Below are 121,896 nucleotides of genomic sequence, written 5' to 3'. Positions count from 1 at the left end.
TTCAGCGGCTCAACATCCCTCGCGGGAAAATTGAAAGGCTTCTCTTTTGTGAGGTATACCCCGTCAACCACACCTACGCACCATCGCTCGCGGTTACCTGAAATGCTCTTCAGAGACGCTCGTACTCGTCCTCTACTGTTTTTCGCCAAATTTCCTTAGGGCGACCCAGTCGTCGGAGATCTTGGGAGAGTGAATTCCATGTCGCCCCTGCTTATCGTGTGACATATTCACTGCCACTTCCGTCTTCCTTTCACATCGCATATGAATGCCAAGCATATGCAACGATTAAGTTTTTCGTTTGAGATAGCGTCATACCAGCGTACTCCGATGATACGACGCAGACAGGTATTGAAGCTTTTGAGTAACAGTGGAGACCACTTTCCATGTGCTACTCCCATATAGCAATGCACAAAGACCACTAGCACAGAATAGTCTCAACTTGATCGTAATGTTGAGATAACTGCATTTCCAAATTTTGGATAGGGTAGCGAAAGCGATGTTAATGCGTCGGGCAACATCTAGTTCGTTGCCACCGTCGGCAAAAACCACGCTTACTAGATATACAAATCGATCGACGCCTTTGATGCTCTGCCCATTAATGCAGATAGGGAGAGTGTGATGACACGGTGGACTGAGAATCTTGGTTTTGTTGGCGTTTATTTTCAGTCCAACTCTACCTGCCTCTCTTTCCAAATCCAGAAACATTTGGCCATGACCCGGTGAGAAAGCAAGCAGATGTCATTAGCGTAGTTGCGGTGTTTAAGGAAAGATGTCATCGTCCAGTGACTTCCTCCACGACCTCCGGACAAGGAAGCATGAAGAACGTTTCCGATAAAATGAAGAAATAATATGGGTGATAGGATGCAACCCTGGTTAATCCTGCTTTGGACTTCAGCATGTGACATTTTACGTGTTATGTTGCTCTGATAATAGCTACTAGTTTCTCCGGAATGTCCCTCCTGGGTAAAATACTCCAGATACATCCTATTCATGATATGGAAACTTTTCTCGAAATCGATGAAGAGTAGGGGCAGCGAAGACAAAATTCCGCGCATTGTTCCAAAATGATCGGTGGGGTTTTGATGTGGTCAATACAGGAGGATCCAAATCGAAATTTTGTTTATTGTGTTCCTGGATTATTTTAGCTGTTATCTCTGCGAAGGCAGCGAGCACGCAGGCATCACTCCCATTGTCACACACAAAATGTGTGCCTTTTTTGGGATCTTAACGGGCATCTCCTTCCACTTTCTGGGAAAGAACTCGGATTTCCAAGGTTTCCGTAGGAGTGGGAACAGCAGATCTGCATTAACCGCAGGTGCACTGATAAATAATTCTGCGGGGAGACCGTCACGTCCAGTGGCTTGATTCCTTTTGAATGCATTGATGGCCGAAATGATTTCTCTTCTGCTTGGAGGAACAGTTCGTATCCGCATGTTATGGTGACTGGTCATTTTCTCCGCAAGAGGAGGAACCTCACCGAATGTAATACGATTAAGAACCATGACGAAGTATTCTTTCCACCTCTTCAGTTGTTTATCACCGTGAATGAGAAGTAGACATTTGACGTCCTTCACAGGACCAGCGAAAGATTTGTGACCACATGCGCAATTTTTCTCTTATCACGGCATGCATTCAACGGAGCATTAATGTTCAGCATGACCGGTAAATGATTCCCCCTATGTTACATGGTGTGAAAAAGTTCAGGGCTCTCGACGGGAGGTACCGCATGCTTTTCACTCCGGGCTCGGTTTTCCCGCTGCCTCTAGGGGTGTTTCAATAACTCCTAAAATATCTAACATTTAGTGAATATATTAGAAAATAAAAATGCGAAGACTTGGAGGTTGCTTGCTTGCTTTATTGTATAGAATACAAAATTTTTAAAATTATATTTTCTTTGTTTATAAATATTGATGACCTAATTGAGATAGTCCTTTGGATTGAAGAAAGTGGAATTAATAATAAATAAATAATATTTAAATCTAATAAAACAACGAGCGAGCCTTTATCCTCGTTAACATTTCTGAGGATAATTTTCTCTGCTTTCTTCTTCATACTCCCAATTTCAAAATTACACATTTTCTCCAGTCAAATATTAGCTACCCCATGGAATTCTTTATCATTTTATGAGAAAGTTATCACAAACATAAAACGGCAAAATTCTAATCTTTTCATTTTTCATTCAATTTGAAAAATTCATTTTTCTTCCAAACTCAATTTCAACACCTTTTCCATCAGTTCTTGTTCCTTTTGCATCTCTAATTCCATTAATTTTTGGTCCTGAACACTAAGTCGTAAAGCCATCGCCAGATCAGGATCTATGGCGGGAAATTCTTCTGCATCCTCGCTCAGAGGTGAATTGATTCCACGATATTGGGTCAACGATTCTTGTAGTACTCTGTATAATTTTGGGATGAATGGAAGTTCAGGTAGTAGCGATAAGTTTTATGTGTGAATAATTAGCCTTAGACCTATTTGAACAACACAAGTTAAAAAGCGGTGAATAATGCTGCGTGTGAACTTGAGCAAAGCGTGGCTGAGTGCAAACGTGTAATTGCAGTGAATCATGAGTGAAAGACATGCAGAGTATTTGGATTTATTATATAAACGCAATCATTTCATTAAAATGGTGGAAACTGAGCTTAATGATCAATCTAAAATCCAAAATGGAAACCAAAACTATAAATGAAGCAACAACCCAGTTGAAAGTAGAATAAAAGCGTAACAAGTGTACATTTGATGAAAAATCAATTCAACAACCCAAAAAGAAGCACAAATATAATCGCTTTGTCACTTAAAAATATTTTTCAAGCGTGCATGATTATTTTTAAAAGCATGCGATCTAAATTACCAGAAATTGTAAAGGAAAAGTGTTAGTAAATTTAAATCAGTTATACTGAGAACATGCACGATATTCACCTCTGAATCTGCGCCTCTTCATCCGAAAATGGTAATGGCGAAGCTTTCTGTCCACGAAGGGCTTCCCAGATATCTACTTGATCACTGTCAGCGCTTGTTTCAACCAGACTTTGCTCTATTGCAATCTGCAATAAATCATCTTCGTCTTCGATTGTTAGTTGGCGCCGCAACTCGAAATCTGTAATTCAAATTGAAATATTATCATGAGTCCCTTGATGTAAAGAAAAGTGGTCGAGCTACAGACCTCTGTTTGTGTAATGGCTTGGGATATCAAAACACTGATCATCAATAACGCACGTGAGCCTCTCCTGTTCCTGAATGGTTGAGACATGCTCGACCGGCGAGTCCATTCCAAACACATTAACGAAGGTTACACAAACATTCAGCACATGAAAAAGTGGAATTTCTACTTTGACTGGAAAACCAGATGGCAGTTGCATTGTTATGAAGTCTTTCAATTTGGATACATGTGGGCTGGCCATTGTAGACATTAAATCGAGAATCGGCAGCACCTGCTCTTGCAATCGGATTGGAAATTCTTCACTTAGCCATAAGTTCGCTTTAAATCTTTGGATCTAAAAATGAAGTCAATTATATATTGACATTTCTCTATTTCAGCGATTAAGAAACCTTAGTTGACACTTTCTTGGGACGGCCAATATCACGGCCCTGCAGATCACCTCCTGAAAAGTACTCTTCAGCCGTAACCGAACTTTTCGGAGTAGAACCTCCTGAATTACTAGCACCATCCGAAGGAGAGTCATCTTCGTACTTTTCTTCAGTATGAGGTGACGAAAGCTTGATTTAAAAATTACAAAATGTTTCTATAAATTCCGAGACCAATATGTAATGAGAACTCACTTGCTCGCGATATGTGGCCAGTTCTGGACTTTTCCGATATTCTTCTTCGGCTATTCCTAAGAAGTTGTGGATTGGAGTGCGAGAATTTTTTCCCTGCAATAAATAAACCGTCAAGTGATGTTATTTTAACAGCAAAATATCAATATACCTTCATTTGCTCATTTACATGTTCCGTTCGGGTCCTGGTTATGAATTCTACATTACTGGCACCGTACACTTTGCAATCATAACCGTTTATCGATTCATTCTTTTCACTCCGCCATCCCCATATACCTGCTTTATTACGTTCAAAGCTAATCTTATCCATATCGATGTTATTTGTGACAACTGGGGCGCTAAGTCTGGCGCGTACAGATCCTGGCGGCGGCGGAATGGCAACTACATTACCAACTGAACTGTGCAGTTGCTCGATTAGAACTTCATGTGTGTCGTGGTCAATTTCTATCATAGTTGCTGTCTCACCTGTAGAGAAATATTTGTGAGTAGTGGAACCAAAGAAGAGCGCAAACAATTTACGTTGCCCTTTGAAAATGTATGTTCTGTTTCCTCTTTGCCAAGTAGCGTTATCAAAGCCTAGTAGTGTTGTGTCGATACGGACGTTGGCACCCCTTTTGTACACTTTGTAAACATCGCTAGGGCATAAACGTGACATCAAAGGCACTAAAATGTAGAATGGAATACAGTTTATAATGTAAAATAATTGAAAAATAGTTTTTCTGGAATTTAAAAAAGGGGTCCTAGAATTGCACCGTGTGAGTTGGGGTTAAAGAATTCACTCAGTCTTCCCTGCATGTTTTAATAGGCGACTAAAAGGGATAGACATTTGTGGGCTAACAACCTGCAAATTTGGAAATTTTACTGCTACCGAATGTCGACAGCGCCTGGGATAGGGATGACCTCGCGGATATTCAAAACGGACAATGGTTAGTTTCTGGAATTTGGACATGCTCCTCAATAACGGCCCGCGGAATGTTCGCTTTCTCCAACTCCAGCGAGAATTCCAACGATATAAACTGAACATCTTAGGCCTAAGCGAAGTAAGATGGTGAGACTCCAGAGAGTACTTCTTTTACTATTGCGGCAATGTGTTTTTGTTCTTTGGACAGCCGAGTGGTATCAGACGCGAAGCCAGTGTCGGGTTGCTTGTGACGGCTTCCGCAAGGTGCATTTTCTTGACCTGGGAGCCGGTTTTGACGGATTTCTAACTGCAAGATTTCGATCTAGGTTCAAAAGCATCACAATTTTACAATACACCATTGGAGACCGATATAGTGAATGATGCTTTCTACGAACAATTACACGCAGCTTAGGAGAGACTTCCTAAAAATGACATTGTGATCGTGATGGGTGATCTGAATGCCATAGTGGCTTCTGATAACACCTAGCCCGAGCATGTGATGAGGAAACACGGTCTTAGAGAACATAGCGACAATGGTGGGAGGTTTGTAGAGCACAGAGCCTGCAATAAGGTCAGTTATGTTTCAACCCACTGACATCTTAGGAGCAATCAAATTGATCACTTTATCACATCTAGAACAGTAGATTTAGGAGTTGCTTCCTGGATGTGCGTAACAAGGGAGGTGCATCGGCCTCGATAGGGATCACTATCTGATGGTCGCTTACCTTCGCTTTCGCGTCCACCACTTCTAGCAGGTTTGGAGAGCTGTGACCCTTCAAGTTCGCTTGTATAATTTAGCTGTCGCTCTACTGTGGAAGAGTTATCTTGCTGATCGGACGGCAGATATACTGAGTAATCCGCCTGAGAATATCGATAAGCATTGGGTCACGTCTCGAAGCGACGACAAAGTTCTGGCTGAATGTGGAATCGTGGTAACAGATCGACGAACGGAAGAAATTGAATGCTCAGTTAACCGCTGCGAATTATGGCAGGCATGACGCGTTCGAACTCTGACACAGTGCGAAATCCCGAGAAGCTCAACGTAGAGTGCGCCCTTGTTAACATCCGGTGAAGTTTAGCTTTTTGTGGCCATCGATACACACCGGCTCTTCATCGATTCTGAGAAAGCTTTCGATACCGTGAGCAGAAAGTGTATCTGCCGTGCTCTACGGGGCAGGGGGAAGTCATTCCCTAGAAACTAATGGTTAATATCAGGTCGCTGCTGCAGAGGTAAAATTTCAGAGGAATTTGAGGCCCAAAAAAGTCCGCCAGGGATGCCTCTTGTCACCGATATTCTTGTTATCAGAGACGTTCCTCATGTTGCCTTGTCCAGAGGACGTGGAGGATTTCCATGGACTATAAAATCTTTCCTCAAACACCTTGAATACGTTGATGCTGCTCTCTCACCCCGGCATGAACGTTGACCAAATGATGGATTTAGAAAGAGGTAGAGGCAGGTAGAGCTAGACTCAACAAAACCATATGTCACCGGATTCTAGTTATCTGGATTAATGGGCAGGACATTGAAGGCGTCGATCAACTTGTATATCTAGGGAGCGTCGTTTCTACCGACAATGGTCCCGAACTAGTCTAATCAAAAATTCGTTTTTATTTAGATTCAATCTGAGCCCATCTTGTATGAGGAAATCATTCCTTTTTTGGACAAGTTGCCTGAGATCATTTTTGGTATTGGTAGCTAGGAAAACATAATCAGCCCTATCATTTCAACCTGGCCCTGGAAAAGTGGTCCGTGATGCTAATGTAAACGCGCGAAACATTATTCTTTTCAAAGAAAAACAACCCGAAATGAACAAACTGCTTTCATCCAGATACAGCAGGCGACGCGAGACTTTGGGTGCGTCCGCACCAAAAACTAGAGAAACAGCATCAAATAGCAGTAGTCAACTGAAAACAATAAAGATAGGAAAACACATCTTTGAAACAACTATCTAAAGTCAAAAATCGCAGCCGATAACAGCCATGACAACCAAATTCGGGCATGGTTGTTGGCAATCAACAGAGTCTATTGCAACTTAAAAAAAATTGGTCCGCTCGGACCATCTCACCATGGGGTCAAAGCTCTTGCTGTACAAGACAACGGACTTGCCAGGCCTCATGTATTCCTCGGAGACTTGTGTTCTTAGCAAGAACAATTGCGACCACTTAGTCGCGAAGACAATCCATCGAAGAATTGTTGGTCCTCTTCATGAGGATGGATGGTGATGCCTTGGAGGAAGGTATGTTGCTTTCCTAAATAATTCCTCGCCTAATTCCTAACAGGAATATATCGAGGTAAATTTTGCCAACCGGCCACACTATCCGTTTTAACACCGTCAAAGAGTGGGAACAACTCTCCAAATCTATGAAGAACCACACCTCGTACAATCGAAATGTTCTAATCATTCACGACGTTTGACGAGCCCTGATAAGAAAATTATTTACAAATCAACTTTGGTGACTTAGTGACTCATGTTAGTGACTAGCGCAAGTGATGAATGCTCTCCGCAAGATGCAACTGAGTCAGGCGTGCATCCAGTGCACCCAAACACCAAGGAAAAATCCTAAAATACGGCACATGTTCCAAAATGTGTGCACTCTCGCTTATCGCACTACGATCAGCTCTCGGCCGCCCCCAATTAAATCCAATTGTTCCGCATTTCGTACGCACTGTGCGTAGCGTGCGAAACGGCAATTTACTTACCCCACGACGTGAACTCCCATTTCATCTCCACATAGAAGTCGGGCGCGTCCAGGAGCAATTGTAAAAGTTTAGGCACATGGGTGACCCGCTGGATATGTCGCTGCAAATCCCGCACCTCCAGGATCGCCGTCAGGATCTGCTCGTCCCCGCTGCAGACGGCTTCCTGCACAACTGAAACGAATCGCAATCTTCATAAAACGCCAGGACTTGCCTCGACACCCGCGGCAAACACACTCACTTGACCACCCGTCGCACTCGAAATTGGCGTTGCACTTGGCTGCAAGCAGGCACTTGACTGACTCCCGGTGGCCCAGCTTCACGGCGAGCAGAAGAGGGGTCCGCCCCCGCGGGTCCAACTTCTCCTTATCGTGCTGGAAAGCAGAACGCAAACTATTTAAAACACACCCCGCTAATTCAATTACGCGCTTTTAATCGCAGTAGCACTTATCGTTGTGATATTGCTTGCGTTTCGAATCTCGGTCAGGCGGCGAGCATACAAATTAGATTAACGTCTAGACGACGGCGAGATTCGAGTGTTGACACGGCGCGCGCGGTTGTAAATCAAACGAGGCTTCCTTTGATCCCGGACTGCTTACCTCTTCTGCTTTGAGCAGTTTCTGCAGTTTTTCATGCTCATTGTTCCACACCAGCCAATGCAGCGGGTATTGCCTCTCGATTTCCGCAACGGACAATGTCATTTTCGATTTGGTGACGATGTCATTCGATTTCTCTGGAAAATGATGCTTTTCTGATTGGTGGCTCGGCGGTGCCCAATTCAATCCCCTCGACGACTGTGAATGTTAATTTTTGGAAACTTTTTCTAGCGATTTAGAAGGAATTTGCTAAACAAATTGACGAACCCACCGCGAATCCGTCACTTGCACGATTGTCAAATGAGTCGCTTTCCTTTTTATTTCATTTGTCGCAGCTTAGATGTCACTTGTCAAATGTTAGGCGTGCGCAAAGCTGGGGAAATCGAGGGGTATTTCGTCGGCCACTGTAGGAAGGTGAATAACTTTTTGAAATTTGTGGAATATGAGCCATCGACGGTTTGCTGTCGGTTTTTGTAAAGGGAATTAAAATTCTCTGTTGTCGAAGGAGATCAGTATTTCCGGGTCACAGAGTTACGCCCCTGAAGGAATACAATGCGGTAATGCAGACGTTTGGTGACTCTGAATGGAGAATCCCTTCTATTCCAGGACTGGGGTTTTGTCGGCCATACGTGATTAGAAAATTCGCAAAACTTTCTCCTCTAAAATTACACACGAATTATTTATTCCCTATTGGCATTGTATTTCGGCGGACACTCACTGAAATTTCGATTCTAATTTCAAAAATTTGCTCAATTCATTTCCCACCAGACTTGACCAACAAATTGCCCAATCTGCTACCGCCGGGCCGGCCGCTTCTCCTCCGCCGATCTACTCCATAAACGGAACGGCCGCTCTACGTTCAACTGAACTCGTCATATTTGTGTGCTGCTGCCTTCTGTTGTGCTGTTTAAACTTTCCTTCTGTTCTGTGTCGCGTTCGCTGGCCGTGCTTTTCCGCGTTTGAATAATTAAAGACTTTTCCTTTCACACGTCAGCCACCCGAGTGCCTTACAAAAGGACCAACCACAAAGCCAGATAACTAGGTCCTTCCGTGTCGTATGTAAACAAGAATTCGTCCTGGTGGCCAGCGCGATTTGTGGTGTTTTCGTAACCTGGTTGTTGCGTTGCAAAGTGTACGGGCGCCGAGAGTGGGAAACGACGAGAAAAAAGCCAGATTGGAATCTGATGGACGAGTCGCGCTGTGGAGATTTTCGTTAGGGGGGGCCCTGCGACAGGTTGTGCTGGAGCCGTGATGATTGCGGTCCATTTCGAGTGTGTCGTCGGAGCGTTGTTATCAGCGTGCGGGTCGTGCTGCCGGGAAACCTGTGAAGTGTCTCGTATACAAACAAGTGTGGTTGTGTGAAAACAAAACAAAGGGGAGGCATTCGGATTTTCCGCGAGTGCAAGTTGCAGTGAAAGCGGTCGTCGTGACCGGCTCCAAATAGGTCCCCGAAAGAATGTGAGGCTCCATGGCGGCCTTCGAAGTCGCGACGAGTTGACTCACACGAGAAAGAAGTCGCGCTACGTCCAACAGGTGAGCGGCCTCGCGTACAGGTGGACCGTGATGGTGGTTTTGCGGCCGCAGAAGCGCCTTTTGTAAGATTGCGGTGCAAGCGGTACCTTTAAGAGGGTTTAGCGACGACTGCTGTCGCCGGGCTGACATTCCTTTCGCATTCTTTCGACGAACGGTCGCGGTTACAGCTCGAAGTGGCCAACCCATCGGGCGGAAATCCTTTACTGCGAGTTTCTGCAGAAGAAATGCTCCATGTCGCGCTTATTAGTTTCTCAGAAGCGTCTCATTAAGTGCCGACCGTTCCCACACACTAAGTTGTAAACGCTGTGATTTTGCGTTGTTTTTACGTTTTCCGGGTCGCGCTGCATTTCGCCACTCAATCAAGACGCCAACCTGTTTTTTGTCGTCCGCAATTAATTAAAATTCTACACATCGGCCGAGAGCTGATCTTTGGAGTCGTCGGCAGATGTTTCGGGACTACTGCAAGTGCCTTGACGCCGAATATCTGTTTTTAAATGTGTTGTTTCCATCCTTTCCCACGCTGATTCCGTTATCAACAGTGGTCGGGCGGTACTCCCCAGCGAGCCTCCTCGGTTTGGTATTCCAGCGCGAATGTCGGGGTGAAGTTTCTGTGGAAAGTCGTGCGTGCTAGCAATATGGAAAACGACAGTAAATTGAAATTGGACGTGAAAAACTCATCGTCGGACGGGTTGCTGGCGACGGCGGCTGCAATTGGCTCCACGTCTGCTGCCGCAGTGGCGTCACCGCCATCGAGCCAGGCAAATGGGAATGCAATCAACGCTCAAATTAGCGGTAATCATCATCAGGTGCCGAACCTGGGCAGCTTGAAGTCGGAGACTTCATCGAATGCGAGTGTGAACGGCTCCATAAAGAAATGTTCGCCCGCCACGGTTCTGATGAATTCACGGGAGGACGTGACCTCGCTGGGCGGAGGATCTTCAGTGAACAGTCAAACGATGAGTCACGGGAATCACAGCAAACATTCGAAAGGTAAGGAACCCCAAATTTTCATTAGTCACTGAATACATTTTTGGTGCACGTCAATTTGTTCATGTGAGTGTCAAGAAATTGGTAGGCATCGTTTCATTGTTCCTTGGCAGTCTAGTCAGCCTCGGGGATATCTTTTAAAAGTTTAATTTTTCGAATTTTTGAGACCCCGTGTCCCCGTGCCCCCGTGACGGCAGATATTACTTCTATAGATGTTTGTTCAGGAAGCTCTTGATTAAAGTTCCCTGGCGAGGAATAGAACCTCGGTCTCCTGTGAGACAGCCACTGGTCACTATACTATGCCGTAGACGGTTCCAAGACCGTTTTTGAGAAGAGGAGCCATTATAGTTTGAATAGTCCCGTAACAATTAGGGGTCTCGGGGTTATTTTGGGTAAATTTTGCTCGGGCTGTTAGTAGTCACTATTAGGTTGCTTGGGTTCCCTTTCAACATCACTTTGTCGTTGTGCGGTAGCCTGATCACTAATACACTCTCTAGTCTCTACAGTCTGTTACATAAGAGCGTGGTCACTGTTAAATAATAACAACAATTGATTTTTCGAAAATTCGCAAATTTATTGATAATTTGGTCGTCAATACTCAATGCAAATACCTCAGTAGCAAGTCCAATCTCCTGCATTGTCAATTATGGTCTGGCACCGTCGGGGCATACTTTCCACTAGTTTTTCTGCATATTCTACCGGAAAAGACCTCCAAATTTTTCGAATTTTGTCGAGAAAGTTGATCTAAATTACATGGCTTGCGTCTGCGAAGCTGCATTTTCATCAGAGCCCATACATTTTCCATGGGATTTGCATCCGGTGACTGAGATGGCCAATCTAAAGTGACAACTCCGTTTTGCGCCTTCCACTCGCTACACGCTCGACTCCGATGTTTTGGATCGTTGTCCTCTTGAAGGATCCAGCTTTCATTTTTCTTAATATACCATTGCTTAGGAGATGGCAACAAAGCCTTTTGATATATTTTATTCATTTTTTCGGCATTTAAATTCTCGGTAAATAAGAACAAAGTACCGAAACCTTTGTTTGAGAAGCACCCCCAAACATGGACCTTGACGGAGTGTTTAACAGTCCGTTGAAGCATCCTACTGGTGGAGGTTGTCCAGACGTGTTTGATGCTCGGAAATGCCCAGAAGGAGGATTCATCAGAAAAAAATACGTTGCTCCAATCGCGGTCCAAGTTTTCCTTCGCCCATTCCACTCGTTTTTCAACGTGTTTTGCACTCAACATTGGTTTTTCCAAAGTACTGCGATATTTCAGTTTATTGGCAAGCAAGTGCCTGCGAATCGTTCCGTAAGATATGTCAACATCTTTTGCTTTCAATTTCACAGCAGCTCCACGTAAAGTCAAAGTTGGATCTTTCGAGAACAATGCGAGAATCTTTTTTTCGTCTTTTTTTGAGACTTTGCTTGCACTTCCGCGATCAGGAAAATCATCAACCTTACCGGCCTTTTTATAGCGATTTATCCACTTGTTAGCGAACTGCTTCGCCTTTCCCATATATTTTGCAGCAGTAGTTTCCGTTAATTTGGATCCTTTTTCATGCAAACATAGAAAAATTACCTCAAAGCGAGAGGCGTAAACAGCACTCATTTCAAAAAACCACTCAATTGAAGACTAAATTTGACAGAGAGCTGACTTTTTACAAAAAGCATGAAGGACTGAGGTGCCCTCTATGTCATAGAAAAAGAAACAGGACGCTCTGATTTTTTATCTACGTGTAACAGTGACCACGCTCTTATGTAACAGACTGTAAAACATAAGCATGGAACCAAAGGGTCTTGATTCCCCCAGTTAGAGTAAGTCACACAGTCGGATCAACCCGCGACTTTGAGCAATCAAGTCACTGCCTAGTGGTGAATTTCAGGGGCTACACCACCGCGAAGGGTCTGTCCAATAGATGGTCTTCGCTTCAGTAAGAAGTGTGCAATTAGTGCTTCCAGCACGGTTTGCCAGAAAGCAGAGTAAACTGCAAAGACAACCAGGACACAACCTTCTCCTGCTTCTCCTCCACTAGAAACAATTGGTCTAATGCCGTAATGTGAAAATGGATCCAGGCGGAACGGACACTACGAATCTGCAAAGACTCCCAGCCAACGGCAATGTAAAGCACTCTGAAAGAAGGTGTAGCTCCTTGGAAAGCAGAAGAAAGTGGACACAAGGAAGCGGAACTCTCGGCGAAGGGTGGAAATTTACTGGTAACGGCGGTAAGACCCAGACTCTTCAGTTCGCAGCGATTTTTCATGATATTGGTCAACATTCCTGACAATCGGTTCATGTTATTTCCTAGCGATTAGCCTTACCCTAAAATTGATGCTCCTTATCCGCCTCTGGAAGTTGATTTCTATATTAATCGATTCGACACACTGTCACCTTGCAAGGCGCCGAAATTCAAGTTCCACAAGGCTGATTTGTGAGCTTTGAATGATTTTCTCAAAGCAGTTGACTGGAATGGATGGTACGTTAAAGAAATCTATCATCCAACCAGACTGCTTTACTAATACTATTTAGAAAAAGTTCCATGTTTCATTCCCGTCTCTTATCCTAATCTGCACAAATACCCTGTCTGGTTCACTGTAGAGATCTATAATACTCTTCGTGAGAAACACAAAGCTCGTCTGAGGTTTCAACGTTTGGGTAATGCCGGAGACAGGACAAAGTTTATAACTCTACGTTTGTCTGCAAAAATTCTGATCAAAAATGCACATTCCCAGTATTTAAATACCATCGAAGGCTACCTCGAGCGACGGGAATTAAACTCTTCTGGTTACACGTCCGCAATTCACGCTCTCCACCCACTTCTCCCGCTGGTTATATAAAACTGGAAGATCATACTTCTTATTTCTCTGAATCAGCTTGTGAACTTGTTCGGAATCATTTCTCCTCGGTTTTTACTCCTTACCTCTTTTTCGACCTTAGTGGCGATTGCGGTTCCGATGGTATTCCGAATCTCTTCCTAAAAAAATGTAAGCAGACCAACTCCATTCCCCTGACTATCATTTATAAGAGGAGCTTGCCCGAAGGTGTCTTTCTGGACATGTGGAAGGAAACTCGTATTATACCCGTACGCAAAAAAAGTAATAATACCGACCTATATCCATGCTTTCCTCGTTCTCAAATATTTAAGAAAGATACGTAAAAGAATGCCTTTCGTCTCGTTTCGGTCACTTCATTGTGGAAGAGCAGCATGGCTTTCAACACGGTCGCTGAACTGTGATCAATTTGTTGCAATTCATCAACTTTGTTGCGAAGTCTTTCAATACAAGGAACGATGTTCACACAATCTATACTTCGATTCCATGAGAAGGAAGGAGTAGTTCACCTTGGTTCTCATCAACTCATCAGACGCTGCCTCATCTCTGCTCTGAGAGCAGCGTAACCGAATTGATTACAAGGTGGTATTTGCTCCCTTATATTAATTCAGAAATACGTCATGTGTATGAATTATAACGAACATAGAATCGCCTTGTAAAATTTTAGGCACAAGCCGGCCGGGGCTAAACTAACATTTTGTTTAAGAATCGATGGATTCCTAAGTCCGCCATCCACTTAATGACGGACCGGAATAGCCCTATAGCCTCCAAAATTCATTACCGTGACACATCACATAATATTCGCAACCTTAATGTATTGAGGTACCTTTCGTGGAGTTCCTGTGTTACTTCAACTCCTCCTTGCCCAGAATATTACGCGATTATAACCGTTTGCATATTGGACTTCTGGCTTATTCCTAGCCGCTCATAAAAATAGAGTTAGTGATACTTTGCAATTTTTTGTTTCCCTTCTGTTTTCTATATGAGCTTATATGCAATAAGTAATTGGAGTATTGTCCGTTTATTGTTGATCGAATAAATACTGAATATCTCATAGAAAACACGCTTATAATTAAAAGCATAAAGGTTGTAGTGTGTTTGTGGTGGGGGAGATATATAGCCTCTGCGCACTCAGGCCGCAGTGGCCCATTGTACTCGACTCCTCCGTCTAACGAACAATCCCAGATACCCGTGGGTGGATGTGAGGCTATCCGCTACAAATGGAGCATATCACCTCCATATGTTTGATACCTTCATGGGGGGGGGGGGGGGATACTCCGTGGATTCCGGAGGGGCATATATTATCTCGTACTGTATTCTGAACATATGCCCAGTCAGAATGCTCCTAACACTCTTGCTTTTCGAAAGGATAAATTTTACAGTATGCTTGTTAGGTTTTGAAAGGAAACATTCGGTGGGTCTAGCAGCATATAGGTTTTTCCACCTGTCATTATGGGTAGTTTGTTCCCAGGTTTTGAAAACAGCCTTAGCCTGGTTGGTTCCGTTTCCGGCATGCGGGAAATTGAATCTCTTTTTTGCTGCTCCATTTTTCTCTACACCACAGTGACCAGATTCCTAGAGTAGTTCTTTCGTATAAAATCGGGAAATAGATTTCGATCGGTTTTTACATTCTTGAACGATTTTCGAGGCGCTCAAAGGACTACTCAACACTCTCAGTGTAGTCTGGCTATCATTGCAGATTGCCATGCGCGTGTCCTTCATTCGGTTCCTTTTTTGTTTTTTAGAGTAGTAGCCCATTCCCGACTCCACGCATCATCGCTGCTCCTTTTCTAGCCAGCATGTCTGCTGCCTCATTGCCTTCCAACCACAGTATCCAGACCGTATTTAACAAGTCGAGCATGTTCAGTCTGTTAAGGCTTTCCCATACCAATTTGGAATTCACCTGGTAGAACCTAAGTGCCTTAATAGCCGCTTGGTGGTTAGAATTGTAATGATCTGCCTCTTATAATTCCTCTCTAAGGTGAAGGAGGCACTTTGCTGGTTTAAGCCGCATGTCAACGACACTTTCTCCCAGTTTGCTTTGTTGCTCCAATGTGTTTCAAACTTCTTATTGAAATGAAATCTGATTGTTATGTTATCCCTTGAAGAGGAGTCGATCCCAGAAGGACCTCTAGAAATTTCACTGGGCATGTTCTCATTGCTCCATTGATACGCAAGCCAGTCTGTGAACTTTGTGTAACTTCCTGCCTGTTGTGCTGCTTCGTTCTGCGTGCGATTTCCGCCCAATAGGTCATCATTGGCCTTACTATTGCAGTATAGCTGAGTGGTTATTGCACAAGGCTATCGTACGGAAGGTCGCGGTTCAAATCTCGCTGGTGGCAGGGCGATTTGTATCGTGATTTGAAGTCGTATACCAGTCGACTCAGCTGAGAATGAGTACCTGAGTCAAATTAGGGTAATAATCTCGGGCGATCGCAATGCAGACCGCATTGCCTCCTATAGGGCACTATAATCCTATAGTGTACCGTTACGGTCTTGAATGAAGTGCTCTAACACATTTCAGGGCCTTGATCCAATTGGGTTGTTGCGCCAACGATTATTATTATTATTACTATTACAGTGTATATGCAGCTTTTTGGGGTTGCTTCCTCCTTTTTTCGTTACTATGGACCTGAAGTCATCAGAGTCCTTGTAATTTTCCGACATATGTTCCCAATATGTGTCTTCCAGAGTAGTTTTTGGTCTAGGGTGATTCCCAAGTGTTTGACCTACGTTAATCGTTTCACCTCCATACCATGTAATCTAACGGCTCTCAGTTGATCAAGTTTGCGCTTTCCCAGTAAATGGTACTTCATTGACCTTGACTGGTTTGGTTCGCAGCCTCGTCTTCCTGCACCAGTTACTAATAATTCGTAGTCCAGTCTGGGTTCTGTCACTTAGGGTATTCTCATCAGCATAACCTTGGACCTGTATTCCAGTATCCATTAGCTCTCCTAGGAATTTGACAACTATCATGCTTTACATTCATGGTCATAATCCCTCACTTTGTAGACAACAATGAGTTGTGTTCATGACAATAGAATTTGTACCTATCAGTTCTTCTATTCGTCTATTCTTAAACATTCTGCCAGGCCAAGGTGTTATTTACTACTTTGCGGAGCGTAACTCTGTGTGCGATGTGTTCTCGAATGCTTTTAACTTTCTTTACAGTTAATTCCTATGAGAATTATTAAGCCAAACATTGTGAACATGAATCATTTTAATAGAATTTCTTTAAGTGAACTTTGATCATTTGCATGCGCGTAATATTTAGACTTTTGTATTTTAACTTTAATATTTTGTGTCACCGTATGCTCGTTAGAGGCAGAAGAGAGTCTCGCTTCATGTGTTTCTTTTCTGCCCCTAACTCATGGCACACTTTTCTCGCCGGTCCTCCACTCCCGTGGCGAGCTCCGCAAAGTAGATAGATCCGCGCCATCTATTCGTTCGCATTCGCAACATTCGAAATAAATTTCGAATGCTGCGAATCCTGTCGCGCTACATCACTCCGCCCCCAGATGAAACCTAGGGGTTTCGGCGACTGATCCCGGAACTTCGTTCGCCGTCAATCCACAAAACGGACACGACGCTGCTTCGGGGCGGACACGGGTTTCAGCCTGGACAGAGAGACCGCCTTCCTGCGTCCACCGATCTCGAGCTGGAAGAAATGTTCTCCCCGCTCGAGAACGCGGTACGGGCCCTCATATGGAGGCTGCAGCGGCTTCCGGACGGCATCCGTCCTGATCAGCACGTGCGTGCATGTGTCCAGTTCCTTGGGCGAACAAGCAGGTATGGACGAGTGTCGAGTCGGTGGTGGCGCTTTGATGCGTCGGAGATTGTCCCTCAGCAGACGCACCAACCCCGACTCCGTGAGACCCGATCTCTTGTCGAAGACCGGATCGCTTGGGAGTCTTGGGTTCTCCCCGTATACCAGCTCTGCGGGGCTGGCAGCAAATTCCTCTCGTCGGGTTGTACGCAGGCCGAGTAGGACGAGAGGTAAGACTTGGGACCAGGACGGATCGTCACGTGCCATAATGGCGGCTTTCAGCGTCCGGTGCCAACGTTCTAGCATCCCATTGGATTGCGGGTGGTATGCAGTAGTCCGCTGGCGTTTAAAACCAAGGAGTTTGCCTAACTCGGAGAAAAGGGTGGAGGGCCAGAAGTATTTTCCGGTGACTAACCGGTTTGTTGTCCTGATGCCGGGACGCGCCAAGTCGTGAACTGCGTGGAACACTTCCTTGCGAAATGTGGCCGGAATGTATGGCCGAGGTCCCTTTTCAGAGTCTTCGCAGCAGAGAGAGAGGTTTGAACCGAAGATGGGCAACTCCCGAAATTTGTATTTGGGGTTGGATTTGAGGCTCTGAAATGCTGCGTCATCCTCCAGCGCCTTGGCAATAGCCGAGAAATCGAGTGAGGCGGGGATGTTAACCTCGGAGACACGAGACAAAGCGTCAGCAACTATGTTGTCCTTGCCGGACACGTGCTGGATGTCTGACGTAAACTGACTTATAAAGCTCAGATGACGAAGTTGACGAGGGGACGCTTTGTCGGGCTTCTGTTTCAAAGCATACGTGAGAGGCTTATGGTCCGTGAACACTGTGAACGGCCTGCCTTCTAGGGAGAAACGGAAGTATTTGATGCTCAAATACACGGCGAGCAGTTCGCGATCGTAGGTACTGTAGTTCCGTTGAGCGGAATTCAACTGCTTCGAGAAGAAGCTCAACGGCTGCCAAACTTGATCCACCTTTTGGTGAAGGGCAGCACCTACTGCGATGTCAGAGGCATCAACAAAAACGGCTAGGGGTGCATCTTGCAGAGGGAATGCCAAGAGTGTAGCGTCGGCCAATTGTTGACGGGATTTGTCAAACGCGCAGATAGCCTCTTCAGACCACACGATCTCTCGTGTGTCCTTAGTTTTGGGGCCAGACAAGTACGCGTTCAAAATGGACTGGAGATGGGCGGCCTTGGGCAGGAAACGACGGTAGAAGTTCAGCATGCCCAAGAACCTCCTCAACTCCCTCACTGTCTTTGGACGCGGGAAGCTTGTTATTGCTTGCACCTTGTCTGGGTCGGGCTGTATTCCTTCAGGGGAAATGAAATGGCCGAGGAATCTCACTTGTTTTTGGAGAAATTTGCATTTCTCAACGTTTAGGACTAAACCGGCCTCAAGGAGACGTTGAAAAATGCACTCGAGATGGGCTAAGTGCTCAGACTCAGTGGAAGAAGCGACCAAAACATCATCCAAATAGACGAAACAGAAATCGAGATTTCGCAGGACTGAGTGAATGAACCTTTGAAAGGTTTGCGCCGCATTGCACAATCCGAAAGTCATCCGGGTGAACTCGAAGAGTCCAAAGGGTGTGCATATTGCCGTCTTTGGAATGTCTTCAGGAGCTACTGGGATTTGGTGATAAGCCTTGGTTAAGTCCAAGGTCGAAAAGATGCGGCAATTCGTGAGGTGATGCGCAAATAAATTTCGAATGCTGCGAATTGCGAATCCTGCCGCGCCACATGCTCGTCGAATGTATAAAAACGAACACAGTGCTATTTCTACTGCTCCTATACCACCCCGTACTACATTCGTCAGCTGATACGATTCCTCATTAGAACGTTGGTTCTAATATAGTTGTCTATCGCTTTCTCCATCTTTTTTAGTACCAACGATATCAGGCAAATTAGTTTGAAAGATTTCGGGTGAAGAGGACCCCTTTTATGTGGTTTCGAAAAAAGACCACCCTTGCCTGCCTCCATGGTTTGGTTTATATCCCATGACCATGTTGCCTCCTACCACTCTTAGAAGAGATCCTAAGATTATTTCTAGGAATCTCTGGAATAGTGCTGGGGAAATGTATCTACTCTGGTTGATTTCAAAGGTTCAAAGGTTTCCCCTGCCCGCCTTACTTTAGCTTGCGAGCATACCTCTTTCGCTGATTTCTAATTCACTTTTTCCTTCTTTTGTCCGTTGTTGGGGTGTCAAACAGAATGCTATTGCCTTTCGTCGTGGGTTAGGTTCTGGTTTCTTCTGGGATTTGTGCTATCCCTTCACAGAATTCCTGAAGCTGTTTTGGTTTGCTTTCCTGAAGGGCGTTGCTATACGTTGTTAGGATTTTTTTGCCTGGTTTGTTTCGCTCGCCAGAAAAGTTTTTGTAACTTCGCTCTCATTCTGGCTAGGTTCCTGTTCCACCAGGTTACGTCCTTTGATGACTTCATAATAGTCTTAAAAAAGGTGGATAATGAATTGTATTTACCTTCCAAAGATGAAGGGAATAATCCTTCGACTTCCCGAAGAAGTGAAATATCTGGGAGTTGTTAGATAAGAAGCTTCTTCAAAATGAGCATGTAGAGGCCAAGATGAAATGAGTTCTTATGGCCTATGGGCTTGGCAGGCAAACCTTTGCTTCAACATGGGGACTATATATATGCTGCTATCACTAGGTGAATAGCCGCCTATGGATCCGTAGAGTGGTGAGTTAAGGTGAAACAAAAGGGCTGTCAAGCTAGACTTATTACAAGGAACTGTATGTCTGGGTGTTGCCAGTGTCGTCAGCACGACAATCAGCGCAGATGCACTGTTCAACTTTTAGCCTTTGGATGTATATATTCAGAAGGACACAACAATAAGAGTAGCTCATAGGTTCATTTGTTTCTACATAGGGATGTGAGGGGCATGCCTAAGTATAAAAGTTTCAATCTCTCCTATGCCGGAACTGGAACCAATAATTGGGTTATCATCATAGTTGGTAAATGCTGTCATACAAAACTACTTATAAAAACAAGTGGTAGAGTTTGCGTGCTGCTAGACATATCAAACTTTTCCTGTCAGAATTAAGCAAATAAATTGCAAAGTGTATTCTGGCGAAAATCAAGAAGACATCCCACCGTAATATCCACATACGAATTGTTCCTCCAAACATCATGTCGGTCATGCATGCAAAGCAGTCAATCCGAATAAGACCTCTGGGTTTGATGAGCTTTATATATTTTGTAGTTTCTGCAGCTTTGTTATTTCCATTTATCCGTAAATGTCTAGAATTCGGAATTTTTATTTATAATGAGGGTTGCTCTGAAGCAGCATGGTTTGACCTTGTCCGTTTGATCTCTGGGCTGAGTTTCTTCATTTACACGGTGTAGCTGTTTACAGCTCCGTGCTGACCGTACTGTTTCCTTCAATCATCTACCTATGCATTATACCCTTCTGGTCCTACCGAGCGCAAATCGGAAGCGCCTTCTGCCCACTCCTCTTTATTTTTGTTATGAATACACTGTTTTATGCAGTGTCTCGAAGCAAAGATGATCTTCAGCAACTTGTTCAAAAATGAAATGATCGCCTCATGCAACACGGTCTAAGACTTAATCTAAATAAACATTGTTAGTGACCTGCCCAGAACTGATCGGTTTAAATATCTCGGATAAATGCTACGTTATGAAATTGGTTCATGCATCATCGCAACTTGGATGAAGCGTTATCCCATAATTGGCAACCTTTGTGATTCATTATTGACAGGAGGAGGACAGAATTGGTCTGAATGTCGAAAAGCCCGTTAAAACAACGATGATTTGATACGTTGGATGATGATTTGACAGCCTCGCGACTTCATCTAGATCAGGCCTCTGACCGAGCAAAATAAAAACGATCATGACTAGCCGAAGTCGTTTCTGAACGGGATAAAGGGTGAAGAAGAAGATACTATGTACACTTTTTATACCAGAAATTTTGCACCCGATCCAGACCAAGATCCGTCTTCCCTCTAGTTCTTCAAGCTGTTAATGACTCGTTACTATTAGAAGATAATAACATTGTTATTATTCTCTAATAGTTGAAACCTGTAATTACGACTGCGTCTGAAGTTATCTTTAGGTACTTATGTGACGAAAGATCCAAATCGAGATTTGAATCCAGCCACGGTCGCTAATACCATTGTCATCAACAACGGCGCAACAACTGGTATCCGGTCTAGGCCTGCCTTAATAAAGGACTCCAGACATCCCAGTTTTACGCCGCACTTCACCAATTCGATATCCCTAAAAGCTGTCTGGCGTCCTAGCCTACGCCATCGTCCCATCTCAGGCAGGGTCTACCGCATCTTCTTTTTTGACCATAGATATTGCCCTTTTAGACTTCTCGGGCTGGATCATGACTCGCCCACCCCAACCTCTTCAACCAAATTTTATTCACAACCTGACGGTCGTGCTATTACTCTTAGATTTCATCGTTATGCATGTAGGGGACCAAAAATTCTTCGGAGAATTCTTCTCTCGAACGCGGCCAAGAGTTCGCAATTTTTCTTGCTAAGAGCCCAAGTCTCCGAGGAATACATGAGGACTGGCAAGATCATTGTCTTGTACGGTAAGAGCTTTGACCCTAAGGTGAGACGTTTCGAGCGGAACAGTTTTTGTAAACTGAAATATGCTCTGTTGGCTGCCAACAACCGTCATCGTCGTAGCTGTTATCGGTTGTGATTTTGGCCCCTAGATAGGAGAAATTATCAACGCTCTATCTTTATTCTTCTTGTATCACCAGTGCGGTTTAATGTTCTTAGTTGGTTGGTTTTTGATGCTGTCGTGCCCACCATATATTTCATTTTGCCTGCATTGATGTGGAGCGTAGTTTGTACGTCTCGGGTCGTCCTACCTATGATATCAATATCGTCAGCATAGGCCAATAGTTGGGTGGATTCACAGAGAATGGTGCCACTCGCTTTTACCCCAGCATTACGGATCATTTTCTCCAGGGCCAGGTTAAAGAGGGCGCATAATGGGGCATCTTCTTGTCTTAGACCGTTGTTGATGTTGAATGGTCTCGAGAGGGATCCTGCTGCTTTTATCTGTTCTCGTACATTGGTCAGCGTGAGCCTAGTCAGTCTTTTCAATTTCGCCGGTATATCGAATTCTCTCATGGTTTTACCCTGGCTATGCTATCATAGGCGGCTTTAAAGTCGACGAAAAGATGATGCAGCTGATGTCCATATTCCAACAGTTTTTCCATCGCTTGCCGCAGAGAGAAAATCTGATCTGTTGCTGATTTGCCTGGAGTGAAGCTCCTTTGATATGGATCAATGATGTTCTGGGTGTATGAGGCTATCTGGCCCAGCAAGATAGCGGAGAATATTTTATAGATGGTACTCAGCAACGTGATACCTCTACAATTGCTGCACTGTGTGATATCTCCATTTTTATCTATGAGATAGATGATGCCTCGTTGCCAGTCGTCAGCCATTGATTAATGAGTTAATGAGCCATTTGGTGTAGTTGGCCGCCTCAATATTTAACCAATTCGGCTGTAATTCTAGCGACACCTGGCGACTTATGATTTTTAAGCCGATGAATTGCACGGACTGTTTCTTCTATACTTCGTGGTGGCAGTATTTGTCCGTCGTCTTCAGTTGGCGAGAACTTCAACTCGCCAATGTTCTGGTTGTTGAGCAGTTGATCCAATATGCCCATTCTGTCATAAATCAGATTTCCCTCTTTGTCTCGGCAGGATGAGCATCGATGTGTGTAAGGCTTCATCCTGCTGACTTGTTGGTAAAACTTCCGCGCCTGGTGCGGTTGCTCCCTGCATTTTTCGAGTTCACAAACGTGTTGGTTCTTCCAGGTTTCCTTTTTCGTCTGTGAAGTCGTTTCTCCGCTCGTCGGAGTTCGTGATAAGACTTCGCGTGTGCCCGCGTTCTTTGAGAATGCAACATTACTCGGTATGTGGCATTTTTCCGTTCCGTTGCTAGTTTACATTCATCGTCGAAATAGTCGTTTCAATTCTTTTTGTGACTGGGGCCAAGTATGTTTGTGACCGTGTCAATGATAACGTTCTTCAGGTAGTTGTGAAGATCATTCGTTGATGCTTCATCTCCAGGATCTCTGTTGACTGCGGTTATTGCGGCATCCATTTCCCCCTTCAGTGTTAACTCGTATCTGATCGTGAGAGGGGATTCTAGATGGTGTTGCTAGTCGAGCTTCGAGCACCATGCCAATGAGATAGTGATCGGAGTCTATATTGGCCCCATATATGTTCTGACATTCATCACGGCTGAAAGGTGGCGACGTTCAATCAACACGTGGTCAATTTGGTTGAAAGTGGACCGCTTTCCGCGCAAACCAGGTACTTCCAACAACCATTTCGTGTGACACTGCTAATTGAATAATCCGCAGCCCGGTAGCATTTGTATTTTGGTGTAAGCTATGGGAGCCAACATATCGCCTGAATACGGGCTCCGTTCCTACTTAGCTGTGAAAATCCGTGGGACAGGCTTCGAGGGTTCATTCTACGGTTTCGTAGAGGGTATCCTTCTCCGACTCTACAGTCTCGCTTATGTTTTCAAAGCCAATAACAGCAGGTTTCATTTTTGGCCGACTAAGAAATCTACTCCGGGCACATGATTTACTGAATGGCCCCTATAATGTATGGTGTAGTGGCCCAAGAAATTGGTCCCTGTCCAGCGTATCTTTTGCACCACTGTTACATCAGCCTTATATTGGAACAGGGTATCGGCCAGCTGCTGAGTAGCATTCGATCTGTACAGGGAGCGCACGTTCCATGAGGAAATGCTCAAATCGTTATTCCGTTTTCGTTGTCGCCGTTCTCCATCCTTCTGTTGCTTCGTAACAAGTTGTTTTCCATGTAGGGTTGTCAGCCTTATCCAACCCCCAACCTGGAGGACCAGTTGGTACATTTTGACCCGTTTTTAGGCGCGGGAGACTCGCCTTCATCCTTCTCCGTCTGCAGCTTTTCATTAAGAAAGAACTCCCAGCGATCACCACTTGGAAGCGGAGGTAGGGTTTGGTATTAGAGCTGTTGGTGTTGGCTAGCAGGCGTTTCCCAGGTTTTATGCTCCATCGTGGGTACCAATCCACGTTTCGCCCTGGGACCTATTCTACCCTTTGACCACCACGGTCGCAAATATAGAAAAATTATGTATGGGGTTCTATCGACAAATCCCGGAATCGCAACGCTGTAGACCTCCACCGCCGATATATTGTAATTTTGAACTTATTTTGGCGCGCAATAAAGCCATTGCACTTGGAAGTTACAATCACTATGATAGTCAGCATACCAAGCGTGCAGTGAATACTAAGTTGGAGCCCACAATTGCATTTCGTGAGAAGGCTACTAACTCAGGGAGACATGCCTTGAATAGATGTTTTGACTGTGAAAAGAAAACATTTTGTCGAAATTTTGAAAGTAAATCCTCTTTCAACTCTAAAAAGCTATATTTTTCGGAAAGCCGATTCGGTTCTTAGTCAAACGGTTTGCCCAATGAGGTCACAAGTCCCCAATAATTAGTAATGGTCCATTTTCAAATAAGAGTCTTATGCGATAATAGTCATCCGGTGCAGAGGCTATCATCCACGCCATTTATTCGTTACTCAATAATGCGTGAAACCAGTCGAAATCATAGTTTTGAGAATAATTTCGTGAAGCGATGAATAAAGTATGTTCGTTTTCGTGTTCCCTAGTTTATTGCCTCTCGTACGGCTGCTCCGTACCAGCTTATCGAATGATTTACATATGAAATTTGTCTGAGCGGTGATGGTAGTGGTTAATCAATTTCTTAGCCCACGATCAATTCAGCTCGATTAAAACACGGAACGGGCATTTGAAACAATCATCATTTGATCGATTCAGCAGGAAAAAACCAACAACAGAAGGCAACATGTAGGATGTCAGGGTTATTATTATTGATTGGTTCGTAGGTTACGCTCACTCTAAATTTATTCGATCCGTAAAGTTTCGGATGTGGGTCTTTTGGCGTAAATTTATGGGGTTCGGGTTTCGATGTGAATTTGAAAAATTCTAGGTGGATTACTTCAAGCCTAGAACCAGAAGCATTAACTTGTATGTAGCCAGACCGCGAATTATTGGTTTTCGCTGGTCGATCCTACTCGAGCAAGTAGGTCGGAATTATCATTTTCGGGTTGGATTAGATTTGCTTAATTATAGCTCTGAGATGCTAATGTTGAACCGCAAGCACTGCATTGTGAATGTTTGTTTCCGATGAACCGGGAATAACAAACAGAATAAATTTCCAACTGAACATCTGACTCGCCACCTTCGTCGGGTATTCAAAGCTCACGTCAGTGAACCGTTGCTATAGTAGCTGAATTTAGAAAATCTGGAACCTGTGCTTGTGCCACAATCGTGAGAATATGTAACACAATCCGACCGACGAACAAGTCGGATTCAAAATCCAATTGTGATTCCGCCCCTCACTGCTTTCCAGTCGAAACCAATATTTAAATTTAAAACATGGGATCACTGAACATCGGTGTGCAATCAGTCACGATTTTACGACTGGAGAGCAGCCAACAACAGCGAAGACCCCGAAACTATAAAACATGCTTAAACTTACGTAAAATTTTTGTTTTTTGCCCCTTTTGTTGGACCTGAGTTGATTGTGTAGATAATTTCCCTTTTATATGCAAATGAGCAAAGAAAATCAACTAACGAACAAGTCATTAACTTGGCGAAGTGAAAAAGGGCTGTGAACCAGGGTCGGGTCTGGTCGATTTTCATTAGAAACACCTGAATTAATTTTCACGGCTACTTCGTGGCGGGCGTATGTGGACGGCGATTATAATGAGAGCATAACATCGTCTTTCGGAAGAGCAAAAAATCGGAACAACTCCCAGGTATGGTTACAATTGGGTCCAACATATGGGACGGGACCAGCGATTAAATCCGGAAATGAACGTTTCCAAATGAACAAGTCAATTTGTTACTTAATCAACAGAAGTGCGGGCTGAAATCTGATATGTAGCTCATACATGAGGTCGACGGAAGAGAAACGTTCAATTGCGGCTTTGATGGCTGCTTACGGTTGCAGTGTGGGCGCGTGGCGTGTTTAGTGTTAGACGATCTGTTCTTGATTTCTTTAACTGCATGTAATCTGAGATGCATTAAAGCGCGGTCATCAGCAGAAAAATCGCGCAATTGAAGAAAATTCAAACAAATTAAACAATTAAGTTTGCCGAAATGCACTTGCTTTCTTGGAATTCTACGATTCCTCGTGTTAATGTCGCTATTCATAAATATTTTTAGGAAAATAAAGCACTTGGACAATGTTGTGAAGGGATGTTGACCTGTTTTATATAAAGTTCATCTTCCGATTACATTAGCATGAAATCAAAGAAGATCCGTGGTGGATTTTATTTACCTCGGTGATCGGGACTGTTTAATTCCTGGACATGGAACTAGAGCTGAATAAAAAATACGAAAAACATAAAGTGAGGGTGGATCGCACTGAGCGTATGCCGACAATCAAATTCGGATTTGAATTAGTTTCTTTCCTAATTTGTTAGGTTCGCTTGACTAAATGTTTCCTCGAGACAATCAAAAACATCCATGATCATGGCCGCAATTCGAACCCGGAGCGTGAAGTTGAGATCGCGAAACTGACGCCCTGACCATCGCACTGTCTTCCAACTGGCTTAGCTCCTCAGGAAAAACAACGACCATATTCCAGACGAGAGTTCATATGCTTGGCCCAGCGTCAGTCGAAGCTACTTCGGAAGGGTCTTATTCAATGAAGATACTTTGGAGGGGTTTTCTCCAATGAAGAATCTGGAGACTTAGTGTCTTTGGGAGATGTTCTCAGATTCGCAAAAAAAAACAGAAAGCAGCTTGAGTAGACATTTGAGAATAGTACCGTATAATAGCTCTATTGTACACGCCTTGAGTATTAGAAGTGGCGACTCTTTTCATTCTTTAGCGTACCTAGCTAAGTGCAGCTCCTCGACAACAATATTGTGTTCTCGACAGCATCTTGCTTGAACATGTAATGGAGGAGTACGGTTTTGACCAACGGTAATGGTGGGAGGTTTGTGGACTTCTGCAGCTTCCACCGTCTTCTCATTGGTGGCACATTGCTCGAGCACAGAACCCGACTGACTGACACTATACGTGCAATCATATTGACCACTTTGCGATCAGCAATAATTATGATCTGGATGTGTGTAACAAGAAAAGTGCTGACATTGGCCTCGAAAAGGATCACCATCTGACAGTCGCTTACGTTCGCTAGCGCATTGTGTACACGACTTCTCGTAGGATTAGAGAGCTAGGACGATGAACTCCGATTCTTGGCGAAGTCCCGGGAACCACACCGCAATATGCGCGTTACAAAAGCAAATTTGTTATTAGCTCAGAACTACGAATATCCACCGCATCACGAAAGAATTTGCATGTGGTCGCAAACCTTTCAATGGTTCTGTGAAAGATGTTAACAGTCGACTCCTCATTCACGTTGACGAGAAGCTGAAGAGGTGGAAAGAACACTTCGCTACGGTCCTTTACCGCATCACATCCGAAAAAGTTCCACCTTTTGAGGATGAAATGACTAGCCACCGTAACATGCGGATAGAGACTGTTTCTCCAAGCAGCAGAGAAATCGTTTCGGCCATCAATGCAACACAGTAAAGTCCCGGGGCTCAAGGGTCTCCCTTAGAGTTATTTATCGCTACACCTGCAGTTACTGCAGATCTGCTATTTCCACTCGTACGAAAATCGTAGGAATCTCAGACCTTTCCCAAAGAGCGAAAGAAGGGGATGATCGTTAAGATTCCAAAGAATTGCACCCTTTTGAGTTTGACAACTGGAGGTGTAGGTGCTTCCTATTTTCGCAAGGATAATAGCTAATCCTAATAATCCTGGCACCCATCGAAAAACATCTCGAAAGCTTGCTCGATAGAGATCAGGCTGATTTCCTTGCTCTTCGTCCATTTCGAGAAAGCTTTCAATAGTATGAACAGGGAATGTATTTGGTGTGTTCTACGCAGGGGGGGGGACCCCAGAGAAACTAATAACTATTATCAGAGTAGATTTGGAAAGGCAAGCAAGTAGAGTCGTAAAGCGGCTCCACTATCACTCAAAACCAGCAAGCCTTTATCAACACTTGCTTTTATGTATCATTGGAGTAAGCTAGTCTGATACAATTTCGAACAAAGAACTTATTCGGTGCACAAGCCTGTCACCTATAGACGATATGATTGGAATTTGCGGGTAGTTCGCACATTAAGGAGGAGCGAGATTTGCAATACTGGCTATGTCATGCTGTGGAACTCACTCTCTTAAAATGGCCGACGGGTGGATCGCCCCAAGAGCGGTTAATGCAGACTCGAGGAGTGCTGGGGGGAGTCAAAGTGCATTTCAGCAAATCACGAACGATGGCGCATAGGTGTGGTTGCCGGGCTACACTTGGCAAAGTGTGAATAGCAGCCATATCATTTTTCAAAAAAATATAGGGGGCTGGAAGTAATGCATTCCGAAAGTAGAGCGTCCCATTGGATACACTTCATCTCGGAAATGGTACTTCCGAAACAAAAAACAAAGCGAATTTTATAAAGGTTTCTTACATGACATGTAAGGCGGTTCAGAGTTCCAACCGTTCCACCAAATTTCGTACTAATCGGTGCAATCATTTCTGAGAAAAGAGACAGATAGTGAATCGGATTTAGTAAGAGTTTGTTTTCAATAAAAAACAAAGCTGGTTAATTATCATGTGGGACACCCTAATAAAGAAATCCATCAAAATTTATTAAATTCAGTACAGTTAATCCTGAGAATAACATAATTTGAAAAAAAAAAATGAAAATTTGAGAAAAGCACGTTTAAAGTTTTTGTTTTACTTTTCATTTAAGTAATATTTTTTTCAAAAAAAGTAAAGTTCTTAAACAGTTACAATTGATAAATCTGCTATCCCTGGATCATACAAAAGTACTTCTGAGTGGGTATACTTCTGCTCTTCTTCCTGCTCTGCTGCTTTTTTGGAGAAATAGACTTTCTTCGATGTAGCTTTCGTAACTTTTTCGGCCACTGCAATCTTTTCTTTATCTTTTTGTATCGCGTATTCCTAGGATTTGAAGCCAATTGGGCAGCCTATTACGTCTAGAATTTTTAACAAAGTTATCCACGGCCGTCAAATATACATATCCGATCCGGCGTCCTTACTCACAAATGTTTACTTAGGAATGATCGCCCAAAGTACTTTATTATAACACTCGTTATTTTGAGTGTTCTTTCTCAAACACCGTACGAGTAAATTGTCCTTTCCTCTAGACTAAGAGCTGGTTTGTATATGTTCCGCCTGTTATTTACACCACTACAGTTTCCTTTTTCAGTCGAAAATGTGCGCGCTAAAACTGCGGCATCTTTTATATTTTTTTTAAATTCTTTATAAAAATTTAGAATATGATTTCTGAAGATATATAGAAAAATTCAAACGCTCGAGATTGTGTCGGGCCAGAGTACTCCGATGACACGGCGGAGACAGCCGTTAACAAAAGTTTGCTTCGAGTCAGTCTTTATGTGTGCATGCACGTAATCTGCATTTCCAGATTTTGGACAAAATAACGAAGGCGGATTTAACGTTGCCATTTCGTCAAGGTCCAGGATTCGTTGAGCCAAGCAAGTAGCTGTAATCAATGTGGACGAGGAGTTTAAGGAAAGATGTCATGGTCTATTGAGTCAATCCACGCCCTCAGCCAAGTATGAAAGATGTCATCTATAATCAGAAGAAAAGTAAAATAAGTTGGCATGAAAAACATGACAAGAAGGGATATTACCGGGGTTAGAATGCGAACCTTGTTGGAGTCTCGTGCGTCGCCCTGATAAAGATGTGCTTTCGGAAGCAGTCTCGAATCGATGCAGAACAGGTGAAGCGGAGAGCTGAACTCCACACATAGCTCCACAATGATCCAGAGGATGTGTAGTGAGTGCTTAAGATTCAGAACGGAATCTAGCCTGCTCTCTGGCGATGAAATTTTTTCATGTTTTTTCGTGTGTTCCAGGATAAGTTTAGCTTTTATCTTTGCGACCGTTTCAACTGTCGCATTCAAGGCGTGTTCCTTTTCAAGATCTTGTGTGAAATAAAACCTTATTAGAATCAATTCAATGTGTACCCGTGCGCCTGTCTGTCTGTCACTACTGGCTAAGGCTGTTGTTACGAAATTACATACAGCAAGTAGCGTCACTTTCTGCTGAGCTTAATGAGGGGTTCCCATACATGCGAAAGGGGTATACATTTTTTTACAGAATACGTTTGGAACTGCGCTTCCAAATGCACGAACCACAGCTCCGGGTTCCGCCTCTAAAACGGTGGAACGCGTACGGCGAGGGCGGTCACTTGCGGGTCCGATGGGCCTGCCGCGTCTTTACTGTCCAACGACATTTCGAGTAACAACAAAAAAAAGTAATAGTTTTCAATGAACACGCGGTGAGTTTATGATGAAAACGCGGTGAATTTTGCTCCGACACGGCAGGCCGCACCCACAAATGCACGCACGAACACAGAATTGACGACCGAAGCGGACGCTCTCCAGCGCAGACCGAAATCACCACCCAGGAAACGGAGAACCCGCGATGGGAAACACTTCAACGCCGTCTCTTGCAGCGATTTTTGATTATTATTATCTGAAATATGATCACAATTTAAACTCTTAATAATATAAGTAACAATTAGTGCGAATATTGCAAAACTAATGACAACAATTAAATTTGAAGATTGATTGCCAGTTGCTATCTTATTGGAATGCGCCTTCGACGAAAATTGAAACGAAGAAAGTTTATGCGAAGTGCCTGCCTGTGCCCGTCGTAGAGTGCTGATGGGTTGCGATGCGACGTTGTTTACGTCGTCGGCTCGTAGCACTGATGTTTTCGTAGCACTTCGATGGGATTTTGTATGCTTCCGTATTCACAAATTTTCCAACTTAATAAAACCACACAAAGGCAAAACCACGAGGATGACGATGGCGGAATCACCAGACTTGATGGCCTTGGGGTTCTCCTCGGCGGCGGCGCTGGGGCGGGTTCCAGTATCGGGGTCACCACTTTAGCACGTTGTCAACTTACGATATTTTTCTCCTTCAAGTGATAGCTACACGGCATTTGCGACAAAATAAGAGGAGACCGATGAAGTTAAAAGAACGCTTCAATAGAACATTCTGTCCTGGAATTCCAATAGGGAACCCTAGAAATGTAGTTTCAACGAGATGTTTAGCACTTTTTCTCCTTAAAGTATTTTATTTGATTGGCGTATTTCGAATATTTAAATTTTAATTTAATAATGAAGGGCGATACAAAATGGATGGTAAACTTCAGAACAAAGATCAGTATTAATGTGTTCACCGCCGCGGTTGGGAACAGATGAGACCGGCTTATTTCCATGCGGTCCTTACTGTCCCAACCAACGGCATTTTTCCACTGCAAATTCTCCACTCCCTTGGTGCGTTCTAAAATGAGTGAGTGGAGAGTTCCGAGCCATCTACCCGTCCGCATCCGCAACATTCGAAATAAATTTCGAATGCTGCAGATCCTGCCGCGCCACATGGTCATGTGTGGTATCAAATGGAAGCATTCAATTAGTACTTTTCGAAAATGTTATTTGTGTAACATAGGGGAGTGACTCAAAATGTATGCGAAAATTGTAACAGGTCCCGTTCTTAAAACCTATCCAATCGAAAAAAAATTCACAATGGTGTACCTATACGAAATCTAGGCCTCAAAATACATATATTAGAAATATACCCGAAAACTTTTAAATCCACTCTAGAAGTATAAAATTTGACACCATTATAAAGAATAATATAATACATAATTTTGAGAAGTTTGAAGGAAATCCAACTATTATTAACAAAGTTATAGAAGGTCGAAATTGCGAACACGCAATACTATCGAAATTGAGTATTTCACGTGAGGTGGAGTAGGATATATTAAGGAATATTTTGAATTTTTAGCTATGTACGAATGAAAGAACGTATTGTACATAGGAAATTTGTCATACAAGATGAACACAAAACCTTTATACTCGAAACGTCCAGCTTTTGATATTTGGAATCTTAACGATCATCCCCTTCTTTCGCTTTCTGTTAAAGATCTGAGCTTCCCAGAATTTGCGGAAGTAGTAATTCTGCACGGAACAGTTCCGCAAGGAAACCGTAGGTTTGCGGCCTGACCACGCTTGAGTTCCATGTTGTTTGGAGGAGCAGTATGTATTGCCATGTTACTACCAAAGTTGGTTGATTGAAATCATGATTTAAATCAATGATTTAATTTAATTAATTTAATTTTTTTATAAAAATCAAATTTAATTTTTTTCGTAAAATTTCTTGGCTTACTTAAAATAACAATAGTCAAATCAATTATTCTAATGCCCAATTTCAATTTATTGTATGTATGTATGTGAGCTATATTATTATAACAAAATACAAATGAATAAGACATTAATAAAGGAGAACCATTTATTGTAATATTTAAAAACGACCATTAACAAATTATCAGTTTTATAGTCTAATCACATTCTTGTCATAATTATCATTACCCGCGTCGGAACTTGCAACTCTACTTATTCTACGAGACATGTCTACAAAGTAAGTGTACTCGATTTGTGTAAAAAGAAAGAAAAACATACATGGGTACATTTGGAAATATGTAAGTAAGTGTGCGGGATCAATCTTTTGATGCCTCCTCGAAAAAGTTTCCCACCAGCTTCTCCACTCACTTCTCCTTTCGAATAAAGATTGAAGATCTTCCCCGACCCAAGTGCAGGTGTGACACTGTTAAGATTGTCTCTTGGTTTCAGACGTTCAGCGTCAGACGATTCTGGAGTAACATCAATGCTTTTTTGCCGTGTAAGATTGACTTCCCATGTAACGCGTTCGCTGCGGAACAGAAAAGTTGTCACATGGAAATCTTAAATAAAACCAGACTCTTATTGGTGGTCCGCAGGAGTAGTTCTTCACTGGCATAATCCTTATTGGTGGTTTTATTTAACATTGCGTGGTAACTTTTCCCTTCCGCTGCCAACGCATTGGACAAAACCTCGACCTGGTGCTGCTAGCATAAAAAATATCTCCTTAAAAAGCTGACAGTTCATAAAGTCAAAATCTAAAATTTTTGGTTTAATTGAGGCAATAAATGCAAACGAAATAAAAAAAATCTTGATTTATTTGATGTTTTAAAAAAAAATAGAAATTTGCCGAAAACAAAAATATCATGATTTGATCATGGTTACAGCTAGCCATTTCAACTACAAGAGGTGGAGCGTTACCCGATGTTGAAACGGATAGAAACTGTTAAGGGGTGTTTTCTTCTCACTTGTTAAGCTGCTCTGCACCGTGAATGAGGAATCGTTTGTTAACGTCTCTAACGCCCATCGAAAGACACGATCACCTGCTGCGCTTCCCAGAATTTGTCGCAAGTACAAAGCTCAAGCGCATCGTGTCCCCCATTCGCAAGCCTTAAATTCGTCAATCCGTTTGCAAGTTTCATTAGTCAGTTAGTTTTTATGGGGACCTCTCGGAACGCGACCAATCAATTAACTTCTGTCAGAAAAAAGAGCACTTTTGATGGCCGCCCAATATTCATCGTGCTGTTCATGAGGTCTGCCGTCCGATCAGCAAGGATCCCGAAAGCGGACTGTGCTTAAAGCCGGAACTATAATCGTCATATTATAATGTTAAAATTTTAACGAATGCAAATTAGAGATCTGTCAAAACTCATTCTCGCCCATAACCGCATTGATTCGATTGATTACTTGGCATTTCGAGTTGATGCTTCGAACATCTCACTTCTCACTTGCTTACACCACTTCGCAAAAACAAATTTCGAATGACATTTCCTATGACATCTGTTTGACATTCGGTTGTTATCGAATTTTCTGTGTTTAAGGAGGTCATCCCGTGTATCGGATCTGTTGTATTTCGGAAATTATAGTGTTAAACACGTAATAAGTCACATGTCAGATTTATGCCGATCGCCGTAATAAAGCGCGTATTTATCGATCCGAATGACGTTCGAATGATTTCGCTGAAAGAAAGCCAGATATGCTTATTATAGTTGCGACTTAACTTAGGGGGTCGAGGCAAACGATCTTGATGTGATGCTGTGGCCGATGACAGCGCCTCTCTTGTTACACACATCCAGAAGGCAGCTCCTACTCTACTGCTTTGGGAGTTCGTATCATATACTCCGGTTTCTCCGCATCTAATTCCTTCGATAGGAAACTTGATACTTTTTTTTTCTTTTGGAGTATATATGTAATAAATGTGGTGGACTTTTTTCAGAATGCTTTTCGCCAAAGTTAAAATAGTGATGTCCTTTTGATCGAATATTTTGAAAAAATAAAAAAAAAAAATATTTCTGCGAGTAAGAAAACCTCAAATTCTAACATAGTCAAAGATTTTCATATTTATTCACCTTGAGGAAATCCAAGTTAAATTCTGTCGAAGAACTGTGTAAATTCTCGCACCTAGTTTTTTCACGTTTCAACGTTTTCTAGATACGGGGGCCTTGTATACCCTTTTTAGTATCTAGGATTGCTTTTAAACAAATATTTCAATTATACAAATATTTTAGTGTTTTACGTTCCATTACGTCTACAATGTTTAAATTTTCTATGAGGAATAATTCGAATGCTATTGCATTTCTCTATATTTATTGCAACTTGGTTCAATGTTGTACACCAGATTTAGATATATGATGCGATTATGATTTTCTCGGAAAAATACACGCTTCGTGGTCCATATCCCCATTTGTGCAACTTGATAAATGCTAACTTCACAAGGAATCTTCAAGCCCTTGTGAATATTGAGGGACAATCAAACTAGATTTGATTGTGGTACACATGAATGTAACACGATTCAATTCAAATATCAGTTGCAACAATGTTTCTTATTCTCGTTCCTTGGTTATTTATAGCTTGGATTGTTAGAATGTTTGGTGTTTAATGCACTTTTATTGCATTTTCACAATCTGGAAACTGGAAAGGTTGCATAGATAATTGTTCAGATGCTGACGTCAAAGCTCTGCAAGCAGTCAATAGTTGCATCATGATGGATGTAATTTAGATATTATCTCATACCTTCTGGAATAGCAAAGGCATGAAAAGAAAATTATACTCTTTAGCTCGACTTACATCATACGATCAAGAAGATGGCAAGCTATTTTGTTTCCTTTCTGAGAAAATGTAGCGCCGTTAATTTTAATAAACTTAATGCTGCGGAGTGGTTAGGCTCTTGCAGTCATTATATAGTGTAGTTCCTTAGTTATACTTTTTATTCTCTAGTGGTCTAAAGAAATCTTTCACATTCCACTCAAATCTATGAATACAAAATGGAACTTTCGTACTCAAACAGCTCTTAGTAGTTTTTTTCCGCACTGAACTATAGTTTGCATGCTATGTTCTTTTGCTGTTAAATTTTGCATAAAAGTGGTGACATTCAAATTATGAGTTCCTGCCATACGGTAATGTGAGACTGTTACTCACTAAAGCCATCTCCTTCTCTTGCGCATACCCCGCGGCAATGTCATTTCGGTATTACATCGCGGAGCAGGATCAGTTACGAATTGGTTCTTATCTCTTTGTTCCCAAGCTCCTCTTTCCTACTATATTGAGAGGCTAGAATGTGGTCCACCATATTCTCGGGTGAAAACTGCACCCCGCGATAATTTCCACTTCCACCCTGCGTGCGGCGAATGACGGACAATTGATTACAACGCGTTCCACATCTTTCTGACTCATATCACATGTCGGGCAATATAGGGAGTTGTTACGCCCAAAGCAGTAAAGATATGCACAATATCCTCAAAATCCGCTTAAGAGGAGTTAGATTGTTTAATTCACTTTGGAACATCTGGGATCATCCTGTAAGCCCAGTGTTCTTCAAGTGAATCTCTCTTCTGCCACTGCAGTATTGCTTCAGTTCGACCCTGGTTGGCTAAGATGTCGGCGGGGGACCACGATGCTAATACACATGCTGCTTCGTTAAATGCTGTACTGTAGGCGGACAATGTCCGCAATACACTTAATCGCATTACACAAAATCGAGCTAACAACTTTGGGAAATAAGGAGCTTACGCTTTTCTTTGGGCCGCCTATATTCGGTAACATTTTCGCCAACAATTTAGTAACTCTAGATGTGTTTGTTGCTAAACTTTCAAGATGTGGCTTGAACTTTAATTTTTGATCAATCAAGATTCCAAGATATTTGATAACGGTACGCACCAGGTATTTGAGAATGCCTAATTTGGCTAAAGCTCCAATTATTTTACACCAGTTTGTAAGATTGAAAGCATTCTTCACATCGAGAGTAACTACTGTGTAAGATTTATTCTCCTCCATTGCTGCTTCCCCAAATTTTCGTCATCGTACTGATCGCATTGATTTGATGATGATGATTAGTAGATCTCGCCTCTGCCTGTCCAGGAGGCTACCCTCCCTTTCTTTGATCGGCATAAGCCTCTTGTAGATAACCTATTCGAAAAGTCTGCCAATGCCCTTCAATAGGCATATAGGCTTATAAGATGAAAGATCGCCCAAAGGCTTATTTAGCTTCAGAATTAGCACTGGCTTCTGCTGCTTCCACTTTTCCAAGAAAATCTCTTCTTTGAAGCACGCCGTGAATATATGTACACGCCAATTTGGAGCTGGCTTGACTTTCACTAACAGCGCTTCATTCGAGATGCCGTCTAAGCCTGGAGTTTTATTTTCGGCAATCTTTGCGGCCTCAAGAATTTCTTCTGCGTAGGATCTACTTGAATAAGTAGGCTCGATTGGACTTGCGGGAAAAGAATATTAACGATATTTCGCCAGCTATTATAATTGGGTTGTGATGACTTGCTCTTGCAACAAGTTTGTCGACCATTAGTATGAATTCACCTAGTGTATATAGCAGCTATATATGTTAATGTCGCCTATCTTTGCTCGTGTATTGATTGTATTTTTCGCTTTTATCTGATACTGAAACATCACTATGAAAATTCCTGTATTCCTTTCGTGGTTAGATATGATGGTGACATCAATTTTATTTTCGAGTGCACTTTGGGGGAACAGGTCCTGGGTTGCCAAGCAATGATTTAAATTCATCTACGGGGAGCTGAAATGTGATATGGTCAATGTCGCCGTTTTTTGTTTCTCCGCATATTTGGGATTTACACTTCAGCCCTTGGCATCTTCAGCACAACTTAGACCTATCAAATTTACTCGAGCAGTTTCTCGTGATGTGTTCAAATTCCAGACATTTGAAACACTCCTTGGGCGATATATGTTCTCTTAGCCGACAGCTAACTTAGTCGATGGGAATTTTGCCAACAGCAACAGCTTTTTTTCCCCTCTTCGATTGGAAGGACTATTGTAACAGTCTGAGTACCATCGTATGCATTTCTTATTTTTATCACATTGGAATCATCTACCGAATTTAAACCGAGTTGTGATTTTGGACTGACAGATCTCCGCCTTTGTGGTGATCTCATCCAACCCTTTGCATTCAATCTTGACTCATTTTCGTCTGTGCTGTTTTACATAAGGATGTTTCGATTTTCTTATGGAGGTCTTACGACTTTCTTTCATCGGGCTCGAATTCGAATAATAGGTCTCCTTTTGCGCCTTATGCGGGTCACGTATTGGTCCAGATCTCAAAAGGAAGTGTCTGTTTGACCTTCCGCATTCTCGTCGCGATCTTTTTGTAATCTGTCTGTCTGTCACACGCACTTTTTTCAGAGATGGTTACATTTATTGTCACGAAATTAGATGTAAATATTGAAATCTGGACCCTCCATACATGCGGGGAATTATATTTTTCCACGTTGATCTTAGGGGCGGAGGGGGGAGTTCAATTGAAATATGGATTAAATATTAGTTTAGGCATTGAGTGCAAAGGGGAGAAATGTAGGAGTCCGAAAGGGGTTCATTACTTTTCCTTCTCAGAAACCATCCAACCGAAAAATCTGATAAAACCGTGGTGGTTCATGCGCATGAGAATTTGGGAGAATTTGAGTTATTATTTACTGTGAACTCCCCCTTAACTTCATCCCAGATCTATAAAATTTTACAGTAATAAAGGTTTAATTTAAGTAGTAGCAAGTTTGGCGGAAATCCTATTATTATTAGCAAAGTTACTACTTCCTAACAAATAAATTGTCAGAAACATATCGAGTAAAATCACCGTGTACGCACTACGAGCTATGTATAAATGGAACTATCGTACCATGTACAGAAATATTCTTACATAAAAGATCAACAAAAACTCTCATACCTGAAGTACTGAGCTTTCGATTTCCGACTTGTTACTTATATTCAGATCAAAAACTCGCAACAGAAGTATAGTATTCATGCTCTTCCATTATTTGGAACATTCAGCGCGAAGTTCTCGTGTGCTTGTTGATCAATAGATATTTATTTGAAGGCAATTAACGGTGTTAAGAAAATATCTATGGTAGAAAAAGAAGACGATGCAGACCCTGCCTGAGATGGAGCGATGGCGTATGTCAGGACGCCAGACAGCTTTCAGGGATATCGAATTGGTGGACCTCGGCGCAAAGCCGGGATGTCTGGGGTTCCTTATTAAGACAGGCCTAGACCGGATACCGGTTGTTGCGGCGTTGATGATGATGATGAAGAAAATTTGTTATTAACAGCATGCGATACCATTCTTGAAAGCAGGCCATAAAAAATTGTAGAGTGATTCATGGGTTAATTTTAATTGAACAGCCATTTAAATAACTATACTTTTCGATACAATGGGAGAAGAGCAATATTGATCGGAGTTCGCTTTTTAGTTTTGGATAAGAAAGGGGCAGAGGATTAAACCCAAATCTGAATTTTTTTATGGAGACGTTTTGAATTTTCAGTAACTGTAATATTGTTTAAACGGACAGAGTTGTAAGCATGTAATCTCTTGTTAGAATCACACAGAAATGATAACCGAGAAAATGGTTGAACAAATGCATATATATATATGGTTGCTATCCGCCTCTTGGCGAGATATAGCGTGTCAACCATACCTACCCACTATCGTTCGCGATTTCCCCCAGGACTTCCTGAGACACTGGCACTCTTCGTCCAACTAGCCGGCAGCAGTTGCTCCAATCGTCCCTTCCATTAATACCCTCGGTCCTATATTATTATAGCTAGCTGATTCATTAATTATGTTAAAATATATACTGTTAGAAAGTAAAAAAAAAAAAAATAAGAAAAAAAAATGAGAACATCTCCCTAACAAGAGTTGTATGAAAAATCTGTTCTCGAAATTTTAAAAACGTTTTGCGCACTCTCAAAAACTTCTTAATTGATTTAATTGAAATTCGACTTCCTATTATACACACTCATGTCGATATGTGAACCTCAAAAAATTTAATTTTCTAATATTTTTTTTACAAAAAACCACGATTTCGAAAATTTGTTCACAAATTCCAAATTTTGTTATTTTTAAAAAATATTTATACTTAAAAAATATCGCATTTGGCCATGAATAACAAACAAATTAATGCAAAATTAACAAAAATCACATTAAAATTTGATAACAATCGTGTATTACTTTCTTGTTAAAAAAAAAAAATAATGAAATAACGTCGAAATTTCGAGCGTCACATTATACTACTGTCTAAAAGAAAGTTGATGACAACGTTGCGAACGGCAACGCAAGACAAGATTATAAAATAGTGAATAGCCTGAACCGTGGATATCAATTCAAAATCACCCTTTGGGAAAGCAAATTCGAGACAATCACTGGGGGTAAAAGTGAAACTAAATAGCCATCAAGTGGCAAACGATGAAGAAGGCGTCGGTCGTAGATGACATCCCTACTACACTCATTCGATTAGGCGCTATCGATAAAGCTATCCATAATTTAGTTTTCTCCGAAAAGATTACATACAAGAGACGCAAATCAGGCTGCACGGAATGTCTTCACATATACGCGGGTTAGGTACAAGGTAGCTAACTGGCGCGTGTCCATGAACTTAGATGGTTTTTGCATACACGACACTAACACCGCAGTAAATATGCGAAAGTTTTCACACGCAACTGATTGAAGAACGTCGAACATGAGCAATGCTTTTTTTCACCATACAAATTTAAACCATGTGCTGGGAGACGAATCTTACATATGTATACTTCCGCGAGAGTTGTGAAAAGTGTAATGACAGTGACGCATCAGATACGGCCGTGAGTTGCATCAAATACAGTTGAATCCCAATAATTCGTATTTCCGGCTAATTCATACAAATTTGCGTGTTCCCAGAGTTAATTTTTTTAATTTTGTTCTCCCAATAGTTAGTAATCCCGATAATTTGTTCCAAACTGTCAGTCCTTTGACGATACGAATTATCAGGGTTGAACTGTATTTGACGACCCTGGAGTCTCCAAAATGATCAAGCTTCAGAAGCTGCAATGAGTTGGCCACGCTCAAAGTGGGAAAGATACCCGGATACCTAAAAAGGTAAGGTGAAACATCTGTGGAAAACGCAGAAAGCGCTGCACAGATTGTGTTGACCAGATATCGCATCGCGTCACAATTTGGATTTCGAAATTTGAGTGCGATCGACGGAGCAAGATGGTTGGAGTAAGGACATGCTGAAGACCAAGGCCCGAAATGGGCTGTACTGCTTCGACGACACGACGATTATACAAGTCAGTTATGTTGTTAGAGATCATTTTATTTTTGGAAACCCCAGTCTTGATTGTTTTTGCCATATCGATTTTCAACAGACTTCAACCAGTATGAATGGAAATTTGCAGTTTTTTATTCTCCCGCAACAAGAGCAACGCCTTTTTGTACAGAATAGTGACATGTGATGAAAAGTGGATATTATACGACAATCGTCGCCGATCAGCGCAATGGCTAGGTGCTGATGAGCCACCGAAGCATATACCGAAACCGAGTCTCCATCCGAAGAAGGTAATGGTGACTGTTTGGTAGTCTACAGCTGGAGTTATCCACTATTCTTTTTTGGCACCTGGAGAAACGATAAATGCATAGAAATACGGCGCCCAACTCGAGGAAATGCACCAAAAATTGAGCATTTAACGGCCGAGATTGGTCAACAGAGATGGTGTGATACTCCTTCACGGCAATGCATGACCTCATGTATCCAGAACAACGGTTCAAAAGTTGAACGAATTGCAGTATGCGATTCTGCCTCATCCACCATATTCACCGGACCTTTCGCCAACCGACTACCGACTTTTTTAAGTATTTGGATCATTTTTTGCCGAGAGGCTGTCAAAATTGCCTTCGATGAATTTATCAACACCCGACAGTTGGACTTCTACGAAACTGGCATACATGCTCTTGAATCTTGGGAGAAGTATTTTGAGTCGACTCAACCACTCTATTTTGATCAAGGAAATAAATTGTTGTAAGCTTTACAGTCGTTTTAAATTTTAGTACCGAAATGGCCATTTCATTTGCAAAAACCTAATACATGCGTTCAATTTTGTCAGTGCCATTTATTTCAAAATAGTCAGAATTTATTGAAGCTTGCAAGTTTTTAATAATAACGCCGAATTTAAAACAAAAATTAAGGGCAAGTCATTTCTTCCTCAATTACGAGCACATAGAATTCAACATCAAAAAATAACCACTTTTAACGCCGCTGAGATATCTGTTTATCTTTACCGCTTAACCGTTATAGCAGATTTTTAACGAGTGAAACGAAAAACAAGAAATTTTTAATAACAATGAAATATTCGCTTATCATTGTTGCCATGACTTTGCCTGTTACAATTTTTCAGATTTCATTTCTTTACATCATGAACGAGCACAGAATTGCCGCAACTTTTCCAAATCAATCGGATCAGATCAGTGTGCTATCAACATATCCAAATTCTTCAATAATTGCTCCACTTTTCCCCAAAATAGTATTATAGAACGATTATCTGTAAAAGTTTCAATTTGCTGATGCAAGATGAATGTAGAAAATGGAGTGAACCACGTTTCAAAACCGCACAGCAAGAAGCAATCGATTTGCTGTAAAATTGGGTGTTTAGTGTTTAGCGTAAAACAAAATATCGTAAATGATTTACTTTCAATAGGAACTAGGGTTGGTTCGATGAATATTATCGGAGTATCGATGTTAACACGAGCCTTTAAATGAGACGTGTTCCGACTTTGATATAGACGAGGGTAATATCCAAACTATACTATCTATCTAGCATTAGAAAATATTAGGCGAGGACAGTTCCTTACCAGGGCAGACGTAAATCGTCAGATGCTGCCTCACCTCTGCCCTGGGAGCAGCGTGACCGAAGCGGCTATGTTAAATGCTCCTTTATATAATTCACAGAACACGACTTGACTGTAAATGCGTAAATCTGCCCATACTTTAGGCCAAACCTTGGCCAGAGCTGAAAATATTGTGTTTAAGGACTAAAGGGTACTAAGCTCGCATCCACTTGCTGTCGGATCGGGCCAAATACTTTGCCCTGTAAGAAACCGAAACCCCGTCTTCGCCTAAAAATTTTTGAAGCTTGGGTGCTAAGCCCTAAACTAGGGGTCCGTGGACCATAAAAGAAGTAGTTAGTTGCTTAGGACCCCTCAATCCTTAAACAAAATATGGTACATTAAAATTAGTGATAGAAAATATAGCGGTCGCACGAAAGCAACAGAAGCTTCTCTACGCAAGGAAGGTCCTCCCATTGAAGTCATTTGAATTAAAATTTACGTTAAATATACCTGTTAGTTGGTTGTTCGGTTCTTAGTATCTTGAAAATAACAAAAACTTCAAAACTTAGATCTAAAACAGTTTACACCCCACGCCGATTTATTGTAAGCTTTCACAAAAACCGAAGTTTCTTCTCTTTATGCAGTGGAATTGCTCCTGGTGAAACAATTCGGATGTGTAGCATATTTCTAGCTAGCCTTCTGTCTCTATTAATTCCAGGCTATTTCCTCTTCTTAGACTGATATATACCATTAAGGTTATTTAAAGGGTATGCACCTTTCTTCATTGTGAAAGTGACCTGACTACATTTCGATTCGTCGGCGTTGATATCACAGTCAACCAGCCATTGCTCAACTTCTATCTCCCTGGTTCTGAAGGTCTCTGTGTCATCTCATCTTCATCATTATCATCTGATTTAACTCATGATTAAAAACAATGATTTCTATTAAATGATTTTTAATAAAAAACAATATTTAAGTCAAATTTCATCTTTTTTATAAAAGTTGGATTACTTAAAATCATAATAATATCTATTCAAATGCAAAATGAATAAGAAAATTAATCAATAAAGGTTGTTTTCTATAATATTTAAACAACCCGGAATACTGGAAGCTGCTGCTTCGGGTATAAAGGTTTTGTGTTCATCTTTGTGAGGCTAAAAGCCAAAAAAAATATTCCTTCATATTTTTTCCAAACTACAAAATGTAAGTTCAAATTAGTGTCCATTTTTTTTTTTGCAGTTGGTATATAAGTTGAAAAAAGAGAACTAGGTTTTTTTCCTTATCCTGTAAATATTTTTATTTTTTCCCGCATACAATCGTTTCGGAGACCACGTGCCTCCTTCCTCAGTGCTGGTAGTAGAATTTGGTACTAGCACTGAGTAAAGAGGCACGTGGTCTCCAAAACGATCGTATGCGGGAAAAAATAAAAATATTTACAGGATAAGGAAAAAAACCTAGTTCTCTACAAAATATACGTACATATTACAGACATAAATATTATGCTCAATCTTAACAAACTAACATTGCATATTATCGAATACTATCCCTCTACATGGACGTATATAAATTAATCGTACAGATATTTCCGATTTACTTCGGGTACAAAGCATACACATGACATATGCAGTACATATATTGAATACCACTGGTTTAATGTACAAAAATATCCATCTGAATTAGACACTACGCATATCTGTCTCAAGTAATTGATATTGATATATAAATGACTAAAACCTTAAAGCAAAATATTTCCCTGCGACCTTCCTTGTGGCATTGACGAACTGATATGTTATGATGACGTCATATACGTTTTAGAAAGCATGAAATTGACATAAAATGTAAAAATTTCATCGTCTGCGACATTGTTAATAATAATTGGATTTCATTTAAATTTCCCCCAAAACTTGCCTTATATTTTTCCGTATATCACTGCCAAATGTTGTACTTCTAGCATGAAGTTAAGGGTGGTTCCCGACTAAATTTCTAAAATGTGGAAATATACTATTATTAACTTTATTTGTGCAGATATCGGAACGCGATATATTCGGGGGCAAGCTAGATTTCGTTTAGATACACCTCTGTAATTTTTTGGTTGAATAGGTTCTGAGAACGAGACCTCTTACACTTTTTGAGAATCATAATTTTTACCGTCACTCCCCTATATTTCATTTGATATCCCACACGGCTATATTCTATAAAAAAAAATTGCACCTCCCTTTCGGATATATGGGGAGCCTCCCCTTCACAGGCCACATGTTCTCACCAAATTTCGGGACGTTTTGTGTACAACAAAACCTTTGATTGAGTTTGATGGAAATCGCACTATTACTAACAAAGTTACAATAGGTCAAAGTTGTCACTTCTTTGCAAATTCAAGACAGAATGTCAATATCACCCGAAAGTTGATATACTCACATAATATATGTATATATTACATACTACATACTAATGGGACAAATCCACACTCAAATGTCGTTATAAAAGAAATACAAGAAACCTTTCATACCTGAAGCGTCAGCTCCCGGTTTCCTAACTTGTTTTTTGCTGTGGGAGGACGTACTGTCGGTTTCTGGCAATATGATTCAATTGCCCCCACGATGTTTCAAGAAGTTTGTACTCCTTTAGTGTCCCCCCCTTCGTTTCGCAAATTTGGAAGACAATGGTATTGCGTGTTCATGTCATATTTAAATCTATATATATTTAGATTAAGGATATCGTTGGGATTATTCCGCTGGACAAGCCAGCAAGTGGTTGCCGAAATACGTATTCGGGGAAATAAACTAAAATCATTGGTAAGAAGTCGGAAAACCGGAAGCTAGACGCTTCAGGTATGAAAGGTTTTCAAAACAGGAAATACAGTTATCTCAACGTCAAGATTCAGTTGAGACTGTTCTGTGCTAGTGTTCTTTCTGTGTTGCTATATGGGGGTAGCAAGCTCCAAGGCTTTATTAACACAAATCTGCGATGTATTATCGGAGGACCCTGGTCGGATTCTATAATAACTGAAGATCTTGGTGCGCGCAAATGCCTGGCACCCGTACGCGATGTGATGGGAAAGCGGGAGTGCCAGCGGGTAGATCATACAGTAATGAGGGGTGACAATTCCATTGCTGGCTACGACATTCATTGGAATCCGCTATGTCAAGCTGACTGACGAACGGGTCGTCCCAAGGGCACTTCCTACAGAGCGGTGGAGAAGGATTGCAGGCGCCTCGGGATTCAGCATGTTATGCTGGTTCGTAATTATTGAATTTCAAAGTGTCGGCGTATAACAAGACAGATTTGGCGTCAGTAAGCAGGAATCCGTCTGAAGTAATAGATTGCAAATTAAAGATCTTCGAGTTGATGGTTGGAGTATTTCACGTATTTCCACTTACGCAGGGTATCCCCGGTAGTTGCAGGCTGATTGCTGCCGCAATTGATGCATTTCTTATCAAAGAGTTAATCCTTATTTGGTGGGCATTTAGATGTGGAGTATGACGCATACGGTGGGAAATACATAATATGATTTCCTTGATCCAAACTCCTTCGATAAGAAGTTACTCATCATCATCAACGGCGCAACAACCGGTATCCGGTCTAGGCCTGCCTTAATAAGGAACTCCAGACATCCCGGTTTTGCGCCGAGCTCCACCAATTCGATATCCCTAAAAGCTGTCTGGCGTCCTGACCTACGCCATCGCTCCATCTCAAGCAGTCTGCCTCGTCTTCTTTTTCTACCATAGATATTGCCCTTATAGACTTTCCGGGTGAGATCATCTTCATCCATACGGATTAAGTGACCCGCCCACCGTAACCTATTGAGCCGGATTTTATCCACAACCGGACGGTCATGGTATCGCTCATAGATTTCGTCATTGTGCAGGCTATGGAATCGTCCATCCTCATGTAGGGGGCCAAAAATTCTTCGGAGGATTCTTCTCTCGAACGCGGCCAAGAGTTCGCAATTTTTCTTGCTAAGAACCCAAGTTTCCGATGAATACATGAGGACTGACAAGATCATAGTCTTGTACAGTAAGAGCTTTGACCCTATGGTGAGACGTTTCGAGCGGAACAGTCTTTGTAAGCTGAAATAGGCTCTGTTGGCTGACAACAACCGTGCGCGGATTTCATCATCGTAGTTGTTATCGGTTGTGATTTTCGACCCTAGATAGGAGAAATTGTCAACGGTCTCAAAGTTGTATTCTCCTATCCTTATTCTTCTTCGTGTTTGTGTTTGACCAGTGCGGTTTGATGTTGTTGGTTGATTCGTCTTCGGTGCTGACGTTGCCACCATATATTTTGTCTTCCCTTCATTGATGTGCAGCTCAAGATCTCGCGCCGCCTGCTCGATCTGGATGAAGGCAGTTTGAACGTCTCGGGTGGTTCTTCCCATGATGTCGATATCGTCAGCATAGGCCAGTAGTTGGGTGGACTTGAAGAGGATCGTACCTCTTGCATTCACCTCAGCATCACGGATCACTTTCTCGAGGGCCAGGTTAAAGAGGACGCATGATAGCGCATCCCCTTGTCGTAGACCGTTGTTGAAGTTACTGCAAATTGTAAATTGTAAATGTGTTTCACCTTGGCTCAGCTTTTTGGGTTCGGTTCTATATTGATTAAAAGAACAGACAAATAAATTAATGTTGAAGCCTTCTTTTGAGAGCATTTCACATGGTCAGTTATAGGTTTAATGCATGCAGTAGTTTTTTTTTTGCTGACTTTCCCGAAGTTGACTTCACTGATGACATCGACATTGACGACAATTCCATAATTAACCTTTGTCCCCAATTGCGTTTGTATCCTCAACCGTTATTGCTGGAATTTTTCGCAGGTTTATTTGCAAAAACCCTAAAATGCTAAGAATTATGCAACATGCTTGCAACGGACTATAATTTTGTATTTATATCGAAGTTCATTTATGAGTATATTGGCTAATTTGTATTCCAAATGCTCATCATGGCTTCGAAACCAATACAAATTCTGAAGCAATTTTTTCCATGAAATACAAAAAGCATCGATTGTGGCTTCATTGCTTCCGTTCCTATCCCAACAATTGTGAAATTACTAAAATTGCCAATAATACCACACACGCCGAACTCAAGTCCTAATAAAATTATAGCATGATTTTACCAAAACTACGAAGACCTAAATACCTGCACTGATCTATTTCTGAAGAATTCCAGATGCTGTACAACCCAAATTTCACGTTACGAAATCATCTCCGCACTATCCATTAAATTTCATTTCAGATTACTGGTGTGCAATCATAATTTCTAAATGCAATTTACTCGACTTGGATTCCTCCATTAAAATACTTAAACCGCTGGACGAACCACAAATCTGCCAAATCAAGTCCATAAGATTACAGCAACTTCCATGTGGCTTACCTTCTGCTTATGCATATGTAAATTACGCTGGAAATAAAAGAAATTATAACACACCGTCAAATGCAGAAATTACTTAATCGAGAAGAAAAAAAACATATTGGGCTTTCTCTTTCATCTTTTCCAATATTTTCTCATGGCGTTTTGCTTATTATGGCATCGGTTAATTAATTAATGAATGCAATAGGATGAATCTAATCAACTGTGAATTGATATTGAAACTTTTCTTATCAGAAGGCGGTTGTGGCTAAATGTTTTATAGCAAATATTATGCAATATGACATGTATAATTCGTGGGCACAATTTCGTAAATGTGTTACAACAATAGGAATTATTTTCCGATGATAAGAGATACTTAAGGTGCAATGTCATTAAACTTTGCTCAAAATGTCCCTCCTCCCATTACGTTATCCTGTTTTCAATTAGTTGTTTCTAAATATCTTCAATGCAGGCTGCAAATCATAAAATGGAAGATCCTTTGTAAAAAGGGACCTTTTAATGTAAAGAGGAGTGATCTGAGAGAAGCTATCTTCTATCTTTCTTTCGAGTCGTAGATTGTTTTTTTTTTTTTTTTTTTGCAGTCGTTTTGAACTCTGTGGCAATAGTGAAATTTCAGCAGCCTTTTCTTTATTTGTTTATATTATAATAATAAATCGATGGCGAAACCGTCCAATTTGGATCTAGGCCTTGAAACGTGTGGTCATTTTAAGATACTAGGCAATGTGATCAGCATTTTTGTTTCCCGAGGTTATTAACCTGGGTTAGTTCAGGTACTCCACAGCTGAGTCAACTGAAATGGGCCATCTAGATCTGATACAAATCCCTCTGCTTCCAGCGAGATTTAAACTGCAGTCTTCTATTGGGGCAATTTGGTACCCTAACCGCTAAGCCTTCCGGAGACAATTTGCTTATAATTATTCACTCGTGATTGTAGTGGATCAGCCCTCTGAAAACTTTTTTGAAGTGAAATTTGGAATTCGAGACGATTCTAGGGAAAGTAAATATGTCGCGAGTAATTACAATATGTTGTGTTCTTTAAAGTGAACGGTTACAGACTTGCTATCATATTTACTGTCCTACTATTCTATTTACATGTGGATGTTGCCACGCCCTGTTTTAGAGGGTTTTTTTAGAATATTTTTTCAATGAAATAAACCCTTTGTCATATCAGATTAACGTCCTTACAAATGAAAGTACCATTTCAACAAATGAAAGTAAAATTTTAAGGAGTGAAAATAACGATTTTTCAAGACAAATTAGGAGGCATTGGTCTCCTGTAAGACGGATTAAGCTTTTCCACCGATTCCTTGAACTACGACCCTGCAATTTGGAGGGCATTTCAATAATAGATGAATAGACAACCCAACAGAAAAATAAAAAAAAATAAAGTTATCAGAAGCGCCACATTGTGGTAATTCCGGGAACTTGATAATCACATTGTTATATTATATAATTTCTACTTATTTGTCAAACATTATACTAACCCTTTGTGGCCCGTTAACAATTATTTCCTTCCAAGAGTGATATCATAATAAAGAGTGGCATAATTACAGAGAAAAACGAAAACTGGCCGGGGTCTTTCGCTTCTACAGAAGTCCTTAATAAGACAGTACGTCATTTGTTTTTACTGGATGACGAAATCCAACCATTTTTCGCGAAAAACTTTAACTAAAGTTGATAGTGTGGATCTGGTCAAAGCGTTGGAAATGTGGCGATTCTACGGACGAAATGCGTCTGTATGGTGAAGCAGTGCTTTGAGGAAAACAGGGAAATATTCTTTTGCTTTTTGCCCACAGATGGTAGCATATTAGCCTAAAATGGCAATTGAGCGTTTTAATGACCTCGATTATTCCGTTATCCCAATGCGTCTTCCAGATGATGCTGATCGTTTTTGGAGAAAGTTTCTTTTTGTTCTACTCATTCAGCCTTTGTCCCGTTCAGAAACGGGGTCGGCTCATCTTGATCAATTTTGTCATTTTGCTGCACGGTATCATCATTATTGTTTCGGCAGGATTTCTGGCCACCCTCCATCCAGTGATTGCGCTCGTTTTATTAGGATCGGTTATGAGACCGACGCTAGGAAAACATCATTTGCATGTAGCAGTGTATAGGTCGCTTGACTTTGAATGGCTTGTGTATCAGTTTCCATAACAAGAACAAAGAGGAGCGTCATGGTGAACCCAAGTTTCATTAACAGTTATAAATCTACGCCAAAAGTCGTCGGGATTTCGCTTGAATGAGTATTATAGCTTACCCACTCCAACATTTTTCCCATATTGTCTAGAATACATAATACATAACACATTTCTTTAGGGGACTACAGGCTAACTGTTACTAAGTTTTTTTAATGGGTTTCAGTTTATTGTATGTCTGTCTACCTGTGACGATACTCTCTTCCAAATGCATCGATGCATTATATTTTGTCAAAACTATAGAGAGGGGACTTCTCATATAAAGTGAAGTTTTTTGTTGCCCTGAATGCATTAGATTTTTTTAGAAGTAGGTCTTAGTTTTGGCATTAGTTGCAATATAAAGTAGTAATTGGTCAACAAGCACAAACTCTAAGTAAGATAGGACTCATTCTCGGGAACTATCCAACCCAAAAATGCGAAAAATTAACGATGATTCACCTGTATAAATCAGATCCTTAAAAATATCTGCTCAGATAAACTTACTATGTAATACAGTCTAATCGTAACGTCAAGGGGCTGCCGATTTGGTACAAAATATCGAGATTACAAAATAAAGAACATTAACTGTGCGAACCGGGAAATTTGTACGATTTAGCCGGAAATACGAATAATCGATGTACGCATTATCGGGATTTGACTGTAGTATATTAAACATTTTTGAAATTGACCGAAAGCCTTGTCAGAGCCATACTTGTCGTGGATGCGTGGTAGCAAGTATATTCTAAGTATTGCTATAACTGAGCTTGGTTTCTATGATCATTTCTAAGTATTTGATGGCTAACTTGGAAGGGAAGGTATTATTCAATTTTAATGCAGGCGAATTTTCCGTTATGGCGCTTAATGATGAGGATCACTTCCGTTTTTTCCTCTGCAAATGTCAGCCCAGAGCTCTCTAACCAAGCCTTAGTTGCAATGATTGCTTCATATGCGTATAACTCAGCATTCTCTAGATGCTTTGCGATTACAACCAGTGTTATAGGAGTCCATGGCGTCTGACTCCTACAATGCTGAAGTTACGGAGAAGACGGCAAAATCCCTCAAGCACTTCTTTGCGATCGACCAGATTTAGCTAAGGCCAAGCTGCGGGCACTATGTAAACAATTGGGGGATATAGAAGAAGTATCTCGTTCAGGATGGATGAGCTGCAATCCTTCGTAAACGCTACGCGCTGGCTCTGAACATCTAAGCCCGCTGAATTCTGCTCCTTTTGCCTTTCCTACAGTAGTCAGTGTCTAAGCAGATTGTGCACTTAAACCAATGTCTACCTAGCCTGTAACCAATATTATGCCGTTGGAGTAACCCACCATAGTTGCTTCCTCCAAAATCGGAAGACTGAGCACATCGTGGTGTATGATGTTCCACAACAGTGGGCCCAATATGGAGCCGTATACGACACTCGTGTAGTCAACATACCCCTGCGGTCCGTCATTGGTATCATACCAGAGCTTCTAACTTAGTATGCTGGATGGGACAACAATTTGAAATTCAGCTCGTTGATTTTAGCCCTGGTAACGATTGACGTATGGACAGATGCGTTGTCATGGAGAACTCAGAGCTTTTTCTTCCCCAGGGACGTTCATTTTTTTATACTTCATCCTTCAAATGCTACAATAACTTTGCGTAGTATTTACCAATGATGGTTTTGTACTTCTGAATTTAATCAATGAATATAATTCCGCTTGTCTCCAAAAAACAGTCGCCAAAGGAATTGTTTTTACTCTTTTTGGCGCTGTTGTTTGTTTTCAGGAGCGTAATAATAACCCAAGTTTTATTCACAATTATAAATCTAAGCAGAGTCGTCGGAATTTTGCTTGAGTGAATATTGTAGCTTACCCTCTCCAATATTTTCCCCGTATTGTCTGGAAGACATATGAGTCTGTGGACAGTACAAGCTCCTGCCGCTTCCATGGTGCAGGAGATATCCTCTTTTGAAGTTTCTTTCCTTATAACTATGCCTTTTTTATTCCTGATTATTATTACCTGCCGCCGTCTGTACCATTTGTCTGGCTCGATGACAAGCTGATCGAAAGCTAGCCAGAGCGCTATTCTACCAGTAGTTAGGGCGTTTACTAGGAATGTGCATCTCCTAGTCATGGACGTTCCTTAGTAGGGGTCTTTCCATAGTGATTGCTGAGGGTGTAGTGCTCGTGAACGTATCAAAACAAACCACGTGCCAATGCATGGCTGACAAAGGTCAGGTCTACTACCGAAAGGTTTTTGCATCAGTTTCGTTGGCGGGAATTATATTCAACTGCTCAAAAACTTTTAAAAGACTGCGCACATTTACGTTTGCGTCTCTGCTACCCCACGCGCATGCGCAAGGGTTGAATTCACCAGCTATCGCCTTCAGAATTCACACCCTTGCGTTAAGAAAAGCAACGCAACGTCAAGCTCATCCGTAACAGCTGTTTACTTTCGCCCACACTAGCCGTCTGACTCATGCTGCCTTGTATTGCTTGGCGATCACACAAAGTAATGAAAATTTCCACTTCGGATTTGCATGCACAGACCACGTACATGCATAAACAAATTCTATTCGACACTGCAATGACTAAGGTTTATTTGAATTAAATTTATTTTCTCATTGCAGATAATACCTTCCTAAATTCCGGGCATTTACCACTTCCGGAAGTGTGTCTGCTTTCTCCTATCTCTTTTCCTTCCGTGAGTGCTATTGCACTCATTGACATTATAACCTTTCTTTCCACACCTTCTGTACCGATCTGTCAATAAATGGGTTGCATGTCTGCGATATATTCAAATATGAGGCATGTCCAATTTGAACTTTTTCGATCATCAGCAACTGCTGCACTGCCTTCACTGGTAATCGACCTGTTCTTCCCCACTTTTCATTAATGTTTTGTGTAAAACAAAACCGTATTAAAATCGGTGTACTGTCTGTCTGTCACGCGCACTTTTCTCACACACAGAAATAGTTGTACCGATTGACACAAGATTTGGTGCTCTTTCCCGCTCTTAGTATTTTTCAATTCTGGGCTCATTTCTGAGATTGAAGTCAAAACGGCTGATAACGGAGATTGGAAATTGGTCATTTCTTTAACGGACCCATTCTCAGAACCCACCCAACCAAAAAATCTGAAGAAAATCTCGAAGTTGCCACTATATAGTGTCTAGGCTCCGAAATATCCTCCATCCATATATCTGTTCAAATGAAGCTAATAATAGTATATTGATTCGCTGTCCCACACCTTGAGCATAAGCTAATGAAGCGCATGGTGTAGCTGGTCGGCTTCATATTTAACCAATTCGACTGTAATTCTATCGGCTCTTGGCCTCTTTTGGTTTTTAAGCCGATGAATTGCAAGGACTGCCTCTTCCATGCTTAGTGATCCGTCATCTTCAGTTGGCGGGACCTCCAAATCTCCAATATCCTGGCTGTCGAGCAGTTCATCAAAATACTCACCCCATCGCTCCAATATGTCCGCTCTGTCGGAAATCAGATTTCCCTGTTTATCTCGGTAGGATGAGCATCGAGATGTATAAGGTTGATAAAACTTGCGTACCTGGAGCGATTACTCCAAAATACTCCCCGTTACAATATCTGCTTAAATAAAGTTAATAGTATATTATTATCTTTTGAAAATTAATTCGAATCCAACCCCCTCCTCCCGTCCCACAGTTAAGTTCATCCTAGATCCATGATAGTGGAAAGTTTGGTGGAAATCACTATTATTAAGCAAGTTAAAGTTGCCGTGTCAGTATGACATCGAATTAAATACCGGGTATATTCAACGTATATATGCTACGAGCTTTATATACATAAGTGGAATCATCGTGTAGTCAAATATTTTTACATAGAAAATCATCAAAACCTGCTGCTTGAAACTTCCGGTTTTTCGATTTGTTTAATTCTCAATTCAGACCAAAAAAAAATAAATTTCTTAAATTAGCTGTCTTTAAAAAGGATTTCTATGAAGGAGATACGATAAATCTCTATTTTTCAGGTCTGGTGGAAGACTGCCTTTAGAGACCACTTGGTCTCCTATAAAAATAGAAAACTGACAATAGTCGTTCATAAAATAGTAAAGACATAATTATCCCGATCGTAAACAATTACCGGTTGACATTTGAAGATATTGGTTTAATTCTAGAAAGTGTTCATGTTTTTGTTATCTTGTTAAGAATTCAGTCTAAACATAAAATGCGGAAATATAAAAGTTCTTTAAGGAAATTCAGTCTCCGTCTAAGTTATCATGTCTGCTCAAATACAGATATTCATGATCCAGGAAGAACTTTCCACGTTCTGGTTCACGTAATCTACATTAGATGATAACAAATCCTCCAGAAAAGAGTTATCCTTCCTTTTTCGCTCGTATCGTCCTTAAGGAAACCACGAATTTCATTTTCTCATGGCATAAAAAGTTCATAGATCCTGGGGCGGTTAAAAGCACAAATATCTTGCATAAATTGCTAACCTGAGCATTTTTTTGATCGCATGCTTTTATAAGCAAATCAACATTCAACGTATTCAAGTTCCACAATATTCTACTTTCGTTTACACAATCAATTCAACAGAACAAGATAAATGGTGATGTTAAACGAAAAGTTTGAGAGCAGAGAACCACCAAAATTGGAGTTTGCTGCAAACTCTATATCGTAAACAATCTTCGCTAAGATGCGTAAACAAAGATTGGATCACTACGATGTTTACTCACGGTATTCACTGCATTACGGGCACGCAGGGTTTGCCACCCGATGATAAGAAACGTACATAATTTATTCCATGGTGGGCTGGGAGAGAGCTAAATGTTATGCAAAGATTAAAAGTGGGGCACAACATGTTAACTATAAATCACATGAATCTTCTATGGAACAGATATAACTTTGTTATTCCCAACTTTGTTTATGTAATAATATGGTTGATTTGCTTGAATATAAAGCTCTTTTGTATTCCAGTGATGCAAATTCTCCACAGAATATATAAATAAATAATAAATGCAAAATTGAAAGTTGCGCAATATGCGTTATGGGAAATATGCAAGTAAAAAATAGAAATATTTTGAAGATGATAGGACTTGGGAAATTTTAAGTTCGATTATTTGTATTAAATTCTCCTTTACGGGAGTATTTAGTGTTCAGATATTTATTTCTTAGAATAAAACCATCCGGTAATCTCCATAAATTTCCAGCTTCACAAGGGGCACTCCTCAGAAATTCAATTGTATAATTTTCTTTCATATCATTTCATTTATTGTAAAGAAAATAGAATTTGGATTCTGATAATTATGAAAGGGCTTCCACTAAAGTTTTCAGTTTTATTGTTTTTGTTGTGTTGGGCAGTAAATTGGTAGGTTTCCCTAATAAATATTGCTGACACAGCTTTTCCCATCATATCTCTTCTTAAATCCTCAAATGTGATTCTTATGACTGTTTTTGTAAGCAATCATTTTGAAAACTTGAGCTAGGGAATGTTGCAAATAGATAAAATAATCTTCCACATTCAGTTAAATACGAAGAACTTAAAACATGACAAATTAGAGTAGGCCTGAGTCATACTTTTATAAGGGAATTATTCATATCAATTTGATTTGGCTTAGTTGCTTTGAGTCATAATTTGAACTGGAGCAAATGTGGTTAAAACCATTTACATACAGCATTCAAAACAGTTGCAAAGTTGAACCTATAGTACATAGTTCCATGTTGTTTCCAGGGAGCGCGTCCTTTTAGTCATTAGTAATTGTTCATTACATATCGTGGACACTGCTACAATAATTTGATACAGCTGGTCAATTAGAAATTGAAGCAACTTCGGAGATTAATCTTACATTGTGGACGGATGTACAAGTGGAATAAAATACAAGTTTATTGAAAACTGTGGTGTTATATTCAGTGACCATGGTTTGGAATACTACAAAGAAAAGTGAATATCGAACAATTATATTTATTTTTATAATTATTTTATACTGATTGATAAATCCTTTGCTGATCTAGATCTCGACAAACCGTTAAATTTCACAGAAATTTTTTAGTTCGAATCGAAACGAAATAAAATGCAATCAAGGAATAGGAAGCACTTGTCATAGTGTCTGTTATTATGCTGAAAATGCGTAATTTAATATTATAGCACATAAAAAGTACAAAAATCTGAAATGAAATTTCTTGTGCTACAGAATATTCTCTAAAAATACAGTTAGTTAATTTGGATCAAATGAAGTATTTTCAGGTGCTCTGGAATTCTATTGTAAAACATTTATCGTTTCATCTTATTGATATTTCACAGTTATTTCTTTAATTTAAATTCGGTTTCGTCTGAATAATTATAAGTAAGAAATCTTTCCCAATCTCGAAATGGTGGATACTTCTGGGTGGGTTCTAGTGTTAAAGTAACTCATCATGATAAATAGATCATAATAGTGATCAATTATATTATCCACTATTAGGGAGATGAAAAAACATTCTTCTATAATTTTCTAGCTCATTTATCAGTCATTTTTCTAGTGAGTCAAAAAGTCTTCTTCTATGTTGTCAGCGATGTTTTTTGTTGCAATTTCCAAAGTGTTTGGTATCTTAATACATGATGCAATACCGGTTAAGTACTACTGAGGAAGGAATTTCATGGAATTCGATTTATAAGTTTATTATCGCTAGAAAGTGCAAGGATGCGCTCAAAAAGTAACAAAATTCTGTCAATAAAATTTAATTTTTTGTTTTATTTAAATGATCAGATCAGACTCTTGCAATAATCACGGGGTTAAGGGGCCCACAAATAAACACTGTATCTGTTTTATTTATTAATATTCATAACAAATTTATCTCAATTAAAAAAATATATACTATAAGACTCTACGTGGCAACTTTTCCGTTCCGCCCCGAACGCGTTAAATGAGACCTCAGTCTCACAAGGTAAAAAGCACGTAATCCCCCAAAGTTGTTGGCAAATCTCCCAGAAAAACCATTGTATCTCCGTGATTTCTTTAAATGGTTCGTTCGTTGGGTGCATCTTGTACACTTATTCATAGTCAAGTCTTCGTTTGCATCTCCAGGAAAAGATAGAATTTAATCTTCGGGACAGGCTACGTAATGAAAAGCGGCAAAATTCTTGTTCTTTATTAAGTTTCAAAGAAGATTATCTCAAAGCAGAAGGACGGTCGCCGAAAAATGCAACCATGTACAGTGCTCACCATTCATTGAGATTTGTCATTGAGTTCATTGAGATTTGTCGAAAAATTGCGACATATGCAGTTTCTCAATTGCCTGATGCTATCGAGAAAATCGCCTCTCTTTGACCGCTTTTGCTAACTGCTTCACCATCTTCGCTGCGTCACCGATCGTTAACATTTTGCATCGTTTGAACCTTCATTAATTGATCTAGCAACTGACGATCCAAAGTCAAGATCTCCACGTTCCGGGGATCTCGATTCGGTAACTTTAGCAGCGCCAGGAGATCCTCGTTATGAAGTAGACTAGAATGCAGTCTGCCAGGTTTTCATTGAACGCATCCTTGATCCGGAGTGAAGCGTGTTGTTAAAAGCGTGAGTCGTCGTCCTGAGGTATCCATCTCGAGGCACATCATCCACAAAAGTTTCAGATATTTGTTTAGGGTCGAATAATGCCCCTCTGTACTATTAGCGTTTATACACCGTCGTTTGCAACTTTTTCAGATTCAAGAGCTTACGCAAACATTTGGCCTCGTCTGTGAAGTTTGCTCCTTGATCCGTCACATTTGCCCTTGGTAAAGAATCGCGACTAAATATTTCATTAAATAGCACCAGCACACTATGAAAAAACCTCGTGGGTCGGTGCAACTTGGATGAAGTGTCGTTCCTTACTTAGGGTCTTTTATGGTTTATATTATAGACCATTTAACACTTTAAATTTGAAATTGAGCATAGCATTGTTTTCTACGGTTTCAAGTGTTTTCCAGACACTTAAGGCAGCGAATGCCTTCACACGGTTATGCAGACGAGGGTATTGTGCTGAATCATTGTTAAATTTCGCTACAACATTGGCTTGAATATCCAAAACGGTGGAAAACAACCCAAAGCTCGCTCGAAAAAGCGATGGCTTGACACGCTATAAACGATCATTTAAAAACTCTCAACTCCATCCAGATCAAGCGCATAATTGAGAGAGATAAATCCTATTCAGACGGGTCGACCATACCACCAAAGGATTCAAATTGTAAAGAAGAAGGAATAATGTTTAGTATGACCTCTTTGAGGGGAAATTACACGTTTCAGGTATGAATGATTTTGTGTATTTCTTACATAAAGACATTTGAGTGTGCATTTGCCCCATTAGTACATAGCATATAATATATGCATATATTATATGAAATTATCCACTTTCGGGTGATATTGACATTCATAGTCTTGAATTTGCTAAGAAGCGACCACCTTGACCTATTATAACTTTGTTAGGATTACGCTCTATATTATACCCCGCATTACTGCAATTAATTATATAATAATTAAGAAATGTTAAGATAGGTTTATTAGGGCTCTCATGGCCGTTGGGGATGGTTTCTCTACATGTAGGCAACATTTCTGTGTACCCTAGCTTCTCTTCTTCAAAACAAGACTAAATTGAGGTTATGTTGAAAACTGTTGAATTAGAATCTTCTCTTGTGAAAAATATCAATCCAATTCCCCGCCAAGTACGAATCACCCGTTTTTTGGGACTATGAAGACATAATTCTCATTGAATATCTAGGTTAGGGCTACAAGGCATCAAAAAATGAAAAAGGAGAGCAATACTGGAAAACGCCACGAAGCAACTCCTGGACTCGTTTAGATGGACCGTTTTCTACCATTTCCCACATTCCCCTAACATGGCTCCTTCAGGTTATTATCTATTCACTTCCTTGAATGTGCATCTAAGTGGAAAAAGGTTTCCAATGGACGAAGAAGTGAAGAGGTAAGTAGAGAAGTGGATGAAGGAGTAGGCGGGAAATTTTTTTTTTTGAGGAGACATCGAAAAGTAGGTCCCCGCCCTCCCACCACCAGCGTCGAAAGCGATGCTAACTATATTGAAATACAACTTTGTTTGTACGAATGTAACCATGTTTTTCTCCGTTTTATATAAATATTTTTTTGAAAGCTATACTTTCTGGACGTGCCTCGTATATCAAATAATAGAAAATGTAGTCATAATCATCATTAACTCATTTCGCTTAGACTACTTAAGGTATTCCATGCTCATCATAAAAGTCAACTATAGGAATAAGAATTTGTGGGCTAATAGCTTACAAATTTCGAAACTTTCGAAACCTCGATAACGTTATTGAAGGCTTCCAGAATGCTCTCTTTCTATGAGAACTCTGACGATAATGGGTGGACATTTTGAGTCTTATTATTCTATCATTCATATCTTTTGTTTCGTTCTCTAAAAAACGTAGTGATAGCAGTCGCGCATGTGGTCGGTGTCGGATTATTGCTAAAAGATACCACAAAACTGTTCTCATTATCTGGGAACTCGCTTTTGACAGGATCTTCCTTAAAGCATCATTGTGTCGTAATGGGTCATCTGAACGCTATTGTGATTCAATTCGAGGGTTGCGTTTTGTCTGTAGTTGTTGTTTTGTTTGAATGCATACGTCTTGTAATATGTATAATGTCAGAAAGTGTCTGTCTTTAACTCGTCCGTGAAGATAATGCCGGTACCATGAGTGGGATTGGTGGAATGTCCCGGAAATTTGAGTCTATATAACGATGCCCTACCGGTGAACTTAGGAATATATCCTCATTCAGGGTTTGACCATTAATTCTGAGTCTCTGTTTTTGCTAATTTGTTTTTTAAATTTTTGTTAACTGCTTACTTAATTATGATGAGGAAATAGGTCGATTCGACGGAGATCCTTTCTGTCTAGGGGGGTTGGGGGTTGGGTTGAAACTGAGGGCTCCTGATTTCCTGAGTTTATCATTCTATTCCAAATCTTAATCTCTGTGACAGCTTAGCCCTTGGCAAGTTAGTCACATCTTGACTTGTGGTTCGATTGATGCTTAGGTTGAGGTGTACCCCGTAGTTCCCTAGCTTGGGCAATGACACTGTTGTCGGTTTGGAAACTTAACATTCAGACAACTTCCAATCATTTATTTTTTAAATATATTATTATTATTATTAAGGTCTGCTTACAAAATTCCATATATGAGTATTGAAAAGTTACCATATTTGTGAAATTGTTCAATTTAATTCACCGTAACCCTGGTTTAACCGATGCACATTTTATATTTAATAATTAATTTTCATACCATCATATCCGTATAGTATATAAAAGTATTACTAACAGTGACGAAACTCTAAAGGAAAAGAGCGACTAAAAAGATTTGCTCAATAGTTTTCTTTTATAATTGAGGCCTTAACAATGTCATTATTTCCTGCAATTTTAATTAACCTAAAAACTGTGATATCTATGAGAATAAAGTAATTCTGGGTCATAATTATTATGACACAAAGCATAATTTTATCTTGGCAAACAGTTATGCATCTATCTTCCACTAGTTGTCTCTTTGCCCAAGAGGTATGGGACTCATTAGTAGTGAGTAGACGATGATGATTAATTGAATAAAGCATGGAAATATATGCTGAGATTGAACGTACTGGTGTATATTGAGTTCAGCTTCTTTTCAAAGAACCCTCGTGTATTGTTGTCATGTTAACTACTATCTGTGTATCTAATGCGTATGCATTGTCTTTTCCCATTTGCCCGCTCCCATAGAATATCTCAGGCATATTTTAAGCATTCTCCCTGCATACATGAATGGAACGAATGGAGGAGTTGATCACACAGAAACGTTAAAGTGCACAATTAAATTCACATACAATGGCAATGAGTTAGCTACTAATGGCACCGAGAGGAGTCTAGTCAAAGCTCTTAAACTTACTTTGTGATAGGTAACTGAAACGCAAATTCACTTGAAATTAAGGGGGTGTTTACGGAGGCAACAGCCTTATTTTCTACTTGATGGAGTAGAAATGTTTCGCGAACACTGCGTTCATTAAACACCATGTTCTCAACGGAACATCTCGACCAACCAACTTATTAATCTTAAATATCAGTTTAGACCCTTTTGGTCAAAATTCAGCAAATCTCATTCAGACGAATTGTGCACCGTCCTATTAAAACGATTTTAGCTTTGGCTGCGGAACCCATTCATTAAGTTCCAAAGAAGAAAGTGATAAACTCATGACTATTACTACAAAATTCTTCACATCAACTAATAATTCACCTTATATGCTGCTGTTAAAAGCATAATCCTCTGGATTTAGGACACTGCGGTGGATTAACGAACAACCGCAATTACCGATAAATGAAAAGGAATGGCAACAAGAACAATTCGAAGATGAACAACTCAATGACGTAGGCAAGCCATACTCTAGCGGAAAATTTGCTTTTTGTTCGCGGTTTCGATTATTGTTATTTTTGGGTTGCAGATTATCTCGTAGTGGCTTTGAAGAAGGCCAGAATGATTCACCAGTAATCCACTAACCATTGGAGCTGGTATCTTTGCTTCAGGAAAATTTTATTGTGTATGAATCATGCATTGACCGAGGGAACAGCCTGTTAGGTTCTTTGGGATTGGAACCCATTTGTTAAGATTGTTTTTGTTATACACATTGATCGAGTGTAACAGGCATATAGAACCGAACCAACTATTTTTGCTCAGTGTCAATATTTGCAGGTATCTTAGACTCCTTTGTTGTGAATTCAGAGTGAATCATAACCCTTTCAAGACAATGTGAAATATTAAGTAATTTTGCCTCACAGCCAGATGTTCTAGAAAATATAAGATCTTTTCTGTAAATACATGGATACCAGATTTATATTCCCAGTATCTTCCTTTTTAAGAAAACATGGCAATTTGAAACAAAAGATAGGCCCCCACAATGAATCACTGATATGTGTCCCACTTTGGATTGAATTCTCCGTCGTCTTACGACTGATATAAGAGCTTATGTTATTTCTTCTAGTTTTAGTTATGTTTGGGACATGATGAATGGAATTGAAAAAGTATCAACCAAAATGATTAGTATTTCGTCCTGCAAAGTTGGTTTGACCAATCAACGAATAACTTTGTTTACGCGATATTGTTGAATCAGACCATCGTCCAGCTCCATGTGTAGAGAACATTGTTAATCTATTCAATTATTCGTTCAGACTGATTTCAACGAATTCCATGATATCGATTTCAGCGTGATTGATTGAATTATCCTGCTGTTTGCTTGGCGATATCAACCTACAAATTTCGTTTCTGGTTTTCCGATATTTAACGTATCCGCTAAATCCTAAGGAAAGCAGAATAACAATTTCCGGAAATTTGAGAGTATACGCGAAGATAACGAGACCACTTTTTCCTTATTATGGATATGCAGGGTCACTGTGCATACTCCCCTTTGCTTTTGTTCATGAGCAGAATTTGGACTCGAGCAGTTCTTCAGCATGACGAACATAGGTCATAATTACGAATTAGAGACTATAAGTTGCATCTATGCGATATCTCTAACAGTCCGATCAGCTGCCTAGCGTCTTGGCCTACGTCGCCACTTTGTCCGAAGCATGGTCTCCCAGTCTTCTTTACTTCTTTATTCCCTTACAGATTTTTCAAGCTTCATCATCCGGAACAGGATTAGCTGACCTGTCTCTCGCCGCCTATTGACCCGGATTTCTACCCTTGAACGCGGCTAAGATCTCGCGATTTTTCTTGCTAAACACCCAATTCTCAAAGGAAAACATTAAACATGGGTAAGTGATTATATGTAATATCACAAATCACATTATCTAACATCACACTGGTGGTATTACTTCTGTGATATGCAATAGTGTTTAAGTGATATCACATTACAAAACATCACCGCTCTTCGTAGTACAAGTGGCAGTTGTCTTGCCTTTAAGTTGTTGATTTGTTATGTTTCGCTTTGTAATGAATGTCGGCTGTTGATTGATGTGTGCTTGTCCTTAAGGGACGAAGCTTCTCATTGATACCTATTCGCCTCTGCGGTGCACTTTACGCTATGAAAGTAATAACTGTAGGGCACACAACTTTGGTGATAAGTAATATCTATTTAGTGATTTAGTGTCAATACTTGATATTGATGTTATAACAGCCTATGTAAGGCTGATATTAATTTGTTTTATCACTACATACATTGTATAATTGGTCGCGAGTTTAACCATTTCGGCTATAATTAAATTGCCGATGAATTGCAGCGTTTCCTCTATGCTTAGTGGGTTTATCATGCTAACTTGTTGGTAAAATTTCGTCGCCTGATGGGGTGCCTCTATGCATTTTTCGAGTTCACAGACCTGTTGGTTCTCTTTGAGATTGCTGGATTGTCCGGTATGAAATAGGATTTAGATTGGACAATAGTTTAGTTTAATATACTCCTTTTTGCATAGGGGAGTAAAAAGGAGAGGAAAGATTTCGTTGGAAATAAATTTAGAAGTATACCAGGATTGCAATCAACGTTAGCTTCAATCCTCTAAGCAATTAAAAATAGGCACATAAAGTTGGAGAATATTCAGATTTACTGGAGACATTAAAATAGCTGCGAATTCAGTCGATAAGTGATTGTTTGAAGGTCCTCACAGGTTTTCAAAAATTTAGAAATAACATCATCGAATTTTATGGGAGTAAGTGTTCGAATTGGCTAGGTTCGGCAATTGCAAACGATTATTTTCAAATAACATTATATATACGGGGGAGTAGAAGCAGCACAAGAACTTCGCGAATTGTACCTAAAAACCATTAAGGCTACGAACAATGTATAGTGTGTCACAATATTATGTTTCGGGGGCTGCATGGCTGTCCATCCAGCTATTACAAAGCTTGAATAGGACGCATATGTCAATTAAGGATTTTCGATATTGTAGACAAGACAGATCAAGGAAAACCAGACAATCAGGAACAGGACAATAGAGAATGTTCCTTTTCAGTTCCGGGATCGAGTAAACCGCCTCTGAACTGATTCAATTGAATGGAAATCATAATTACGGTAAGGGAATTACTCTACCGGAGAATACTCAAGAATATTACAAACGAAGAAACTCTAAAAGACGACTGAGGAATAGATATCCATGTATTAGGTTGTTGCACATGAAATGGCCGACTTGGCAATCAAGTGAAGCTAGTTGCGATTTTGCTGTATCAAACCACTACCAGTTGGCGCTGTTGGTGTCGGATAATGAAGTATAAATACTCCTACATTTAATCAAGGAGTCATTTCAGTTTTGACCATCGTTGTGATAACAGTGAATAAAAAGGAAAAAAGTATGGAAAAGAGCCAAGAACGTATACTTTTTCTGTATGAGTTCAAATTCGGTCATAAAGCAGCGGAGGTGACCAGGAGCATTAACAGCGCATTTGGAGCTGATACGGTAAGCAAACGAACCATACGGCGGTGGTTCGAAAAATTTCGGTCAGGCGACGTAAATCTTCAAAGTAAGCCACGTGGACATCCAAGATCATCGATTGACAACGACGAGCTGCGTTTGCTAGTCGAATCCAACACACATCAGTTTGTGAAATTGGGAGTACAATATTCGACAGTTTCCCGGCACTTGTAACAACTTGCAAAGGTGAAAAAGCTCGATAAATGGGTTCCGCATGCCCTTACGGAGCAACACATGGCGCTTCGAATGGAAATTTGCCGTTCTTTACTCTCCCGCAACACAACCGAACCCTTCTTGCACAGAATAGTGACATGTGATGAAAAGTGGATATTATACGAGAATCGTCGCCGATCAGCATAATGGCTGATGAGCCACCGAAACAGATGCTGAAACCGAGCCTCCATCCGAAGAAAGTAATGATGACTGTTTAGTGGTCTACAGCTGGAGTTATCCACTATTTGGCACCTGCAGAAACGATAAATGCACAGAAATACTGTGCCCAACTCGAGGAAATGCACGAGAAGTTGAGTATTCAACGGCCGAGATTAGTCAACAGAGATGGTGTGATACTGCTTCACGACAATGCATGACCTCATGTATCCAGAACAACGGTTGAAAAGTTGAACGAATTGCAATATGAGACTCTGTTTCATCCACCATATTCACCGGACCTTTCATCAACCGACTACCACTTTTTTAAGCATTTGGATCATTTTTTGCCGGAAAAACAATTTAGGAATGAAGAGGCCATCAAAATTGCCTTCAACGAGTTTATCAACACTCGAAAATCGGACTTCTACGAAACTAGCATACATTGTTTTGTATCTCGCTGGGAGAAGTGTTCTGAATCGACTGGCACCTATTTTGATGAATTAAATAAATTTTTGTAAGCTTTACAGTCATTTCAAATTTTAGTACCAAATCGGCCATTTCATGTGCAACAACCTAATAGTAATAGAAGAAAGTAATGATAAAGCCAAACATTCTGGAAGCTCGACTGAGGACATTGACATAATGAAAATTAAATCGGAATCTTCTGCCAAATGTCACACGGAGATCCTTTGTAAGCTAATGACAGTTAGAGGTCGACCATCGACATGATAAGCGGATGTTTCGGGGAGAGGCGTTTATTGAATAATATAATGAAGTTTTTTCCCTACATTGCTCTGAACGCTGTTTAAAAGCTGCTCTGATCGGTAGTCGAATCAACAACACAAAATTGTTTTAAATCATCTAAAAACGCACGGAGATCATGAAGAAGAAAGGAGTGTAGCCATCAAAAATTTGGCAGTAATCACGATAGATTGTGTAGGCACCTTTTCTTTTATTCCCCTCCTTCACAATGAGTTAGCTGAAATGAGGCTAAATGCAATCTTTTACGTATCTCTCGAAATTTTTTTAAGGAATGTATTCCTTAAAAAAAGTCAAGCGACGACGGCTTTACGGTTTCTTACCAGGGCAGAGGCAAATCGTCAGACGCTGCCTCACCTCTGCCCTGGGAGCAGCGTGACCGTAGCGGCTCGCAGATGTTGAATGCTCCTTTATATAATTCGTAAAACACGACATGCCTACGAATTATATTGAGCGCAAATCCGCCTTATTGACCAAAGCAGGGCTGAAATATTCGTTTTGAGAATGAAGGGGGTCCTAAGTCCGCATCAACTTAATGCAGGACCGGACCAATTGAGGAGCAACTTACTCCTTCTTTTCTGGTCCACGGACCCCTCGCAGGGCTTGCACCCAAGGGCAGAGGTGAGGCAGCGTCTGACGATTTGCCTCTGCCCTGGTAAGAAACCGTAAAGCCGTCGTCGCTTGACTTTTTTTAAAAAAAGTTTGGGTGCAAGCCCTGCGAGGGGTCCGTGGACCAGAAAAGAAGGAGTAAGTTGCTCCTCAATTGGTCCGGTCCTGCATTAAGTTGATGCGGACTTAGGACCCCCTTCATTCTCAAAACGAATGTATTCCTTTTTTAATGTTTTCTGTAAAACAAAACCTTATTGAAATCGGTTTACTGTCTGTACTTCCGTCCGCATGTCTGCCTGTCTGTCACACTTTATATCTCAGAAGCGGTTACTGCTTTCGATACGAAATTTGGTAGAAAGGTGGGACCTGTAAATCCCATTGCATGCAGAGAGTAACACGTTAAGTTTAAAGGGAGCCCCATACATGCAAAAGAGAAATGTAAAATTTTTGTTCACCGACTATAGTCGTGTGATATATCAAATGAAGGGTCTCGCTTATTACTTTACGAAGCGGATATTAGTTTTGACATTGACGGCAAAGGGGAGAAGTGCTGGGTATCTAGACCTCAAAATACTCTCCACACCGATATCGGTTTAAATTAGGTTAATAATAGTACATCATATATCATATTTATTATAAGTATATTTTTTAGTAATTGACTGAGAAACTCCCTTACGTTTATCCTAGAATTGTTAACTTTCGCATTGATATAGGCTATAATATAGAACATGATACTGCCAACTTTGGTGGAAATCCCACTATTACTAACAAAGTTATAATGGATCAAATTTGTCACTTTTGTTCAAATTTCGTGCATTCCAGGACTTCAAAAGTCAGTGTCACACTAAATTGAATGGTCTGGCAAACTAAATGCATAAATGTTACATATTAGGTTCAAATGGGACGAAAATGTCCACTCATATGTGCTTACGTAAGCAATACACAAACTGTTTCATACCTGAAGCGTTCAGGTTCCGGTTTCCCGATTTGTTTAATAAAACGTTTAACAAGAAGAGTTTGAATCGAATTTTCGATGCCAGATCCGACTAAATTGAGGGCAACTTGCTCTCCTTTTGTGGTCTAGAGATAATTCTTTCTGGGCTTAGCACGCAAACTACCTACCGGTGAAAGACGCCTAACGGTTTCCTCCAGGGCTGAGGCAACTCATCAGTTACTGGATCACCTCCGCCCTGGGAATAGCGTCAGTGAAACGGCTCGCGAGTGTTAAACACCTTTTTATACTTCGCAAAACATAGCCTGGTTACGGATTATATCAAACGTAAATCCGCTGAGATAAGGTAGCGTCTAATGGGTTCCCTCTGCCTTGGATGATGCCGTCCTCGTTGTTTACTATTTTAAGAATTCGAATGCCATTCCTTATGATAATTTTCGTAGTCAAACGTAGGTGTAGTATATAGTCTGCCCGATCTTCGACATTACCGAGACATCGAAATCTTAACAGGGATTTATGTTGCATAGAAATCAACTTCAAAATGGGGATGGTCAGCATTGATTTTAAGATAACCAAGAGGCAAGAATTTCTGAGAACCGTGAGAGCTAAACACGCGGGGCGGGGGGGGGGGGGGGTTATAATTAGTGTGGATGGGTAGATCGGGGGAACTAGGCCATTCAGGGGAAAGAAAATAAAAAACTCACAGAAAATGAAAGGTGGGCCTGAATATTTAACCAAAAAAACATTCGAAAAAACACCTAGTAATGCCAGTAATGAGGGACTAGCTCCGAGCCATCAAGAAGATCATAAAGATAATAGGAATATGCTTCTATTAGGCAGTTTTTATTCTCCATTGAAATGGAGAGTATAAACAATATAATTGAGGGCTTAGTAGGGAAGGAAGAAGATTGATTCCGTATGAAAATGAGTCACTTACTGCAGCGCCCAGCGAGGGAAGTAACAAGAACCGAAACACCGGGCGACCCACCGGAGGACTCATGGCCAAATGCATAGGAAGTCTGATAAAGTGACGCGGCTGCCGGTGCCAGCAAATTAAATCCAATATCCCGTAGATCTCTTGTTCCGAGAAGAAGCCCATAGGAAATCGCTAAAACTGGCCAGATTGCTTTGGACGGCAGCCGAATGGGAGCACAGTTGATTGTCATTGTTCAAGCTGAACAGGAAAGACTTTTCAGGAAATGCGTGGCAATTATGATGCGCATGTCGCAATCCTGATCCAATATGGATTGTTGTGCCAACGATTATTATCAAAAACATCAGAAAGGCGGGAAAAAAGGGCTAATGAAGCTGTAAAGACAAACCACCTTTCTCGTTAAAAGCACCATTGCAGTCTATTGCAGACCGAACTGGAGATAAAGCGGAAAGAGGAAGACGCATTTGAAAGAGGCTTCATCCTGGGAATCTCTAGGATTCAAAAAATGGAGTGGAGAGGCAAGAGAAAACAGCATGCCGCGTCGCTAGAAAACCGTCGGCGTAAAGTCAACGCGGAGCACCAAAGAAAAAGGCGAGGGGCAGCTCTACTCCTCCTCAGCAGGATTCGTTATAAGATTAAATCCGAAGATAGGGGAGCAAGAGTGTCTTTAATGTGGAAGACGAAGGGTAGCGGAGGGTTGAATAAGGTTCGAAATTAAGAGTATGTTCTATGAGCCGGTCAATCAACTGCTAGTTTCTAGCCTAGAGCCTACCCTACGATCAAAAAAATACTGGAATTTAAAAAAAAGCAAAAGTAACTTAATTATCAGTCATATTTATTTTATCTTCTTCAAAATAACATCCATCTGAAGTAACACATGTGCCAGCGCTTCACCGAATTGTTTATACACCGCTGAAAAGTTGTCAAAAGGATGGTCTTTTGCTTCCTCGTCGCATTCTCTGCTTTCGACTTCGACTCATCTCGAACCGCCACTCGAACAATTGTTGAGACAAGTCAATATGTCAACTTCGTAAAACCGCGTCTCAATATATATTTATATCTCATTTTGCGTTTGGACACTTCAGAAATCATGTCCTCAGTAGTCGTTTTTCGATGTTGTTGGAATTCAGATCTATTAGTACTAGCCGGGATGGAACACGTCACATACGCAAAATGTCCACTTCAATGTCCTGGACGATTCCATATGTAATATCAAGTTCACTAGCAATTTCTCTTAGACTGGTATGACGATTTGTGAATACCATTTATTTCACTTTTTTGACGTTTTCGTTAGTGTTTGACGTGGATAAGGCAGATTATCCACCATTGTACGGCCATGTTTAAAGTCTTTATACGACTTGTATGCCCGAGATTTTGACAGAGCAGACTTCCCAAAAGCTGTTTACTCAACCAAACTATCATATTAAAATGGGAGGTAAAAATTTGACCCCAGATAGATACTAATGATGTATTGGCGCTAAAATGTTGGTATGTATGTCAGTTAAGGTGGTACCAACTCGAAATCAAAAATAAATGGTTTTGTCAGGCGAGGTCCGTTTAAATTAAAAATTCCCGGTACTTTTTGAAGCAGTCTGCCACGTCTTCTTTTTCTACCATAAATTTTCGGGTTGGATCATCCGCACCCATAAGAATTAAGTGATCCACCCACCGCCACCTATTCAGCCGGATTTTATCTATTACATCCAGGCGGTCGTGGTATCGTTCATAGATTCATCGTTATATAGGCTGCGGAATCGTGCAAAAAGCCAAAAATTCTTCGCAGGAATACCCGCGGACTGTAGCTGTTATCAGTTGTGATTTTCAACCTTAGGAAAAACTATCAATGACCTCAAAGTTGTAGTCTCTTATCTTGATTGTTTTCATCTGACCAATGCCATTTGTTGTTCTTGTTTCTTTGGTTTCTGGTGCTGATGTTACCACCATATATTTCGTCTTGTCTTCATTAATGTGCAGCCCAAGATCTCGCGCCGCCTGCTTGATCTGGATGAAGGCAGTTTGTACGTTTACGGTCGTCATTCCCATGATGTCGATATTGTCAGCATAGGCCAGTAGTTGGGTGGACTTAAAGAGGATCCTACCACTCGCATTTACCTCAGCATCACGGATCACTTTCCCCAGGGTCAGGTTAAAAAGAATGCATAATAGGGCATCCCCTTGTCTTAGACCATTGATGTTGAATGATTTCCAGAGTGATCAATTCTTATCAATTTTGTCGGGATACTAAATTCTTTGGTGGTCGTGTATAATTTTACTCTGGCTATGCCATCATAGGCGGTCTTGGAGTGGATGAAAAGCTGGTGCAATTGATGACACATATTCCAGCAGCGTTTCCATCGCTTGTCGCAGAGAGAAAATCTGATATGTTGCTGATTTTCCTGGGATGAAACTTTGGTGTGGGCCGATTAGGCTGTCACACCTAGTGAGATAGCGAAGAATATCTTATAGATGGTACTCTGCAACGTGATACGTGGTAGTTGGTCGCCTCCATATTCAAGTAGTTCGGCTATAATTACATCTGCTCCTGACGATTTATGATTTTTAAGCCGATGAATTGCACTGTCTATTTTTCATGCTTGGCGGTGGCAGCTTTTGTCCGTCGTCTTCAGTTGACGGCACCTCCAACTCATCACTTTTCATCAGAATACTTCATTTCTTCAAATGATTGTGAAGATCATTTGTCGATGCTTCATCTGCAGAATCTCTGCTGACTTCGATTACTGTTGCATTCATTTCTGAACCCTTTGCTGTGGTTGGCTTCAGATATCACTCTCACCGGATTGTGAGATAAGGTTTTAGGCGACTCGAATGACAAGTCCGGACCACTATACCAAAGAGAGAGTTGATAGGTGGCGGCGTTCAATTAACACGGGGTCATTTTGGTTGCAACTGGTACCATCTGGAGAGGCTCACGCTTGTCTGTGGACCAATTTCTGCAAAAATCAGATACTTCCAAAAAAACATTTAATACGACAATGCGAATTGAATAGTCCGCTGTCCGTTATCATTAGTCGTTTTGTGTAACCTATAGGAGCCAACGCATCGCCTGAAAACGAATTTCGTCCTTCGTTAGCTGTTAAAATCTTTAAATATGATTTTGATATCGTACCTGGGGCAGGTTCCTTCTATTGCCTCGTAGAGGCTCTCTTTAGGGGCGTTAATGAGGCTCATATTTGGAAATTTCCCTGGCAAGCGCAGAGTGCGTGTCCTTTCGCTTATGTTTTCAAAATGAACAGGTTTAATTTAGTTTGGCTGACTAAGAAACCTACCACTGGATGGCCACTATAATATACGGTGTATTGGCTCTTCTCCACGAAGAATCCAGCCCACAAATGTCTTTCTTTTTTAGACGACTTTCAGACCCCTCTCCTTGGCCAGACCGGCTTTAACAGTTATAAATCACCATTGGTAAGGTTTTTAGCCGTTCCTCTATTTTCGTACTGAAATAAATTTCTAAATAATCTTATTCTGTGGCTAAGGTAGCTGAGACAAATTTAAACTGAACTGTAATGGAAGAATCAAAATAACCTGCTGGCACATGTTGGTTGCACATGAAACAAGATAACTCACAACATCAAAAACGTTCAACCATGAAATAAGCACGTATTTGAATCATCCCATAACCTTCAATTTTGCTACAGTTTACAGTTTGAAGCATTAGAGCTTTGCATCAATTGAGTGTCGGTTCTTATATAATACATTTTGTTTATAAACATGCAAAGTGCATAGAATACTACTATCAAACGTGTACAGGAAATCGATTATTTGTGAAGTATAGAAAGGTGGAAAATTTGATCATATACGGTCGATTACATGTTTCGATACATCAGCTGTTTATAAAGGAGTTACTATTAATAATTTTCAATCTGCATAAAGTAAAAATATTTCCCTTGTGAAATATTCCAAATCATTTTCCATTTTGTTATGTCCTGAATGTAGTTTCCTCTTGGCGATTTCAAAAAATATTGTATAGTTGCGTTCACCCCAAAAGGCTATGTAAGGTATTTCAAATACGAACAACTAAATTGGATTCAGCAAAATTAAAGAATTTAAGCACATATTGAAATGTTTCATGATTCTGCATGACTTCTTAACAGTTTTCTTATTTGTTTCAGATTCTTACCCCCATATGTTCAATGGTTTACCGCCAATGCGTCAGACAGACGATGAAAACGATGGCTTAGGGCCATTACCACTAAAATGGGAGAAGGCATACACTGAAAATGGGGAACTTTATTTTATAGAGTGAGTTGTTAATTTATGGATCTAAAAATACATTCGTCTCATTCGCATGTTTTTTTTTCACATTTTTACAGCCATAACACAGGAACATCGCATTGGCTGGATCCAAGACTATCAAAATTTCAAAAGAAATCGCTGGAAGAATGCAGCGACGATGAATTGCCATACGGTTGGGAGAAAATCCACGATCCTCAATACGGAACATATTTTATCGATCATGTGAATCGGCGAACACAATATGAAAATCCAGTCCTGGAAGCCAAACGACGAGCCGAGCGTAATCGAAATGAAACACCAAAACAAACTTTGCCATATCAATTTACAAAAAATCCAGCCGAAATGTGCGGGGAGCGAATAACAACAACTCTGTTGAAATCGTCACGGGGTTTAGGGATTACGATTGTGGGTGGAGACGATAATATTGAGGAATTTCTTCAAATAAAATCGATAGTCCCTAATGGCCCGGCGTGGCTAGATGGGAAGTTGCAGACTGGTGATATTCTAGTTTATGTGAATGATACCTGCGTATTGGGATTTACACACCATGAAATGGTGAATGTATTCCAGTCGATTCTACCGGGTGAAACTGTAACACTGGAAGTTTGCCGAGGGTAATTATTAATAATGTTTTACTATTTCATTTGATCTTAGATTGGAGATTAGAATGGCGTTGATGATTCACATAAAGTGTTGATAAATTATCTTCATAGTATATATTAGATTGCGAGAAATTTCCTTTTTCAATGCTTCTATTTTTGTAAATAAATTTTCTATTGAAAAGCACAATATTCCTTACAGATATCCACTACCCTTCGATCCCAACGATCCGAACACTGAGGTGGTGACAACAATAGCTGTAGATGGAATAAATTCCGACCCAGAAAAGGCTCGAATACTTATGGATCTTAACATGGATGGGAACTACAATTTCCTCGATTTATCTGATTCAACAGGTGCTGTAGGAGGCGGTGATAATAACACTTTAGGTCAAAAGAATCCCCTCTCCAAAATTCAATCGGGAAATGGAGGAACAGATCAGCACGATAGTTATAACAATGATGATATTCTAATGTACAAAAAACCTGAAATTCTAAACATATCAATAATCAAAGGTGTGATGGGCTTTGGTTTCACTATTGCCGATAGTGCCTATGGTCAAAAAGTGAAAAAAATTCTAGATAGAAACTGTTGCAAGAATCTCCAGGAAGGTGATATCCTTCTCGAAATAAATAATACTAGCGTGAAACATATGTCGCATAGCGAAGTAGTACAGGTGCTTAAAGATTGTCCGAAAACACAAGAGACAGTGCTGAAAGTTCAAAGGGGTAATTATTTCACGGGTGGAATAAATGGAAGCGGTCGAGCTGCGAAGGTGCGAAAGTCAGGTGGGATGGGGAGCAAAGAGGTGTCTGGAAGTGGATTGTATAGAAGTAAAACTCCGACAGCTGATTTGTATAGTACTCAAGCGAAAGAAGTGTTGCCAATTCGACCGAAAACACCATTAGTAGATACGCGCAGAGCGAGAGCTAAAACACCAAACACTGATCTGAATGAAGAAGTCGAGGCTGTGACGAATTCTCTAGCGAAAAATGATGATAATAAATCTATCGCCGCAGATGCTAAGTCGAATAACAGCCTCAATGAACTCGACTCAATCAATAATGAGATTCCTTACATGGATCCACTACCAAATATAGTTACAAGTCTTTCTGAACGTCTCGCGGAAGCGTCGATGTTGCAAGATAATCATAATAACATATATCAGAATTCAAGAGATCCTCTCTCTGTTACCAGCAATCGTCCCCATTACGAGAACCAAGTTGGCAGTGGCTCCGATTACAATTATCATTCGCCCTATGGTAATGGAAATAATGGTACTTCTTATAATAATTCGAGTCTATATTCACCACCCCCTCCAATGCCATTAATGGCAGCTCCAGTCCCTACATATCATCAAGATACCTGCTATTGCTATGAATGTTGTCAGGACTATAATAGTAGATATCAAATGGAATATCATCTGCAACCGACCTCTGCTTCTCATCAGGCACCAAGCAATTCAATCTATCATCAACAATATCCGCCAATGATGCCACCATTACAAAATGGCCGCGCAACACAAAAACGTGTTAATGAGTACATTATCGACAGACGGAAAGCAGGCTTCAGTCCACTGGAAAATCATTCGGCAAATGTTTTGCCTAATCCGAATTTTCCACAAGCTTACTGGAAGTACGGCACAACACCGACCACAGGACTGGTACAGCCAGTTTCTACAGAGGTGAGCGGTTATTGTGATATTTTATTTCGCGAGTCTAAAAAGTCATCGTTGTAAAATAGCATTTAAAAAAAAAACTTTAATCACAGTAGAAACTCATCACAACGGTTCACTTTTAAAATTTCAGGACGAGTATACATTATCTGAAGTGACACTCGAGCGTCAAGCGCTTGGTTTTGGTTTTCGGATAGTTGGCGGAACGGAGGAGGGATCACAAGTGACGGTTGGTCACATTGTTCCGGGCGGATCTGCAGATGGTGATCCTCGAATAGCCACGGGAGATGAAATTCTAAGTATTGATGGTGTTAATGTGGTAAATATTCTAAAATTTTCGGAATTTCCTGAGGTTTGATTCATTTTTTTAAAATATATTCCAAAGATCAATGCTTCTCATCATAAAGTGGTTTCGTTAATGGGCGAAGCGGCTCTTCGCGGTCAAGTAAAAATGATACTCAGGCGACGTATTCGTAATCCTCCCCCGGTAAGATCGATTCGTTATCCGTATGATGTAATTGTTAGCCGAAATGAAAATGAAGGATTCGGGTTCGTTATCATATCATCGTCGAATCAATATTATGGATCGACAATAGGTAAGTTTTGTAGAAGTAGTTTGGATGGTGTATACTTTAGGTTTGTGTACTATATTTCTAGAAAATTATAGTCAGGCATGTGAAAGTTTTTCGTTTGATGTAACCAATTCATGGTCAGCACTTGGGTCGAGGAAAATTTATCTGAATCAATAGGAGAGCATAAAATAATTTTTACAGTGAAGGGGAGAAACTCAGAAGTTTTGCACCAGACCAAGTGTAGTCAACCGGATTAAGCTGTGTCCAAAAGGGGTATGAATACATTCTAAAAAGGGTCTTGGTTTTGGATGCGAATTCGGATAATGATAAGCCTGACTTAGTAATAGATTTAATTCTCAGAGATAACAAAATCATCTTCTCCAGATTTTGTTCTGTTCAAAAGCGGGGCCAATTCGTCCCAAGAAGTTGTCAAATCAGCATCTAGCATATCATGGTATTTCGGTCGGCCTTTCGGTTCTTTCCCATCGACTTCGATATTCCGCCTAGCCTTGGCAAGTGAGTTCTCATAAGCGCGAATCCCACGCCAATACATTCCCATGATCGGTGCCACCCCATATTGATCGCGATCTCATCTTGAATGTAATCATAGTGTGTTACGCCATTGGTTCAATGCAATATTTTCCTCCGCCATTATCGCGAGGCACCATTCATTATATTTTGTATTTGGCCAACACTTAGAATCATAGAAGCCGGCAGGGTCGATGACAATACGGTAAATTTGGGATTTAAGACGCTCTTTGATGATGATGGTCGATCATAAAGAGCGCCAATTCTGGAACGACACTTCATCCAAATTGCGTTGATGCATGAAATAATTTCATAATACAGCTCACCATTGACTGATGACATAGATCCAAGATATTGAAATCGCTCAGTTCTGGGCAGGTCACTGCCACTGATATATATAGTCAGCGTTGGGCATATTTGTATTCGTAAATACAAATACGAATATACTCGATTTTCTGCCAATACGAATACGAATGCATTCACATTCGAAAAAGTGAATATCTCGGTATTTACACAAGTGAATACGAATAGGGCCGTATTTTCACGTCCGAAAGTGAATACAAACGTATTCGTATTTATGATTTTTTTTGGATTGAAATGTTCTGTAGAAACGTCCCTGAGAATCGCGCTCGGCGCTTTTTGTATAGTCCCAATATTGGCATAGCGGTTTCCTTTTAGTGAAGGTTGGCTGACGGTTAAAATCTGATTTTTGGTAAAAAAACAGTGATAAGTGTCGAACGATGAGCTGGTGCAAAAAGCGCAAGCTGCCATTTTCACGGTATTGTGGCGAATGCGCGACAAGGAGCTCTTCATTACACCAGGGTGGATGACCCATTAATCGTTTGACTTTGTGACATGAACTGCTTGGAATCGTAGGAATAAATCAAATGTTTCGTCAATTTTGACTTCTCGCGACGGTTTATTTATCGTATTTGGCCTACTTGGGTGCTTCCATTCGGAACTTTGACGCTTTGCTCCGGTGTCATTTTGAAAACACCCCGTGTTGTCACAACTGGGTACTTTTTTGACTCTTTAATCAAGTCGTTGCAATGTTGAATTCGGTGCAATTTTTGGTCATCAGTCAATTTGTGTGGAACAACGCGAGCACAGGTCTTCCTGACCCCTCATTTTTCAGCTAAAATGCGTTGAAGTCAATCTTTTGATATGTTCATTTCCATTGTCATGTATCCCAACGAAGATTTTGAATTTTTATAAATTTACGCACAATTTCAATGTTATTTGGTGTAATGAGGAAGTTTTCTGACCGGGATGTTCGCCGTCTTTGATGTCTTCACGATCTTCTGTGAATCGTCAACAATTGTCACCTTACACTTATTTTATTGATTCAAACGGCTCAGTAAAAGATTTACTAAGTTTAATGCATATTCGCTCTTTGTTCGAAGTTCATTTTTCGTCGAATACTATAAACACACTGTCACTTATAGAGCAGAAGTCCGGCTTCTAATTGTCCATTGGTGATGAAAGACAGAACGTCAGTGAAGGATGTACCTTTCCAATTCCTACTCCTACTCCTCCGTCAAAAGATAGCATCACTATAAATACAGATTGTGAAAATGTCTCGTTTACTTTGCGGCAGGTTTGTATTTGCCACACTTCGATATTTAAGCGCACCCAGTTCAGAGGCGATGTCGTCAGGTGCTATTGCTTCCCTCGATTTCATTCTTCATTCGTCTCGATTTCAGTGACGCTGGCAGGTGGAATTACTGCTTTTGGTAGTGGACGATGAGCAAATTCTCAAGTTGAAATCTACCCGGAATATTCTCGCGTTCTATCCGTCGTGGCTCGTCAATCGGTAAGGAAAGTACTGTTCTTGTCACCAACGAATTAGAAGTGTTCGATATCCTGTATGCGTAGGTGTCGACTTTGGACAAGTTGATACAGATCTCTCTCGTCGTCCCGAGTATTCAGTTTACCGTAAAGATCTTTGCTCGGGTAATAGCGATCGTTTTCTTTGCTTCCCGATCGGCATTCTTGTAAATTTGCAACCCTGAGGGTTGCATAGGCAACTTTATGAATCGTTTTTTTAACTTGGTTGCACGATTCTTCGGCATTCGTAATGATTGGTAATCGCATAAATGAAATCATTTCTTCTCTTTTATCGATGGCTTGATTGTTGAGACAGTAATCAACGGCCGATGTTGAGGTGTGACGGTCTCATAGGGAACGGCTTTGCAGTCTGTAACGGTTGTAAAATGCCTTCTTATGCCCTATGCTTCTTATGTGAATATAGACAATTTTCGTTTTGCTACACACATTATAAAATGTAAGAAGATGAGACAATCGTTTGATGGACCATGTATTCAGAAGACTATACGCTCGCCACCCCCATTGCATGCTCCAAACCCTTTTCCCCATGGGACTTGTTATCCTCTGCCTCATGCGACCATTGGGGTGGCCGGTAATGTAGATACTGTCATCAGTAGGCAAGTTACAGGTCGAAAAGTTGCCAGAAGGTATCTTTCTCGGCATCGTGTTGACCTGTTTGTGATGTATTTGCGGTGAAGGAATGAACCAGTTGATATCTGCCGGTCATCAAATCGCTCGGCACCTTGAATGACATTCCGGAAACCCTTGTTGTTATGGTCCCAAAGATCATGTTTCTTCATCATCATTCATTCACCAAAGTCGATATTTGGCAATCTAGTGCAGATGATTGCTGATCGAGAAACTTTACAGAAGGTCATGGATTTTCCATATAATTGGAGCATTAGTAAGAACCCCGTTAGAGTTACTCACAGCCGTCAAAATTACGTATAAGTAAGTGAGAGTTATACATTGTTTTAATTGATGCAGAGAAAACTATTTTAAAAATTCGAGGATAAACGAAGGGAGTAGGTCGAAGTTAAAGATTTGGAAGATCCAGGAGCCCAGGGCGACGATACAAAGTGGTACTTTTGTTTCCTATAAAAAGGACGCAATTTTTTTGGACCTACATTTTATCATCAAGAGTAAAGAGAAGTGAGAGGCAGTAAAAAAGAAATAAGGCTGAAGCCGCTATCATATGAGATTCACCGCGAAAATCACGCAAAATCCGATTCGATAGTTGGAGTGGTGTCACACGGAACAATTTGTAGTTGTTACTCTATCTCCAAAAAAAGTATACATACTCCTTGCCCTGCAAAACAATGCAAATAAATCCAGTGCGCACGATTTTAAATTGGTCTGGCTTTCCCGTTTTTTTTCCGACCTTAATTTTCTTCTAATATCTATTCGACGTGCAAATGCTTCGCATTTAGTCATTGCTGGGTTGGGGCAGATAATCTACGTAAATGCTTCGTAAAAGATGATGGGTTTTATCAGGATCTTGTAGAAAAACAATTTAACCTATTTTCTTGCGTAGATATGGATTAACTCGAGGAGTTCATGAAACTTAACTTCCAAGTATATGATGATTTGTGAGCTTTTCACTGTTGTTTTCGATTTTAATTTTTAAGCGGTTCGCTTCCTTATGGATACCTCTAGAACCTAAATATCTAGATTGTCCTCTGAAAGCACACAATTGCGTCTTCGCCTCATTTATCTCAATATCCTAATAGTGAAATTACTTGCAGAGAATTACCAAGTATTTCTTTATTGCTTTGACGGCCATGTTGAGAGGTTTGAAGCGAATATAAACTTATCATCGGCATATTGGATACGTGAAAACATTAAGGTAGGTCCTGAAATGAAACCTTGCAGTACTTTTGACGTTACTAGAAGAAATCGGAAAATTTATTCCCCCCGTTGACATAGAACAGCCTTTCTTCGAAAACTTGTTGATGCTAAGTCTAGAAACGACAGTATCGTGAAGGGTATGTTACGTTCTGTGTTTATAATGGAACCCGAACTGATAATATTTTTGAAATTATAACGCTGGACAAATCCAATTGTCCAAGCACTCTCAAAAAGTTTTTCCAGGTGGAGATAGAAAATAGCTAAGCTTAACGCAGTTATAAAAATTGCTGGAAAAATTTTCAGAGAGACTGGGTAAATTACCAATGACAAAATTGATAATCTCGTCAGGTCCGGCTGTTTTTTATCGTCTGGGTTATGGGTCGAGGGGCTGAGTTGTGGAAGATTAAGAGAATGTTGTTAACTACTGGTTTGATTGCAGTGTTCGTAGCCGAAAGGTCACTAACCTATTGGAGTGTTCGCAGAGGGAGTTTCTGGTTGTCGCTTCAACAATAACAGTTAAGAACATTTGCCGAATGATTATACTTAAGCAATTAATCCAGGGAAACATTGCTTTGTATTTCGCATTGACTTTATTTCCATATTTGTGTGAAGTCCGTTTGAAGTTCCTGCCCCATACTTGACAGACGTTCATGTGTAACATCGAGTAGAGAGTTATATTTGAACTCATCAATATCTATCAGCGTTGATGGCGTCGGTAGCCAAAATTATAGCTTCGTCGATTTCTTTGTTTGGTAAGTTGCGGTTTATAATGAGCTTTCCCAAGTTCAGCTTAGGCGCTAAGTTTGATTTGATTTTGTTCCAGTCTGTGTGAGCGGAGAATCTGATAGTGGCCACTTTTGCATTTGAAAACACGAGGAAAGTTGGAGTTCAACTGCAAAATTGTCTAAGATACCTGGTAATTTTCGTTTTGAGAATAATTCGTAGGCATGTCGTGTTTTACGAATTATATAAAGGAGCATTCAACATCTGCGAGCCGCTACGGTCACGCTGCTCCCAGGGCAGAGGTGAGGCAGCGTCTGACGATTTGCCTCTGCCCTGGTAAGAAACCGTAAAGCCGCCGTCGCTTGACTTTTTTTAAATACCTGGTAATGTTGTTTTAATGGATTTTACCTCAAAACTTTGTTTGGGCCAGGATGTCGGTGTATCTTGGAAAACCATCTCAATATCGGTGAGCCATTTTACCAGGGATTCTCCATTTATATGGACTGCCGTGTCGCCCCAAGGAGTGTGTGCTGCGAATTAAAATTGCCACTCAAAAGGAAATGTTTTGACTTTAACTGGGGATTGCTCAGGACTCTCATGGCTGCTTGTTCAGTTTTCGAGAAGCATTCGGTCGATGTGTTTCCGTAGTAGTGTCCAGATAGCTGAGTGGTTAGAGCACAAGGTTGTCATACGGTCGCGGTTCAAATCTCACTGGTGGCAGTGATACCAGTTGGCTCAGCTGTGAATGAGTACCTGAGTTAAATCAGGGTAATAATCTCGGGCGAGCGCAATGCTGACCACATTCCCTCCTACAATGTACTGCAGTGTACCGGTATGATCCCTAACAATGTGGGAGGAGCCGGCAATCCTCCAGCATTGGACGGGATGATAAAGTGGCTGCTTGGCGTGGCTCGCGCAATGGAGGAGTCTGGTACTTATGTTGCTTTAATCGTCTAATATGGTGCTCTTCGTTCATATTTGCGTCAGCACAGATTGTTGAGACTTCATGGTATCCCTAAGTCGATCTTTTTTGCACAATTTGATTTTAATGCGCTGATCCTTATTTTGCCGGAACATAAAATTATACTTAGCTCCCATTTCGGCGAGTTTGTTAGTCTCCGCGAGGATTTGTTCCGGTGAATTGAAATCATTGTTGACAGTCTAACAGTTTGTTGACGAGTAGCGATATTTGGCCGCAATAGAACCGTCTACTCCTAAAAGGTGTCGTTTAATAGCGGCCGTAAGAACTTCTCCTGGATATGCAACGCTACATGTTAATGGCAGTCCACATCCTTTTTCAAAACCTGCATCTGCTGCAAGATAGTCGATAAGATAAGAAGTCGCACGGACTCGCCGGCACATTGGTAAAAACGGAAAATTTTGACCACATATTAATGAATATGTTAAGCTTTGAAGCCATTTTGCCTGTATTAATAGGACAGTAGTGGTACAATAGCAAAACCCCATCAAACGGATTACACGATATTGGCAAATGAGGAAGTGTCGTTAAAGTGTCAGCCGTAAATTCTAGTTATTAATAAATTCTATTAACTAGTAAACACTAATGTTGTGCCTGTTTATACGGAGAAATTTTGCTCTTTTTAAAGTCTTGTGTAAAACAAAACCTTATTAAAATCGGTTTACTGTTTGTCTGTCTGTCATACGCATTTTTCTCGGAGACGGTTATAATGATTGACACAAAATTTGGTGTAACGGTGGGAGCTGTGAACGCTCACGCATACAGTGGGTTTCATCTTTTTATGTCGAATTTAAGGGGGGTCCCCATATATGCAAAATGGGGTGTACATTTTTTTTGATCAAATATAGTCACGTGGGATATCAAATGAAAAGTCTCGATTAGTACTTTCGGAAGCTGGTCTTAGTTTTGGTATTTGTTAAAAAGGTGGGGAGTGCGTGGATTCGAAAGTGATTATTTCTTTAACGGACCCATTCTCGGAAACTACCCAACCGGAAAATCTGAAAAAAAAATCTAGAGACTGCCCCTATATGGTGTCTAGGCTCCGAAATCCATATCGATATCTGTTCAAATAAAGTCAATAATAGTTTATTACTATAATTTTCATTAATTGACTGCAGAACCACCCTTAAGTTCATCCTAACACCACCGAAATTTCGTAATAATATAGGCTTTAACATAGAGCATGAGCCTCTGGTGGAAATCGCACTATTACTAACAAAGTTATAACAGGTCAAGGTTGTCGCTTCTTTGCAAATTCAAGACTTTGAATGTCAATATCACTTGAAAGGGCATATTTTCACATAATATATGCATATATAACGTGCTACGCACTAATGGGACAAATGCACACTCAAATATATTTATAAAAGGAATACAGAAATCCTTTCATACCTAAAACGTCCAGCTTCCGGTTTCCTGACTTGTTTAGGATGGCTATTGAACCATGTAAAGAACGAATACACTGAAGGCTTTGTACTTGCAGTTAAGTTTAAGAACAAAAAATTTATTTAGAAGCGATCTAGGAATTTTTTTATATATGAAACCGCAACATGAGGATAATATTTATTAAAAGCTAAAGACGGAAGTTTTATAAGAGTGTTATGCATAACACAAATCTAAATATTTTTAACCTTTATTTTTCCAGGCAAACTAATACCAGGTAGTCCTGCCGAACGCTGTGGCGATCTCAAAGTTGGTGACCGTATCATAGCCGTGAATCGTATAGAAATTACGGGAATGAGTCATGGCGATGTTGTGAACCTGATTAAAGATTCGGGATTGCACGTTCGGCTGACTATTGGTTCACCGAAAGATATTCCACCACTTGTTCAGCAATCTCAGCCATCTCCAGTCTCCGCTCCAATGGGAACCGCACCAAAGCCTTCTGCCGTCGAATCAGCATATTTCGATCGTACGCAATTAGTTCAACATCCACAATTATGACTCTGAGATCTGCAAAACCGTCTTTACAAAAGTTTTATTTTCGAAGGTATATAATGCCTTTCTTTTAAACATGTGTATTTATTTATTGCTGCATTTTTGAAGAAAGTTATTTGCCAATATTTTGAAAGCATTTCATTAGCAAGTTACTAGGATAAGATAGTTATTTTTGTTTTAGTTCCAAAGACTGATGTATTTTATTTTAATGGTTTTCTCTTATTTAATTGCGACTAAGTGAAATCTATTCAACTATTGTCATATTAGCTTTACATGCCATTGTACTTATTTACTCAAAAAGATAGTTTAACACGAGCTATATTTAAGAATCTTTGCATCCATACGTACTTGTACAGATTTAGTGCACATTTCGAACTCGAACTTGATACAGAGAATATTTGATGCTAATTGAATCTACTTACACCTTTCAATTAATAAGCGATCTTGCTCTTAGTTGGTGATATTGTAATTAGCAAGAATATGATTCATTTTTTATTGTACACATATCCTGATGGAATACTATTTATAGTAGGAAAATTATGTCGGGACGATTCTATGTTTGTAAGCAAAATGTTTAATAAATTTTATTGAAAAATAAAAAAATCTCGTCTTTTACACGTCTTTTTGTTAATAATTGCATTTTATTTACTGCAAATTGGCTCCCAGATTAATTCAAGTTAGTACTATCCTTCGGAACGCTTCGATAATCAACGATAGTTTTTTGACTTTGTAATAAGGTTCCTTGTTGACAATGGCCAGGATATTACGTAAGCTCCTAACTCTAGGCTAGAATGTGCTTAAAGATACTATACACAACAGCCCAACGTGTGCTGTGGGGTGCATATTTCTGGATTTGCCGTCTTCGAGGCTCTAAAGCCCTTTGCAGGCTTTGGCCTTCAGGATGTCCTTCCTTCAACACCTCGATCCATCGATCGCATCCTCGAATTTCGAAATCTGAACACTGATGTGTTGTCTTTGTTAACGGAATCTGCCCAACGCTTTTGGAATTTTCCTATCGGTCTTGATCCTTCTGCTCTCCCTTAAAAATACCCTTTAGGGTATCCGAGTGTCATCCATACGTTGAACGTGGCCAACATATTTGAACTTCCGATGTTTGATTAATTTGAAGATTTCAGAATCATCAAATATTTGGTAGAACTCATGATTGTATCTGATTCGCTATCGGCCGTTCTCTTGTTTAGCTCCTATTATTCTCCTCAGGACCCTCCTCTCCAAGGAATTGGCCAGTTTTTTGGAAATTAGTGTTAGGGCCCCCATTTCATATCCGTAGCATTGCAGAGGTTTTTGTATCGTTTTGTATACTCGGAGCTTTGCTTTCCTGTGTATGCAGCTGGCGTTGAAAACCGACGGAACAGAGTAGGAAGCTCTGTTTGCGAACTAAATTCGGAGTTTTATTTTGTCCACTTCGTTTCCTTCTTTCATCAGTTGTGCACCTAATGTCATATACCTGCTTGAAATCAACGAATATTTAATGAACGTCGATGTTGAATTCCTAGCATTTTTCTAACATCGGTTTGACAGGAAAGAGTTGGTCAATTGTTGATCTTCGAGTCCGAAAACCTCCTTAACATTAATTAATCGTCTTATCGGCGTGTAATTTATTTCTTCTCTCTAGTATTTTTGTAAAGATTTTAGAGGACGCAGAAATTAGTGAAGTGCCTCTGTAATTTTCGTCAACTTCTCACTTTTTTTGTGGATAGAGCATATCAAACCTTTTCACCAGTCTTGCGAAATCTGTCCATGGTTCCAGATGGAAAGAACCAAATGATGGATAGCTTTTTTGGTCCATGGACCGCTTGACTTGATGAGGCCAGGGAGGATGCTATCTATGCCCGGTGCCTTTTTCATTTTTTGACATTTGATTGCTAACTATATTTCTTCCAATGTAGGCGGTTCAATATTCCCATTATCCTCGACCATAATTCTTGTAAGTTCTGGTAATTGAGTTGTGTGTAAGGGGCTGAGGAATTCTTTGAAATAAGACGTCTATTTTTCACATATTCCTCTTTTATCTCCAATCATTGCCTCGTTTTTGTTATCAAACGTTGTTTTTGGATTGATATCCACGCCTTATACATATGGCTGCCATTTACCCGTTGGTGGGGTAAACGCGTCAACCACACCCATGCGCCATCGTTCACGGTTACCTGAACTGCGGTTCACCTCTCCCCACGACTTCCTCAGACGCCTGCCCTTCTTCACTACCGTTTTGCGCAAAGTGCCCTTGGGGTGACATGTGGGCTGGTGTTGGTAATGTATGTGATGCAGTGATTGCGGGCACATGGCCGTGACTTGTTGCGACCACGCGGCTGCATCTATCATAACAATCGATATTGGAAAACTTTATTTTTGCCAAATCTCAGTGGGAACCAAAAGCAGAGCTTCCTTAAAGGTTCATTCGAAAATTCGGAATAACGGTAATGGATCTTAATGGAATCATTGAGCGAATGGTACTTTAAAATTCCTCTATGAACAACTGGGTGAAGCAAATACGCGAAACATTCTTTTCAAAAATCCATTTCTGTTCTCCTAGGAAATAAGCATCTGTGTCGCAGCAGGGTTAGCAACATTCAAAATTTATTTCGAATGTTAATTCGACTAACAGATGCCCCCACCGGTGTTGGGATATTCGAACTCGAGTAGTAGGCCTTTGTCAACTATTTTGACATAGTATTAAATAATTGAATAATGATTAAGTTGTTAACCATCGACCGGACTGGTCGACTTCATTTGTATATTATCTAAAACTAAAATAATATTTGTAAATATAAGTTGTCAAATAAATAAAAATGTTTTAATGCATCCAAGATCAATCTTTCGGATGCATTGATTTTCTGCTGCGATAGGACTAGGAAACACATACAAGAAAACCATCTAGGCGAAATCGACACACCAATACATTAGCCACATGAGTCTCGGGCTACTTACCTACCTCGTTCCGACCCGAAAGGTGCACAATGAGATCATACGTCGCTCTGATAATACCTATTAGTTTCTCCCGAATGCCCCTTCTGCGCAGAGCACTCCAGATGCATTCCCTATTCACACTGTTGGAAGCTTTCTCGAAATCAATGCGCGCTGTTTCAAAATGATACGTAAGGTGCCGATGTGGTCAATGCAGGAGGATGGGGAGTGGGTTTTTGATGCGTTCCAGGATTATTTGGGATATTATCTTTGCTATGGTAGGAAGCATGCAGATACACCTCGAATTGTCACACTGAAAACGGGTGCTCTTTTTTGGAATCTTCACAATGATCCCATTTTTCCATGTCTCTGATTCGCAAAATTTCCATATGAGTGGAAGTAAGAGATCTACAGTAACTACATGCGCAGCGATAAATATCCCTGCAGGGAGACCTTCGTGCCCCGTGGATTTATTTCGTCCCTATTCGCATATTACGATGACTAGTGATTTCATGAACAAGAGAAGGAACCTCATCGGATGTGATATGGTTAAGAACCGTAATGAAGTATTCTTTCAACCTCTTCAGTTGCTCCTTCACAGGACCATTGAATAATGGGATTTGTTTTAGCCGCACTTTGATAAGCACAATTTACTGCTTAGAGCAGCGTGGAGCATCATAGCCAGGTTGGTGGTAAAGACTGGATCAGAGCAGAGGCGAGCCCCTAAATACCTTTGATCCAGTTTCCAGTGCAGCGCCATAACGTCTATAGCATTGGCCTGACGAATCTTATATGGGGAAGCTAAGAAGCTATCCTCCATGATTCTCTTCTTGAAAAGCTGAGAAGCTATCCTCCTTTTGGACAGCAAACTTCTGTGCTCAGTTGGATAAAGAATGAATTTTATTCAGAAAATTCTCAGCCTTATACACAATTTTGACATGCTTACGAGGCTAATTTCTTACCTGGCTAAATTTTTATTCCTAATTTATAAATTACTGCGTCAGCATCCTCATTTGCAAGTGCGTGTGTGAATTCATCATCATCAACGGCACAACAACCGGTATCCGGTCTAGGCCTGCTTAATAAGGAACTCCAGACAACCCATTTTTGCGCCGAGGTCCACCAATTCGATATCCCTATAAACTGTCTGGCATCCTGACCTACGCCATCGCTCCATCTCAGGCAGTCTGCCTCGTCTTCTTTTTCTACCATAGATATTGCCCTTATAGACTTTCCGGGTTGGATCATCCTCATCCATACGGATTAAGTGACCCGCCCACCGTAACCGATTGAGCCGGATTTTATCCACAACGGTCATGGTATCGCTCATAGATTTCGTTTTTATGTAGGCTACGGAATCGTCCATCCTCATGTAGGGGGCCAAAAATTCTTCGGAGGATTCTTCTCCTGAACGTGGCCAAGAGTTCGCAATTTTTCTTGCTAAGAACCCAAGTCTCCGAGGAATACATGAGGACTGGCAAGATCATTGTCTTGTACAGTAAGAGCTTTGACCCTATGGTGAGACGTTTCGCGCGGAACAGTTTTTGTAAGCTTATTCAGGCTATTTCAGGCTCTGTTGGCTGCCAACAACCGTGCGCGGATTTGACCAGTTCCATTTGATGTTGTTGGTTGGGTGGTTTTTGGTGCTGACGTTTCCACCTCATACTTGCCTTCATTGATGTGCAGCCCAAGATCTCGCCCTAATTGCCGCCTGCTCGATCTGGATGAAGGCAGTTTGTACGTCTTCGCTGGTTCTTCCCATGATGTCGATATCGTCAGCATAGGCCAGCAGTTGGGTGGACTTAAAGCGGATCGTACCTTTTCCATTTACCTCAGCATCACGGATCACTTTCTCCAGGGTCATGTTAAAGAGGACGCATGATAGGGTCGTAGACGTTCTTGATGGCGAATGGTCTTGAGAGTGATCCCGCTGCTTTTAACTGGCCTCGCACATTGGTCAGGGTCAGCCTAGTCAGTCTTATCAATTTCGTCGGGATACCGAATTCCCTCATGGCCGTGTACAGTTTTACCCTGGCTATGCTATCATAGGCGGCTTTAAAGTCGATGAATAGATGGTGCAACTGTTATCCATAATCCAACAGTTTTTCCATCGTTTGCCGCAGAGAGAAAATCTGATCTGTTGCTGATTTGTCTGGAGTGAAGCCTCTTTGGTATGGGGCAATGATGTTCTGGGCGTATGGGGCTATCCGGCCTAGCAAGATAGTGGAGAATATCTTATAGATGGTACTCAGCAACGTGATGCCTCTATAATTGCTGCACTGTGTGATATCTCCCTTTTTATGTATGAGACAGATAATGCCTCGTTGCCAATTGTCAGACATTGGTTCGCTGTCCCATACCTTGAGCACAAGTTGGTGAATCACTTGATGTAACTGGTCGCCTCCATATTTATCTAATTCGGCTGTAATTCCATCGGTTCCTGGCGACTTATGATTTTTAAGCCAATGAATTGCGCGGACTGTTTCTTCTATACTTGGTGGTGGCAGTATTTGTCCGTCGCCTTCAGTTGGCGGTACCTCAAACTCGCCGATATGTTGGTTGTTGAGCAGCTCATCAAAGTACTCAATCTATCTCTCCAATATGCCCATTCGGTCGCAAATCAGATTTCCCTCTTTGTCTCGGCAGGATGAAAATTGAGGTGTATAAGGCTTCATCCTGCTGACTTGTTGGTAAAACTTGCGCGTCTGGTGCGGTTGCTCCCTGTACTTTTCTAGTTCACAGATTTGTTGGTTCTCCCAGGCCCCGGAGGGCTGTCTTGTAAATGGCTTCAATATTTACTCTCACCTGATTGTCAGAAGTGATTGTAGGTGGTATCGTAATTCAAGGTCGGAGCACTATGCTAACGAGATAGTGGTCGGAGTTTATATTGGTCCTCCTATATGTTCTTACATTCATCAAGGCTGAGAGTTGGCGGCGTTCGATCAGCACGTGGTCAATTTGGTTGAAAGTAGTCCCCTCTGAGGAGGCTCACGTATGTTTGTGGACCGCTTTCCGCGCAAACCAGGTACTTCCAACAACCATTTCGTGTGATACTGCTAACTGAATAATCCGCAGTCGGTTATCATTGGTATCCTTATGTAAGCCATGGGAGTATCGCCTGAATACGGGCTCCGTCCCTACTTGACTGTTGAAATCTCCAAGTATAATTTTGATATCATACTTGGAACAGGTTTCGAGGATCCTCTCAACTGACTCGTAGAAGGTATCCTTCTCCGACTCTGCAGTCTCCTTTGTTGGGACGCGAACTTCGATATCAAGTGAAATCCCGAGAGGTTCAGCATAGTGTGGACCATGACAAGAGAGAATTTGCTATTGGGCTGGTCAGGAAAGTGAAAGATGGCGAAGAATGCAATAATTTCAGAAAGGTATACTGCAACACGAAAGAGTTTGCATTTATTTAACGTTACACCTGTAGTTACAGCAGATCTACTGCTTCCACTCGTTTGGAAATGTTGAGAATCCAAGATCTCTCCTAGAGAGCGGAAGAAGGGGATAGTCGTCAAGATTCGGAAGAATTGCACCCGTTTTGAATGTGACAGTTGGAGGGGTATCTGCCTGCAAAGATAATAACCCAAATAATAGTTATTATCGGAGCAACATATGATGAAGCAAAATGTCACGTGCTACACCGATGTAAAGTTTCAGAGCAATTTGCATGTTTTCACCTATATTACTTCTCATTATCGGCTACGTTCTGCATGTTGCCTCGTCAGAAGAACGTACAAGAGTTCAATGGACTATGAAATCCTTCCTCAAACACCTCGACTATGCTGATGACACATCTTTGTTCTCTCACTGTGCCATCGACCGTGAACAAATGGCTCTGAATTTGGAAAGAGAGGCAATAGGAGTAGGGCTGAAGACTAACAAAACCAAGGTTCTCAGTCTGACGGGTCATCGTACTCTCCCTATCTGCGTTAACGGACAGAGTATTGAAAGCGTTTGCCAATGTATTTATCTAGGATTCGTGGTTTCTGCCGATAGTGGCTTTGGCTGCTTTCTCGAAAATCTTGAAATAAAGTGATCTCAAGGCCAAGATCTAGTTAAGATTGTTCTGTGCTGGTGTTCTTTCTGTGTTGCAATATGGAAATAGCACCATACACCGACCTGACACTATTTCAAACGAAGAAGTTTGTCGAAGGATATTAAGGAGAGGGGACAACTACATTGCTGGCTACGCCATACAGTAGAATCCATTCTCCCATCATGACCGACGATTGAGTCTCCGCATGGTAACTTGGCTGAGAACAGTAAAGAAGGAGTGCGGGCGTGTCGCGAAGTCGTTGTGGGAGCTGAAGTACATTTCAGCGAACTGAGAACGATGGGGCGTGAATGGGTGAATATTAAACCACCGCAATTTTTTTCAAATTTTTTGTTTTGAAAGTTCTGAAAACGAGACCTGCGTCACTTTTTTGGGCGAGCATTTTCATTCGTTCTGCTCAAATCAAGCTCTTTCATTTGGTGTCTGGATTGATAGGTAGTAGGTAGGTCATCTTAATTAAGATATGTAGCTCTTTCCACTACCATGGCGTAGTGATCTTGATGCCGCCTTTTCTCCAATCGGCTGTTGGTCATTAGTTTCCGCTATGAACTGCAGTCGAAAATAGTCCCTGATGGCAGCCGGGTAATAAAGCGGAAGTGGGCTGCCTGAACTGGAGGGCTTCCGCCGGTGGGGTTATTTCGCAGCAGGAGCGGATGATAAATCCAATCCACTTCATCCATTGTTTACGCGTACCTGCTGAAATAATTGCTACAGATAGTGGCGAAACAGATGGAGCCGTACTCTTAGTCTCCGTGGTGCCTATACGTCAATTCGTCTTGCAATTAGCGGTTTCGATGCCATGCTGTCTATTACGTAAGCCTGGTCCAATCAACAAATCGGACGGCTTCTGCAGGTCTTCGGCACAGGACCTTAAATTTTTTCTTTTCCTCATTTCTTGGTAGTACATTTTGTACCTGACTATCGGGTGTGGCTATAACTTCCCCAGTGAATAATCTGCAAGAAATTCGGTTGTGGCGTACAGCCATTCAGTTTGAAGCAGTCCATCCCTCCCCCTTTCACAATCGAGATTCGAAACGGCTACAGTGCAGTTTTTATTTTATTGTTTTGGTTTACTTTCTTTGAACTTTTTTTCGAGTTATCACAATCTCGGCAGATGCCGAATTGTATTAGGTACAATACTAAGTGCCAAGCATTTAGGCTCGGACGATCCTACCAACCCAAACTATAAAGGGACGGAATTCGTCGAGAATTTCTCGCAACATCGAACACGCATGCAGAATGGTGTATTTCTCCATGGTTTGAAGTAGCCTGTGTGAGAGTCCCAGGATATCAAGGGAACCCAAGAGGGATTTAGGTATGAAACAATATCTGCAGTTGATAATATTATAGAAACTACAACAACCCGCTCGTGACGCCAATTTCTTTGATTTCCCAGCCAGTGGTTCATAATTCACCTTCTTCTCTACGTATGTCCGTTAAATGTTACTATTATGGGGGATAGCACCCATCTTGTCAATTAACAGCACGTCGGGTTGCTGTGCGGTGTGTGGCGATCAATTAGAACTTGTCGGTCACAATGCATGTTGTAAGCAGAACTATCGTGTACTGTCAACTCCTCCTATCGGTAAACCAGACATGTTCCCGTGATCAGCCCATGCTTGTATGCAAGGATTTCGCGTGTTTACCGTGACGATTTGCCGGTGATGTTGTGCCATGACGTCAATCATGCCCCTGCCTCTGATGTCAGTGATAGCAATTCGTATCCGCCTTTGGACGATTTCCAGATCGGCTATGGTCTTTGACAATATTCAAAATGTATAAGCCAGTGAAGGGATACCGAATACATTCAATGCGCTTATTTTATTTTTCCTCGCGAGATGTGATTTCAGTACCAGCTTCACACGTCGCAGTAATTCGGACGGCAAGGCATCCTTCAGATCACCAACTAGAGTATGGGTTCTTTGTAGAATTCCTTGGCATTTGTAGAGGTCTGTCTTCGTCATAGTTTGGATGTGGGGGTCACCAACGTTATGTCCGGCATGCAGCTCGTAATGATCTTTGCGGATGGCTTGGATTCGACACTTGTTTAATCTAAATTCCATCCGAACATTACGGCTAAACATGTCTACTATTCACTTCCAAGCTGGTCGTCAGTATCAGAATACAAGTTGATGTCATCTAAGTGCTTGAAGCTTGCACTTAGCACGTAAGCCATATTTTATTGCATACCCTCTAGCATCATTCAGTATCCATGGAAAGGGGTTCAGTGCCATGCAAAACCAAAGGGGACTCAACGAATCCCCCTGGAAGATGCCCCTTCGTATATGGACGGGTTCTGAGGTGTTGGTCAGATGAATGCACTCATGAGGTCGTATGTCACCCTCCCACGACCATCGCTAAAAAGTTTATTAGTTTTCGATCAATGCGATACAGATGTAGGACATCGATTAGCCAGGTGTGCGGGATGCAGTCATGCCATAATCGATGTAGCAACTGAAGGGGTTTCTTCGACCTATATTTGCTTCTCCTACAACTACCAAGTGGATAATGAGTTGCTCTTTGCAACCGCATGACGCCTTCTGCTGCTCGGACAGAATGGTATTGGTCTCGAGGTGGGCATTGATTTTCCACCAATAATGGACGTTATGAATTTGTAGAGGGTTAGTAAGCAGGTAATGGGTCTTGTGTCAACGAGCTCTTGCACCGTATCCTTTCTAGGGATAAGGTACTACCAAGTAGTAAGGAGGGGTGGAAATGCCTCCGGTGGACTCATGACCTTATTTACGTTATCTGCCAACCGACTATGTATGCTGGTGAATGTTTTGTACTTGTGATTTTTCATTTATAGTATCTAAATTTTGGAGATTCTCCTTGTGACTTTCTCTTTTCTCCCTGCAGAACTGGGGGACGCCCTCAATTGTTATGGCCTGAGGATTCTAAGGGGGGGGGACCCCAAAAGTCGCACCTGTTTAAGATTTGATGGAGAAGTTCGATTGAGGATGCGATCCGTCGTGGGTCCTTCCTTTAGATCGCAGTACTCGGGCCACGTGCTTTCCGATTCCTTGCGCGCGGTCGGCTGCTTTATTTTTCGAATTTTCGAGGTTCGCATCCGTTGCTTTTCAGCTTCACACAATATTCTCATTTTTTTCTGGTTCGGGTGTAGTCTCATGCATCGGCTAAAGGACACATGGTAAAGTTTGTTAATTACGTGTCAGGGATTAAATTTTAGCAGGACCCCCACCTTCCCTAGCCTGGTTAGAGTAATGTCATATAAATGAGTGTCGACGGGACACTTCAGGTGCTGGCGACCTGTAATAGTCACTTTCGGCATTGTATATGTATCTATTATATATATAATAGGTTTAAGAAAATTTGTTTGCTATTAACAAAATCAATTTTTATTTAGTGTTTTCAAGGTGCAACAATTCGTATTGGGTAGCGACAATTTAGGTTCAATTTAGTTTTGCAAAGTGAACGTTTGTAGGGTGAGTATTGACAATGGCGATAAATAGTTATTTCAGTTAGCTGCTCTCAACGCTGGATTCGCTGTACAACCATCAATAATGAGTAGGAAAATTTTATGATCTAGGGAAAAAAGGACATAATATCTTCGTGTCTTATAGGCCAGGAAAATTCTTACCGAAGTAAATGTAGCCATTGTAACTGGGATCACTTTGCCCGCCACAATTACTTTTCCTTTCTGCGTCATTTGCATGAAAATTATCATAATTTTCTTGAATTTTGATGTCTGATCATACCAAGGGCAGGAATAAATGGATGTGACTATACTGTCTGTTGTCGAAAGAAATTTGTTTGAATAGTAACAACAGGGGAGGATCTGTGCTATTTCTCCCATTAAAAAGCCAATTAGAGCGATGACTTCCGTCATATTTGGTGAGAACAGCAGGTACTCTAGTGCAATCATCACAATAACCAAAGCTGTAGCAACAAATTGATATAAAATTATATGAGATACGGTTCCTTGAAGGGTGTTGAATATCCTGGAAAGAGGGAGTGGAAGAGGAGTTTGTATTTTTTGGAAATTTTGAATTAACCTCACAGTTAGTGGTAATGAGCTTATGACTTACTCCGAAATAATACGATGGTCTTCTATGCACTCGATCAATCCCTTAAGATTTTCACTTTCACTTTTCCGTGGATCATATTTCAGATTCTCAATACGGTTCATGATGTTTTGCAGATGAGCGATCAATATCATTATGTAAATGGGTCCACAAAAATCACTAGAAATACTTTGCATTGAAAGGAAGGAATGCATGGCGAATTGATAGAAAAGAGTGAACCAATATCGCAGAGCTGTTGCCTGCCAATCATAGGGCAACCAAATTTCGTAGAGCAAACGCTGTTGGTTGGAAAACGCTGCAATTATGACCGTCATAATATTAACAGAATCATAAACAAGGAATCCAATTACGAAGAAACGGTAGGAGAACTTGGTAGCATTAACGAGGTTCTCTGCATGCTCCTTGGTAAGCAGGCGTTCATCTAGTTTAGCCAGCGAATACTTTATGGCCAGAATCTCACTGCGCTTCCAGAGAACAGTAATGAGTTTGAACCCAGTGATTAATACAAGGACATTCATCGGAAGATTATTCAAGAGGGACTTTATATCGTTTACGAAAAATAGCTGGGTTATATACATAAAAGCCGCGTAGAAATTTGTTGCGAATGCAGCAACAATTAGATGGCAAACATGACGAATATTATATTTTTGAATAGGGTATACCCCCACTAACATCCATCCGAACCAAACGAAATCCAATGCGTCCGATGTACCAATTTTTTCCATTGTTCCCCAATGGGTGCACTCTTTCTTTGTACTTTTGAAAATACTTAACACCGGCGCTCTGGTAGTTTCACTTCCTGAATGACAAATGTTTCTGGTTAAATAAGGAACTTACTTCCTATTTGAAAAGTTTGGGTAATTATTTTGTTGTCCTTTTAGACCTGCTATTGGCTGCAATTAAAGCCTTGGGTAGAGTCAATCATGTCATAAAATTTAAATCAGTCAAATCGGTATGAGCCAAGTGTTTCGAATGTGATGGGTTTTGAGGAGTTTTCTTTTCGAAAGTGGAAAAGTATGCTCGCTTAGAGATGTATCTTCAAAAGAAAGAAATTGAATGACCCATTCGCGCTTGATTTTCAAAATTTGGTTTCATTTACATAGAGGATGGAGCAAAACCGCTTCTCTGGGATTTTAAAAAAATCGCAGACCAAAAGGACACCAAAATCAAAGATGAATTCAATCCCATTTTAGAATGAAAATCATACATTTATTTTATGTGTACAGGTGAAAATTTTCAAGAGAACGCATGCACTGAAACCAATTTATGCGAAGCTGCGGTTGGGAATTCTTTCACCCCAGTAGTTTCCTTTGCTTATCACTGGTTGACATTTGTATGATAGAAGAAAGGCGTGAGGTCAACCCTAGAACTGACCGTCCTTTATAAGCTTTAGGTTTTAGGTAGGTTATCCATTGTGAGACAAAACACTCGGCGTAACTCTTTTCAGCCACCTCGACAGACTCGAGATATCTGGGCTGTTATTAGGCTCCTTTGTTCACAGGGAAACGTAATTGCATTCCCTCTGATTATCTTACTAACCATTTTTGATCGCGAGTCCATATGCAGACTATCATGCTGAATGTACCAGGGAGAGTCTACTATGCAACCTTCAGGATAGTTTTTGTTGTACACTCCCAGAGCCGTATGCCGTACATCTTTTAGCTATTTTCTCTCTTCATTTATATCATTTAAATGGATAATTTGTTGTGGATGGTTAGTTTCTATTAATATGGTCAAAAGTTTTATGCAGTTTCGTGGGTTCTTTCTCAGCATTTTTCCCGTGGTAAAGGCAATAGTATCAGCCGCAAATATCGCTATTTTGGCGCTGTCACTGTTATAAAGAGGAAACATTCTTCTTTTTCTTCTGTGGCTTTACAGTCGGATGTCGGTTCTTGGCTTTCCGTAATCTTCGCATCTATTTTTCTCGGTCGAGCAACCGCGTTCCCAGGAAGGAGGTGATTTTCCTTTCTCATTGCCTTTGATTGGGCACCTGAGTATTTTTATGAAGTCCATACATTCCACATGGCCTGCCACTGGATTTTCCAAATCCAAATATGGACAGCAACTTGTGGTTCGTCAACAATAGGTACAGCTCACTGTTGTATCTTATTCGCTATCCGCCCTTCAACCCCGCTAACCCTCCCGATTCACCGAGGACACGAAATTCGAAAGAATTGATTCTTCGCCCTGCTGCGTGTTTCACCGTTCACGTCTTGCTGCCGCAAAATAAAACCGACCGAAACAGTGTATTCTGAATTTTCTTTTCCTGTAAACATTTTTATTTTTCAGAAGGTAAAATGCTGTGTTGGCAGGCATTATCCTCCTGTAGATTTCATCTATTTCTTTGCTGTCTTTTGTGAGAGTTGTACCCAAGTACATATTATAGTCTATATTTTCTCATAGTGACTTACATCTAGACATGATTTATCTTAAGTAAATGATTAACAAAAAAAACATCTTAACTTAATCCAAACGCCAACCCGACCTTCTCTGCAATTTACTTTATTTTTTGTGCCTTTATTACCTCGATCTTAACATTTTTTATTGAAAGAATTAAAGGCGCAATAAGGTTTAAAACTGCTTACTTACTCTAACTTAACCTAGCAATATAGAGAGAATTTGGGATTTAAGCGTGGAACTCACTATTTGGCAGGACTGACGAAATCTGGTCTTCTAATGTTTGATAGTTTTCCGTTCTTTCGGAAAACCTTTCCGTGAGATTGAGAACGAATTCTCTAAGTGGTTTGGCATTTGATCGCCGATATACCGATCATACCCTTTTCCATGGCTTTTGATGAGCATGTGATCCACGTTGGGGCTCCGTAAGATATGATTGACCGTTTCATGGTTTTTTATAGAGTCAGTTTGGTTTTGTCACTTAGATCAACCTTCTTACGAAGAAGAAAGTAGATTCTACTGAATGCACCGCATGTCGATCTTAAGGGTGAGAATTGAACTTGAGGAATTAATTGAGTTGGATTCCTAAGTACTTGATCGATGCTGATCTGCTCACTGTGGTGTTCCTGACTTTGAGCTTTAAGATTCTTGTATTCTTGTGAATGGATTTAGAACCAGGCTTCCGTAGTTTTGTTATTGACGTTAAAACCGATACTCGCGGTATCGTGGAGGTACCATAGCTTAGTGCGTGCTGGGCAGAGTGTTTAAATCGGAATTCAAACTGATGGTCAGGAATTATGTTATTGAGATCGCAATGCTGGACCAACTCGATTGTCCATGGTCCCTTAAATACTTTTCCCAAGTCAGATGGTAATGGAATGGGCCTGTAATTCTCTGGATCGCTAGAGACACCCTTTTTCCTAACAACAATAATTTTGACTATTTTAAAGGTGGATCTGCAAATAGGAACTTGGTTGACACCGCGAGGAGGTTTGTTATGAAGAAATTTGAAATTTCGTCAGGCCCCTGCTGACTTTTTACCGAAAAAAAAATGATAAGCTTGTAACAATTTTTCGAAATGAAATCTTTGACTGAATGACTGATGAAACAGCCACAGTGAGGGTTGAATTTACTCGTGAAGATACGTTGAGCTATTGCTAAAAAAATTCCGCTTTCCCAGCGTCATTGCAGATAGGTTTCCTATTAATTAGTTGCGGGATTTGTGCTCACGGATTAGCCTATTAATGTTTTCGGCCGGACTCGATATCTAGTAATTTGCAGATTAGTTCTTTGTTAACGAAATTGTGATTGTGATTTAATAAAGAGCTTAGGGTTCTCCAAGTGTACAGCTTTATCATTTCCAGTCCCAAAGTTGGTGAAAGGAATTCCCTGACTTGAAGGCTCCCAAAGCCGGGAGAGCGGGAGGGCTAGCCCGAAGTAATGTGTCAAACGGTTCCAGGCTAGTTCTCTGATGACAGGGAGGTGTTTAGTTGGTAGTCCGCCAGCGTGCTGTTGCGGGAGTCCAACACTCTGTGCGTAAACGCATTCACCTACCCTACTCCAAAAAAAAAAGTCCCAAAGTTTACGACCGAACATATTTTAAGCTAATAGTATTCAGCTTTGATATCCGACAAAATATTGGCTGGGTCTATTTTTCGGTGAAGGCCTCGAATAATTATGGGCTGCATCCTTCAAGAAGAGTGAAAATCTTTCCATGCTCTTCGGCCAATTCCGCGAATACGAGGGTCCTATCTGCCTTTGTGTTTTTGAGGGTTGCTTTCACTCCTTTTCCTCCAAAACCCGCACAAGTTGCTGTATATTGATGATACCCGCAGATAAAGGGGATCTTTTTCTGTTTACTCTTCAGGACAGCGGGCTGGTTTGAATTGGACTGGGGAGGAATGCCTTTATGCTTAGCACTAACCTGCGAGCTGTTACCAAGTTGAATGGGTCCTCATTCGTTGTTTCAGAATTACTTTCAAGAACATGTCCTCAGTTACTACTACGCCATGCACTGCTGCTCTATTTTTTTTAACGGTTTGCAACTTCTCCTGAAATCGAAAAATGCGTCTGCTGATACTCAAACTGGTGAGTCATGAGGGTTTTTTGCTCCTTCAACTGTTGAATTTGGGTTAGGAGGGCCGAGTTCCCTCCGACTGCTCTGCGGGCTCGAAATCATCTCTTCCTTCGACGTATACGTCCCTATTTAGAATGATTCATACAGAAGAGTTCACTGGCATCTTTCACATTATATCCTCTTAAGAGAGTCTGTGGGGGCTTGACTCATTGATTGTCGTTTAGACACTAATCTAAATCTAAATCATTTTCGTTTGAAATTCAAATTCGCAATTTGATGGCATCAACATTACATTTGCAAAAAGGTGCTAGTATTTCTTATACTAAGAATATCTGAATGAAAATTGATTTATCACATTGAAGTCCTCCCTGGTATTCGCGAACAACATATTTTGAGAGACTTTCGAGTCCTCTTTCCATTATTTTTACCATATTTTTGTAACTGTACAGCACCTGCTGCTTCGTTGTGCGGAACTATAATACATTGAATGTCACAAGTGGTTCCTCGAAATATTGGGAACATCATTTTTAACCTATTCCACATCTCCCGCCAGATTCGCCGTTGAAATTCTCCTGCCATTCTTATCATCAAGTTGTAAGCTGATCTTAAATGATGCCCCTTAATTCTTCGCATTTACCTCGTTTGACTCTCGCACCTGAAATTGTTTATATACATAGTCATGCCATAAGTTCTTTCAGTCAAACAAATCTTTATTTCTCACGAAGTAATAAACCAAATCAATCGACAAGTACATCATCAGAAAAGGGAAACATAGAGCTTTCAAACTAAAAATGTATTCAAAATGGTTACCGATAGCAGCTATACAGGCCCGAAGTCTGTGACGCCATGTACCGGTCGCTTCACGTACGGTATGAAGTGAAATTTTTTGAGCTACACGCACGATGCTGGTCTTCACACTCTCCAAATCGGTGTAAGTTCGATCGTAGGCAGTCTCCTCTAACTTTGTCCAAAGGCTGTAGTCCAGAGGATTAAAATTTGGGCTGCCTGAGGCCCATTCATCCGCAGTTATGAAGTCAGGAACATGCGCCGCTAACCACTGTTGAATTATCTTGGCTTTGTGAGCGGAGGCCGAGCTCTGACGGAAGCATCACGGTTTTCCAACGAATATAGATTCACTCAATGGCTCGACTACATCCACTAACATCTTTTCGTACACGCTCGCATTAGTTTTGTCACCGGCCTCGCAGAAATTACTCCGTTACTCCGTGATATGAGACGCCCCACCATACCATGAGAGAAGTCGAATGGTGACGACGTTGGACTCGTGGAGCATTTTCTTTGACTTCATAACAATTGTGAGCATATACTCGATCATTTTGTCGGTTGAATTTTTCCTCGATGGTAAAAATTTTTTCATTAAAAAATTGCTATATTTTTTATCGGGAAATCGTTGCAGAAGAGCAGCATACCGAGTTCGCCGTATTCCCTCCAGTTTTGGCGTTAACATATGGCTAACGCACCGCCGGTACGCACCGAGACCGAGATCTTCTCGTAAAACACGACTCATACTTCGAGTTGAAACACCCATTTCCGCTGACATTCGTTTCTGCTTGCGGAGAGGATTGCGACGAACACGCTCACGCACAGCATGCACAAGTTTCGGGCGACTTACGGAGCGCGGGCGCCCCTCCCGCGGACTGTTAACCACATGAGCTGTTTCGCGGTATCTAGTTAATGTCCTAAAAACGAATCGCTCGTTTACCGCCAGCTTTTTTTAACAAACTATGAATAATTTTCGGCGTATTCCCATATTAGTGCAACGCAATAATCGCGATTCTTTTTTTATAGTTACCGAACTTTATCGTGCTGTCGTTCACGAGCTACTGACCTTTGAAACTTGAAAGTCTGACGAAACTGGGGTATGGTTAGGTACTCTCCGTGCGGCGGCCTAATATGTTTCGCTATACGCATCGACTGACAGAACTTAGGCTATACTATGTAGAGTCCTCATCGATTGCCTGCTCGCGCTGTCTGTAAGATTATTCATTCCTTTTGCGTCGAGATTCGTCGCTGAGTCCGGGCATCCATATCTTTGCCCCGCAGTATGAACATATGCACATACGTCAAGGGTGCAAGATGCTGCGTTTCGGAGTGAACGTTTGTTTGAACGTTGGTTGGACCACAATTCTCTTGAATTTTTGCGGTGAGTATAAGTAAATGTGATGAGATGTTTCTGCAAGCGAATTCTATGAGACTACTCCCATTTTCCCAGGTAGTTCGACCGTGAATTCTCTTTTTAGATCTTACTGTTGGAGTTGCCGAATACTGTCTGCACATCGTTCGCAGGCACTGAATCAAATACTGACTGAAGGTAAAGAATTCTATCGTTTCTTACTGAGTAGTCCTTGTCTACCGTCGGAGCATGTGCGTTGATTAGCCAAATGTTGACAAATGTAGTTTCCACTGAGAACGGACCAATTCTTTAGTTGATTGCCTTGAACTCTGTGATGTTGTTCCCGCGAAATTCTTGTGAATGCCAAAAGTTATGCCACATTCTCACGTTCGTAACCCTTTTCGCTTTGAAAGACAGTATACATTTGAACGTCAAATATCTCACTGCCGGGTTCCAAGACAATATTGAATAGATGGTCAACCTGTTGCACAGTTTCCAACCTGCAAGGTCATTTGGCATGGAAAACTCGTCGTTCAGCTTCTCTTGTCTGTTCCTTTGCTTCGCCCAGGAGTTACCTACCTGGGGGTAAGGGTGGGATTTGGTAGTAGAGCTGTAAGTATTAAGTAAGCGTAAATTGTCGAGGTATTTGTCGAGGATTGTAATACTGTATCCGTGAACCACCCGGAGATACATATCACCCATTTTAGAATCTCAACCGACTCTTTCCGGAAGTTCTACGCAATTTAAATACACTTCTCAGTAATATCGAGGGAAATATTTGAGCGTACTAGCGTACGGCGGCAGCGGAATTTTCATTGCGAGTGGATGTTGAATACCAGTCGACTCAATTGTACTTCTAACACAGAAGGAATTCTTAATGTTAAGGAAGCTGCTACTTATTACCGAGAAGTTCATTGAACTTTGCCTAATCCGGTTTCCTTAGATTCTGATTTTGTATTACAGTCTGGTCATCCGTAGTAGTCAAACTAAATTCTATGAAACTATGGTTCTCTAATTAACTCTAATTACTTACAAGTACAAATTGGTAGGCTGATTACTTCACTTATCCTTGGTCCTACAAACCTAGGATCAAATAGCTCCCTACCTCGAAGAAAGCACTTGCATCACAACCTATTAGGGGTCCAGGACCACTTAACTCCACATATGTATATTAACAGATTCCTTAGGCCTTGTCTGGGCCGAGAACGTAGAAAATCATACGGTAGGTACTAAGCAGCAACTGCTTCTCCTCTCGCCATTAACTTGGTAATGTGGGATGATCGAAGCTAAGTATTAGGCGAAGAATTGTCTCATCATGGGTGCTTCTAACAAATTTATCATAAGAGCACAAGCTCTCCGCCGTGTGTATCAGCTCAATATATGTTCACTAGTTGCTATTCAAGGGGTATAACCACCTGTTAGAGAGTAGGGTAGATCTGATTCCGACTAGGCGATTTGTAGGATTCAAATGAGTTTACTGCTCAACTCCGCCATGCAATTAACATAGCATGCTGGTCCCAAGCCCAGGTAAAGGAGAAGGGTTTGAGGCAACGTACTATGTACTATCCTCTGAAAAACAAAAATAAAGGACTGAGATCACGGAAAGAGATAAATAAAGTATAGTTGGAATTATTCCACTATGCCAAATCCTACCTGATCTCTCTTGGTCACAGGTCCCGCGATAGGCCGACCAAGCAAATGCACCCAATGTCGTTAAAAACTTAATGATCGTGTTGAGTCATAAGCCTCGGAAAAGTGCTAGGACGTCAGGACGCAAGTAAATTAGTCCGAGCAAATTGTCTGCCTGCACGCTAAATCTTGCTACCGTAACTGGGAAGACCAAGAAACTCGCAAGAACTCTTTCGAAAAGGCGCATTATATCCACGTTCTGCAAGAAACCCGATGGTCTGGTGCCAAAACATTTTTAATAACCGTATTCGCGAAATCGTTCAAATAACCCTGAGTCAAGCCGGATTTGTCAAGAATTGCAGAACTACTGGTGCAATACACGCTGCGCCGTTACTTATGGAGAAAGACCGTGAGAATCATCGCCCTACTTACATTGCATTCCTGAATCTAAAGATTTGAGTGTGTTAGAGCACTTCATTCAAGACAGGGACGGTACACTACAGTACACTGTAGGAGGCAATGTGATCAGCATTACGCTCTTCCGAGATTATTACCCTGATGTGACTCAGGTACTCATTCACAGCTGAGTCGACTGGTATCCGATGTCAAATCACGATACAAATCCCACTGCCACCCCAGTGACTCTTGAACCGCGACCTTCCGTACGATAGCCTTGTGCTCTAACCACTCAGCTATCCGGACACCCGTCTTTTTGGCCGGCCTTTTTGTTGTTTCTTTTTGACATCGACATTCAGATCAATCCTGGCAAGTGAATTGCCGTTAGCACGAACTGCTTCAGTTTTTCCACGATCGGTGAAACCCCATATCGATCACGAATATCCTCATTTCGACTGTGATCAAAATGTGTCATGCCACTAGTTCATCGCAACATCTTCGCCTCGTAACATCTTTGCCCCCAGACATCGTCCATTGTCTTTTATAGTCGGCCAACATTCAGAACCATAGAGAGCCACAAGACGGACGATATTGCGATAAATTTTAGATTTGAGACGTTCGTTGATACTTCGCTCACAAAGAACACCAGTTGTGGAACGCCACTTCATTCAGGTTGCGTTAATGCATGAAGCAATTTCATAAAGTAGTTCTCCATTGGCTGATAGCATTGACCCGAGATATTTAAATCGCTCAGTTCTGGGCAGATCACTGCCGCTGGCGATCATTCCATTTTTGTGCTCTAACACACTTCAAGGCCCTGATCCAATATGGATTGTTGCGCCAACGATTATTATTATTATTAAAAAGACAGTGACATGATGCGCTAGATGGTGATTTGAAAACTTTGCGACTCCAGAACAGGCATCTGATAGAATTAATTGGCGAAACCGACCACGACGAGACGACCCCGCTTGTAATCAAAACAAAGGCTGAAGAAAAAGAAGAAGTAGAAATGAGTTTACCGCTCATTTCACCTCATCCAAAGTTTCCCAATTTCCAGCCGTCATTATTTGCCTGTTATGCACCACTGACTTGCTCTCAATTGCAATCACGTTATCGAACTAACCCTTTACTGGTAAATGATAAGATTCTTTCAATAAGCTTTTTTTAAGGTTTTGTGTAAAACAAAACCTTATTAAAATCGATTCAATGTCTGTCTGTCTGTCTGTCTGTCTGTCTGTCTGTCACACGCATTTTTCTCCAAAATGGCTAAACCGATCCGAACGAAATTTGGTGGACAGATGGGAACTATGAAATCCCACGCATACAGCGAGTGGCATAAATTTAGGTGGAGTTTAAAGGGGGGCTCCCCATACATGCAAAGAGGGGATTCAAAATTTTTTTTCACCGGATATAGTTGTGTAGGGTATCAAATGAAAGATCTCGATTTGTACTTTCCGAAACTGACATTAGTTCTTGCATAAATTGCAAAGTGCGTGAGTAAGGAGGCAAAATGTACGCATTTGAAGTGAGACAGGACTCATTTTCGGAAACTACCCAACCCAAAAATCCGAAAAAAATCAGGGTGGTGCGCCTAGATGAAATCTAGGCCTCAAAATATGTCCCATTCCGATATCTGGTCAAATAAACTTACTAATAGTATATTACTACTTTTTAGAAATTTACTGAAAAACCCCCTTAAATTCATACTAGGACTTCCGGATTCTGTACCAGCATAGAGGACAATATTTCGTGTATATGCGCTAAATTTCATAGCAATCAGCCAATTAACGCCAAAGTTATAGCAGTTCAAACTTAGCAATTTCGCGCGAGTTTACTGCTTCCAAAGCCATGCAAATCGGATGCTGACGTCATAATTAGCCGGAATAATTGACATTCGCGTGGAATATTAAAGTCACATTTATGAAGAATATATCTGCAGCCCTTTTTTAAAGTTTTTTTGTGTAAAACACTTATGTGAAATCTAATCTTCGAGAGATGTCCCATTCCGGTATCTGCTCAAAAAATTTACTAATAGTATATTATCAACTTTTAAAAATAGACTAAAAAACTCCCCTTAAGTTCATCCTAAGTGTACTAAATTTTGCACCGACATAGAGAACAGTCTTGTGCATACACATGCCAAGTTTCATGAAAATCCAACTATTAATGGGAAAGTTATAGCAGTTCAAACTTATCAATTTCGTGCTAATTAACAGCATTCTAAGTCATACAAATAAGATGCTGACGTCATAATTAACGAGAATAATTGACATTCGAGTGAAATATTAAAATTCCTTTCAAGAAGAATCTAGTTCTCCCTAGCCCTTTTAAGGTTTTGTGTAAAACAAAACCTTATTAAAATCGATTCAATGTCTGTCTGTCTGTCTGTCTGTCTGTCACACGCATTTTTCTCCAAAACGGCTACACCGATCCGAACGAAATTTGGTGGACAGATGGGAACTATGAAATCCCACGCATACAGCGAGTGGCATAAATTTAGGTGGAATTTAAAGGGGGGCTCCCCATACATGCAAAGGGGGGATTCAAAAAATTTTTTCACCGGATATAGTTGCGTAGGGTATCAAATGAAAGGTCTTGGTTTGTACTTTCCGAAACTGATATCAGTTTTGGCATAAATTGCAAAGTGCGTGAGTAAGGAGTCAAAATGTACGCATTTGAAGTGAGACAGGACTCATTTTCGGAAACTACCCAACGTAAAAATCCGAAAAAAATCAGGGTGGTACACCTGGATGAAATCTAGGCCTCAAAATATGTCCCGTTCCGATATCTGCTCAAATAAACTTATCAATAGCATATTACTACTTTTTAGAAATTTAGTGAAAAACCCCCCTTAAATTCATCTTAGGACCTCGGAATTTTGCACCAGAATAGAGGACAATATTTTGTACATACATGCTAAATTTCGTCAAAATCTGGCAATTAACGCCAAACTTATAGCAGTTCAAACTTAGCAATTTCGCGCAAATTTACTGCTTCCAAAGCCATGCAAATCAGATGCTGACGTCATAATTACCCGGAATAATTGACATTCGCGTGAAATATTAAAGTTGCATTTATGAAGAATCTATTTATCCGCAGCTCTTTTTAAGGTTTTGTGTAAAACACTTATGTGAAATCTAATCTTCGAGAGATGTCCCATTCCGGTATCTGCTCAAATAAATTTACTAATAGTATATTATCAATTTTTAGAAATTGACTTAAAAGCTCCCCTTAAGTTCATCCTAGGTGTACTAAATTTTGCACCGACATAGAGGACAGTCTCGTGCATACACATGCTAAGTTCCATGAAAATCCAACTATTAGTGTCAAAGTTATAGAAGTTCAAACTTAGCAATTTCGTGCTACTTAACAGCATTCTAACCCATATAAATAAGATGCTGACGTCATAATTAACGAGAATAATTGAAATTCGAGTCAAATATTAAAATTCCACTCAAAAAGAATCTAATTCTCCCTAGCCCTTTTTAAGGTTTTGTGTAAAACAAAACCTTATTAAAATCGATTCAATGTCTGTCTGTCTGTCTGTCTGTCACACGCATTTTTCTCCAAAACGGCCAAACCGATCCGAACGAAATTTGGTGGACAGATGGGAACTATGAAATCCCACGCATGCAGCGAGTGGCATAAATTTAGGTGGAGTTTAAAGGGGGGCTCCCCATACATGCAAAAGGGGGATTTAAAATTTTTTTTCACCGGATATAGATGCGTAGGGTATCAAATGAAAGGTCTCGATTTGTACTTTCCGAAACTGACATTAGTTTTGGCATAAATTGCAAAGTGCGTGAGTAAGGAGTCAAAATGTACGCATTTGAAGTGAGACAGGACTCATTTTCGGAAACTACCCAACCTAAAAATCCGAAAAAAATCGAGGTAGTGCGCCTAGATGAAATCTAGGCCTCAAAATATGTCCCATTCCGATATCTGGTCAAATAAACTTACTAATAGTATATTCCCATTTTTTAGAAATTTACTGAAAACCCCCCCTTAAATTCATCCTAGTACTTCCGAATTTTGTACCAGCATAGAGGGCAATATTTCGTATATACATGCAAAATTTCGTCGAAATCTGGCAATTAACGCCAAAGTTATAGCAGTTCAAACTTAGCAATCTTGCGCGAGTTTACTGCTTCCAAAGCCATACAAATCAGATGCTGACGTCATAATTAAGGAAAATAAATGACATTCGAGTCAAATACACGAACTCAATTCATGAATAATGTTTTACTCTCCAACCCTTTTTTAAGGTTTTGTGTAAAACAAAACCTTATTAAAATCGATTCAATGTCTGTCTGTCTGTCCGTCTGTCTGTCACACGCATTTTTCTCCAAAACGGCTAAACCGATCCGAACGAAATTAGGTGGACAGCTGGACACTATGAAATCCCACGCATACGGCGAGTGGCATAAATTTATGTGGAGTTTAAAGAGGGGCTCCCCATACATGCAAAAGGGGGATTAAAAAAATTTTTTCACCGGATATAGTTGTGTAGGATATCAAATGAAAGGTCCCGATTTGTACTTTCCGAAACTGACATTAGTTTTGGCATGAATTGCAAGGTGCGAGAGTAAGGAGTCAAAATGTACATACTTGAAGTGAGACAGGACTCATTTTCGGAAACTACTCAACCTAAAAATCCGAAAAAAATCGGGGTGGTGCGCCTAAACGAAGTCTAGGCCTCAAAATATGTCCCATTCCGATATCTGGTCAAATAAACTTACTAATAGTATATTACTACTTTTTAGAAATTTACTGAAAAGCCCCCCTTAAATTCATCTTAGCACTTCTGAATTTTGTACCGGCATAGGGAACAATATTTCGTATATATGTGCTAAATTTCATGCAAATCTGGCAATTAACGCCAAAGTTATAGCAGTTCAAACTTACCAATTTCGCGCGAATTTACTGCTTCCAAAGCCATGCAAATCAGATGCTGACGTCACAATTACCCGGAATAATTGACATTCGCGTGGAATATTAAAGTCACGTTTATGAAGAATATATCTGCAGCCCTTTTTTAAAGTTTTTTTGTGTAAAACACTTATGTGAAATTTAATCTTCGAGAGATGTCCCATTCCGGTATCTGCTTAAAAAATTTACTAATAGTATATTATCAACTTTTAGAAATTGACTAAAAAACTCCCCTTAAGTTACTCCTAAATGTACTAAATTTTGCGCCGACATAGAGGACAGCCTCGTGCATACACATACCAGTTTCATGAAAATCCAGCTATTATTGGGAAAGTTATAGCAGTTCAAACTTATCAATTTCGTGCTAATTAACAGCATCCTAAGCCATACAAATAAGATGCTGACGTCATAATTAACGAGAATAATTGAAATTCGAGTAAAATATTAAAATTCCATTCAAGAAGAATCTATCATAATTCTCCCTAGCCCTTTTTAAGGTTTTGTGTTTACAAAAATCGGTTAAAATCGGTTTACTGTCTGTCTGTCTGTCTGTCCGTCATACGCATTTTTCTCGGAGACTGTTATAGTGATTGACACCAAATTTGGTAGAAAGGTGGGACCTGTGAACGCTCACGCATACAGTGAATTACTTCCTTTTACGTCGAATTTAAGGGGGGGTCCCCATACATGCAAAAGGGGGGTGTAAAATTTTTTTTTTCATCAAATATAGTCATGTGGGGTATCAAATTAAAGGTCTCGGTTAATACTTTTCAAAGCCGATCTTAGTTTTGACATTCGTTGGAAGGGTGAGGAGCGCGGGGGGTTGAAAGTGATCACTTCTTTAAGGGGGCCATTCTCAGAAACTACCAAACCGAAAAATCTGAAAAAAATCAGGAGGCTGCCACGATATGGTGCCTGGGCTCCGAAATACCTTCCATTCCGGTATCTATTTAAATAAAGTTAATAATAGTATATTACTACAATTTTTTGTAATTGATTAGAAACCCCCCTTAAGTTCATCCTAGAAGAATGCAGTGATATAGGCTATAATATAGAGCATGATCTTACCAAGTTTGGTGGAAATCGCATTATTACTAACAAAGTTATAATACCTCAAATTTGGTGCTTCTTTGAAAATTGAAGACTATGAATGTCAACATCACCCGAAAGTGGATACTCTCACATAATATATGGATATATTACGTGCTGCGTACTAAGAAATACACGAAACCTTTCGTACCTGAAGCGTCCAGCTTCCGGTTTCCCGACTTGTTTCATTTCTGATTTGTGTTGACAACAAGCGTGATTGCTTGGAAAAAGTTTGACTAATATTAATCTCAGCTAAGTAAAAAGCAGGCTTATTTCTCAGGAGTGAAATGGTAACAAGCAATCAGCGAATAGTTTATCAAAACCTGCGAAAAATTAAATACTTTTAAGGGAATGGTGTGTCCCATCGGTGAATTTGATCTTTTACAAGCATATAGATGCGTTTAATATTTGCTTTTACGTACTTCTACCGCGGTCGACAATTGTTACCTTCTTCGCTGTTCGTACTCGTCACTAGTTACGTTACTTGCTTTACGTAGGCTAGTATCAATGGATTGCGTAGCACTAAACAAGGACCCGTTCTATAACTTTAATATAAGCGTTTAAACACTAAATTATACAACCGTACTGTATAGTTAATTATAGAACAAGTCCTTTAACTGGTACAGTTCGAGGGGTATTCATAACCGACGCGATCTGTTCTAGCTTTAGAACTAGACTGACTTTGTGGGCGGATTTTCGGCCCTTTATATCCCGCGGAACATTCCAGAAAGGCATGTAAACACTTTACTAGAAAACTACTTTGCGATTTTGACAAGATCTTCGTGCCGACATCAGAGCCATCTGTTAACAATTATCGTAACTAAATATTCACCCTACTGTTATATAATTTTGGCGTCTTAGCTAATTGTCATAACTACGATTTATATTGACGTCACAGATAATTTTCTAAAGTGATTTTCGTCACAATATATACGTTGAAAATACCCGATATTCAATTCGATGTGGTACTGACATTTTATGTCTCAAGGTGTAGTCATTTGATTCGAAAGAGCAACTTTGACCTACTGTAACTTGGTTAATAAGTAGTAGAATTTCAATCAAATTTTAAAGTAGGCTGCTTCATATTTAAACCTACATTTTTGATTTTACGCAGGTATCTGTTCCGAATTCCGCAGATATCTGTTCTTCTAAAACCAAACAGGGTTCTATAAAAATTTCACTAACTCTGGTCGGGAAAATAACCTTGATTTGGATCAAGCAGAAGACTTCTGAAGAAGTGTTTGTGGCCAACCCGGGATGTTCCAGCTTAGAAGTGGCATAGCTCCGACAACTTTTGCGTTCATGTGAGGTCCTCGAAATGACAATACCTGATATAACTGAAGTTAACACTGAAACAACCCTTGAAAAGGTAGATAATTAGAGGGCGGCAGGAGTTGACCGGATTAACAACTTCTGACTAAGGTGGTTCCAGGGCACTCACAGAGTATTGATAAATCATTTTAATTAGATGGTTGCCGATTTGAAAGTAGTTTCACCATTCTTCGGCAAAGGGCAACTCATGTCCTTCAAAATGTCGACCAATTAATTGTCTTCCTACCATCTACAAATTTTCCACTTTAGTTCTTTGTGCGAACATCTCAAAACATCTTAATGTTCATAAAGTGATAGCTGAGGAGTAAAAAGGATGCACAAAACGAGATTGTAAAGAACAGTTTATATCGATACGATAGCTGTAAAGCAGACTGTCCATGAAATATCTCGACCGCCTACATTATACATGAGCTTTTGACTCCATTTCATGGTTACTACAAGTGTTACCCTTGCACCAAATCAACCCAATAATCGTTTTTCTACTAAGAATAGTGATGGAAAATTGGAACACGAAGCTATCGATATCCTCACAAACATCAGGAAAGATACCAATCAGGCGTGGAATCATCCAAGGCGACTGACTCTCTAAGCCCGTTGTCGTTTTATTTGAGTTTCAATCCGCTATTTTTTGTATGAAATCAATTACGTTCCAGAGAGAAAATTATTTAGAAAAATTTCGTCTCAACATAGTTGTTCGCGAAGACACCGACAACGAAGGATACCGCCAAAGTAACATCCAAATTGAGGTTATAGATTCGAACGACAAATACCTCGGCATATTACAACCAACAATATCTGCTCTGATAATAATTAAATTTAAATTTCAACGACGTCGGGATCTCATCCTGAAAACTGAGCTGTTCCAGGAAAATAAAATCATGCCAATCAGCACCTTCGTCATTCCCGCCTTCTATACACGCTCGGTGTCGTACATTAGTGTAATTTGGTTGCAATGTGTCAACAGACAGGTAAGGGCAGTTCCTGCAAACGATCATATGCACAATAGAACTTCCGAAAAGTTAATGATAAATATGCCAGGTCATCAGGGAGGAAGAGCACTACTTAATTTAAAAACACTGCACAAGTTCATTCGAACCGTGAGTTTTTCTTTGAGGAACAATCATGACAGATAATAAATTATCTCCTTCCAAATTGGGAGGTAGAGAATAGAATCCCATGTCGAATGCTACTTCAGCCCAAGAGAATATCGACATGTGGAAAGAGAAACCCATTCACGGAGGTCATATAAAGAATTTGTTGTTGCCAGACATTGTCATCGAAGCCTCCAACAAATGGTTGACTCCCCACTTTAGTTCAGGATGCTTCACCCTTAAAAAAAAGTTGCAAACGGAACATCCTTCAGGACTCCTCGATTATCAACTGCAGTTGTAGGTCATGGAGTTGTTAAGAAGAGCCCAGATCTGCGTGCAGGGTATTGAGCAGTAGCTCCGTCTGTAAAATTTGCCATCAAAAGCTAGTATTAAAGTATAACTTAGTGACAGACTATCATTTCTTTTATAGGTATACTCTACAGAGAATCTTCGAAAATGATCAGGTTCACCTACTATGGGATCACACTGTTGCCACCGATCGCAGTGTTAATCACAATAAACCCGTACCGTTGGACTGGGACACTGTTTAAAACAAAAAAAATCTGCAACTAGGACTCCTTGGCGAACGGCATGAAACAGACTTGAAGACTACAAAAAAAAAAACAACAAAAAAGTCCCAGTCGTAAATTCAACGGTGGAATTAGTTCTGCAAAATTCACATAGGACACTGAAAACGCTCGAACTCAGGGCCGGACTATTCATGGAGATGCAAAAAGTCGTGATCCTTGCAACGAGTGATATAGTGCGAAGAGTACTGTCCGGTAATAGGTAGTTTGGCCCAGTGAGCTCTATTCTAAATTCGCACTGACTTCGGCATCGCTGTTTGAAGTGTTTTCAGCAATCGTGGTTCTATGCAGTAACACATTTTCGCATGGTGGTAATGCGGAATTTTAGTTGTTGAATTCAGGCTATCCTTAAGCTGGTCAACCCCCGGTCCGGTTAGGCCGGAAGAGGGTTTGTGGTCTTTTTTGACTATACATATACATATTGTATATGAATTGAAAGGGAGCACTAAAATTATGTGCCTTTTAGTTGGTTGTACGGGTTTGGAGCAGGTTGGAGAAACAGTTTTGAGCGTCTCCCCTCATCATAACCATGACGAAGTTGGGGTACTTGTGTTAATTAGTGAAGCATTCGCTTGGGACCCTCACCTGACCCGTGGATGTCGTCATGCTCAGGCGTAACTGGAGATGATAATTCGATTCCACATGACCGGCTCGTTGACTCTTTTTCTATTGCAGGCCGTGTTGGTTTATGACCCGCTCAAAGAAGACCGCAATTAATGGTTAGGCTCATTGCATGCCCCTCTTGTTCCGCTTTCGCTATAATGAAGGCTTTGACGGATAGTACGTAAGGGGGGTCTTCATAGGTATCTGCGTCTTCCGCAGCTTCATTAAAGATAAGAACTTCGCCACTTTCACGGGAGGGTTTTTGTTGCTGTATAACCTTTTTTGTTTTTGAGGAGTATAGAACGGTTGGAACTTCATTTTTTCTAACCGAGAAGTACTCGGTAACGGAATTTTAGGTAGTCCAATAAAATTGTTGGCTGGTTCGATTGTAACAATTGGAGAAATTATGGTACTTACCAGTTTTTTCGAAGGTGTCTGCTGTGTCCTTCCGTAATTTTCGTGGATCGGGTTCGCTTTAGGCAGGAAGGATTGTATCCATTAATGGTAGTTGAGGTCCTCCGTGAAATGGTATAATTGACCTGCTTTTGTTAAAGTGCTTCTATATCACCTACTTCCTTCCTCTCCCCTTTTGGATGTTCCTGAATGGCGATGCCGCTTCTCACATTTTGTATTTTACTGTTATTTATACTATTTCCTTGTTATTTTGATTTTAGACTTTAAGGAAATTCGAATGCTTCGCTTTAGATGTTCCTCTGAAATCTATTTAAATGCCATATCACCGAAATATACTCAAGGATGGATAATGCACATTGTCCTTTCTACCATATCATCAAAATCCAGCTAATGCTGACTCTGCATTGCACAGCACTGATGGACACCAAACCGTGAAAGAAAATCCCGTGGGATAGAATGGCCCTGCTAGCCAGAATGCGAATGAAGTTTACATGATTGCACAAGTTGAAGATTCGGCGCCAGTGGCAGCAGTCTACCTCAATTTATGCATTCATTACACGTTGCAGAGATGACGGTAGATATAAGCTTTACAACCATATCTAACTGTTTGCATTTTCTGTTATGGAGCTCAATTCAAAATGGAGTTTCCAAACAATTAAGCTACCCAGTGGAATATAAACTTGGCTGCTAAAGTATGTCATACTAGGCTAAGAACAAAACTGAAATTATCGATGAAATGACATAAGATTTACACCAGGAGACTGTTCCTACCCAGAGGGATTTGTATCGTGACTGAATACCAGATACCAATCGACTCAGTTGGGAATGTACCTGTGTCAAATTAGCGTCATAACCCCTCTCTCCATAATAATAATCATTATATTATATACATATATGCCCCTAGCCTACGAATTTTAAGGTTTTGTGTAAAATTTAATAAAATCGATTCAATGTCTGTCTGTCTGTTACACCCAATTTACTCGGAAATGGCTAAATCTATTGTCGGCGAAATCCTGTGCACGTAGCGGTATGATTTGTGTTGAGTTTACGGGGACTCCCAATACATATGAAAGGCTGGTGTAAAAGTTTTGTTTAGAAATGAATACGCTAGGTTTTACTTTTCAAAATTGGCCTAACCTTTAATCTCAGTTGATATGAATAATGGAGTTACTTTCACGCGTCGTAGAAATTCGAACAGCATTAACTTAAGTATACGTTTTTGATAACCTTTCAGAATGGTTTGGGCTCGACAGATCCCAAAACCAAATTCCATCCGAATATCACGGCTGAGCATGCCAGCTATGCGCAACACACTTCTAAGATGATGACCGTTACCAGCATACAATCTGATATCATCTAAGTACATCAAATATGTCTCCTCGCACTTTGCACGTATACCATCTTTGATTACAAAACTATGCCTTCTAGAAGTATCCATAAGCCATTAAATGGGGTTCAGTGTCATTCAAAACCAAAACGGACTAATTGCATCCCTTTGGGAGACGTTTCTCCCTGGCTCTGAGGTGTTGGTACCCTTTGATGAAAGCACTGACAACGTGGTGTGCCACCCTTTCATGACTGCTGCCAAAACTTTATTAATTTGAAATTAATGCAATACGAAGGGCATTGTTTAACCAGGTATGATGAACGCTGTCAAAAGACTTGGCATAATCAATATAGTAACTAAACAGGTTTCTTCCTTCTCTATCTTAAAACTACAAAGAATTGCGTTACTCTTTATAACGACCGATCTACCTCGGCAACCTTTTTACTCCTCGGCCAGAATATCGTGGTGCGCATTGATCCTTCCAGTAATAAAGGATGTTATGAATTTATAGAGGATTGTCTGTGGAATTCTGCAGTCTCGCCTTTTTAGGGAGGAGGTTGGTAATTTTCAAAATGAGGAAGGGTGGAAATTTTTCCGGCCAACTGGTGTATGCTACGTGAGAATCGACCATGTATACTTTTTGTACCAAAATTCTACCCCCGATCCAGACCAAGGCCCCTCCAGCTCTTCGAACTGTTTATGACAATAAACTTCCCTTTCGATGAAATCCGCAAAATTCCTGACTGGGATAGTTTCATGGCGGTGTATTTTTTGGTATTCCACTCGGCATGCTCAGCATGCATGGGGGTATTCCCCAAACTGCACTCTCTGGACGCTCTGTTGGGATTTGTTAAGTGATCTGAAAAAGCTCCGCTGTTCCCTTGCTTATATTGTGACATACTTTAAAGTCACTTTTGCTGCATCGACTTAACAGATTACATACGACAGAAACGGTGTCGTTGAGGATGGCTTAATTACGTTCAACCATCTGCACATTATTTTACACTAGGCTGCTGACATTTCAAATGGTGATTTGGATACGGGGAGGGAGTTAGGGGTGTCTGGAGATTTCTATTGAATTAAGTATGAACTCACAAAGCGAGGTTAATAGCTTTCATGTCCTCCATGAAGCGGCGCTATTTTGGGCGCAGCATACTGCCCTGTGGTTTTCCGCAGGTCGAAGCGCTTTTCCGATCCCACCGAATAGATAGTGACCCTCCGCAGTAAGGCAGAGTCGTTGCTGATAGCTGTAAGTACAGTACTCTTAAAACCCGCCTGCTAACTACATTCGAAACACAAGCAAAAATGTACCAGCTCACTCATGAATTCGAACTGGGAAATCATTGCTCCTCGCAACTTGTTCGACAGTTGCCCTGCCAAGCTGGATGTGGAATTACGGAGGAATTCCTCAAGACTCTATGCATTCAGGGTCGGCCAAATAACGTTCAGGCCATATTCGCGGCATCGCGCGCTCCAACGTTCGACAGTCGTCCCGCTGTTGCCAACTGCATCATGGGCACCCACGATATAAATATAATCTAACGGGACATAGTACCCAATAATCGATATCCTTATCCGCTTGACCAGGAAGTGACTGCCAACCTTTGGGTTTCTACCACCGAAAATTTGGGGCGAAAGCAACACAGCCGCTCTCATTGCGGTTACCCTGGACCATGGGAAAAGAATCCGCTAACTAGTTGCGTGAGAACCTAGTGCAACGCATACAAATCACAAGTTTATGAGCGCGATGTTGTCCTTCATTTTTTAGTGGACACGGTAGTCGATGTCTCCATAATTTTCAAATGTTCAAAGGGTTAGCCAAACTAAAGAAACCTTACTCGTTCAAAATGTATGCTTCTAACGGCAGCATGATGAATAAAAAATTAGAAGGCCTTAATTGGCGCCAACTAACTATTAGTACTAACGCAGAAGACTCTCCATTCCCCAAAATTCTCTCGGAATTTCATGGAGTTATGAACCCGGCTATTGAAAAATCCACAACCGACAACCTCATCGCGTCTAACTCACAAGAACAACATATAGATCACGTCTTGGCACTCTTGGCCATTTATGTGTTTTCCAACAAGCAGCAGTATTTTCCAGCAAGCGGCTGCCAGTACCAATTCCCAATAGTCACATCAGCTCAATTTTATCTTGCAAATTTTAAATGGACATTAGGCACATTCAAGTAACCCTTAACTAGGTATGTGGCAGATATGTTGTCACTCGCGGACGCTGTTTCGATGCCAATTTACATCAACGTCGATCAACTCTTAAGTCAACAACCCAATGATCCAGATCTTCGAAGGTTGCCAGTTGAGAATTCGACTTTGCTAACCTTGAAACTGACGTTCCTGGGTCGCTGCGAAGAGCGGTCTTTCACACATTTCATGGCCTTTTGCATCCCAGTAGACGTTGCATTGTTATATCCCAAAAATTCGTTTATAAGAGAATGCGGAAAGACATGCACAGCGTTCTAACTCGCAGCGTTCTAAGATCTTCCGACATTAACAAAAAATGGTTGCCAGCCATTCACACGACCAATAGAAACGTTGGACATTTTTATTCCTTCACAGGGATACAATTACTGTGCTCGTCGACTCCACAAAAAAACGAACATTGCCTTACTATGCCACCTAAAACGGTGGCACTGCTCGTTAAAGATTGGGTAGACGTTATCCCCACTGTCTTACTTGACCTTCGTAATAATATACCTTCAAAGAGGATTTAGGCACGTCGAGTGCTGAAATGGTTCACAGCACTATACTGACGCTACCGGGAGAGAAGAGAATTCCTAGTCTTGAAGCCAAACCATGTAGAACTAAGCGTTTTCCTGGATATCATTCGTTATTATGGCGTACGAACTACTTTTGCCAATAAGGAACCCCGTACGTGTTCACTCAACTGAACGTTTGAAACCTGCTTATTTGAAAATGATGCCATCCGATTGCATGTTCAATAAACGTCAACTACCGGAGAATCCCATTGTTAACCACAGTACACCCCCTGCCACATCACCAGTGAACTTGGCGCATAGGGCACTTCCAATGCCACAGAAATTTAAGCGGCCTGAAACAAGAAGGCTACGTTGGATTCCATTACTAGAACCAATCCACCTAGGTTGATCACAACTCGAACGCGCTCTCTGACGATGGCTTTGATTGTGTTGATTTGAGTAGTAAAGCTGTATTTGGCTGCAACCACCCGGTTTCCGTACCGGACCTTAAATTTTCTTTCCCTCTTTTGGTAAGTGTGCAGTTTATCCCTTGCTCCTGATTAGGTAATCTACAGGATCACAGAGCTCTTGCGCTTTCCTCACCTACCCCGTCAGACAGTGTTGCGGCCTACAGTCATTTAGAGCGAAGCGTCCTTCTTCCACAGAAGGGCTTGGAACTGGCTATTATTTGATTCCTAGGCTTCTCTATGCTTAAATCTCCATTATGTTTATATAGTTGACCTGATTAAATTAATTAATTCAATGAAAGTGGCTTCCTAGAGTAATTCAACAACCTTGAAAAAATATTTATCTGAAAATAATTTGAATGATCCGAAATAACGGATTTGTCACACAAAGCAAAATAAATTCTTAAGGTTAAAAGTAAGAATCGAGAAAATGTTGTTTACTCTAGGTGATTGAGTATCAGTTTAAAAGAAAACTATCCTTTGAGACAAGCATAAGATTTTGGACTTTCCCTCGAGGAGGAAGTCGCCATTGATGGTCTGGACAATTTTTTATGCGATGAAATTTTAAGGCTCAATTTATCTAAGGGTGCAGAGATTCGGACTCAAGAGATTTTAATGGGATGGTCAACTTTTGAGGTTCACCCGCGAGAACTCTTTAATTACAATAACCGCTGAGTTTCTAAAACAGGTCGTCCACATAAGATGAGGGATAAATCTCTTAAATGCCTTATACGGTGTATTTATAGGCAAAACTAATTGAAAATAATAAGTCAATAAGGAAACATTAACGAAAAGATGAACCATAGGGCTATGATGGAATTCTTGGATTGATAATATCCGTGCACAAAAAGTCCCGATCATCATTCCCCATTTAGAAGGTCGGGAACGAACCGTCGATTATTGTTTAGCGATCGTGCCACTACTATAATTGCATGGTAGGATTTCTATCAAAAACTTTACACAAACCTCCCCTACCAGAATCATTGCATTGGAAGTACCACCACCATGTAGGACGAATCAAATGGCTCTCTTTCGTGAGGCGCTTCCTTATCATTTTAAGAGCTCATCAGATGACTGTGATATTTTTGGAATTGCATGCAAGGTTAATCTAAGGATATTTTGATGCCTGCCCTTATGAGTGGAAGGGGAGGGAGGTTTTCCCATACTGTAGTGCGTTATGTTATATGATGTCCTAATCTCTAAGCTAAGGAGATAATTTACTAGGTGCAACTGATCGAACCCTTCTGCAAAGCTTATTATTCCTCAGGTGGTATCTTTCTGCCAAGAAGTTGGAGTTCATTAACAGCAACATCCACGTTTACGAAGGGTTCGATTCCTCTTTGGAATCATCGTGTCATGACGAATCCTGTGAATGAAATGCATTTAGATGTCGACGAAACTATACGGCCGAATTTCGTCACTTTCTGATTTGATTGGGTAGCTCTTCTCTCGTAGTTGATAACAGTCAGGTAACAGTCACTTCTCTTTATTAAAATTAGAAGAGAGTTTTCCTACTGCCAGGAAAGTTTAACTTCGGTCAGCAAACGGTTGATACAAACTCGTATATCCAAATGCGTATTGTTATAGATGTATACATTTGGTGAATTTTTTGTCTCCTCTTAGCCCTTACATATCATAATCCTGCAGCAAACCAGTGTCCACTAAAAGAAGACATAATAAGGGAAAGAGAGAGCCTTCCCTATAGAGAATTTCAAGGACGCATTAGCTCAATTGACTTTCTCCGACCATACTATATACATATCTTCCTCAATATCGAAGTCGACTTGGGTTAAAAGCTTGTAAATCTAGAAAATCTACTAAGACTATTTCGCAAAATGCTAGATAAATAGATGAACAGGACTGAAAAGAAAAACTACAAAACCCTAATCATGTAAGTAAACTATATCGTGCATTCCCGTGATAGCAATTTTCTGTTATTCAACGTTATTCAACCGGTAACAATAACAATTATCCCTCAATTATTTGAAAGTGTTTATATATTTAGGTAAATGGGAGCCACGGGCGCAACATGTATCATGGAACCGTTTCTAAAATTTTCTTTCAAAGGACAGTCTCTTACTTTTAGTCAAATATTACTTTTTAATGAAATAACTACACGAAATTCAAAGCCATGAATTTCATCATCTGTTTTCAGGTAATTGTTGTTTGTTGGTAATTGTATTCAAATTTCTGCAATTCAGTCCTTTACTGACTTATTGAAAAGTAATATTGAAACATTTTCCAAATAAAGATTTGCGTATCGTCAAAATCCAGCTAATCGATAATTATTTTCCTTTCCATTTGAAATCAATATAAACAGTCTTGAATTGATAAATTTTCGCTGTCTAATTAAATATTAAAATAGTAGTGCAATATGGAGGAAGTCAATATTGTGTGTGACACGTCCGAAGCCTACTACAGCTATAGGCAAATTGCTAGTGCGCTGCTTGTCATCTTTATTATATCTTATATATCATAATATATAAGACAGAAATTAAAGTTTTACTTTGTTGGGAAAAAAATAAATAATCAATTGCCTTTGTATTACAAAAACATATTATTTCTTACGAGTATATTTCACTCACTACTAGTGCTGCGTTCGAAGTATTTAGGCTTGGGCGATCCTACCTACTTAAAAATAAATGAAGGGGCTCTGGTAGTGGTGGCTGGTGGTAGGTTAATGAGAGAATTTGTCGAGACTTCCCCGCAACGTCGTATGCAGAATAGCGTCTTTCTGCATGGTTTGAACCACACTGTGTCCGGATAACTGAGTGGTTAGTGCACAAGGCTGTCGATCGGAATGTCGCAGTTCAAATCTCACTGGTGGCAGTGGAATTTGTATCGTAATTTGTCATCGGATACCAGTCGACTTAACTGTGAATGAGTACCTGAGTCAAATCATCATCATCATCAACGGCGCAACAACCGGTATCCGGTCTAGGTCTGCCTTAATAAGGAACTCCAGACATCCCGGTTTTGCGCCGAGGTCCACCAATTCGATATCCCTAAAAGCTGTCTGGCGTCCTGACCTACGGCATCGCTCCATCTTATGCACGGTCTGCCTAGTCTTCTTTCTCTATCATAGATATTGCCCTTATAGACTTTCCGGTCTGGATCATCCTCATCCATACGGATAAAGTGACCCGCCCACCGTAACCTGTCGAGCCGGATTTTATCCACAATCGTTCGTCATTGTGTAGGCTACGGAGTCGTCCATCCTCATGTAGGGGGCGAAAAATTCTTCGGAGGATTCTTCTCTCGAACGCAGCCAAGAGTTCGCAATTTTTCTTGCTAAACCCAAGTTTCCGAGGAATACATGAGGACTGGCAAGATCATAGTCTTGTACAGTAAGGGCTTTGACCCTATGGTGGGACGTTTCGAGCGGAACAGTTTTTGTAAGCTGAAATAGGCTCTGTTGGCTGTCAACAACCGTGCGCGAATTACATCATCGTAGTTGTTATCGGTTGTGATTTTCGACCCTAGATAGGAGAAGTTATCAACGGTCTCAAAGTTGTAGTCTCCTATTTTTATTTTCCCGTTTGACCAGTGCCATTTGATGTTGTTGGTTGGTTGGTTTTAGGTGCTGACGTTGCCACCATATACGTTGTCTTGCCTTCATTGATGTGCAGCCAAATTTTTAAACGATTATAGTTAACAAATGAGCGTCCCGAATTGGTTTTTTACAAGGGATATGGTAATTTGGCTGGCGAAACTACTATTTCAGCGTAAAGAAACATATAGTCATTTTCTAACGCGTCTATTGCTGCACTGCGTGAGACGCCCCCTTTTATGTATGGGGCAGATAATGCCTCTTTACCAATCGTCAGGCATTGGTTCACTTGGTGTTGTTGGTCACCTCCATGTTTTATGCATGCGGCTGTAATTCCTTCGATTTATGATTTGTAAGCTCGGTACTCGGTGGTGGCAGTTTTTGTCCGTCGTCTTCAGTTGACGGGATCTCCAACTTGCCGATATTCTTGAGCAAGTCATTAAAATGCTGGACCCATCGCCCAATTTGCCCATTCTGTCAGAAAACAAGTATAAAGTTTCATGCTGCCGACTTATTGGCTCACCTGGTGCGGTTGTTCCCTGCACTTCTCAAATTTACTGATCTGTTGGTTCTCCCAGGCTTTCTTTTTCCATCTGGGAAGTCGTTTCTCCTTTTGAGGGAGTTCGCGATAAGTCTCTGTCCATGCCCGCGATCTTTGAGAATGCAGCGTTGCTCGGTATGCAGCATTCTTCCATTCCGTTGCTGGTTTCAGTGTTAACTCTCATCTGCTTGTTACAGAGGAGATTCTAGGCGGTATTATCCCTTTCAATTCAAGCGAACGATTGTGGTGCTAATATATAACAAGTCAGGAAAATGGAAGCTCAGGGCTCCCAATACAAGGATACTTACTGGGAGCTAAGCAATACAAAAACAAGTCGGGCAACCGGAAGCTTGACGCTTCAGGTATAAAAGGTTTTGTGTTTCCCTATGTGAAGAGCGTGACGTAGTTCTTCATTGGCTTATAGCATTGACCCGAGATATTTAAATCGCTCAGTTCTGGGCAGGTTACTGCCATTGCCAGAACTGAGCGATATAAAAATCTCGAGCGACAGGTTACTGCCATTGCCAGAACTCAGCGATTTAAATATCTTGAGACAATGCTATCAGCCAATGGAGAACTGCGTAATGAAATTGCTTCACGCATTAATGCAACCTGGATGAAGTGACATTCCACAACTGGTGTTCTTTAGATCGACGTATCAGCGCACGTCCCAAATGTAAAATTTACTGCAATGTCGTCCGTCTGCCGCTCTCTATAGTTCTGAGTGTTGGCCGACTATAAAAAACAATGAATGCCGTCTTGCGGTAATAGGGACGAAGATGTTGCATTGCACTGGTGGCGTGACACGCTTTGATAACGTCTAAAATGACGAAAACGGTCATAACGAGC

The 121,896-nt window shown here is 40.8% G+C and overlaps 3 protein-coding genes across 7 annotated transcripts; 1 reads left to right on the top strand and 2 right to left on the bottom strand.

Moving 5' to 3' along the window:
- Positions 1-1,834: 1,834 nt before the first annotated feature.
- Positions 1,835-8,325, bottom strand: LOC119654888 (ankyrin repeat domain-containing protein 13D). Of its 3 annotated transcripts, none has more exons than XM_038060502.1 (11): positions 8,241-8,325; positions 7,973-8,167; positions 7,615-7,747; positions 7,377-7,547; positions 4,294-4,437; positions 3,926-4,239; positions 3,778-3,870; positions 3,547-3,714; positions 3,161-3,491; positions 2,917-3,094; positions 1,835-2,395 (listed from the first exon to the last, which is right to left on the bottom strand). In XM_038060502.1, exons 2-11 carry the CDS (start codon positions 8,072-8,074, stop codon positions 2,194-2,196), a joined length of 1,836 nt encoding a protein of 611 aa, XP_037916430.1. In that variant the 5' UTR covers positions 8,075-8,167; positions 8,241-8,325; the 3' UTR covers positions 1,835-2,193. The 3 variants fall into 3 exon arrangements, with proteins under 3 accessions (XP_037916430.1, XP_037916431.1, XP_037916432.1); XM_038060503.1 differs by having other exon boundaries at positions 8,237-8,290; XM_038060504.1 differs by lacking the exon at positions 1,835-2,395 and adding an exon at positions 2,402-2,839 and having other exon boundaries at positions 7,973-8,294.
- A 499-nt stretch (positions 8,326-8,824) lies between these two features.
- LOC119656225 (membrane-associated guanylate kinase, WW and PDZ domain-containing protein 1-like) lies at positions 8,825-83,328 on the top strand. Of its 3 annotated transcripts, none has more exons than XM_038062624.1 (7): positions 8,825-10,492; positions 71,918-72,047; positions 72,119-72,655; positions 72,843-74,325; positions 74,450-74,635; positions 74,702-74,912; positions 82,439-83,328. In XM_038062624.1, exons 1-7 carry the CDS (start codon positions 10,138-10,140, stop codon positions 82,735-82,737), a joined length of 3,201 nt encoding a protein of 1,066 aa, XP_037918552.1. In that variant the 5' UTR covers positions 8,825-10,137; the 3' UTR covers positions 82,738-83,328. The 3 variants fall into 3 exon arrangements, with proteins under 3 accessions (XP_037918552.1, XP_037918553.1, XP_037918554.1); XM_038062625.1 differs by lacking the exon at positions 8,825-10,492 and adding an exon at positions 55,549-55,689; XM_038062626.1 differs by lacking the exon at positions 8,825-10,492 and adding an exon at positions 71,601-71,803.
- Positions 83,329-93,148: 9,820 nt separating this feature from the next.
- On the bottom strand, positions 93,149-94,490 carry LOC119654004 (odorant receptor 33b-like). Its single transcript, XM_038059166.1, has 3 exons — positions 93,769-94,490; positions 93,321-93,681; positions 93,149-93,265 (listed from the first exon to the last, which is right to left on the bottom strand). Exons 1-3 carry the CDS (start codon positions 94,488-94,490, stop codon positions 93,212-93,214), a joined length of 1,137 nt encoding a protein of 378 aa, XP_037915094.1. The 3' UTR covers positions 93,149-93,211.
- Positions 94,491-121,896: the final 27,406 nt, after the last annotated feature.

Source organism: Hermetia illucens, chromosome 4 (genome assembly GCF_905115235.1).
Source record: "Hermetia illucens chromosome 4, iHerIll2.2.curated.20191125, whole genome shotgun sequence".
In the NCBI taxonomy this organism is placed as follows: domain Eukaryota; kingdom Metazoa; phylum Arthropoda; class Insecta; order Diptera; family Stratiomyidae; genus Hermetia; species Hermetia illucens.
The sequence above is the reverse complement of the archived record's forward strand: the minus strand, read 5'-3'. Positions and strand labels throughout refer to the sequence as shown.

Bases quoted from the DNA above. Each gene is read 5' to 3' on its own strand.
- LOC119654888 (XM_038060502.1), bottom strand. From the start codon at position 8,074: ATGACATTGTCCGTTGCGGAAATCGAGAGGCAATACCCGCTGCATTGG. The intron at 4,438-7,376 runs GTAAGTAAATTG...TCTACATTTTAG, and splicing joins ATGGGAGTTCACGTCGTGGG to TGCCTTTGATGTCACGTTTA. The intron at 2,396-2,916 runs GTGAATATCGTG...AAAATTATACAG, and splicing joins GAAGAGGCGCAGATTCAGAG to AGTACTACAAGAATCGTTGA.
- LOC119656225 (XM_038062624.1), top strand. From the start codon at position 10,138: ATGGAAAACGACAGTAAATTGAAATTGGACGTGAAAAACTCATCGTCG. The intron at 10,493-71,917 runs GTAAGGAACCCC...TATTTGTTTCAG, and splicing joins TCACAGCAAACATTCGAAAG to ATTCTTACCCCCATATGTTC. The intron at 72,048-72,118 runs GTGAGTTGTTAA...ACATTTTTACAG, and splicing joins GGGGAACTTTATTTTATAGA to CCATAACACAGGAACATCGC.
- LOC119654004 (XM_038059166.1), bottom strand. From the start codon at position 94,490: ATGGAAAAAATTGGTACATCGGACGCATTGGATTTCGTTTGGTTCGGA. The intron at 93,682-93,768 runs GTAAGTCATAAG...CCCTCTTTCCAG, and splicing joins GACCATCGTATTATTTCGGA to GATATTCAACACCCTTCAAG. The intron at 93,266-93,320 runs GTAAGAATTTTC...TTTTTTCCCTAG, and splicing joins CAATGGCTACATTTACTTCG to ATCATAAAATTTTCCTACTC.